This window comes from Ochotona curzoniae, unplaced genomic scaffold, assembly GCF_017591425.1.
Source record: "Ochotona curzoniae isolate NIBS_2020 unplaced genomic scaffold, NIBS_Ocur_1.0 patch380, whole genome shotgun sequence".
Taxonomy (NCBI): domain Eukaryota; kingdom Metazoa; phylum Chordata; class Mammalia; order Lagomorpha; family Ochotonidae; genus Ochotona; species Ochotona curzoniae.
The window spans coordinates 6,597-149,045 of record NW_024466951.1 but is presented as its reverse complement, the minus strand read 5'-3'; the positions used below and the strand labels follow the sequence as shown (position 1 = coordinate 149,045).

Sequence of the window (142,449 nt, the reverse complement as noted above, 5' to 3'; positions counted from 1 at the left end):
TTGCTGGGTAGTAAGGGAAGGAAAAGACTTAGAGGGAGTGAGGCAGGGGTGGCATTTTGGGAGAGAGGGTGAAGGTTCCCCATCAGCTGCCACCCTCTGCCATCCCTATTAGTAATCTTTTCTGGGGAACAGGATGGGTCAGGCACCAGTTATGCATCCAACGTGGGGACAGACAGAGCAGGGAAGCACAGCGGGGAGATGGGGTCAGTGTGAGAGCAGCTGCGAGCGCCCCCTGACCTGTGGGGAGGATGGCATGCTCTCCCTAAGCTGCTTGCAGGACAGCATGGAAGGTGGGGACCAAAGGGCCCAGCCTCCTGGACCCTGGGGCTCGTGTCCATACAGTCCGGTTGTACCAGAAAGACAGAGCATTTCCTAAAAAGGAGAGGCGGTGGGACTGGTGCTGTGGCACAGCGAGCAAAGCCTCTGCTTGCAGAAGGGCAGACAGGCGTCCCTCCATTTCCAAAGCAACTCCCTGCTAATGCACTTGGGAAAACAGTAGGGCATGGCTCAGGTCTCATAGGTTTTTTGTTTGTTTGTTTTTATTACAAAGTCAGATATACAGAGAGGAGGAAAGACAGAGAGGAAGATCTTCCGGTCTGATCATTCACTACCCAAGGGAGTGCAATGGCCGGTGCTGTGCTGATCCAAAGCCAGGTGCCAGGAACTTCCTCCAGGTCTCTCACATGGGTGCAGGGTCCCAAGGCCACAAGCAGGAAGGTGGATGGGAAGTGGAGCTGCTGGGACTAGAACCGTGTCCACATGGGATCCTGGGCATTCAAGGTGAGGACTTTAGCCGGTAGGCCACCGCCCAGAAGGGATTCATCTTGACCTCCCCTCCCCCAGGGCGGTGGCCCTTGCAGGAAGGCTGGGAGCCTCTGGAAAGTGTCCCTACTCTCCAGACTTCCAGAGAGCCAGTGAGCAGCAGCTCTGCAGGTCATCACCCAGGAGGGAGGTTGCCCATCTGCGCAGACACCAGCCTTCTCTGTCTAGGCCTTCTGGGCCTGCCCTTGGAGCACCTCTTCCCAGGCTGCCCGTGCTGGGTTGCCGCAGCTTCGGGCAGCAGTGACCAGAGACACAGATGCTTGGGAGACTTTGGAAAGCGTGGCTGTGAGTCACAGTAACCTCAGACAGCTGTCTCTTTATCTACCCTGACGTGTGTTAGGAATCCCAGCACAAAGAACCACAAGTTCTCAGACTGCTGTTGTGCACCTCCAGCCCTGCCCCCGCAGGGCACAGCTCACTGGACAGCAAGCCCTGGTGGCTGCAGGCTGCATGCCCTAGCCTTAGTGGGCCAGACTACAGCCCTTTGGAAAAGCTCTTTAGGGAACTGGCACCGTGGCACAGTGGATTAGGCAACAGGAGTTGCTGGGATCCTATATGAGTCCAGGTTGCTCCACACCCATCCAGCCATCCAAGCTCCCTGCTCAAGTGCCTGGGAAAGTAGTGGAGGAAGGCCAAGTGATGGGAAACCAGGTTGAAATTCCTGGCTTCAGTCTGACCCAACACTGACAGCTAATTGGGGAATGAGCCAGTAGATGGAAAGTTTCTGTCTCTAACTTTCAAACAAAAAATAGCTTAAAAAAAAAAACCTCTGCAGGGGCAGCCTGGAGCCCCAGTTAACAAACCAGACGGGGGTGCTCAGGCTGGGGGTTGTGCTCCCCAGGCACCTGTCACTGCAGTGAAGGAGCAGCCAGGATGAGGAGACAAAGCTTAGGTTCAAACAGTCCAGAACTATGAGTCTGGCGAGAGAGCTGTGACCTGGGACTGGCGAGGGTTAGCCGTGTGCCCCTGACAAGCTGGGGGAGATGCAAGCCAGTTTCTGGTGGATAGCTTCCCCGCCCTCCAGGGCTCTAGGAGCACGGCCAGGTGTGAAATCTGGAGGGCAACAAGCAGCTTCAGATGCTGCGGAACCAGCTCGAACCTCCATCCAACCACCACTCACACCTGACCCCTCTGCGGGCGGTCCGGTTCCACTGCCCCACCCGCGGGGTCTTTTCGCATCCCTGGCCTCCCAGGGGAGCCATCCGGAATCTCAGCTCCTTATGAGCGGCTGGTTTGCGGGTTCCCGCGGACCGCGCAGAGGTGCGGGTCTGGCGGCGCTGGGCAGGGGCGCCCGCGGGTGGACGGACCGCGGCCGTGGGGCCTGAAGCTGCTGGAGCCGGGGGCGCGAGCCAGTAGAACGCCGCAGGCCTTGGCGACCGCAGGGGGCGGCAGAGTCGCGCGGAGCCCGGAGAGCGCGGGTGGCCGCGGACCCGCGCTTTTCTCGGCCTTTCCTGTTGAATTCACCGTCGGGGGAAGGAGGGCTCAGCACGGGAGGGAGGGTCTCGCCTCTCCCGCTGCTCCGCGACCGAAGGGTAGGAGCAGGGACACACGCTGGAAACCCCAGTGCGCGGTGGCCCCAAGCGGCTCCCCTGCAGCGGCGCCAGCTGGGTGGGTCGGTGTGGTCCCCCGGTCCCGCAGCAAGAGTAAAGGAGCGCACGGCGCAGTCACACTCGGCGGGGAGTCAGACCCCGGGCCGGACGGCACACCCGCCGCCCGGCTCCCCAGGGCGGCCCTTTTTCCTCCTCCCGGGAAGCGTGGACCCCGCCCTGCGCCCCGGCTCCCGACCCCGCCGCGTACCTGAGGCTCCAGCTGCAGCCGCGCTCCCGGGCGCCGCAGCCAAGTGGTGACATCAGAACCCACGGCTCCGGCTCCCGACCCCACCTCCAGACCCGGGCCGCTGCGGCAGGGGAGGCGCCACGTCCGACCCTAGGGGCGGGAGCGTCTGCCCGCCGGCCACCGGCGGGAGGCTGGGGGAGGGAGAGGTGCACCCTTTGTCTGCCCGCTGGGCACAAGCCCGTGGCCCCAGGCCTGAGAAGCAGGAGCGCCGGGGGTGGGAGGGCCGGCGGCCCCGGGGACCGCCCACCGGGGACCGCGCGCCTCCGCAGCGCGGGCCCGGGTCTCCGGAGGCCCTGACACCGCCCCTTCTCCGGAAAGTCCACGCTGGGAACTCGGGAACACCAGGTCTCTCTTTCCCTTTCCAATGCCACTAAGCCAGGATCCTCGCGCCCCTGGACCAACTTTCTTTCCAGACCCTCTCACTTCCCGAGCCTTCCCAGCTCCTGGAATCCCACCTCGGGCGTTTATCCCTGGTTCTTGCCGGCTTTTCTTCCCGTTTCTGCCGTGGTCCAGGGCTAAAGGCCCTGCCTGGGGGAAGGGAGTCTGCGGACTTGCGGGTTCACTCCGCTGGCCTGGGAGCGGCTCCTTTGAGACCTGCGCACAGGCCCCGCGGCTGGAATCTCTCGAGCCTTTCCCTCCCCAGACCTCCGAGCTCCAAAGACTGGCTCGGCTGTCTGTGCTGCTGTGCCCTGTCCCTTGCCCTGACACCAGGCTCGCTGCTTTCCAAAACCACGATCTGTAAGTCAGACCCTGTCGAGACCGGCGCCATTTCTGCAAGGATTTACAGGGGTCCCTCGCCGCGCTCCCCCATCCCCGCCCACTGGGTCCCTCTGTCCTGTGCTGCCCTTAATCACTCCCTGGATCCACTTGCCTGTGTGGCTGCCCTTCTGTCCCTAAAGGAAAATTGAAGGGCCACTCATACTCAGATGTATCTATTTCCTTTGCTTGTTTTGTCTTAGATTATTGCCTCCTTGCTGACCTGTAAGATTTGTCTATACATTAAGGAATTCACACTTTCTCTGACATGTGGCATATGTTTTCCAAAGTTTGAGCCTTTTTATTTACGTACTTTCTGTTTTAAGATCTATTTATTTGAAAGGCAGAGTTAGAATCTTCCAGTCACAGGTTCACTGTCAAGCTAGTTGCAACAGCTAGAGGTCAGCTAGACAAAACCAGGAGCCAGGAGCACACGGGGTTGCATGGCTCTGAGCATTCGGCCTGTCTTCCATTGCTTTTCCATTAGCGGGGAGCTGAATTGGAAGTGGTGCAAGCAGGACTTGAACCAGCACCCATAAGGGAGAACTTTACCTGCTATCCCACAATTCGGCCCCTATTATTTCCTTTTATTTGAAAAGCAGACAGATGTGGGGAGTAGGCCAGACTGTGTGGATGGCACCACTTGCCTTCCAGGTACTCATTAGCCACAAGCTGGAATCAGAGGTGGAGCCACAGGTTGAACCTAGAGACTCATAATGGCATGCAGGTATCTTAGCCACTCTACCAAGGAGCCAGCCTGTCTGGAAGATGTGCTAGCAAACCATTTCCAGAGACAGCAGCCCAAACTCTTCCCCGCATGCACTTGCCAGCCTGGAACCAACTCTTTCCTAAGTCCAGCACAGGCAGTTGCTGTGTGCAACCCTGGGCATAGGCTGATGGGGGGAGGGGGGACTCCTCAGCAAGCAGGGGCCTGAGAGGGTTAGCTCAGAGGGCACTCCTAGGAGAGGGGGTTTCTGGGAGACCGCCTTACCCCTTTTAAGAGTGTGTGCACAGCAGATCCTCTCCAGGCTATGCTGTTGGGGTCAGACTTGGCTTCTGTTCTGGAGGACCAAGGCAGGAGCCTGGGGGACATGTGTCATCCTATGCTGGGACAGCAGCAAAGCAAAGCGTGAGGCTAGAAGCACACATGGCGTATCCTCTCTTACACAGGGTGTGTGGGGACATCTGAGTGGGGGTACACCGATGCTCGTGACCAGAGCCAACAGAGGCTGCGTCACCCAGTGTGTGAAGGGAAGAGATAAGACCAGGGCTCTGCAGAAAGAGATGGAAAATGCAGTGACAAACTCCAGCTTATTTTTGGTGTAAAAAAGGTTGAAATTCATATATATGAAGGATCTTCAACAACTCCATGGAAAATATGTACCAGGAAAAAGCTATGTGAGGGTTTCAGCAATTTTTTTTTTTTTTGGCATTGAAACAAACTCATCTTTCCCTTTTTTTTCAGAATTAAAAGATGAGTTTATTTTGGTGCATAAGTTTTTGAAACCCATGCATATAAAGGGGTCTTAAAAAGCTCATGAAAAACACATGGTATGGAAAAATAATGCATGCATTTCTTTCTTTTTTAAATACATACATTTTTTAATTAATTACATTGCATTATGTGACAAACTCATCTTTCAATTGTGTTTTCCATGACCTGCTGCAAGTGCCTTTGTCCGGTGTACTCAGTAGGGATGGGACAGCCTGGCGTTCTCAGCGAGTGCTGGCTGGAAGGGAAATGCTGCTTCAGTCCCTGGGACAGCTGGCCCTCCCGCAGCCTCCCCAGAGGCCTGGCCCATGAGGACCCTCACAGCTTTTCCCTGTACTTTCTTTTTGTGGCTACCTTCCTATACAGCCCGATCTTTGGCCAATTGCAGTGATTTAGTACATAATGAAAAAGCTAAGAAGTTTGACTCCAAGGAATATTTACAAGTAGGCCTTGTGGGTACAAGCAGTGACTGGTGCTTTGTTGGATTTCCAAAAGATGCCAACTTGATCTTGCTCAGAGATGTACAGTCCGTGATGTGCTGGAACCAAAGACACAGTGTCTGTGACAGCTGTGTGGCTACTGCCTGGATCAAGGCTACGACTGTAGGTCCACTGGACACATATATGAAAGAGTGAAAAACTGGGTTGCGCTCTCAGCTCCTGTTGTTACAGGCGTGTGGGGGAGGGAAACAGCAGATGGAAAATCGCTCTTTTAAAATGTAAGCTCACATACATGAAAACCTTCCTCATTCTAACTGGTGTGCCTGGTTACACGCAGAGGGAGGAGGCTTTGTGCAGCACCTGCAGGGCGCAGGGTGTCTGGCCCTCATCACGGCCAATGCCTGAACACACTCGTGGGGGCAGGTTAGCAGCTCTCTCCACTCTGAGGGAAGTAGAGAAAATCAAGCAAGGACGTGACTTCTGAGTCTCCTAGCAAGATGAAGAGGGAGTACGGGCATGTTTATGAGCTGGAACAAACAGCATTTGCTTGCAAGTGGCACAGTTGGGTTCAGAGGCTGGCTCAGTGCCCAGCCCTGACTGCTGAAAGTGGCACAGGGACACACGGGAAGGTGTTGGCCTGCCTGGAGTATGGACAAACCGGTGCAGCAAGAAAAAGTGCAGGTTCCAAAGTCCAGCAGACTTAAATCTCAATGTCAGCAGCTATGTGACCCCAAAGATAGCCCAACCTTCCTGAAGCTCCACTTCCACCACTTCCACTGGGGAAGAAGGGGTTCTGTCCCACACCTGCCGGTAAAGCCCACAGCCTCACTGGGCACACTGGACGCCAGGCTCGTGCAGCCGTCGGTAAACTGTGCCAGTCACAGGGCACTCCCTCGGTTGGCTTCTCCTGTGAGCCTTGCACTAAGATGTCAGCCCCCCTTGATCTCTAAGGGTGGTTCTGATGTCAGGGGTCTCCCATGGCTTCTGTGATGGCTGTTGGTAGTAGCTCCTCTCAGAAGCTCCACGCTCACCACTCCCTCAGAGCAGCTTTGTTTTGGGGGGAGCCCCACAGAGAGCAGGTCTTGGGCGGGGGCATGGTGAGGGGGAAACACACAGCCACTTTTCCCACTGTGAAAGCCAGAGCAGCCAGTCGTCTTCATAAACAGCCCAGCAACCCAGCAGAGACCAGGCCAGAGACCTGGAAGGAAGTCATCGGACACTCCCTCCTGCTGGAATCCTGCTGCCCTCCCAGGAGTGACACACCCTGGCGTGCCTCCACCTCCTGCAGCCAGGGGTTCTCCAGAATTCCAGCATAGTCTGTCAACCCCAGCTCTGCCTGAGTCGGGCAGATCTCACGACTCCTGCCTGAAATGCAGACGTTTCTGATAAGGAGCCCCAGATGCCAGCATGCCAGCAGCAGGCTGACTGTGTGGAGCTGGGCCTTCCCTGGGAGGAGGGCAGCTCCGTGGAGGGGCTCAGGAAGGGGGTGTGCTCTGTGCCCTCTCTCGTGTTGGTGTGCACAATCTCACCACTGGTCACCAGGAAACAGATCAAGCAGGCCAGCTCCTGGGGCAAAGTTACATACGTGCTGTCCAAGTAAGAACTAGATTTCCCTTGATAAACACAGAATCAAAGGCAAGGACATGGGAAACAGGCTGCTTTTTCCTATTCCTGTACTGAGGAGGCCTGAGTCCTGAGAGGTTCACCCTTTCTGTTCACAGCAGCTGGGCCCAAACACTGAAGCCAGGCCCGGGTGCACCTGCCTGGAGAGCCACAGCCAGCCTCCCTCTCACAGGTGCTCCTCTCATTTGTTTCCCCTCCCTCACTAGCCAATGTTGAGCCTCACAACCTCTGAATCAAGCAGTACCTCCTCCAGGGAACCCTTCCTTGATTTTTCCATATAGAGTTTATTATTCCCTGTGCTCCCAAATGTGCTATAATGGAGATAAATGCGGCCATTTAACTGTCTGCCTGCCGTATTAGAACAGACAATGAGTGCTTGCAAGGAACAGTGCTGGGCTCAGAACAAATACAGGTAGAAGATTTGAACCGCAGAGACGACAGTGCTAAGCCCTTCATTCTGTCTGGTCCCAGGAGAGCCTTGGCCTCCAGGAGCCAGTGATGAGCACAGCCACCTGTGTGTGAGAGAGAGAGAGAGAGAAAGAAAGAGAGAGAGAGGGGGGCTGGGGGAGGGACACAGACAAGGCCATGCACCAAGCAGCCCTTGAATAATGTAGCAAGGCATTACCATGCACCTGTGTGTGAACTGGCCCCAACCAGGGCAGATGACTTGTGTCTGGGAGCCACTGTGGGGCTTAGCAGCTCTCGTCCCTCCACTGAAAGCTGTTGCCAGCAACCCCTCTCCAGCCTGGCATCAGACATTCTCCAAGAGCCTGGCTCTGTGCCCAGGGCAGACTCTGGGCCAGCCCTCCTCTGCCCCCGGAGACACTAAAGGCAGCTCAGGAGGGGCCCAGACTGGCCATTTCCTACGGATCTGCGCAACTCCTCTGCCCTTCCTCCTGTGGTCGTCTTAACAGAAAGGCATCACTTAGCACCCTTCCTTCCAGAACACATGGCCTGGCTCACTGGGGCACTGGCACAGCAGGGCACGGCAGGGCCCGCCTCAGCCTGCATTCCCACATCCTCTCCATGAGTTCTTGGGACTGGATTAACAACCTTCAATAGGAATGGCAGGGGGACCTGGGTCACAACTTTTCTGTGAACAAGGGCTCTTTTCAAAAACTCGGGAAATGCCTAAAAAGGATTAAAAATAAAGTCAAGCTTCAACCCCTCCCAGTGTTCCGGAAGTGCTGGGTACTTTTCCTGAGTTTGATTTATCCTAATAAGCTTAGCTACAGTTCCACATCAAAAAGACAAACCATCCAATTCTTAAAAACAGGCTAAGGTTCTGAACAGCAATCTGAATTTTTCCCCAGGAAGATACGCAAATGGCCAAAAAGCACTTGGAAAAAACATTGAACATCAAGCGCAGATCACAGCAGAGCAGGAGAGGCCCCCCCAGGCGAGCAGGTGAAGCAGCCCCCAGCAGCCCCCTGGGTGCAGCAGCTCCAGTTCCTGGTTCCTTGCTTTGGCCTGGCCCAGCCTGAGCTGTCACCGGCATTTGGGGAGGGAGGCAGTGGATGGAAGATCTCTTTGCCTTTCAAATACATAAAAACAAGGCAAGAATGTAATCATCTTTTTTTTTTTTTTTCGGTCTAAGCGATTTATTTGGCAGGCAGAATGACAGAGAGAAGGGTTCTGGAACTCTGTCAGAGCTGCCCCCATGGTGGCAGGAGCCCACACAGCAGGGCCACCCGCTGCTCCTTTCTCAAGCACATCAGCAGGGAACCAGATAGTAAGTGGAACTTCTGAGACTTCATTCAATACTCCGATATGAGAGGCCAGTGACATGGGTGTTGGTTTAACTAGCTGTGCCACAGCACCTGCACTCCCCACCCCACCCGAAACTTAAAACAATTACCCTTAATGGTGAATTAAAGTCTACTAGTTGCTTGCAGAGGAGACTCTAGCAGTAATACAAAAATAGTCTGTTTCAAAGCATACAGCATGCTGTGACCAGCTAGCCAATTTTGATGTACTAAAATCATGCTGTGAAAACCAAAGCACAAGGCCTGTCAAGTTGAGGCATATCCCAAACCCTGACACCATAGAGTACTTACGCGGTAGTCCTCGGCTTTGCGTCAGGAGGTTAAGAAGGGACAACAGCTAGGCCCGGACCTGTTGCTGGGCATGCCATTGGCTGTGTCCTGCCACTTCCTTTGCCTTGGATGGGGCAGATAAGGCCATGGCCTGAGGGGTGGACTCCAAGGGCAGCAGCAGCACAGGCAGGCTAGTCCCAAGGTTTTAACTGTTGTCACCTCTGCACTTCATGTCACCCATCCTCTGTGACTCGCCATGTATAAGGTGGGTCAGTAACAGAAAAGAAGCACATTTGGGGACTGGTGCCCAGAAACGTGCCATCAAAGGCCAGGAAGGAAGTGGATTCAACACCAAATACACAACCTGCACTTCTCCCAAGCTCCCTAAGCTCGACCTCGGGGTAGTGGCAGGTGCACACTAAAGGTGTATTTACTGATCTGAAAAGAACACTGACAGAGACCTCTCCCATCTTCCAGGTCACTCCCCAGTCTGGGCCAGGCTGAAGCCAGAGCCCAGAACGCAATTCTGGATTTCCATACGAATGGCCTAAGTACTTGGGCACTCACACAGTAACTTCCCACGTGTTGGAAGCTGACTAACAGGGACTCAAGCTGGCACTCTGATACGGTTGCTAGGGTTGTAAAGCAGCAGCTTAACCCACTGTGCCATGATGCCAGACCCCGCCCCGAAGGAGTTCAGAATGAAAGTCTATAAAGGAAACATTGCACCACCCACCAGAAACACAATGTGAGCCACAAATGTAGTTCTGAGTGATCTAACAGCCCCCACTTCAAAAGTGAAGGGAGGCGTGGGTGTTGTGGCATTGCAGGTTAAGCCACCATAAGCAGCACTAGCACATAGATGCCAGTTTGTGTCCTGGCTATTCCACTTGCAATTCAGCTCTCTGCTAATGGCCTTGGAAAGGCAGTAGAACGTGGCCCGAGTACTTGGGCCCCCACAACCACATGGGAGAGCTGGTGAAGCTGCTGGCTTAGGTCAGTCCCAGGCTGGCTGCTGTGGCCATCTAGGGAGTGAGCCAGCAGGTGGAATGTCTTTCTACTTCTCCTGCTCTTTGCACAATTCTTTCAAATAAATAAATCTTTAAAAAATTAAACAGGTAAAAATTTAAAATATATAGACATTGAATATGTCCAAATGGTTCAGATAAATCAAAATATCACCTTAACAAATAATTATGTTAGAGACTTTTCACTTTATTCAAATTTAAAAATCTGTTTAGAGGCGAGTGGCTGATCTTCATGGTTAAGATGCACATATCCCGCAACCTGGCGCGGATAGCCTGGTGGTTAAAGCCCTCATGTTGGGCTGGGATTCCATATGGGCGCCAGTTTGTCTCCCTGTGGCCCTGCTTCCCATCCAGATCCCTGCTTGTGGTCTGGGAAAGCAGTCGAGGATGGCCCAAAGCCTTGGGACCCTGCATCCATGTAGGAGATCTGGAGGAGGGTCCTGGCTCCTGGCTTTGGATCGGCTCAGCTCTGGCCATTGCAGCCACTTGGGAAGTGAAATCAGTGGATAAAAGATCTTTCTGCCTCTCTTCCTCTCTGTATATCTGACTTTCCAATAAAAATTAAAATAAATCTTAAAAAAAAAAGATGCATATATACTGGGGCTGGTGCTGTGGCATAGCAACATAAGCTTCCACCTGCAGTGCCCATATCTCCATAATGGGTGCTGGTTCGAGTCCTACCTGCTGCACTTCCCATCCAGCTCCCTGCTATTGTGTGTAGAGTAGCCAAAGATGGTTCAAGTCCTTGGGCCCCTGCATCCACATGGCAGACCTAGAAGAAACTCATGGCTCCTGATTGGCTCTGCTGTGGCTTGGGCCATCTGCATGGGAGACCTGGAAGAGCCTTCAGGCTCCTGGTTTCGGATTGGTGTAGCTCCAGCCGTTGCAGCTGCATGGGGAGTGAATCAGCAGACAGAAGATCTTCCTCTCTCTCTTCCTCTCTGTATATCTTACTTTCCAATAAAAATGAAAAACCAAATCTTTTTTTAAAATGTATGTATTTCACATCTGAGGATCAGGTTGGATACTGGGCTCCCGGTCCTGACTGCCTGGTACACAGGGGTACTGGCTGCAGTAGCTGAGTGCCTGCACCCAGGGGAGCCCTGGATGGCACTGCTGCCTTTAGGCGTCTGCCCAGCCAGGTGCTGCTGTGTGGGCCGGGATGGACGCCGAGCATCCGAGTTACTACAGATGTTAGCTGCGGCACTTGCCGATGGTCCAGCTGAGAAGTGTTGCTCTAAGCTCCTCCCCTGAGCTCCCTGGATCCTCAGGCCCCCTCTGCCACGATTGTGGGTGTTGTTGCCCCGTTCTGCAGAGCAGGGCCTGGGGCTCCTGAGAGCTTGGCTATCTGCTTGGAGTCATAGCCACAGTGCTTCCAGAACTTGTGTTTTTAACTCTTTTACTGCTCCTGGGGGCTGGTCTGCCTCTTCTCTGTTTTGCTCTCACTCACTCTAGTATGACGGTGGCAAGTGCTGCTCTGTTGGAATACTCTGTACTCCTTTCACATCTGGTTTTACTGGAGAATGAACTGGTGACATGGGTCCTTCAGACCCATGAAATGCTCAACCCAGGGCATCAATAGACAAAGAGCTCTTCATTTCCCATGGCCCTGCTACAGCCCTCTGCAAATATTTCACAAGCTGCCCATGGTCAAGGGCATGGTCACAATGGAAATTTGTGACGTTGGTCACTTTCTCCTGCACTCATGCAATGGCTTGCAAAGTTCACTGCACAGTTTCTCCAGGATGATGATGCAATGAAAGCTGGGCACGTTCACATCTCCTTTTGACTCAGTAGATTATGAACACCGTCCCTTCATTAAAGGGACAGGCAGACTCCGATTTCCTACATTTAGACAACTTCAGATTATTATTGTCAAGTGTTTTGGTCCTGTTAGGTAATAATACCTGATGAGGCACTTTTTCTTTACTTTAAAATTTTATTTAGTTGAGGAGGGAGGACAGAGAGAGCAGGAGAGGCAGGCAGACACATCTGCTGATTCATTCCCCAGATGCCCACAATGGCCAGCGTGGCACCAGGCCAGGCCAAAGCCCAGAGTTCTCCCATGAGGCTGACAGGCAGCCAGTGACCTGAGCCACTGCTGCTGCTTTCCAGGGCCTGCACTGACGGGAAGATCAAGTTAGGAGTTGCAACTGGCAACCCAATCTAGGTCCTCTGATGTGGGACATGGCTACCTTGACAGCTGGGCCAAGTGCCAGCTCCTAATGAAGTCCCTTTTAAGGTGAAATACGGAATCCAGGTACTCACCTTAGAGATGCCCTCTGCTTTCCTTACCCTAAAGACTGGCTGGGAGGAAACGGCGAGGGTTCAGGAAGCCCAGCAGATGAAGGGTACAAGGGATTACAATTTCCTGGAACCTTCCTCACCCACCATCTCTAAGCAGAGGTTTAAGCAAGGACTTGGTGCGGTGCCTGATCCCTATGGACCCAGAGGACTGAGCACATGCAGGTCTCTCCGGTCCCTCTCACCAACAGGAACGCAAATGAGCAGCAGAGACATCCACAGGGGCAACAAGCAGGGCGGGGAGGAAGGCAGTGAGACGTGGACCGCGGTTTAGAACTAGAGACCGGCTGAGAGTGCAGAGCAAGGAAAAACGCAGCCCAGACCTGCTGGGGACGAGCTGCTAGTAACAGACCAGCTGCAATGGGCGAAGACGCCATGGGGGTGCCTGCTGCAGCTGCAGGTGGCCACTGTACCCCCAGGATGTACCTCCTCCAGGGCAGCCTAGGAATCAGTCCCTTCCCAACTAGCAGAGCCTGGGAGCTGGTCCTGGGCCAGGGTTTCTGAGCACTCCGATCCCAGTGGAGGTGGTTGGTGGTGGGGGAGCAGTGGGGAGTCATTCAGGGCAAGTATACATGGTGAGTGATTTGCTCAAAGCCCTCTGCTTTGTTGGGCCCTAAACCCACTAGCAACCAAGTCTGTATCTTCACCCCTCTCTCTTTCCAACAGAAGACTAGATCATCCTTCTGTGGAGAAAGCAAAGGAAGCCTAGAGGTGCTCCAGGCGAAGGGTGTGCTAGGGAACACATCCCACCGAGTTTCTAACAGCTTCGTGGGGCCTCGTGCTTACAAACGGGCAGTACACGGCTTTCTGCGGGAGCCTCTGACATGCCAGGGAAAGGCTGGAGCAAAACAACCAACTCCAGACGACACAATGCCAGACTTGAACAGATATGAGAAAACTCCGCAGAGCAGAGAGGCCCTCCTCCGACGAACACACGCAGTTGGGGAAATGCAGGCATCTCAACCTGACGGAAGAGCTTGCATTTCTTCTCTTGCTGGATGCTATTCAACAAGCTCACAGAGTTGACTCAAATGACCAGTAGGAAAGCCACAAAAATTGCAATAAGGGGAAAATGGTGGTGGGGGAGGAGGGTAAATGAGGAAAGAGGAAGGGGAAACCCTTGAGTCTATGGAACTGTATCATGAAAAATAAAAACTAAAAAAATTTTTTTTTTAAATTAGAAATTAGGAAAAAAATTTAAACTGTTCTTACCTATGGGGACTCCTCTGTACCACTATATCCCAAACTAGCACCACTCTCGTCTGAGCCAGGAAAACAGCCCCTCCCAAGTCTTCCTGCTTCAGAATACGCTGTGTTAACACTGCTGCGTAGGCAACTGAGGATTTAAAAACACCCACCCGATCTATCGGAAAGGTACACTTACAGAGAGAGAGACAAAGATCCCCCTTAGCGGGTCACTCCCTAAATGGCTGCCCTGACTGGGGCTAGGCCAGGCTGAAGCCAAGAGTTTCCTCCACGTTTCTCTAACGTGTGTTGAAGGGGCCCGAGAGCTTAAGTCATCTTTCCCTGCTTCCCTAGGCACGTTAGCAGGGACATGGACGGGAAGTGGAGCAGATGGGATTCAAATTGGTACTCCTTTGTGATGCTGGCACAATAGATGGTGGCCTAACCCACTGCACCACAGTGTTGGCCCCAAGAAAAATCTTCCTTAAAAAAAAAAGTTTCAACTCGGATGGATGTCTGGACTAGCATCTGAAATGTAGACTGAGTGCCCCATCTCCCACCAGAGACTGAGGGTTAGCTCCCAGCTCTGGCTCCTGACTCCTGGCGGATGAAGCAGGCCCTCAGGAGTAGCAGTGATGGCTCTAACAACTGGGTTCCTCCCATCAATCTAGACACCCGGATGGAGCTCCGAGTTTCTGCCCTGAGACTCGCTGCTGTTACAGGCATTTGAGTGTGAATCAACACACAGGAATCTTGCCTCTATAAAGAATAATAAAACAACAAAATCCACTCTTAACAAGGCTCTGATTAAACATTCCCAGTGAGTGCCCGCTGACCTGGCAGAGGCCAATAAGGTTTTGTTTCCCTGGGTCTGTAACGACTGCTCCTTCCACCGCATTCCCATCCCAGCCACCCCTCCCTCCCATGTGTCACGCACATCCAGCTCTTTGTTCCTAGGACACAGGTCTGCTCCCGTAGAAGGCTGTTGGCTTGGTCTGTTATCGTCTGTCTCGGATGCCATAAGCCCCAACTACTGCACTGACCATGTTGGCCACCATTATCAACGATAAGACCACATGACACACAGCTGAAAAAGGGAAAAATGATTCAATCGTTGAGTAATGGCCCTTGAGAGATGTAAAAAGCGATCGGTCTACCTCCCCTGGGCCCAACTAGGTTTAAAAGTCAGAGATCTTATTCCATCAGGGATGGTCAGATGGCCAGTTGTAGTCCCAGCTGCTCTGCTTCTGATGCAGCTCCCCAGACAGCAGCCAGGCAGCGGAGGAGGGCCCAGAGAGCAGGCCTCAGTCTCCACGTGGGAGACCTGCATGGACTTTCCGTCCAGCCTGGCTGCTATGGCCACCGAGGGGATGAATTAGTAGATGGATGACCTCTCTGTGTATTTCAAGTAAATATATATTTTTAAGAATATTTTATTGGAGAGGCAGATTCACAGAGAGGAGAGACAGACAAAGATCTTCAGCCCACTGGTTCACTCCCCAAGTGACCTCAACAGCTGGAGCTGAGCCAATCTGAAGCCAGGAGCTTCTTCTGGGTCTCCCATGTGAGTGCAGAGTCCCAAGGCTTTGGGCCATCCTCGACTGCTTTCCCAGGCCACAGGCAGGGAGCTGGATGGGAAGTGGAGCAGCTGGTACACAAACCGGCACCCATATGGGATCCTGGCCCTTGCAAGGTGAGTACTTCAGCCACTAGGCTACTGCATTGGTGCCAGGATCCCATACGGGTGCCAGTTTGTATCCTGGCAGCAGTAGGAAAAACAGTAGAGGATGACCCAAAGTCTGGGGGCCCTGCACTTGCATGGGAGACCCAGAAGAAGCTCCTTGCTCCTGACTTCAGATTGGTGCAGCTCTGGTTGTTGCAACAACTTAGGGAGTGAATCAACAGACTGAAGATCTTCCTGTCTCTCCTCCTCTCTGTAAAATAAATCTTTTTTTTTTTTTAAAGATTTATTTTTATTATTTTTTCATTGGAAAGGCGGATATACAGAGAGGAGAGACAGAGAGGAAGATCTTCCGTCTGATGATTCACTCCCCAAGTGAGCGCAACGGCCAATGCTATGCCAATCCGAAGCCAGGAGCCTCTTCCGGGTCTCCCACACAGGTGCAGGGTCCCAAAGCTTTGGGCTGTCCTTGACTGCTTTCCCAGGCCACAGACAGGGAGCTGGATGGGAAGTGGGGCTGCCGGGATTAGAACCGGCGCCCATATGGGATCCTGGGCGTGCAAGGCGAGGACCTTTAACCACTTGCGCCACCGCGCCGGGCCCAAAAATAAATCTTTTTAAAAAAATCTTAAAAAAACCAAAATTCTTCTGGGTCTGTCACAATGGTTCAGTTGCTAAATACTCGCCTTGCATGAGCTGGAATTCTATATGGGCAATGGTTCATGTCCCGGATGCTCCATTTTCCTTCAAATTCCTTGCTTGTGGCCTGGGAAAGCAGCAGCGGATAGCCCAAAGCTTTCGGAATAGGCACAGTGGATCGAAGATCTTTCTCTCTGTATCTCCTTCTTTCTGTAGATTTGCCTTCCCAATAAAAACAAATCTTTTTAAAAATTCTACTGTAAAAGATGTCAGTATTCAGCCTGCATATGTAGTAGCACATTGCAATCATCAGCTCCACAGAATGTTTTCCAGGGCCAAACTCCCTGATGGAACTTAAGGTGACCCATGAAATGTCCATTTCTGCTCTGTGATGGACTTCTCTCATTCTGAGAACAGCAAACTCTGTTCTCAGCCAAACAGTACCTGGCTTATAGTCAGTGTTAAATATTTATTCAATGAGCTAACTATTTCTGAGAAGGCGCAAATCACAAGCAAGCACAGGCTGTGAACTCCTAACACTCTCTTGGAGCATTGCAGCCCAGAAAGGCGCCAGCACCGAGGCCACGTCTGAACAACTGACGATTGCTCACAAAGCACCTGTCTCAGGAAGATGCCACGGGTACAGTTCTCCCTCATCCACATGCCTCACCACTCAGTGCCCTGACACAAACTGCATTCCACACTAAGATAGGGTAAACAAATACTCCACCCGCATACCTATATAATCCTATTTTTAAACAGATACTAAACGGGACCTGGTCTTATTTGCCATTTCCAAAAGTGACTGAGGTTTCACAGACAGAAGATGTTCGGTTTTCACATAGATTTTAGCAGGCTCAATTTCCAATCTCTTACGAAGCTGAGACCTTGTACCTTTTCACCCACAGTACTGGCTGGTCCCTAATTCCCTGTGGTGTTGCTCTTATTCTTCAGGGCATTACCAAGTGCAGTGACGGTGACCCCAACACAAGCAGAAACACTCCCTACAGTCCACCTCTTAATGGAGTCCGGAGGCCAAGATATTTTCTGAGAGAAACGCCATTCTTGTTTAACTTTCACTAGTTTGTTATAATAGCTTTATTTTTCTATTTCTGTTCATCTCGTATCTCACATATAACTTTATCATAGGCATTTGTAAACAAAGAAACAGTGTGTACTTAGCGGTAGCGTGAGCCAAAGAGCCAGGCTCCCACCAGTCTTGGGAATGCATCCCATGTGGATAAGGGGGGATGAGGGGATTGTGTGGGCCAGGAAGATTCACTGCTGAGCTCAGGATCTGCCAAGAGACCAAGGGCACGCGCATCCCAACCTGCAGCTCTTTTTCCCTTCTGTTTAGGGAACAGTTGATGCCTGAAGCAGTAAACTATTCTAATCCATTCTTTTGGTCAACCTATAGATCTAAGAAATATTTGGGGGACTGGTATCTCATAAAGAAAACTTTGAACATTTCAGGTTCACTTATCAGTTTTTTTGTTTGTCTTTAGATTTCTTTATTTTTATTGCAAAGTCAGATATAGAGAGAAGGAGAGACAGAGAAGAGGATCTTCCCTCCGATGATTCACTCCCCAAGCAGCCACAACGGTGAGAGCTGCACTGATCCGAAGCTAGGAGCCAGAAGCCTCTTCCGGGCCTCCCACATAGGCACAGGGTCCCAGAGCTTTGGGTCATCCTGGACTGCTTTCCCAGGCTATAAGCAGGGAGCTGGATGGGAAGTGGGGCTTCCAGGGCTAGAACCGGCACCCATATGGGATCCCAGCACATGCAAGGCAAGAACTTTAGCTGCTAGGTTACTGCGCCAGGCCCTTTTATCAGTGTTTTTAAGTAACAATTCACACTAGGTTGAAAATGCAAGTTGGCAGGCCCAGCATGGTAGCCTAGTGGCTAAAGTCCTCATCTTGCATATGCCAGGATCCCTTATGACTACCTGCTTGTGTCTTGGATGCTCCACTTCTCTCCCAGCTCTCTGCTTGTGGCCTGGGAAAGCAGAAGAAGACAGCCCGAAACCATGGGACCCTGCACCCATGTGGGAGACCCAGAAGAGGCTCCTGGCTTCAGATTGGCTCAGCTCCGGCCATTGTGGCCACTTGGGTAATGGACCAGCAGATGGAAGGTCTCTGTTTCTCATTCTTTATGTAAATTTGGCCTTCCAATGAAAAATATTTTTTAGATTTATTTTTATTGGACAGTTAGATATACAGAAAGAAGGAGAGACAGAGGAAGATCTTCCGTGCGTTGATTCATTCCCCAAGCGGTCACAACAGCCAGAAGCCTCTTTTGGGTCTCCCACACCGGTGCAGGATCCCAAGGCTTTGGGCCATCCTCGACTGCTTTCCCAGGCCACAAGCAGGGAGCTGAATGGGAAGTGGAGCTGCTAGGACTAGAACTGACGCCCATATGAGATCCCAGTGCATGCAAGGGAAAGACTTTAGCCATTAGGCTATCACACCAAGCACAGAAAAAAAATAAACCTTAAAAAGAAAAAAAAGGTAAATTGGCCAGCTAAGGTTTTGTAATACTTGTACCTTTCTTGTGGGACCTTGAATACTCTCTCCTTCACCCCATGAAAGAGCAGCTTTATCTGCCCCCGCACTGTCTACACAGAGCCTGAAACCAAGCGCTTGCCTGCCACGGCTCTTGAAACCCGCAGGTCTAGCAGGAGGTATTCAGGGTAACACGGGAGCTGATTTAAACCGATAAAAGAGCAGGAAATTGGGAGCTGAAGGAAAAGCAGCTCCTGACTTACCTCATTGTTTCTCCCGAGGTGAGCTGAGCTGCCCACTATCTCATCTGCTCTAAATACCGAAGCTCAATGTGCCCATTTAAGGCAGACGGCCTCGGCCTTGACTTTCCAGATTCCAATCACTCTTGTCCTTTCTCATCTATCTTCTGAAGTGACAGCTTTTGTAAGACGAACTCAAGGACAATAGGCTTCCTCTGGAGAGGGAGCTGCGGGACGGGCAGAGTCCCCTCTGCAGTGTGGAAGCCCATCTGTCCGGTCAAGCTCAGCAGGTGGGTCAGCCCTGGAACACTGACCCCCTCCTGGGATCTAGCATGCCAAGCCTGCTTCTCAGAGCAGCACGTCAGAACACCACGCCAGGGAGCACAGCTGAGAGCTCGCCTGTAATAACCACCAGTCATTCTGGGGGTCCTAATTTTGGTACTAATGTTTAACACCCACCAAAACTACCCCTTTGATGTTCTTTTTTCCAACCTTCAGATATCAGATGTGGTGCCTTCCATACTTAGTCACTGAATCACAATACAACCAATTCCTTATTCTGGCAGGAAAAAATAATTCATATGAAAACTTGCTTACAAAGATGCGTGCATGCAAATTCACTGAAATGTAATCAAAACACACTTTACATTTTCCACTGACTTTTTTTTTAAAGATTTTTTTTTTTTTTTTTTTTTTTATCGCAAAGTCAGCTATACAGAGAGGAAAATCTTCAGTCCACTGATTTACTCAAGTGGCTGCAACTGCTGGAGCTGAGCCGATCCCAAGCCAGGAGCCAGGAGCTTCTTCCGGGTCTCCCACACGGGTTCAGGGTCCCAAGGCCTTGGGTCGTCCTTGACTGCTTTCCCAGGCCACAAGCAGGAAGCTAGATGAGAAGTGGAGCTGCCGGGATACAAACTAGTGCCCATATGGGATCCCGGGGCATGTTCAAGGCTAGGAATTTAGCCGCTAGGTTACTGCGCTGGGCTCTTCTGTTGACTTTTGAAGACTTCACAGACACATTACTTTTGTGTGTAAATCCATGTATAAAAGAATCCCTTCTATCAATATAGGTTTGATGACATCTATTTGAAAGCCATCACATGAGCTCAACTGCGCATCAGCACCAAGAACTGTGCCTTTACAATTCCAGGTGGCTTTTACCCTTAAGAATGGCACGAGATAGGGCTGGTGTGGCAGAACAGTGGGCTAATCCTCCACCTGTAGCATTGGCACCCCATATGGGCACTCTTTGAGTTCTGGCTGCTCCACTTTCAATCCAGCTCCCAGTAAATGACCTGGGAAAGCAGAAGAGGATGGCACCTGTACCCAAGTGAGAGACCTGAAGAGGCTCTCAGCTCTTGGCTTTTATCAATTCAGCTACAGTCATTGCAGCCCTCTGGGGAGTGAACCAGCAGAAAAAAGGGCCTCTTATCTCTTTCAAATAAGATAAGTCAATCTTAAGAAAAATATTTATTTAAAAGGCAGGGTTTTACAGAGAGAGGAGAAACAGAGAGGTCTTCCATCCTCTGGCTTACTCCCTAAAATGGCCAGAGCTGAGCTGAACTTGACCCAAAGCTGGAATTCAGGACTTCTTCCCAGCCTCTCACGTGGCTTCAGGGGACCAAGGACTTGGGTCATCCTCTGTTGCTTTCCCAGGTTGTTCGTAGGTAACTAATTCGAAGTAGAGCAGTCAGAACTGGAACTGGCACCCATATGGCGTGTTGGTGCTTACGAGCAGATTAGCCCAATATGTCACGTTGCCGGCCCCAATAAATCTTTTAAAAATGACAGGGGCCAATGCAATGGGCTCAACCGGCTAATCCTCTATCTCCAAGCGCCTGCATCCCATGTGAGTGTCAGCCTGTGTCCCAGCTCCACCTCCCAGCCAGCTCCCTGCTTGCAGCCTACAAAAGCAGTCGAGGATGACCCAGAGCCTTGGGACCCTGCACCTGCAGGAGAAGCCTGGAAGAAGCTCCTAGATTTGGATTCAGTCAATTGCAGCTTTTGTGGAAATTTAGGGAGTGAACCAGTGATGGAAGATCTTTGTTCCTTCTTCTCTCTGTAAATCTATGTTTCAAATGAAAATAAGTAAATCTTTAAAAATCTGATAGATGACAAAAATTCTTTGAATTATCAGTTATTGGGCCTGGCACGGTGGCTAAAGTCCTAGCCTTGAATACGCCAGGATCCCATATGGATGCCGCTTATAATCCTGGCAGCTATGCTTCCCATCCAGTTCCCTGACTGTGGCCTGGGAAAGCAGTCGAGGATGGCCCAAAGCCTTGGGATCCTGCACCCATGTGGGAGTCCTGGAAGAGGCTCCCGGCTCCTGGCTGGCTTCAGATTGGCTCAGCTCTGATCATTGTGGACACCTGAGGAGTAAACCATCGGATAGAGGAGCTGTTTCTCCTTTATGTATGTCTGACTTTCCAATAGAAAATATTTAAATAAAAAATTAAAATATACCTCGAAAATCATAAAATATTGGTAGGATAAAAGATTATCTAAATAAGCGCCCAGCATAGTGGCCTAGAGGCTTAAGTCTTCACCTTGCACGCACTGGGATCCCATATGGGCTGCAGTTCTTGTCCTGGCAGCCTCATTTTCCATCCAGTTCCCTGCTTGTGGCCTGGGAAAGCAGTCGAGGACGGCCCAAAGCTTTGGGATTCTACACCTGTGTGGGAGACCTGGAAGAAGCTCCTGGCTTCGGACTGGTTCAGCTCCAGCCGTGGTGGCCACTTGGGGAGTGAACCATCAGAAGAATATCTTCCTCTCTCTCCTCTCTGTATATCTGACTTTCCAATAAAAATATATATATTTTTAAAGATTTATTTTTTATTTTCATTACAAAGTCAGATATATGGAGAGGAGGAGAGACAGAGAGGACTATCTTCCATCCAATGATTCACTCTCTAAGTGACCGCAACGGCTGGTGCTGTGCCAATCTGGAGCCAGGAGCCAGGAACTTCTTCTAGGTTTCCCATGCGGGTGCAGGGCCCCAAGGCCTTGGACCATCCTCGACTGCTTTCCCACACCACAAGCAGGGAGCTGGATGGGAAGTGGAGCTGCTGGGATTAGAACCGGTGCCCATATGGGATCCTGGGGCATGTTCAAGGCGAGGACTTTAGCCGCTAGCCCATGGCGCTGGGCTGCCCCCACCAAAAAAAATATATGTATATATTTATTTAAAAATTACATAAGTGGGCCCGGCGTGGTGACGCAAGTGGTTAAAGTCCTCGCCTTGCACGCCCGGGATCCCATATGGGCTGCAGTTCTTGTCCTGGCAGCCTCATTTTCCATCCAGTTCCCTGCTTGTGGCCTGGGAAAGCAGTCGAGGATGGCCCAAAGCTTTGGGACCCTGCACCCGCGTGGGAGACCCAGGAAGAGGCTCCTGGCTTTGGATCGGCATAGTATTGGCAGTTGCGCTCACTTGGGGAGTGAATCATCAGAAGGAAGATCTTCCTCTCTGTCTCTCTCTGTATATCCGCCTTTCCAATAAAACATAATAAAAAAATAAATCTTTTAAAAAAATTACATAAGTAAGAGGAACAAGCCCATGTTCTTTACTGGAAGACTCAGCAATGTTAACATAGCAAATATGCCCTAACTACTCAGTTTCAACAATTTCTGTCAGTATCCCAGCGAATATCTTTGCAGAAATTGACCAACTACTTCCCAAACTGACATGGCAAACAAAGAGATCATGAACAACATTCATCTGAAACATGAAGGATTCCTAGACCTCAAAACAAAACAAACAAAAAAACCCCCAATAATCCAGCAAGTCAAAGGATCCTGACAGACACCTCCGCATAGAAACACAAGTGGCTAGGGTAGGCGTTGTGGCGTGGCAGGTCAAGTGGGTGACTGGGCACTCCTGCGATCTAAACCCGAGTGTTGACTAGTGCCTCAGCCTCCCCTTGCAATCGCACCCTGCTAGTGTGGCAGGCAAGGCAGAGTGTGGCTCCAGGCATTCTGTCCCTGACCTCAGATGGAGTTCCTGCCTTGTGGCATTGACCTCGTGCAGCCCTAGTTATTGCTGGCATTTAGGCAGTAAACCTCTGCATTAAAAACCTTTCTCGTCCCTTCTCCCTAGTTCTCTGGCCTTCTGCCTTTGAAGTCAATCCACCTCTCCACAGATACAAATGGCTGACTAACTCACTGAAAGAAAGCACACTGTTCCTCCGCCCTGAACAGGCACCAGTATCCGTATGATACCAGTTCAAATTCTGGCTGCTCCAGCCCAGTCCAGCTCCCTGCTTAGGCCAACTTGTGCTGCTTTCCCAGGCCCTAAGTCCACATGGGAGACTGTGGATTAGCTCAGCTTTGGCAGTTGTGTCCACATGGGACGTGAACAAGCAATTGGCAAACCTGAGTTTTGCCTCAAATAAATAAATTTTAAGCAAATCAGAATCCTTATTCACCATTGGTGAGGATTTACAACAGTTGTAAGTATCTGGGAAAATAGAATGGCAGCTCTGATCCTCCAAGGTAGCTATCATATGTCTCAGCAGTTCTAGTCACAATAGACACACACAGAAAAACACAAACTTGTTCAGATTCTTGCACCGGTATTATTCACAACAGTCAGTTTCCAACAGCAGACGGATGGATAAGTAAAGCTTGGTCCAGCCCTACAAAGGAACACTTGTGAGCCACCAGAACATCAAATTTGATATATGCTACTGTGTGAAAGAACCTGGAGCATATGCTGCCTGCAAGCCAGAGCAGGAGGCCACAAAACGGTATGATCTCATTCAAACCAAAGTCCACAGTAAGGAGACCTAGCTGGCTTAGTGATTGCACAGAGGGTGGGGTGGGCCAGGACAGGGCGTATATGGGGAGGCACACAGCTAAAGGCTTTCCTTTTCAGATGACATAAACATTCCAAAATTCATGGTGATAGTGGTGTCCTGCTTGTAACTGTATTACAAGCTGCTGAACCATACAGTCTAAATAGGCCTGGTAATGTTGGTTATATCTAAGAAAGCTAAAAGCTAGCATCAAAAAAAGATCATTTATATGAAATGGCAATTATTCCTGGTATTTAGAGGTTACTTTTGGGCTGCAGATTAGCATTCCAGAAACCAAACTAGAGCCACTGCCACGCCTAACTCGGCTGAAGGTAGGACATACATTATAACTCACATCAAGATGCTTCCCAAACATTCATGCGAAGATAAGATGCAAACCCACATGTACTTTGTCCCAACAGATCCCTGACAACCATGAACAGCTTCTCCATCAGTCTCCTGAAGGCTCCTCCAAGAGTACCACCAGGCACTGCCAGCTCAGTGTGGCAGCAATGAGCCCAAGCCCACCTGGAAGGCAACTTGTGCAGATAAGCCACCGAAATCCCCAAATTCTCTCAGGTCAGAGGTTTCAAACAGATGGAGACAACATGTTTTACTAAGTTTTAAACTCAGCTTTTCTCTCAACAATCTGCAGAACAGTTTCTTTCAAATGAGTAGGATAAATGCTATTTTCTATGGGTGGGTTGATTTGTGCAAGGTGGTTAATGAGTCGAGTTGCTTACTGTGCGTCAAGCACACCAGACAACGGAAGCAGTTACGCTGTGTGTTCTAGCCCTGGCAAGTCTCACTTCATCAGGATGCGGCATAAAAGCTAGCCTGCCTCGTTTTCTGGCAAGAAAAAACAAACAAGACCGAAGATTCAGCTAAGGCTAGCTTGAGCGCCTCTCTTGAATTATCACGGAAGAGCCATCTTCAATAAGACACACATGCATAAAAACACCAAAGTTGTGCCACTCAAGGAATTTATTTTCCCACTAAATAGGACTCCTGTGTTCAGGGCTAATTAGAGCTGCCGTTCCAACCAAGATTTCTGTAAGATTTCCTTTTCTCATCAAAATTAAGATTTCTATGGAAAGAAAACAAAACAAAAATACTCTCTCAAGGGGTGTGAGTGGGGGGGAAAAAAAAAAATCAAACCTCTACAGAACAGTTACAATTCAGTCGCGTCTGGAAAGGGTCACCAGCACCAACTACGGACACCCTCAGCACTGACCAGTGCCAGGGCAGGCCTGCCCCGGGTGGGCTCCTCCTCATGTGACACACAGGTTGAGGGGTCTGACACAGGGAGCTTTCCCCAAGGGGTCTGAACAGGCCCAGAGCGCGTCACTCAACAGGCTGCGCGAGGACACGCCTAGCGACAGGTGCACTTGGTCGCTATCATGTCTTCATACTCCTTGTAGGCAATCGAGCTGTCGGGCTCGATGGTCAGGACGCTCAGGGGGCTGTATCTGGCGGGGACACATGACGGTCTTGGCACCGAGGAGTCCAGCTTCTCATAGATGATGTTCTGCACCATTGTGTGGACCGGGGAGCCGTAGCGATGCCCGACAGCCCGGGGGCAGTCCCCTTTGCAGTAGCGAGGGTTGTACCTGTGTGGAGCCACAATCCAGTTGTGCCACTTCAGCTGACTAAAACTCAGTCGAAAGTCATGGAGCTCACACTCGTTCTGGGGAAAAACAAACTTTTTGAAGTATTCACTCAGATTCAGGGAAGCTGGAGCAGGGGGCTGCTTCAATCGAGGGCCCGTCGGCTGCCGCAGGGACCGGCCCACCCTGGCAGCCTGCCCTCCTGTCAGGCGAGCGGGCATGCCTTGCTGGTGGAGACCTTGCGAAGGTTTGCTTTTGTAGGGGAGGGAATACCATGGGTGATGGGCCTGGGCACTTGTGTCATTCAGATATAAGATCAGTGATGGGGACGCCAGCACAGTCATGTTGAGGGGACCCTCACGTGCAGCAGGGTGCTGCTGCTGGGCTGCCACGCAGGTGCAGTTGCCGGACAGGTGGACATGTCTCTCACTGGAGGCCATCAGAGGCTGAAGCAGGGGAGTCACATCAATTTCAGCCCATTTGTATTTCTTCCGAAATTCAAACTGTGAGTTCAAGGTAAGTGGGCGCAGAGTCTTGCCGGAAGGCCTTGGCTCCCTGACCAGCAGGCTGCACGTGCATCTGACCGTGCTGGAGACCACGCTGGTGAGGGTATACAACAAGACAGACTTGACCGGGAGTTCCACGGCGGTCACACGATCCAGCTTGAACAGCACGTCCACCGAGAGAGCCCACTGAGGCAGCCCTGAGGAGAGAGACACAGGGAGCGCCTGAGTGGCCCTCGAGCACACGGGGCGGCAGGGAGCTGGGGTGTGGAGGGGAGGATGGGCAGAAACAACGGCTGAGTTTGGGGCAAGGAGAATGGAAATCCGTGTAGTTTTGAGCACATTTTCTACAAACTTTCTGAAGATCCCTGCTAATTTGAATTATGCTCTGTCTCTCCTCTACCCCACTCCCTCTAGTCTCAAAAACATGGTGGGGAAGGGTTAACAAGGAAAACGTGGGCGGGCCCACTGGTACCACCGCTAAAGCCCAGCATCCCGACAGTTTATCTCCAGAAACTCGTAACAGCCTTGGTGCTGAACTGACGTTAACAGGGAATCATCAAATCCTGAGATTTCAGTCTGAACAATTTGCTCCAAACACAGAGGAAACTAATCAGGAAAGTTTCTTCCCCCCTCCTTGGAGAGCCTCGAGAGGGAAAAAAATGGAGGAACACCAACAGCCTTTTTCAAAAGATGCCTTCGGCACACGTGAATGAAGTCTACTGGAATTTCAGTTGTGCAAGTTAGAACACTCAGGACGGAAACCAGAGGACCTAAAGCCGCTGCAGAGAGTGAGGGAAGCAGGCTGGCTCTTCAGCCGCCAGAGCCCCACCAACCCCTGAGCTGTTCCTCTTCCCTTGCAGCAGTGCCTTCAACTAGCTGACCAGCACTGTCTCCTCACGGGGCAAACACGGAGAACACACCCTGTTTGATGCACACCAACAGGTGGGCACACAAACTTGTGGGTCAGCAGCTCGGCGGAACAGAAAATGATGGCAACCCTCCCTGCCAGTTCCTGTCTCCTTTTAAGTCAGCAAAGTCTGCTCTGGCTGCGACACTCTACCACGTAAACCCATCCTGACAATGAAGGAGAGCATTATGAACAAGTGGAAGGCCAAGTGCCTGGCTTGCTTGGATTGTGACTCTCATTCAAAGTAAAAGGCAATTCAAGAAGCAGGGCCCAACTCCCTTCCGTTGTCAAACTGCACAAACTTGTTACATGCTCCTGTACCCAATGACCCCCACCCCCCAAGCCGCTTACACACCTGTCACCTGGTGTCCAGGAGCCTTCTGCTGGACCCAGGGGGTAAAAAGCCGAACTGTGTTGTAGAGGTGTCTTCTGTTGGCTTTAGGAATACCCTCCTTGGTAGCGTATGCCTTGTAGAGTTTCTTCATGTAGTGCAACGCGCTCGAGTCTGGCTGCAGCCTGGGGGCCGCCCCTCGCCTGACAGACAGCACTCTGAAGAGAGGCGGAAGCAGGCCAGAGTGCTCTCCCCCACCCACGGGCTGCAGCAAGGACCAGGGCTCAGCCACAGACTCCGAGGCGGCGTTGGCGGCGACCCATGGCGCTCCTCTAGGAGGCTGAGAATCAGAACTAATTGGAAAGCACACGCAGGCAAAACAGCAAAACCAGGGGAGGAATCTGCGGGGCGGCGGCGCCATGGCTTGGGAGAACTGAGGAGGAAAACATTTCCCCCCGCCGGTCGGCTTCCTGAAGCTCGGGGAGGCCCCGGCTTGCTTTCTTAAACCAATTTTAGTTGTGTGCGTGGACTAGCCTTTCTTCTGTAATCAGACCTCAAGGACGCCTAGCTGAAGCTGATTTTTATCAGCTGGACGACACACAGCTGATGCCACCCTTAACCGACCCTCATTAGATCAGATTGATTTCATTATTTTGAATTGTTCTTATTTTTCCCTAACCACCCCCTGACAACACATTTACTGAAAATTTATCATTATAGTAAGGCTAGTTATGCAACTGAGTCTAGAAAAATTAGGGAACGATCTAAAAATTAAATCTCTCAGGGCTTGTGCCATGCCACAGTAAGCGAAGCTTCCACCTCCAGCTCCAGTCTCCACATGGGTGCTGGTTCTATTCCTGGCTGCTCCACTGCTGATCCAGCTCCCTGCTTATGGGCCAGGAAGTCAGTGAAGGATGGCCCAAAGCCTTGGGTCCCTGCACCCACAAGGGACACCCAAAAGAAGCTCCTGGTTTAGGATTAGCCCAGTTCTGGTTGTTGTGGCCACTGGGTGCTACGAACCAGTGGATGGAAGATATCTCTCTCCTTCTCTCTTTAACTCTGCCTTTCAAATAAAAATCTTAACTAGTGAAATAAATAAATATTAAAAAAAAACCCTAAATCTCTTTTTTTCAGGAGAGAAACCTTAGGACTCTTAAGATGCTGCTTACGCACTCGATGAAAGCTGCTGCAGAGCGCATGGAGAAGTTAACTATGCATGACAGTCAGCTGTGCTGGGACACAATTTACAGCGCTGGGCCGTGCCCTGACTCTGCTGCCCCCACCGCCAGGTGCCTGCAGTAAGTCATTCCTTCCTGCTTTGATCTGGAGGCGGAGCAGAAGTCTCAGTGGGCATGACCACTCCAGGGAGTAGAGAGTCGGCAGGCTGCTCAGTCCTGCCAGGCAACCTAGGATAAAATACAAATTGGGGCACTGCAACTACCCTGGCAGTGTACTTCAAAGAGACGGAAGTTCCCTTAAGTCTTGACTGACTTTTAAATCTAGCTCTTAAAGAAACCTTCAAGATCAAGTGGCCTTTCTTTGACCAGTCTTTTTGTACATAAACATTATGTTGCAAAGGTTTTGAGAAATTCGCAGATGCTGAAAAAATTTTAACTAGCCATGCAAATTGTGGCTGAATTCACTCCAGCATTTTTTCTCCTTGCCTTTTCTATTTTATAATCTTGCCTTGGGGCTGAGGCACGGCTGGTTGAAATGTTTTAGGAAAAGAGGTGAGGATGTGTCAAAAAAAGCTGATTCCCAGGACTGGCAGGGGAAATACGACGTACACGGTTGCTGGCAGAAACCCAACTTCCAGTCAGACACAAAACCGGTCTGTGCAGTGTCCAGGTTAATAAAGCTGATGGATGCTTGCAAATTAGGAGTGTACTGTTGGCCAAGCTCCCCTGGCTAGAGGCTGGTAAGCAAGGTTAAAAACTGCAAGGATAATCTCACACTCTCTCACACACACACACACACACTACCTACCTACCTACCTACCTACCTACCTACCAGGATGGGAGCTTAGTTTTAGATTCCCCTTGACCAGCAAACTTGCTAACACAACATGTACACACTTTGCACGCAGAAACAGAAGTCAGGGAGACGCATGCTCAGCCCCTGTCTTCCCCTGGTGCCCCTAGCCACTCCCAGGCCAGACCTCGGCCGCATGGTCGAGGCAGCCTCTTCCTCTACCACTGCCACCGAGGGGACTTACTGAGCACTTGGCCAAGATTCCACACTTTCTGAGGTTGCATTTGAGGAGATACTTTCTTTTTTTAATTAAAAAATATTTTTTCAACAGACATGAACATTGTGGATAGTTTTGGTGTTATATGTCTACATTGTTATAGCCAATTGGGATAAACAACTTTATCCTTCTAAGCATTTAACATTTCTTTACAATGAAAGCATCCAAATGTTATCTTTTAGGTTTTTTGTTATTAAACAGGGAACTACACAGTACATTATTGACACTTACCCAGCATACAAGAATCCCAGAACTTGTTATTCTATCCAGCTATGATCCCATACCATTAATCATCCTTTCCTATGCCTTCCCCCATCTCCTTTTTTGGCCTCTGGTAATGATTATATTTTTAACTTCTACAAGATCACCCACTTTTTAGATTCCATTATTAATGAGATCAAATGGCATTTGCCTTTCTGTGCTTGGCTTATTTACTTAACACGATGTCCTCCAGTTCTGTCCATGTTGTTGCAAATGACAAGATATCATCCTTCTTCATGGCCGAGTAATATTCTATCGTGTATATACCATGTTTTCTCTAGCCATTCATCAATTCATGGACACTTGGGTCTTTTCCAATGTAGTATAATAAAGACCATATGTATAAAACCAACAGCTAACACTGAATGCAGGACAGTTGAAGGCTTTCTCAGATCTGGAACAAGACAAGCAAGTCCTAGTAGGGCAGCTGGGCCAAAGAAACGAAGGACATTCAAATTGAAAAAGGGTGAGTTATGTTGTCACTGTTTATAGATGACATGCTCTTTTATACAGAAAACCCCAAGTGTCTATCAAAAACCTGTTAGAATTAACGGGTTTATTAGTCAAAGTGGCAGGATACAAAGCCACTCCACACAAATCAGTAGCAGGGGGTGGGGTGGCACTGTGATGCACACGGTTAGGTTGCCTTTGGGATGGCAGGTCGGTATCCCAGCTACACAGCATCCAATCCAGCTTCTACTAACACACCCAGAAAGGCACTGGGTGGCAGCCCAAGTCTGTGGAAACCACAGTTTCTGGCTTTTGACTGTTGTGGCCACTGAGGAAGTGAGCCAATAGATCCAAGATCTATGTCACTCTGTTTTTTAAACAAATCAGTTTGCAAAAATCAGTGGTTGAGGGCTAGTGTGATGGCTCAATGGGTTAATCCTCTGCCTGCAAGGCCCACCATCCTATGTGGACGCCAGTTCATGTGCTGGTTGCTCCAGTTCTCATCCAGCTCCCTGCCTGTGGCCTGGGAAAGCAGTCAAGGATGACCCAAAGCCTTGGGACCCTGCACCCACGTGGGAAACCACGGAGAAGCTCCAGGCTCCTGGCTTCATATCGGCTTAGCTCTGGCATTTACAGCCACTTGAGGAGTGAACCAGCAGATGGCAGATCTTTCTCTCTGTCTCTCCTCCACTCTGTATATCTAACTTTCCTATAAGAAAATAAATCTTAAAAAAGTAAATATTTTTAAAGAAAATGAGATTTAAAAAAAAAGAATACTAAAAGCATTGCTCATTCACATGTAGAAGAATGAAACTATCTCACTGTGTACAAAAGTCAACTCAAACGAATGAAAAGACTTAGACAGTGAAATCATCCACTTATTCAGAGGCAAAAAACAGCTCAGGACTCTGGACGGTCAACGATTTTCCAGATACCTGATAGCACAGAAAATAAAAGCATGTAAGCTAACAAAACAAGAAGTGCGATTTCATCCAACAATTGAGGGTTTTGTACAGAAAGCCACAGAAACAACACTTGCAAGCTGTACGCCTGACAAGGAGGTAATATCCAGAACACGTAAGGAACTCAGCAGCCAACCAACAATCCAATGAAAATCTCGGCAGCTCTTCATAGGCAAGCCTAAGGAAGGTGTACAACCGGCCAACAGGGGTGCCCAACAACGGCCAACCCCACCACGGGAACTGCTGCTGGGGATGGCAAAACAAACAGCACTGGAGGTGCCTCAAAAGAGCTACAACCAGAGCTCCCTGGAGATCGAGCAAGTCCAACCCGACTTTGCATTCCCAGGGCACTGGAAATCCGAGCGTGTGAGGCGGGCCGAGACCCGGCGCCTCCGCGCCTGCTGAGACCGCGTCACGGCGTGGGGGAAGGCGGCAGCCCGCGTGCGGAGCCCTGGCAGAGCCTACCGAGGCCCTGGGACCCTGGCGTCGGCGACCCTCACGTTCTCCTTGCCCTCCCTGTCCGGGTTCCCGGCACCCTGGCCGCCTCCTGGCCGGGACCCCACAGACGCGCCGCGCTCCCGGGACACAACCAGGCGCAAACGCCGACGCACCCGGAGGACTCGCCCACCCAGCGGCCCAGCGCCCAGCGCCCGGCCACTTCCCTGAAAGACAGGGGACGAAGGCGTCTTCCCCTGGAAACATCTAGAACATGGTACCCTCCGGAAGTGACTTCAGGGCCTCCGCGAGAGCCGTCGCCTATCCTGCCGGAAGTGACGCAAGGCGGCGACAGCGGCGTCCGGCTCGTAGGATTTGGAGGGCGAGCTGACCCCGGTGCGGCGGTCGGGGGGCACGGGCGGCTGGTGGCGGGGGTCCCGGGAGGGTGAGGGGCTGTGGCGCGTCCCGAGGCTGAGCCAACGCTCCCTGTCCGCCTTGGGTTCCGTAGGGCCGCCGCGACGATGGGCCGCGAGTTCGGGAACCTGGCGCGGGTGCGGCATGTCATCAGCTACAGCCTGTCGCCCTTCGAACAGCGCGCCTTCCCGCACTTCTTAAGCAAGGGCATCCCCAACGTGCTGCGCCGCTCCCGGGCGTCCGTGCTTCGCGTGGTGCCGCGTGAGTGCGCGGGGCGGGGGGCTGGACGCGCGGGAGCTTGTCCCGAGCTGCCCCGGGTTGCCCCCACGGACCTACTTGTAGGGCTGGGCTGGCCTGAGGTCACTTAGGGGCGCCCCTGCAGGTCACGGCCGTTCACCTGCCCTTAGCGCTGATGCAAGGGTGTCTTGCGTGTTGGGATGTGCAGCAGAACGTCCTGAGCGGGGCGAGGTGGCAGCGACCCTGTGGCACATCTTCCTGGGAAGGAGGGTCCCCCCCCAGCCCCCGGCTTTGTTTGGGTCACCCTTACTGTGGATGCGGGCAGCTCCTGTCTGGAGGCCGGTGTCCAGGAGGCCGGCGTGGCGTGTCGGCCCTGTGCTGACTGTGTTCCCCGCTCTGGGTCCTCCCAGCGTTCGTGGTGTTCTATCTGGTCTACACCTGGGGAAACGAGGAGTTTGCCAAGTCCAAGAGGAAGAACCCAGCTGACTTCGAACATGACAAGTGAGCAGCTCTGGGGCCGGCAACGTGGAGGCCTGAAGGTGCATCCGGCGTTTCTGTGAGCAGACTCTGGTGTGACCCTGATTCCTGCAGCTCCGCTCCTCAGCGTGAACCCCGACGGCATCCCGGTGGTGGAGGGGGGTGTAGGTGTCACCTTCTGATCCCATGATAATAAACTCTGACAAGTGTGTTGTAACTCTCATAACGTCCTCAGGCCCCTTCTTGGTGACACAAATGAACTTGTACGTCTCACACCTGCCTGGCACTGAGAAGTAGTTTGCCCATAGTTACACACGGTGGAGTGTGGCCCCCGAGGGTGTGTTCTTAGCGCGAAGCTGTGAGCACTTCTGCTGAGGTGAGCCGGAGCTGGAGGAGGAAGGCAGCTGACAAGGGAGGCGACCACTGACGGGCAGCAGGGTCAGAAAGCCTCCGCATTGACTCTGGCCCTTTGTCAGAAAACTTTGCACCTGCTGTGGGCAGTGTGGTGCAACTGCTGAGGACAGTACATGGTGGCCACCGTCCTGGGCCAGGGCACTGGTTCAAGTCCCAGCTGCTCAGCTTCGGCTCCAGCTTCCTGCTAGTATCCGTGGGAAGGCCTGGGGTGGTGGCCCAAGGTCTGGGCCTCCTGCCAGCGCTGTGGATCCTGGCTTATGCCTGGTGAATGGAAAAGAAGGGGTACTGTCCCAGGAGGTGGGTGAATCCCTGTGGTCCACAGCACTGGTTCCCATAATCTTGAAGAAGAAAGATTTTTTGAAAAAGAACCTTTGGGTGATCTTTTTAGTAGAACAACGCCATGTTATGTTCACCAGGAGATGGTGGTGTCTCACACTGTTCCTTTGTGGGAGAAGCTCCAAGAACACTTCCTGCTGGTTAGCTACAGCTTCCACAGGTTGACTTAGCTTCTGGCTCAGACTCTTCTTTCCTTTTTATCTATTTATTTTTTAAAGATTATTTTAAGCAGTTTGGAGAGGAAGCTGGTTCACTGGCTACAATGTCTGGGATTGGGCCGGGCAGGAGCCAGGAGCTCCAGCCCATTCTCCCTCATGGTGCTAGGAGTCCAAGCACTTGGGCTAGCTCGCACTGCTTTTCTGGCATATTAGCAGGGAGTGGGACTGGAAGTGCAACGGCTGAAACCACCCTTCAGGGTGTGCGTTGTCCATGTTGCAGGGGGCAGCCTAACGTGTTGTGCCACAACAAATAGGTATATGGCCCCATGTTTTCCCTTACCCTAATGATGGATGCTGCTTTCTAAGAAACAAAAGAGTAGGTGCTTCATCTAGAGACTAAGATGTTGGTTTAGACCTACCTGCCCTCAGCTCCCATTCCTGGGTTGACACCTGACCCTGCCTGCCTGCCAATGTTGCCCTTCAGAGATACCAGTGATGGCTCAAGGGATTGGATTCTTGTTGCCCAGGTGCTGGGGACAGGGAACTCTGTGTCAAGTTTTAGGACAGTGTTAGGAAAAGGCCCAATGTTGAAATACTTTGAAAGTAAAATCCATGAAAAACCACTGATGGTGAGAAAGGGAGTTGGGCCCAAGCCTTAAATGGTCCCTTCAGGGCCAGAGTCATGGTAGAGGGGGCTGAGTTGTTGCCTAGAGTGCTAGCATCCCATATTGGCCCTGGTTCAAACCTCTGCTGCTCCCTTTTGGATCCAGCTCCTTGCTAGTGGCCTAGGAGAGCAACAGAAGATGGCCCACGTGCTTGAACCCCGAGCCCATGTGGGCTGAAGCACCTAGAAGCTCCTGGCTTTGGGCCAGATGTGGCTGTGGTGGCCATTTGGGGAATGAACCACAAGGTGGAGCATCTCCATTTCTCTCTCATTCCCTGTAACTCTGCCTCTTTTCAAGGATTTATTTTCATTGCAAAGGCAGATGTACAGAGAGAAACAAGATACATCCACTAAATGGCTGCGATAGCTAGAGCTGAGCCAAACAGGAGCAGGAGCCAGGAGCCTCTTCCTGGTCTCCCACTCAGGTGCAAGGTCCCAAGGCTTTGAGCCTTCACTTCTTTCTCAGGCCACAAGCAGGGAGACTAACTGGTGCCCATATGGGATGCCAGTGCTTGGAAGTGAAGGATTAGCCAGATGAGCCACTGCACTGGCCCCAATTCTGCCTTTCAAGTCAGTCAGTCTTAAACAAACAAAAACGCCCAGCCACTTCCACACAGTGGACCAGCAAGCAGTCTGCAGTCCACAGCTGCGGGAATGTCTCATTGACAGCTGGCTCACATAAAGGCCTTGGGAGGTGGCAATGATCAAATGAATGACAGCGGTCTGACAAGGTGGCACAGGCTTCACAGGAGCAGTTGTCAGGAAACCTTGCCGCCTCCCCCTCCCAGACATGTGCCAATCCTTTCTCGGCTCGTTGTTCAGATTTATTCACAAGTATTGCAACATGTTTGAGAACTGATGAGAGCTGCAGAACTGAACAAGTGGTGCAGTTACCCTCCTCACCCTGCAGATTGGGCAACCTCGCTTGCTGGTGGTCCTGCCCTGGCAGGCAGCCCTGAGCTCCCCCTGCAGCTGGCCAGCCTCGCGTCCTCCTCCTGGCCTCGTTGAGTCTCTGGCCGTTCAGGAAGGATTGACTCTGACATCTTTGGAGACACCAGCTCAGGAGAATCATCCTTACCCTTGCTCTTCAGCTGCGACCAGGCACTGTACTTGCTAGACTGAATCCTCTGTATCCCTAATGCTGCTTAGCTCAAGTGTTCAAGGCTGCCCTAACCTGTCTCGCTCAGGGGCTTCCCTAAGCTGGGGCCTAGCCCGGGGCCTGAGGCCGCTGGGGGTGCAGAAGGTGGGGAGCTGCTGTAGCTTGGTGTTTCTGATGCTAATAGGGGATGTGTCATTTATCAGGGACTCTCGATGACCCCTGGGCCTGGAGCCCCCAGCCCCGAGTGGACTCCCTCTCCTGCTGCTGGGCTGGGGCCACCAGCTCCTGTTCGGCCTTTGGCCACATGGCTCTGCATGTAGGGCTCTGCGATACCTAAGGCTCTGTGTCATGGGCCAGCACAAGTCCCCAAGCCACTGAGCTACCTGAAGCAGGCCCACAAGTCTAGGGGAGGGGGTGTGGGGGAGGAGAGGGGAGCAAATACTTTGCCCCAGCACTGAAATTTTACCTGGAAAAGTTTTCCCATTTCAGTCTTTCATCTTTTATTAAACTCCTCCTGTTCAGGAACAACAGAAGTTTCTGGTTACCACCAGGCCCTAATGATCTGCCCTCTGCCTGGAATGTGTTTCACACTGTGGCTCAGGTGACCTTGGCCTGGTTCTCGCCTTACATCCCAGGCCACCAAGTCTCTATGAGCTGAGTCCAGAGTGGCCAAACTCTTATTCTCTTCCTGTCACGGATCATTCCAGCATGCAAATGTCAGTCCCAGAGAGGCACAGAGTCTGCTCCTGTCTCACTGACTGAGCCACAGACTAAACCCTAAGTGGGCAGGGCTGGCCTCGCTCAGCCCCCATGCAGACTCCAGGGTCCTATAGTCGCGCATGCCTTCCCCGCAACTCATATTGTAGAGGAGTGTTTAAGCCCTGGCACAGGAAGAAGGGGCACGCTGTTAATCCAGTCACTCGGCCAAGAGCCCATGCATTTAAAAGCTCCAGTACTTTAGCTTCAGAAATAGGCTTTCCCTCAATCTGGAGGCGAATGGGAAAGCTGTGGACAGTTGCTGCTGCTTTGCCTCTGCATTTGATATAAACAAAATGAGAGTTCACATACATGGATACGTCCACAATCACCAGGAAGTCGCGTCTTGTGGAAGAGGGTGGCCAGCAAGGCAGAGTTTCCAGCCATAAATGTTTCGTGGCCTTGTTGCTCTCTGGGGAGGGAGTCCAGGGCTGCCCACTCTGGAATGGGGCACAGCCATTACAGATAAACCTACAGGCTTCTTGGGTTGTGCTTGGAGTACAAAGGCAGAAACGGAGGGCTAGCAGAAATCCTATCTCCAGATGCCATTTGGCATGTCACGTAGGTTGCGGGGCTGATTGAGGGAAGGCTGGCACCGAGTCCTCCAACCCAGCTGGCTGCAGGGACAGCACGTTGCCGGTCTTTTGCTTATCTAATCGGCTTTGTGTTCTTTACCCAATGTTCACTAGGTCATCACAGCTTCTTTCCAACCCCATAAGCTCCTTCACGGGCCTTATATCTCAATCTATTTAGTGGCCAAGTTCAGGGTGAAGGGAGCAACCCACTTGTGTTCCACGTGTAGAACGGTCAGCTGGACTTGCTAGGTTCCCCCAAGGTGTAGGCAGTGGCTGCATGGTCCTGAGAACTGGAAGCAAGACAGATCTGTGGAGTCACATTCTGCCCAATCCCAGCTCTGGTCCCACTATCCCCTCCCATCGCAAGAAGCACCTGCTGCTGGCCTGGCTGCCAAGACTGGTGCCCATCCTGCTGTACTTCCACATGTCCTGTGTCTCCTTGGCCAAGTCTTCAGTGGGATGCCACATGAGCTGCCTTGCTACGGGTCTTTTTTGGCCTATCATTCCGGGCCATGGGAAGCTCTTGGCTTGGTTGGCTTGGTTGCAGATAGCTCAGCCTTACTGTGCCTGCTGCCCTGCAGCTGCCAGGAAGGGGAGCTCCACCAAAGCCTAAAGGTGGTCCTAGAAGAAAGCCTGTTCACTCAAAGCTCTCAGTGCTATTTGCCATTGCACAAGTTCAGCCGCTCTCTGAGGCTAGGGGCTCCAGCTCCCCTCCCCAGCCATATGTTTTAACAAAACACCCAGCAGCCTGCAAGAGGGCAGGTTGGCCTAACTTTTCAGTTTCCCACAGCTGGGTCTTCGGTCCACAAGGATATTGAACTGGCACAGGTCGCTGGGTTGGTAGCTCACAGATACAGCAGAGGGGCCAGGGCACCATAAATCCTGTGGGCTGGTGCTACCCAGCTGACCGCTTCACACCATAACCAGTGCTCCCTTCCCGGACAAGGCCCAAAGAGGTCAATGGTATCTTTGAAGACTTCATTGTTAGAGTTCTGTATTGATGGGCGTGATCTCACTGAGCTATTTCGGTACAGAAATCTGGCCAAGTTCCTAGGCTCCCTCGGTGGTTTCAGGTGGCTTTCAGAGGGAGGGAACAGCAGTCAGTGCTGACTTTGGGTAAAACAGATGAAAAAGTCCAGATGTGCAACACAACCACTCAAAGTCCAGATGACAGATCAGTCAATACAACGTGCCTGAAAGGCAACCCCTGAGCACAGTCCTCTGGTAGACATTAACTTATTAAACTGATCCTGATTACAAATAGAAACTTTGCCCCATCTCACCTGGCAACCACGCCAGGGCAGACACCAGTCTATAAAAGGAAGTGGGAACTCTCCGTGGTCCTCAGGCGCCCACACCCTGCCTTCAGCAAGATGTGGCACCTCAAGCTGTTGGCGGTGCTCATGATCTGCCTGCTGCTTGTGGGCCAGGTAAGGCAGGGGCCAGCTGGAGCAGGCAGTGGGGGTGGAACTCAAGCGCAGCTGATCAGTGGCACCCTGCTTCAGTGCCCAGGAGCTCGGCAATGGCCTGCTCCTCCCCTCAGGTGGTGAATTTGCTTCTGCTCTACAGATTGGGGGCTCCCCAGTACCAGAGCTGAGCTTGGCAAAGAGGCGGCTGCGGAGGATGACCCCGTTTTGGAGAGGGGTCTCCCTGAGGCCCATTGGAGCCTCGTGTCGGGACAGTGCCGAATGCATCACCAGGCTGTGCAGGTGAGGCGCACTGGGAAGGAGTGACTGGGAGGACGGAGGCTTCCACCAGGGCTGGGAAGGGAGCGCGGTCAGAGAGTGGGAGGTTCCCATCTCCTGTCCCCTTCAATTGCATCCACTGAGCAGAGAGGAATGAAGCCCAGCAGAAGTGCTCTGGGCACTCCAGACTCCATGTCTTAAAAAAAATGTTTTCTCTTCCCCTAGAAAAAGACGTTGCTCCCTAAGTGTGGCCCAGGAATGATGGATACTCTAGGGAACAGGCCAGCCGTCCCCTCCGACAAGACTCCATCCTATGGGATGTTGGTTAATGATGCTCTGGCGGGAGATCCCCAGGTGAAGCAACCTGGGTGTTTTAATATTCAAAGACAGATGTTTTAAATTGGTCTCCATCTCTTTTTACAATGTTGTTGTGTGGATGAGTGTTAAATAAGCTTTGCACTTTAGAGTTTATTTTTCTACAAATATTATTAAATGTCTCATTGAAACTGGAAGTCTGAAATCCTAGCTCCTGAAGGATTCAATGTGTACATGATAGCAAAAATCCAGCATTGTCCGATAACAAAAGGGGCAGAGTGTGGTGAGATGACTGTCCCAAAAACCTGCCCCGAGAATCACACGGAGAACACAACGGCAGCTTAAGGGCAAAGCCAGGCCGCAGCTGTGTCATCACACTGGGCAAGGCCCCAGCCTGTGGCTCTGGCTCCCGGCCCCTTCACCTTCCTGCAGGAACTGTCAGAGACATGTCAGACAGGTTGGGCCCAACTTTGTCTATGACTGCATGAACCTAAGACAGAACTGGGAGAAAAATCTAGTTTCATGAATTCATAAAGGCCCAGGCAACTAGGAACACCAAAGAATATCTGAGGTTTCTCCTGGGCAGGGTGAATTTTGATCCATACCCCGAGGACGCACAGTTGGCAGGTTCAGAATTGCTGTGGCCACGGTATGTGAGACCCAAGCTGGCAGGGTCTCCTGTGGAACACAGGTACTGGATGCTGAAATACAGCACTGGAACCGCACAGAAACGGAGTGAGAGCTGAGAAAGAGCACAGTGTACACAAACTTTAATACAGAAAATCTATTTGATATTTATTAAACTTAGTCTCTCCAGCTATGGTTTGGCATTATACAAAGCATCTTAATGACACAGTAGAGTTAAAAAGATCTTTACAAATTGAAATGTGATACCCTTGTCTCCAAATATTTTAATTGCCATAAATTTGTTTAAAAATACACATTAAACGCATGTTTGACACTCTAAACTTTCTATAATCTCAATACCACAAAATACATATAATATACTATACAGATGTGGAAAAATCTAGTTAGTATTATAATACTTTGCTCACCATTAACAGCTTTATTATGTGAAATGCACATACTGACTTAGAAATTCTAGCTTTAGAACCCCAAAGTACCTCTGAAATTTTAATGTATTGCAACAAAGAAAAAAAAACCCCACAGTATATAATTGAAATTTTGGTTGAGAATGTCAGATGCCTTAATATTTGGGATAAAAGAATGTAACAAAAACAGCTGGGTCCTGTACAAAACAAGGGCACCCCCCTCACTAACAGTACCTTGCTGCAGAAGCAACGGCTTTAAGATTTCTCAGCGGCGTCATTTCCCCTCCAAAACCCTCCCCAAATATCAAACCGTTATTTACCAAATAATTTTAATTTCAAATAAAAGAACTTTTAATAAATATATAAGCATTTCCACCCTCCATATACAAAATTTCTTAAAACCACTCAAAACGGAGGCTAGATAGAAAGTTTTCATGTTCATACCTGTGCTTACCAAGCCCACGTCCGGCCCTCCCGAGGTGGTGCCTTTCTAGGTACTGCCAGTCGGGCCAGCTCTGTCCGTGAGCCTCCCACACCCCTCCCCCGTACCCCAGTACTGCTGAATGCTCAGGTCGGTGATTTGCCAGGTGCGTGCAAAAAGTTGTATAAAGGGGACACTTCTTGAACAGCAACAACAAACTCAACAATATAGATAACCATGGCACTGATTGGAAAGGCAGTATTTTCAAATAGCTCATCTCCAGAAAGGAACACAGAAAACTCCAATGACTAAAAGCTGCAAGGACACCTCACACGGAAACAGTAAGACCCAAACTCGGGGTGACGGGAGTTTCTGGGCAGAAGCTTTCCCGCTCTCGTTCAGGAAGCTCTGTGCTCAGAGCGGCAGTTCATGCTCAGCGGCACGGTGGTGGCAAGGACAGACCAACGCTCGCGATCCTCAAAGCCAACTCCCTTGCATGGCGATGTCTGAAGCTACAGGTTTAGGCTGCCCCTAAGAGTGATACGACTTCAGACAACGCAGACACCTTATCCTGTGACCACATTGCATTAAGATACAGCTATTCTTAGTATTCCCTTTTCTGGAGACGAGTTTACTATTAATCACAGGGTTCATGTCAATAGGAACTAAGACCAGCTTCCGCTTTACTGATAGCACTCTTCCTGTCGCTTGGTTTTAGGGTTAAGGTCTCAAAGCAGAATTCTCCATTACTGAGCATGCTCACAAACCTGACCCATTTGGCCTCTTGTCCCTGTATATTTCAAGCCACCCAAGCTTTTCTGTTGATTTCCTGAAGAGCAACCTTCCATATGCAGTTTATTGGAAGAAAAGTTGCCTCTTCAACACACTGATATGTGACACTGAAGTCTGGGTTCCATTCATTTGGGAGGATGAGTTACACGAGTCTGTATGGATTTCAAATGCACTGGCTCCCCAGGTCACTTGGATTTTTTGTTTTTTAAACCCAAGGCATCACAATCTTTCTAGAACAGTCACCCCCCCAACCCCAAATGATGTTCCTGGGGACCAGACACAAACCCCTATAAATCAACATACACAATGAAGCCATTTTGCTCAAACAGCAATTGGAAAAGTAAAATTCTTCCCCCCTCCCCACCCCATGAGAGCCCTATTACACTACAGAAGGGCTCAAATATATTTTAAAAGTTAATTTACTACAAATCATAGTAATTAAGCTTTAACAATCTAAAGGAATACACATTGCACCCTTGAACATTAAAATTCAAGGTGTCAACAAGAAAGTGTCTTAGATCAATTTAATAAATAATGTGGAAATAGCTGCACTAAGCTAAAATACTAAACACACACATTTTGACGAACTAATTTCATGTTTCCATACATACATACATACATATATATATAAGTGTGTATGTGTACATAATCTTAAGATCCAACATTGCATACCCTCATGCTGAGAGGAGTGCACCGGGCGCCCTCCCCTGCACAACGAAGCATCACTCTGTGGAGTGCTCACCGGCTGCTCTGAGACTCCACTGAGCCCTGGCCGCTGGGGCCAGCACTTCCGTCCTAACAGGTGCCTTCTGTAGGCTCTTGCTGCGCAACGCAAGCTCATCCACTACGAGTTAATGTACCAAAGTTTCTGTCAATTTTGCACAAAATGCTTTCTGGGCTAGCTGATTCAACCGTGAATGAAAGGAAACAAACAACAATTAAAACAGAAACAGTGAATCTAATAAAGCCACAAGTGTGTCACTCCAAGTGCAGCCCAGGCCCCTGCGGAGTCTCTGATGTGAGAGCTCCCCTAGAAGGACAGGTGTGGGCGTGGGCGTGGGCGTGCATCATCACCCTAAGCTGCGTGGATACCGGAGAAGGCAATCAGTGGTGGCTGGTCTTCTCCACTCTTCAGCAACTACAACTATGAATTTCTCGGAAGTACTCACTGCTCGAAAAGTCACTTTCTTGGCTCCCTGCTCAGGAAAAGGTGGCACTGAGGCAAGGGAAGGGCTGGACTCTTTGCAGACTGGAGCTCGGGCTGGGCTGGGGGAGCCTGAATCGCCTGGAGGGCGCGCTCCCCACTGCGCAGCTAGGCCTGGCAAGGCTGCTGAGACAGCTTTGTCCACCACAAGCGGGTCGCTGGTGGCCTGTAAAGGGTCCAGTGGTGTGGGCTGCTGCCTCCAGGCAAACAAGTGTGGGCTAACAAGAGCAGTCCACAGAGGAATTGTAGAAATAGGTGCTATTTCTATAATTTCTACATATGAAGTGTCAGTCTCGAACAAAAAGTTTTTCTGCCACTTGTCAAAATTGAGTTCTAAATGGTGAGGAGACACGGAGGACACGTACTGTGGGGGAAGGAGTGGTCGCCTTTAAGGAGACCCGAGTATGCGCCAGAGCAGAGGACGACACGGAACGCTGCAGCAGACAGACATGCAAGAGAGGAAGTAGCATTTCCACAGACTAGGAGGGTGAAGATTCAGCTGTTTGGGAGGCAATTTTGATGTATTGCCCATTACCACCTGCTGGGAAAAACCTTCCACAATGAAAAGCTTGAACAATTCATTTTCTAAGAATGAACACTTTTAAGGAGAATATATCTGTGGAGCAGCACCATAAGACATCCGGAAACTGCTTTCACAAAGCATCAGTGGGGCCCGAGAAGTGCTCTGGTTGCCTGTCAGGGCACACAGCAAGCCGGAACACATCAGGGCGCAGAGGGCTCCTGCTGACTGCGGCTGCTGAGAAGGCCAGGAGCCCAGCAGGCATGGATTCCATTCCGAAGACATCACAGCGAGTGGCAGGCTTGGCGTCAGACACGGCAGACGGACAGGGCACGTGCGTGACTGGATTCACAAGGTGTTTCTCACTAATTTACGATTCTGAGCACTGGGAGAAGTTGTCCTCTTAAGGAAAATTGTTCCTAGGACACACTAAGGTTCAATCAGAAAGATTTAAGAGGCAATTTCTCCAAGAGAAAAAGGTTAAATCCAACATAATTTACAGATCTCAACTGTTAATGATACATTAAAAAAAAAACAAACAAACGTGGTACAGAGCAGGTCACAGGACGATGCGAGTTCACTAGTTTCAGAAAGAAGTGTAAAAGAGACTCGGAGACAAAAAAAGATTCACTGCACCATTGAATGTTGAGATTTTCCGCCCATCTTCTCCCTTTCCAATTTCAGGCCTCAGCCACCATCTACGTGCAGTAGGGCCATGTTTTTTTTTTTTTCCTTCTCTCCTGGGTTGGACGGATTCATTTTTGGAATGAGAAGAAGGACAAATTATTTTTTGAAGCAGCATTATCCAACTAGTTAGACTAAGTCATGTACAAAAGCGTTAGATTGACTGGAAAAACAGATGTGGCCCTAAAAGAAGATTTGAAAGGAAAGAGAATTTAATATTACTATAGAAGACCAACTACGTATGGGCGGTATGCTTCTAGTGTAAAACTTCATCTGTAAACAATCCATAGAGTTTTCATTGAAAGGTAAGATTTAAGGCACACGAGACAAGAGAGGGGTGTCACAAATAAAATATGGAAGGTCCATCTGTCACCCTTGATTCCTACATGCATGTGACAGGGAAAGGAACCTGGAGACACAGTTCTTACAGAGCTGGTTCCCAAGCTTGGCCCCTGCTCCCTCTGCTTCCCCAGAGAGCTCAGCATGAACCGAGTGATGTGTTTTTCTAGCGCAAATTTTCTGATACCATCAGAAACATACATCATTGATGAGGGCCTTCGCAATACAAAGGGAGTAAATACAAGATATGTTTAAAAAGGAGAAAAACTCATCATCTCCCCATTGGGCATTAGAACTGTAAGCTGAACAGCAAAAGCACACCCCTCGAAGCTCCAGCCCACGCCACAGCACTCGCCGCAGGCTCTTGTCAGAACAGTACAATCTAGTACGAGACAAGGAAACTGGCAGAGAGATTTGTAACCTTCAAATATCAATTCAAGAGACACCGGCAACAACCCTCAGGAGATGGACCATCTTTTGCTTTTTTTCCCCATAGTAATTTACTCTGCTTCAATTAAGTGTCAAATGATTGACAGCAAAAAAGAACACACGGTTTTATAATAAAACCCCTATAGTTCAAGATTGTCCTTTTATGAAACCATTCAGTATGCTATCACTCTCCCGGGAAGCTGCCTTTTCTCTTCTGTAATGCATTAAATGCAAGTCCTAGACACCTTGTGATTGTTCTAGTGTTATAAACACACATTCACAGTTTCTGAAGTAATGCATACCAAATCAGACACATTTCATTTCACATCCACATAGAATGACATCTCATATTTAAGTGATTTTTCATGTGTATAATATCCTTAATACTAAGCATCAATTCTACAATAATAAAATTGTAGTTAAGATTTGAAATAATATTCAGGTAGTAGGAATAGACACACAGGTCCATGTTCTAGATGAACCAACTCTTAACTCTTAGAAGAGCTACCACAAAAAGACATTATTAGGTAACAAACTTCCCAAAGTATATAAATAAAAATGTTTACATTAAATTTATGCTAAATATTCAATAGAGTAAATTTATAGGCAGAAATAATTAACGTTTCAAACAAGCCCCAATCTGGGAACTTAGAAAAATTAAAATAAATAGAATTTCATTTCCTTAGTTATGAATCACAACTGGTATTTCGATCTTATTATAAAGCATCTTGCAACTGTGCTGCATTTAAATAATTTTTCACATTGGACATGTTGAAAGGGTCAACTGAAACGATGGTTTTGGGTTATTAAAAACAACACACGGACCAAGGAGGAGAAAATCGTTCCTCATTCTTAGTGTCAACTAGGTGGCATGGTTATGGCAGTTTCCTTTGTGATGTGACACAGTGTTGTGGAGAAAAATCAGAGGCATCAAGAATATGTTCAGTTCAAGACATCAACTTGGTATCCTGGCGGAGCCAGTGCAGTCCCTGCCGGGTGTAACGGACCAGATCTGTCATGATGCTCGCGTTAAAGATGAGTGGGCCCATCACCTTATCCAGTTCAGCAAAGAATTCTAGAAACAAACACATTGATTAAGTAATATTCTTTTGAATCACTGCTTTAAAACTCTGAATCTAGACCATGAAATAATATTCATGGGAAGTAAAAAATATCACTCCCCATCCTAAAATATTACTTTTATCTTTTAGAACAAATTACCTTAAATTCTGAAGTTATATTTGCTTCCTAATTATACAACATCTTCCACAGAATGCACTGTGAGGAATTAAAGTGATTTATACACAAACAAAATCTACTGACAGAAATTATAGATTGCTACTATATACAACAAACACCATTAAATAAAGACCTAGAGCAACAACATATTATATTACTTCAAAATATGATCTGTTTTTGTGTAAAAAAAAAAGCCCGAGACAGAAAAAGGAAGATTATTCTGGTGTATTTGCCCTAACAATCTACGTGTCATTTCCCTGCTCTGACCAGGTGCATACACCATTCACATAACAAATGCCACTTTTGTTTTTTAAAGATTTGCTTTAATTGAATGGCAGAGTTTCAGAGAAAAGAAGAGACAGAGAAAAAGAGAGAGCTATTTTCCATCCATTGGTTCACTCCCCAAATGACTGCAGGGCCAGAGCTGAGCCAATCTGAAGCAAGCAGCTTCTAGCTCTCCCACATGTGTGCAGGGGCCCAAGGAACTGAGCCACCCTCTGTTGCTTTCCAAGGCAATAAGAGGGAGCTGGATTGGAAGCGGAGCATCTCAGACTTGAACTGGCATCCATATAGAATGCCAGCACCAAAGGTGGAAGTTTAACCTACTGTGCCACAGCACTAGTACTCACATGCCACGTTTTCAGATGATTTTTTAAAACAGGCGATTGAAATAAGGGAATTCTTCCGACATAAACAACTACAGGTCGTTATATAAAACCAGTGGGGTAGAGAGAGAAAGAGCGAGGACAGTATCCTGAGGTTGGAGCCCAGTGTAATCACTTGTTTAATAATGAAACGTGACACCAAACCCGTCAGTGTGACACCACCAGATTGAATCCACTGGCCAATCTTATTATCACCAAAAAGGGGCCTCGCTACACGCTTCCTAATTAAAAACAAGAGCACCTTCTATGAAGCACGCTTATCTGAAACACTGAACTTGAATTAAGTCTCAAGAGGAAACTACTGTATAAGGGAAGTGAATGGGCAGAGGAAGCTAAGCAGCATCCTGAGGAAAGGATCAATGAAATCCACAATCTGACACATTTTCTGGCCTGGCTTCTCAGCATCCATTGCCCAAACCAAATCAAACGACTTTTTAAAGGTGCATTGACACAATGAGAAAAACTGATATAGACAGGAACAACATGACATAAAGCAGTTATGGCTAACTTCAGTAGCTGTTGTTACAGTGTGGACAGGAGCAGTCACCATGGCATAGCAGACTTAGGAATCCTCAGCCTGTGGCTCCTGCATCCTGTATTGGTACAGGTTTGAGTCCCGGCGACTCCACTTCCGAGTCAGCTCCCTGCTAATGGCTGGGAATGCAGCAGAGGGGGCCAAATGCTTCGGTTCCTGCACCCATGTGGGAAACCCAGAGGAGGCTCCTGGTTCCTGGCTTCAGGCTGGCTCGGCTACTTGGGGAGTGAATCAGCAGAAATCTCTCTCTCAATCTGTAATTCTGACTTTCAAGTAAAAATAAATCAATCTTGAAAAAACATACTGGATTCTGCCAGCTCTGCCTTCAGACCAGAGATGGTCTCCCCAAGAAACCATTGAATTTATCTGGACAATAAGATGCTGGACTCTATGCTTGCAATGAAAGAATCTTGACTGAATTTGAACTGTAATACTGCACCAAGGTGGAGGAATCCACCATGGGGGGAGGGTATGGAGAGGGGTTGGGGGAATCCCAGAGCCTATGAAACAGTGTCACAAAATGCAATGTGATTAATAATAATAAAAATTCACACACACACAAAAAAAATGGAAGATCACTCTGTCTCTCTGTAACTGTGAGTTTCCAATAAAGATAAAGAAAATTTCAATAAATAAATAAACAAATAAATAAATAAATAAACAAACAAACATACTGGGATCAAATATCCTGGCTACTTCACTTCCCATCCAGCTCCCTGCTTGTGGCTTGGGAAAGAAGTGGAAGATGGCCCAAAGCCTTGGGACCCTGCATCTGCGTGGGAGACCAAGAAGAGGCTCCTGGTTCCTGGCTTCGGATCAGCTTAGCTCCAGCCATTGCAGCCACCTGGGGAGTGAATCAATGGAGGGAAGATCTTCCTCTGTATCTCCCCTTCTCTGTATATCTGACTTTCCATTAAAGATGAATAAATCTTAAAACAAAACAAACAAAAACTAGCACCCATATGGGATCCTGGTACAGGCAAGGTGAGGACTTCAGGCACTAGACTACCATACCGGGCCCCAAATCAGGTTTTTTAAAACCCAACTTTAGTTTTCTCTTTTTGTAAAGATTTGTTTATTTTTATTGGAAAGTCAGATATAGAGAGAGGAAGCTCTTCTATCCGGTGATTCACTCCCCAAGTGGTCGGAACAGGTCACTGCCGGGACACAAACCGGCACCCATATGGGATTGCGGCATGTGCCAAGGTGAGGATTTCAGCCACTCGGCAACCTTGCCGGACTCCTAACTTTAGGTTTAATTTGGGGTTTGTCTTCTATCTTGCTCTCACCATTATTCCTCTTTAGGATATGAATCTTGGATTTACTTCTGGCTGTCAGTAGTTGAAGTACGTGAATGTTCTCTGGGACAACAGAGCACAGATTGCTGGGCTAATTCAGTATTCTGCAGAGCTGTGTGGCTTGATACAAGGTTTTAGGTACTTTCTTGGATACTAAATATTACAGGTGCACAGATAACTAGATGTAAGCCTAAGCCTGTAACCAACTTCAGGCCATCATCCTCAAACACAAGACAAATTTTATCACTTTTACAGTAAGACTGCACTTCAATGTGGCAGAAGAGCGGCCTATTTGTCTTTGGCCAAAAAACAACTTAGTGTGAGTTATCTGTGTCATGAGTTGTAATTTTTAAACAGAATTAATTAGATTTAGTGGAGATGAGTAGAAAACTGATTAGACTGTTAGCTCTAAATTAGGCCACAATTTAAACACGGAACAGCCCTCTGAACGACTCCATCCCTCCTTGGCATACCCACGCACCTTTCTGCTCTTTGGAAAGCTGTTCAGCTTGGTCCCAAATTTCGGTGGCATAGAGGAAGTTGGATGTAACCTGCACATAGATGGCTGCCATCTGGTGGATCTTCTGTGAAATGGTCACTGACGAGCCACTTGCTGAAGCACTACTGGCCCCAGAGGAGTAACTTCCTGAATTGCCTGGCGACAGCTTGGGAGAAACAGGGGAGGGCATCCCAACAGCTTTGCTGCACAGAGAGAAAGAGGAGGCAGGTTCACATGGACGCGGTGAGCCTTCTCAATCAACACACTCCCGACGGACGCCACATGAAGTCTTTGACAATTGGATTCTTTTAACTAGAAGGAACTTCAGAAGCACAATTTCTCCCACTAAAGGTCACTATGTTTAATTATAATCCTCTAGATCCTTTGTTATAATGAATAACATCAGAACAGGAGATGGTCAATTGAAGACGCAACACACCCTGCTAGCGGCGGCTCAAGGGCTTCGAAGCCGCGTGCCCTCTCTCTGGCCCAGCACAAGTCCCCACCTAGGCAGGCTTGCGATGGCCTCTTGTTCATATTGCTTTGAATCCTACAAATACTGCACTTTTCCGGGTCAGCTCAATTATTCAGAGGTGACAAAAGGTACAAGTATGCAGAACGTCAGTTCTTTCAAGAATAAATGAACCGAATAAAGAATAAAACTACTAAAGAAAAGAGACTTCGTGTTTATTTCCCTCCCTCTGGGTGAGGGAGTGAAGTGGGGCTGGGGGACAAACCGCAACTATGCCACTAACAGATGCTGGTGATGCCAAGACCCGAGGAAGATGAGCCCACTGTGGCAAATTCACGTCATGGGAATCAACTGAGAGAAGAGCTGAGGTGCAGCGAAAAACTCAAAATTTCCCCAAGTAAAAATATCCCATCTTTAATCTTTCAGGATGATTTCTCTTATCAACTCTTACTTTATTAGAAATGGTTTTCATTTTTAAAGTAGTAATTTTTTCCCAGTTTTGAGAGCTGGACCCTATCCATCCCGCTTTTACATTACAAATAAACTTGTCGCAAATCATGCTTTGTCGGATAAAATTATACCTACCTTCCCAAACCGGGGGATGGTGCTTGAGAATTATTGTAGGAATTCTGTGGAAAAAGAAAATGTACTTGAAAAAACCCTTATTACTTAAAAAGTACTAGATACACCCAACTCTGGCTCTGAGCCAGAGCTGGTGTTAGGCTTTATAAATTTAAGATACCGAAGCCTACGTGTGTGCATTTGTGAATACACAACAGAAAGAAGTTACTAGGTGAGAGCTGGGATCTGGAAGACTTCACAGTCGGCAAGGAAAGAATGAGTCACATCCAGACAGATGACATGGAGCCGGGAGGGCAGAGGGCCGAGACATACTATGTACCAAGAATGTACATGACCCATATAATGTACGTAAAACAGGTTTGAACAAGAAACACAAGACCGTAAGGGACTTACAGACCAGGGTTAAGAGTTTGGATTGAGGCTGTAGGCTCTGGCTAACCTACTGAGGGGTTCCAAGTAATCACAGAAAGATTCTAGGAGGATTTATGTAGTACTGATTTGAAAAAGCACAAAGATGTTTTAGGAAGCTAAGACAACAGTCTAAAGAATGGCTGTGTAAACAAAATGTCATTAATTGGCGGGGGGTGGGAGGGTATGTCAGGCACAATGGTTCAACTGCTAATCCTCTGCCTGCAAATGCCAGCATCCCATATGGGTGCTGGTTCATGTCCTGGCTGTTTCACTTCCCATCCAACTTGCTTCTCGTGGCCTGGGAAAGGATGGCCCAAAGCCTTGGGACCCTGCATCTGTACAGCAGACAGGAAGATACTCCTGGCTCCTGGCTTTAGATTGGCTCAGCTCCGGCTCTTGAGGCCATTTGGGGAACAAACCAATGAAAGGGAGGTCTCTCTCTGTGTGTAAATGTACTTTCCAATAAAAACAAATACATATTTTAAAAAAGGAAGAGATTGCTATTGAAGTACATACAACTGCTGAAATTCTACAAGGAGCTATATGTGCATCTAGATACACCCCAAGAAATCTCAAACCTATCTAAAAGCGCCCACACAGTGGCCCCTGTCCTGCTATCTTACCTAAACACAGGGCAGTTCTGGGCTGGCAATGAGAGCCTGCAAACTCTGCCTCCGGGGAACAGAATGGTCCCCTGGCGCACTGACCTTTAGGTGCTCCGTGAGTGTCTTCGAGTATTTCAGAGCATTTTCCTTCTTCAGCTTAAACAGCCTCAGGTACAGCAGAGACTGGCAGCGCAGGCTGGCAAATGGAAAAGGGCAGTTTGTTTAAGCAGGACAGCTGGTCATATCGGCACAGGCAATCTTTGCATTTAGTAAGAGTACAAGACTAGTGCATGATAACAAACACTGGCTTAAGGTGAATAACATTCACCCTGAAACAAAACCAAAAAATGTGCTGTAATTGTGGTATAAATCCTGGGGTGGGGGATGGGAATGTCTAAAATTCAGCACTAACTCTCATCATTTGCTGCTATTCAAAATCAAAAGCTCATTCATCCAATGTATCCAAGTAATGCTTGCACTGAAACAAATGATTGAGGGGCTGGACAATGGCTCAACTGGCTAACCCTCCACCTCCAAGTGCCAGGATCCCACATTGATGCTGCTTCATGTCCTAGCTGCTCCACTTCCCATCCAGCTCCTTGCTTGTGGACTGGGAAGGCAATGGAGAATGGCCCAAGTTTTTGGGACCGTGCACCTGTGTGGGAGACTCAGAAGAACATCCTGGTTTCTGGCTCAGCTTACCTTCAGCCATTGCAGCTATTTGATAAGTAAGCCAGAGGAGGGAAGATCAATTTCTCTTTCCCTTCCTTTCTGATCATATCTTTTAAACAAATAAGGAAGGAAAGAAAAAACAGAGAAAAAAGAAAGAAAAATGAAATATAAAATGAAACTGTTAAGGTAAAGAACCTCCAAATCAAATTACAAATAATCTGAAGCTAAAAAAAACCAACAACAACAAATGCTAACAACTTTGGACACTCAACTATGAACAACATAACTCCAACACTGCAAAAATCTGACCACACAGCACAGGGGTCCAGCATGATCACCCTGCCCCAGCCAGTCATGCTCTTCGCTCAGTGTCTCCGATGCGCATGCTTCTTGCCATCCCTCTGTGTCCTCTGCCTAGTAGGTCTTCTTGTCTCCAAGTCTTTATCTTTTTAAAATATATACATATTTAGGGATCAGTGTGTGGCACAGTGAAGTAGGCCCCTTCACTTCGCCTACAATGCTGTCATCCCACATGGGCTGTGGTTCCAATCCTGGTTGCTCCATTTCCAATTCACTTCATGACTCTGGGCTTTGGCTTGGCCCAGTTCTGGCTGTTGCAGCCTTTGAGGAATAAACCAATGGCTGGAGGACCTCTTTGTCTCTCCTACTTCTCTGTAACTAATTTTCAAATAAATAAAAATAAATCTTAAAATTGAGAGGCAGGACGAGAGAGAGAGAGAGAGAGAGAGAGAGAGAGAGAGAGAGAGAGAGAGACTGCCTGCCTGTTGGTGCACGCTCTGAATGCCTAGAGCAGCAGCAGGAACAAGGTGGGCAGGGGAATCCAGAAGCGAGACCGCTGGAAGGCTGGTGTCAGGAACTCTCAGGAGGGTCACTGTCACTGTGCCTGGGGGAGCACATTGGCAGGAAGCAGGCTCTGGGAGCTGGGACAGGAACCCAGGCACTCGGATGTGGGCTGTGGGTGTCTTCAGCACCGACCTAATGTCTGCTCCCATTCTTGCTTCTCAGACTCAGGGCTGCGCTGACTTTCCTTTCAATGGATTTCACTCACACAGCTGAATGAGTATTTGACACTTGCTGTTTTTACATTATAACAATAAACTCCATGACAAACAGGACTGTTGTCAGTTTTATTCATAGTTGTGTTCCCCACTTTAAACATGGGACCAGGCCAAGAAAATGTCTACTAATAATTAAACTCATCTATTTGTCTCATTTATTTTGGGACTAAGCAAAAAAAAATAATAATAAATAATAACAAAATAATGCTTTCTGTATTCGGCGCAAGCTAGAGGCTGTTCCCCAAACAAGGTACATTTGTAAAAGGAGAGGAGAGGTACTTAAAACAGTGGGGGGAGAGGGCATGCCTTTGCCTTGGTGACGAAGATGTCATTTGAAACAACCACTTCCAGTAGCCAAGTGCCTGTGTTGGAGTCTTGGCTCCAGTTCCCAGCCCAGCTTCCTGCTAATGTATACCTCGGAAGGCAGCGGCTCAGAATGCAAGTCCTCGGGTCCCTGTCACCTACACTGGAGACTGAGTTCTCACCTTCCAGCTTTGGCCTGGCCTGGTCAGCTCTTTGGGCAATGAGTCAGTAGATGCAAGATCTTTCTGACTCCGTGCTTTTCAAATAAATAAAATGAATAAAAACACAACCCAGAACATTCTGGAAAAACTGCCATTTACAAAGAATGGGGTGCCCTAGCCCATCGGAACCTGCAAAGGCTACCTGACACCACAAGAGAGGATAGAACAAACCAATCAACTACTCTACCCATATGTTGACAGTGAAAAAAACAGACAAATGGAAACTCTAAGGATGGACTATGTCAATCAGTGGATTCTGCAATGACTTTATCGTGCTTGGAATGGCCAGATTGGCAGCAATTCATAACTGCTGAACTATCAAAACCACTTGAGCAAGACCCTTGGAGCATGCCCCACATCAGGGACCTGGTGTTGGTGGGAGGCCAGGTGGGGCGACTTCCTTTATCCTAGGCACAGGAAAAAAAAAAAAAAAAAGAGAGAATGTGGAAATAATAGTCTTACCCACTTTCCTGTAGCCCTTGAACCTTTGTGCCCTAATTAACCATGTAAAGATTGTCAAAAAACCCAAAAAATTAAAAAAAAAAAAGGAAGAATGGAGTGCCCTAGTAAAGCCTCACCCCATAGAGGCGAGGGGTCGGAGTGACGACAACTAAAAGCTTTCACAACCTCTCAGTAGGAACTGTTATTTCCTGCTTGACTCAGAACTGGGTCAGAGTCACAGAACTCGGATTCCAGGCTAACATTCAGCTCAGAGCACACAGGGTTGATCAGAAGCTGCTGGCGGCCTGGCGGAAGCCGCGAGGGCGACACTCACCAGAGGACTGTGAGCCTTTTGTCTGCAGCTGTAGCATCTGGTGCCAGGTAACTCTTCAGCTTCATAGTGTACCTGTGAGTGAGCAACAACAGATACGTGTCTAACACAACATACATTCTCAACTCAATCTCACAGCTTCTGTTGTCCTTCAAGAACCAAAACCAAACACAGAGGCAAAAACACCAACTCGATCACCTAGCGCCCCCTATCCAAGGGAAATAAGGCAGTAAGCACCCCACTGAGTTCACTGTGATGTCAGCTCCTTCCCAGACAGGCTGGGACACCGCACTGCCAAGGACACAATGCAATTCTCCACTTACTTGATGAGTTCCACTGTCTCTGAATACATAGGAAACGGGGATTTGGATTCCTGAGCATTCTTCTCCAACGCGTTCCCACATTCAATAAAAGACACCACAGCATCAAGATAGTACACGGCTTTCTCAAACCTATCCGACTGCAGAAATGAGAATAAAACAGTGAGTAGGGATTTACAACAAGCACAAGCAACAAATGAAGTAAAGTTAGGCTGATTAATACAAACTGTGAGGACAATCTTGACATACCAATGCATCTGCATTGTGCTTTAGCTTCTTTGCTTCTTGTAAATAGTGGTCGGCTGAGTAACTTCTGCAATGGAAATTTTCAGTGTAACTCACAGGGTAACATAATTGTGCTATATTTTCAGTTTTGCTGTCCAAAAGTACAGAAACTAAGCTTTTATTAGGCAATTATCTCACTTATTTTCTCAAAAATGTATTGATTGGATTATGAACATGAATCCTTTTGGCCAAATCATGACAAACCAAGCTCCTAAGTATTTATTACTTATTTTTTTAACTTGCTTGAAAAATTAACAGAAAAGATGTGAGCAGGAGAAAATCTTTTATCAAAGTAGGGGTGAAAAATCCACATTACAAAAACACTGCTCTTCCTTCTACAAGACAATCTCCAGCCTAGGCAGTGGCGCCAGCAGCAGCCAAGCCTTCCAGGAGAGAACATTTACTCTGCATATCAGATCACAGTGCTAGGTTAAAGGAGCAGTCCTTGGCCTAGTCGGAACCTTTAAGTTAAAACCCAAACATTTTAGGGTTCACACATGAATCCTGGCTGTTGATAGAAATTAAAATGAACGTTTGATTTGCTGGAATGATTTCCTTAGGAAATAAAACAATCATATTGCTCTCACCTGTCATCAAAGGCAAGCTTTGTTCTCCGAGGCTTAGACGTGTCAGGAGTCGGTGTAGACGGAGGACAGTTAGAGGCACTATTTGGAGCCTTTTCCTGACCGACAAAATATATAACCACATTGAAAACTGAGAGATTAAAAAGTAAACTTATAGTGTATCTTCAGCCACTGGTTAAAAAAATTCCATTGCCTTTGGTAATCAATTTTCTTGCTTTAAAACTTGTATTAGCTTTTCATGTCAACTATTTTCCACAGAACAGGTTATAACCAAAACATTCTCTTATTGAGGAAGGGACTACTATGTGCCAGGCATAGGTTTATGTACTTGTTAAAACAGAAACAGAAAACCAACTTCGAAATGGCAATCCGACTTATGGCAAAATTGATCGGTCACTACTGACTGATGAAGCAATACAGGCATCCTGTGCTTACTACATCCTTGGCACTGTCAAAGCACTTCATAAACTCATTAACCCTCCAACAATCCTAAGTACTGCTATTATATTAAATTAAAAAAAGGTAATGTCAAGAAAGTTTAGTAATTTACCCTAGGTCAAACAACTTTTAAATGGCATTGTTAGAATTTTTAATATGATATCTAGATCTGCTTAATTTAAAAAATTTAACCACCTTCTTAAAATTTTTTTAAAAGTTTTTTTTTTTTAAGATTTATCTATTTTTATTGGAAAGGTAGATAATACAGAGAAGAGAAGAGACAGAGAGGAAGATCTTTCATCTGATGATTCACTCCCCAGGTGCTGTCAACGGCTGGTGCTATGCTGATCCAAAACCAGGAGCCAAGAACTTCCTCCACATCTCCCATGTGGGTGTAAGGTCCCCAGGTTTGGGCCGTCCTCAACTGCTTTCCCAGGTCACAAGCAGGGAGCTGGATGGGAAGTGGAGCTGCCGGGATTAGAACCGGCGCCCATACAGGATCTTGGCACATTCAAGACAAGGACTTTAGCCACTAGGCCACGGCGCTGGGCCCAGCCTTCTTAAAATTTATCCTCTCAACAGCATGAATATTCTTCTCCCTGTCAACATGGCCTTTTATGTCCATTGTTTAAAATTTATTTTTAATATTTGTACAATTGAGAAGGATGCACATGTATGTGAGCCTCTGATCAGAGTGGGGAGGACCCCTTTTTTTCCCCCAATGTCTTTCCTCTCCTGCATCCAGGATGGGGAGAGGGTTGTTCCTTGGTGTCAAACCACTCCAGCACCTGGGAACAGATGAAGCCCTGGAGACCCAGATGTAGAGCAGAGTGCACCAAGGGTCACACCTGAGTGGCTTGGAGAGCCCAGATACCATGGTTCTCACTGCTCCAAGGCTTAGAAAATCCCTCCAATGTGTACTGGCTGGCAAAGTCCACCCCAGTGTATCCACAGACCCAACTGCCCTCCCTCAACTCTTTCATAAGATGAAAAATATTTACGTACCAAAAAGGAAGGAAGGAAGGAAGGAAGGAAGGAAAGTACTACAGCATGTCTTTTATGGCTGTTGTACCGACATAAACCTGAGAAATAGTGTCTTACAACTTGAGCTTAACATTCATTTATAATACTCCTGCACTCAATTTTTTGGCTTTTCTGACTGGCTTTTCAGTTCATCCATTCCTTATTTCAAGGGAAAAAATTTAGAGATCAGAGGAAATTCCAACTTTTTTTTTAGGGAAAAAATTTTGAGTTTATGAAGTAGCTTTTTGAATTTTATATTTTGGTAGGTACATTTCTAGGATAGTTTTCCTCTGTTTCACAGAATCCAAAGTGCCTGGATGTAAGGGCCAACATTGTGGCATAGTAAGTAAAGCTTCCTGCCTGCAATGTTGGCATCCCATATGGGCACCAGCTCCTGTCCTGGTCGCTCCACTTCCAATCAGTCCCTGCTAACAGCCTGGGAAAGCAGTAAAGACTGCCCCAATGTTTGGGTCCATGTGACCCACATGAGAAATCGGGAAGGAGCTTCTGGCAGGTGCAAGAGCTCTCTCATTTCCTCATTTTCAAATAAATAAATAAATAAACAAATAAATAAATAAGTAAAATATTTTAAATGTCTTTCATCTGTTGGCTCACCCTCAAAGGGCTGCAACAGTTGGAGCTGGGTCAGAATGAAGCCAGGAGTTTCTTCCAGCTCTTCCATGTGAGTGCAGGGACCCAACACTTGGGGCTTCCTGCACTGTTTTTCCCAGCCCCTAAACAGGGAGCTGGATCTGCAGTGAAGTAGCCAGAACTGGAACTGGTAACCATGTGGGAAGCTAGCTCCACAGTGCCACTTCACCAGCACAGTATTCTAATTATTCAACTCTGAGATCTTCGCTTTACTAACTAACAAATAATTGGCACGGCATGGTAGCCTAGCAGCTAAAGTCCTCACCTTGCAGGCGCCAGGATTCCATATGGGTGTTGGTTCTAATCCTGGCATCTCTGCTTCCCATCCAGCTCCCTGCTTGTGGCCTGGGAAAGCAGTCCAGGATAGCCCCAACACCTTGGTATCCTGCACCCATGTGGGAGACTCAGAAGCTCTTAGCTTCGGATCAGTTCAGCACCTGCTATTGCGGTCACTTGGGGAGCGAATCATCGCATGGAAGATCTTCCTCTCTGTCTCTCCTCCTCTCTGTATACCTGACTTTCCAATAAAAATAAATAAATCTTTGAAAAACAAAAATAAGCTATGTTCTTTAAGATTCGGATATTTTCTTAAATTTCATTGCATGCTCTGATTTCATGGAGTTCTAATTACAATAATTTAAAAACAATGCCAACAATGTAGTAGTCTATTAAAGTACAGAACTGAGGATGTTACTCTGATTCAGATCTCCACTGATAAATGTGGAGACTATTTCCCAGCATAATGAGCACGCTATAACAACGAGGAATAATTTCAAAGCTAAACTGAAAAGATTTTTCTCTATTTCATGAGTCTAGGCAAAATAGTTGCTTTGTCATTTCTTATTATAAAACTTGTTCCTACAGTCTAATTGTATAAAACCTAAAGCTCGTTTCAAACTTCAACAATCAGAGTCATTTAAAGATTATTTTAAAAACCCGCATGGTAAGCAATTGGCTCAGTGGTTAAGATGCAGCTCGGGACACAGCCACCTCATCCACAGTGCTTGGTTTCAGTCTTTGCTCTGCTCTGGTCCAGGTCCCTCCTGGGAGTCAGCAAGTGATGGCCCAACTCACCCTGCATAGACCAGACTTAGCTATGACAAGCATTTGCAGAGTCAATCAAAAGACAGATTTCTCTCACTTGGTATGTCACTCTATCTCTCTGCTTTTCAAGTAGAAATAACTAAAACTTAGAATCAAAAACTTGTATAATTAATGTAATCAATATTGGGTTTCTATGTTAATATTTCTTTTAAAAGAGGTTTATTTACTTTTATTGGAAAGTCAGAGAGGCAGAGGTTTTCCACATACTTGTTTACTCCCCAGCGGCTGCACAACTGCAGCCGAACCAGGAGGCGGCCAGGAGCCCGGGGTTCCATCCAGGTCTTTTGTTGAGGGGAGCAGGGACCCCAAGGGATGACCTTCTACAACTATAGAAAACAGCTGGATGGGAAGCAGAGCAGCCAGGACTCGAAGTGGCACTCCTGGGGGATGCTGGTGTGCCCGGGGGTCGGAGGGCAGACGCCAGCACCGTACCTTCACCTCCTTGGAGCTGCTGGAAGTCTTCCCTTCAGTCTTCTTCTGCTTTGACGTGGAGGAGCTGCTCTTGCTGCTGCCACTGTTCTCCTTGTGGCTGTTGCTGCTGGACTTGAGGGACGAAGACTGACTGATAGTCCTCTTCCGAGAGCTGTGCTCTGATTTGGGATCTTTCGAAGGCACAGGCCCAGCAGGGGAAGGCAACAAGTCCTTTTCTTTCACAGCACTTTGCTTAGATGACCTACCAAACCAAACCAAAAAATTCTCATTGCTCCATACACTGGTACAGGTTGATAGAACCTTCTGCTTCTCATTGCCCGCTTTCAGGACAAGGAGGTTACTCCCACAGTTGATTACCAGCGCACATTTATTTCTACAAAACAAGGCTCAACTCTGCAGAATTGGGACTCTTGTCAAGTTCTCTCCATAGCTGCACGGCTGATGCCTGAAATGGCCCACTAGGCACTCAGTACATATTGGCTGAATGGATGGACACACCAGTCATGAATGGAGAAATCAACATTTCTGAGCCAGCAATTACAGACAGGGTGCCACACAAGTTTATCACTCTATAATTACCTTGGAACCATTACGAGGAAGCAGTAATCCAATCTCAAATGCTTTCTATTACTTAAAAATCAGAATCTCCCAGTATGTGAGGAGTACTTGTATATGATACAAACTTACTACAAGGAACACACTCAGAAAACATTAGAAAGAACCCATCACCAAAACAGACATGCTAACAACACTGATATGTGGCGTGTTTGGGGGACATACTCTCTGTTGCTGGATGGCTTGTGGCTTGTTGAATTCTTATCTTCTGTTTTAGGTTTCTTGCTCTCATTGGCTCGGTTATCATCATCACTCTGGATGGGAAACAGAAAATTTTCATTCATCTAACTTCAACATCCGGTACTGTCATTCTCAGACCATTTATCACAGAGAAATGTCAGAAGTAAGACCAATGGGGAGCCAGCATGTGGCACAGTGTGGTAAGCTGCCACTTGGGACATGATTATTCCCTATCAGTTGCCAGTTCAAGCCCTGGCTACTCCAGCTTCTGCTAAGGCACTTAGGAAGTCAATACAGTGCCCAGGTGCTTGACCCACGCCACCAAGGTGGGACAAGTTCCTTGCCTGTGGCTTTGGCCTTGGCTAAAACTTGCACCTGCTGCCATTTGGGAAGTGAGCCAGCAAACGGAAGATCTCTTTTCCTTGCCTCTGTCTTTCCATAACTCTGTTGTTCTGCTTTTCAAATCAATCAAGGCTCCCTCCTTGTTTTTAAAGATAATACTAAAGAGACATCCAAGAGCTCATGTATGCAATTTTCTGTCAATTTAGTATTTTCTTTAAAGATTTATTTACTTTTATTGCAAAGGCAGATATACAGAGAGGAGGAGAGACAGAGAGGAAGATCTTCTGTTAAATGATTCACTCCCCCAAGTAACCTCAACCACTGGAGTTGAGCCAATCCAAAGCCAGAAGCCAGGAGCTTCTTCTGGTTCTCACACGCGGGTGCAGGGTCCCAAGGCTCTGGGCCGTCCTCAACTGCTTTCCTGGGCCACAGGCAGGGAGCTGGATGGAAAGTGGAGCAGGACTGCCGCAATTAGAAATGGTGCCCATGGGCCCGGCATGGTGGCCTAGCGGCTAAAGTCCTCGCCTTGAACACGCCGGGATCCCACATGGGCGTCGGTTCTAATCCCGGCAGCTCCATTTCCCATCCAGCTCCCTGCTTGTAGCCTGGGAAAGCAGCTGAGGATGGCCTGAGGCTTTGGGACCCTGCACCCGTGTGGGAGACCTGGAAGAAGTTCCCGGATCCTGGCTTCAGACTGGCATAGCATCGGCTGTTGTGGTCACTTGGGGAGTGACTCAGTAGATGGAAGATCTTCCTCTCTGTCTCTCCTCCTCTCTGCACATCTGACTTTCCAATAATTAAATCAATCTTTAAAAAAAAAAAAAAAAAAAAGAAATGGTGCCCATATGGGATCCCCGCGCTTTCAAGGCAAGGACTTTAACCATTATGCTATTGCACCGGGCCCTAAACATGACATTAAAAAAAAATGGTTTATTTGAAAGGCAGAATCATAGCGAGCAAAGGATAAACATAAAGAGACAGATTGCTCATCTGCGGGTTCGCTCTGAAAAATGGCGGTAACAGCCAGAACTGGGCAAGGCTGAAGCCAGGAACCTGGAACTGTACTCCCTTTAGGTGGCAGGGATCTTCTGGAGAGCCAGATGTGACTGGCACAGCTGAGACACCAACTAGTGACCACACCGGAAGCTGCCATCACAGGTGCAGAAATGCCAGGCCCTACATCTGGTTTTGAGGTTGAAAAGTAGTCTTCTGTTGTAGATCTACACAACACAAATACTGCAACAAGCTTTCAGTATTTAGATGGTAATACAATGACTTTGGGGATGGGTGATAGTCACAAAAATAAAATGAAAATACAACTCATACACCATAAAATTCACTGTGTACAAAAGCACCATTCCATAGCATTAGTACATGCACACAACTGTACAACTATCACCATAATCAGTTGTAGAACATTCCCATCATCCAAAAAAAGACATCCTATACCCATTAACAGTCATTCTTCATTCTGCTCTCCCCAAGTCCTGCAGTCACCACACAGCCTGTCTCCATGGACAGCTTATTCTAGCCATTTCCTCTAAATGGATCATAAAACATGTGTGGCATTTCTAGGTGGTTCTTTTCATTTTGCATAATAATCTTTTTAAAGATTTATTTAGGTCTCGGTGCTGTGGCTCAGTGGCTAAAGTCCTCGCTTTGAATGCGCTAAGATCCCATATGGGCGCCGGTTCTAATCCCGGCAGCTCCACTTCCCTTCCAGCTCCCTGCTTGTGGCCTGGGAAAGCAGTCGAGGACAGCCCAAAGCTTTGGGACCCTGCACCCGCGTGGGAGACCCGGAAGAGGATCTGGGCTCCTCTCTTGGGAACAGCTCAGCACCGGCCGTTGATGGCACTTGGGGAGTGAATCATCGGATGGAAGATCTTCCTCTCTCTCTCTCCTCCTCTGTATATCCGCCTTTCCAATAAAAATAAATAAATCTTAAAAAAAATTAACTGTTTAGTTGAAAGGCCAACTTACATATTATAGAACAGTTGCTTCACTTTTCTAGAAATTCAAGTAAGATGAACAATTTAACTCCATTAAGTTAAAAAAAAAAAGAAAGAAAAGGAAGCAATGGGGCAAATTATTCTCCTTTGTTGGAATACCTGGTACCTGCACTGCGGTTTTAATAAAAGGGCAGAAAAACGTCTCTGGCTGACTGTATTTAAGGATGTGTTCTCTGTTCTCAGCTCAGCCTGAGTGGGGTTTGTATCCTGGCTTTATTGATAAGGCCATTCTGGTCCTTGTCTTTTACTTGCTGAAGTTCAACTTTCAGCCTTTTACAATCACATTCACAGATGCGGATGAGGGAATCATTCTTCAGCACAGACTATTGTGAAAAGTTTTCTTTTCCTTAAAAATTCTTCCCTGCACAAGAAAAGAGCTCAAAAGCTGCCCCTCCCCAATGCAGTCACTGCTGTGTAATTGACTTGTCTTTTCCTTCCATGACTATTACTGTTTGATGATTTTTACATTTCCTGTGACTACAATAAACTGACTGTAAATATATATCAAGCATTTCCTCCAAACTATTTTGGAAACATGTAGAGATGAGGGTCATCTATGTACCAGTAGATATTTTTATTTCTAATTTCTATTTAATAAAAAATAGGGCACAAACATGTACAAGGTGGTCATTAAATTGTTAAACATATGTCAAAACTAGTGAATCAATTTTAGCTAGAACTAGTTAAAGAAAAAAAAAAATCTGGGCCTGGTGCAGTGGCCTAGCAGTTAAAGTCCTCAATTTACACATGCTGGGATCCCATATGGGCGCTGGTTCCAATCCTGGAAGCCCCGCTTCCCATCCAGCTCCCTGCTAGAGGCCTGGAAGGCAGTCGAGGATGGCCTAAAGCCTTGGGACCCTGCACCCAGGTTGGAGACCAGGAAGAAGCTCCTGTTTCCTGGTTCCGGATCGGCTCAGCTCTGGCTGTTGGTGGGGAGTTGTTTGCAGAGTGAATCAATGGATAGAAGATTTTCCTCTCTATCTCTCCTCCCTTTTGTATATGTGACTTCCCAATTAAATCAGGTGTAAGATAAAAAAGCAAGCCAGGGGCAGGTGTTTGGCTAAGCAGCGGGGGTCAAGGCTGGGACACCTATGTTTCATGACTGAGTGCCTTGCTCCATTTCAGGTTCCAGCGTCCTGCCGCTGACCAACATGGGAGGCATCAGGTCCTGACTCAGTGGTCTCACTCCTGCCACCCAGCTGGAGGACCTGGATTGAGGTCCAGACTCCTGGCTCCGGCTGGATGAGCCATGATCATGGCAGGCACTTGGGGAAGAAATCAGTGGACAGGAGTTATCTTTCCTCCTTTTCAAATGAATAAAACTAAAACAAACAAACAAATCCAGAAAATAGTAGAAAATTGTGACATCCCAGAGGGAAGAAGCATACACCCTAATTTTAAAAAAACCATCTATAAACAAGATTTTAAGACTGTTGCAAGGTCAGTTAGCACTCTTTCTTCTAATGTCACTTCTACATTGGCCAACACATATTTCAAATTCACTTGATGTAAACTATGCTGCTTTGCACAGGGGTCCAACAGACTGCCCCATAGCTGGCCTGCGATTCACGCTTTCCTTCACAGCCTTGAGCCAATTTATCAATCTGTGGCTTACTGAGATCCTCCTAGCATTTCAAATCATGTTGTTCAAAAAAAAAAACAGCAGAAAGACAGGCCTTGGCTTAGCCATCTCCAAGCCTGTGTCCCCTGCCAGTGCAACGGTGTTGGACATCCTAACTCCAGCTTCTTGTGACTGCAGATCCCAGGAAACAGGAGTGATGGCTCAAGCCGCAGGCTTCCTGCCATCCTGGCCAGAGACCTCCAAGGGTTGGCCTAGTCTAGACTCGGCAATTGCAGGTATCTGGTGGAGTGAAGCAACAAGCGGGAGTTCTCTATTGCACACACTCTCTCTCTCTCAAAAAAAAAAAGTATGATGTTAACAACAAAAGCTCTCCACATACCTTGTGTTTCCTCTTGCCCTTGTTGGAGCCCTTCTCTGAGGTTTGCTTCTGGGCCTCCCGTGTGTGCTTCTCTGGCACATTTTTCTTCTCCCCCTTGGGTGGCTCTGTTTCTTTGTAAGGCTTCCCTGGTATTCTAGTCAAGAGATTCAGGTCAATCTTCACAATAAGAGGATACCTGTCATCAGGCTCACTGAGGGGTGACAGAAGTTCCTTCTCTTCCATAGGAGAGAACATTCGGTTCCTAAAAAAGCTATCTTCTTCCTCCACTGAGGAGGGTTTCACTGGAGTCCTGCTGCTGTCAGGGTACTTGGGCGTCTGCGAGGAAGGAGGCAGGCTCTCACTTTCATCTGAATCCGAGGATGAGGTATCTGTCTCTATGATTTCCCGGGATTTCTGGGAAGATTTACTTGCCGTCTTGTATTTCTTTTTCTCTGCTGGAGGCCGAGGGGAAGATTTAGACTCCTTCTTTATATTGGGTTTCCTTGAGCCCTTGGTGGCTGCTTTGTGCCTGCTGGACGGCAGGCTGGCAGCCATGTCCACCGGGGTCTCACTCTCTATCTTCAGGCCTCCTCGGGGTTCTTCAACAGCTGCCTTCTCAGCCTTTTTAGGTTGCTTTTTGCCTACAGTTCTCCTCTGTGTTGTGCTGTCACCCTGTGCAGGAGACTTCTGCCTGCCGCGCCCACTCTCTGACCCCTTCTGGATGGTTTTGGAGTCCCGCCCGGGAGTAGCAGAACTCGTCTCTTTCGGCGCGCTGGTGTCAGTGTAGCCACTCCCAGGGCCCTGATCTCGGCTCTCCTTTTTGTAGCCTTGAGATGATGGGATGTTACTATCCACAGAAGATGCTGGAGACACTTTATGGGGGTTCACTTTATTCAACCAATTATCAAGCTGCCATTTGTTTGTTGGTGGTGGTTCAGGCTGAAAAACCAAAATATATACGCTTTTTCAATGCTGGGACTTTTTGTCTCCTTCAGTCACAGGAAGAGGAAGACACAATGCCTAAAACAATAAAAGTATCTGCTTTTCCTAGTTCTGACTGAGCAAAACCCATACAGCTGAATACTATCAGCTTTAAACATTGAGTCAAAACACAAACTTAGTGTTACATATGGAAAATAATATTAAAAGGTCAGTTATTATGGTGCAAACATTTTTCCTATCTGTGCAGAAAACACATTTCCTGTGAATGACTCGAAGTTCCCCAAGTGTGACCTTCAAATAGCAAATAATACTGCTAGGAATCCAACTTTCAAGGCATTATGACAAATTACCATCAAGTATACTTATTTCTAGAAAGTAAACAAATAGTGTATGTGGCAAGATTTTTATCTGCATTTTATTGAGCCACAGTGAAATTAACATGACTTATTTTATCCACAGTTACTACAACACGAGTTACCCTGCTGCAATACAAAAGTGAATTCAGTAGCTTAATAACTTGCAAGCAGTCCCTAATCTAGACCAAATGACTATTCAAAGAAAACTGAAAGTAAAGTACCTAGGTTTTTTCTAAAATGCCACGACTCAATTTTCTTTCTTTGGAATATGTAACCTCCTTTGCTTCCCCTCCTGTACAGGAGTGGGATCTAAAGCAAGCGTCACTAAGGGCCTCCCTGCAAGGGCTAAGCAAGGTGGCTCCTGAACTGTCTCACCTCGGGCGACGCGCTCTGGGACGGCTCATTCGCCTCACTGTCACTGGAACTGCTTTCACTCTCGGAGTCAGATCCAGAGCTGCTTTCTGATCCACTGTGGCTGCTAGAATCATCTCTGGAGTTATCTGCCCCTTCACTATTATGATGGGAGGGTTCAGAATTACTAAAAGAGATTAAAAATGAGCATGTTATACATAGTGACAACAGGAAAACAAACATGTCTGACAATCAACTTTACTTAAAATATTTGCTATTTAATTTGTTTTTTTAATTTATTTGCGAGATGGAGAAGTAGAAAAACAGACAGAGCTCTAAGGGAGTTTCTACTCTCGGTTCACTCCCCACATGCCTGCAATAGCCACAACTGGGCCAGTGCAAACACTGGGAGCCAGTCTGCCACAGGACAGTAGGAAGTCAGTTGCTGGAGCCACTGCCTCCCGGGATCTGCATCAGCACAAGGCTGAAGGCTGGAGCTCAGAGACGGACATCAAACCCAAGTTCTCATGCTGGGACTCAGGCATTATACCCACTGGACTACAGCGCTGCTTCCTAAAAGGTTTACTCCTATTTAGACTGTAAAACCAGAACTCAGATACAATGAAGCAAGTAAAGCAAGTGTTAAAAATAATTTGAGATACTACTTATATATAAAATTCATCTACTTTAAGAATATAACAATTTTTAATTTACACCATGACAACTGATAATACACATTTTAGAAGGGTACTTATTGTATCGCCTCAATGTTACCAGGCTGACCTTATCCCTTCAATGAAACAAAAAACACAAGAATGTCTACCTTCCGGGTGTACTCCTGGGCATTGTTTTGTCACAATCCTAAAATGAAAGCATAGGAAGTAAATCTGTAAATGAATAACTAGTACTCTGTTTGCTTAATGAGAACAATATCTGAATTTCTGAAGAACAAAATGACTTCTCTAATGTATGCATCAAGGCTTACTTAGCATATACAGTTTTATGCATCTAAAGAGTAACAGAATTGCCAGCATAAGCATCAATGTTTTATTAAGAGTTCTTATCAATAATCTGCTTCGTGAATATACTCTAATTCATAACAAATACGAAAGCAAAGTCAGTACTGTAAAAGTAATAAAAAATGGAGGCTGAAACAGAGCACAAAAACAACATTTGATTGTCAGAAAGCCTATAAGAAGAAATTCATTTTAAATAACTGATCACTAAGTATTAAGTCAATTATACCAAAAAAAACCCACACAAATACTAGATGATACTGGCAAAAATATCATAAACATACCTGTTCGCCATCACTGTCCTCACTGCTGCTGAGTTTTAAGTCATCTTTTAGCATTCTAGAAGGGAAAGACAAAAAGGATTATTAGTTCTGAACCAATTTAACATGGCATGCTAGAACAATCTAGACAAGGAACACTATAGTAGCCAAAGATTTACTTTAAAAATAAAACAAAGAAAAAAGTGTAAGTCTACTCTTCAGTACTCCCATTTAGAATAAAGACAGAAATTTAACCATTTCATAAACTCTACCCTTTCCATGAGTGAAATGGTTACTTTTCTAACAAAATAAGATGTACTTTCTGAAGACTCTCATACTCATTTGTTATCTCTAACTTTCTCTAAGTGCACACCCACACACATTATATCACCATTAAAACAAACTAACACAGCCATACCAAACCATCCACTAGGAAGACATAACTCCTAAAAAGAAGGAAGATAAAATGAATGCATCAAGCAATTCTTTTTTTGTCTTCAGTGTTCCATGAAAAGAGGTTTGTGCAACCAGAAGAACACAATAAAAAAAGAACACAATACCCTAAGCCAAAGCTGCGGCTCACAAACATTCCACTGTGACAGGAAAGAGCCCTAGGTAGAAGCAAATATTTGGGATGACATCCTTGGGTATATGAAAGAAATGACCACGTACGAGCCTTTAAAATTCAGGCTCCAAATTTTCCTCAAAATTCAAATTAATTTAAAAAAAAAATCAGAGAACTAATACTATATGCTAACAGTTTCTAAAAATCATCTTTCAAAGTAAAATTAAAAATTTAAATTTTCCATTTCCCTTAAGGTCACAAAATCAAAAACAAAAACAAAAAACAAACTTGCAATACCACTAACAATCCAAGAGTATTTATTACAGGAGAGGAAAAATTAAAATGCAACCTAAGGAGAACACCAAGTAGCACACGTTTAATTTCTCAGTAGTAGTCCCATTGTCTTTCTTCTTAAAATTTCATGGCCATCTCCCATCAGTGTGAAGAAAATGCTCAAAGTAGTGGTTAAGCCTTCCCATATGGGCGCCGGTTCTAATCCCGGCAGCCCCACTTCTTCCATGTGGCCTCAGTTGAGGACGGCCCAAAGCTTTGGGACACTTGGGAGACCCGGAAGAGGCTCCTGGCTTCGGATCGGCATAGTATCGGCCCGTTGCGGCTCACTTGGGGAGTGAATCATCGGACGGAAGAGTATATCCGCCTTTCCAATGAAGAAAATGCTCAAAGTATTATATAAAAGATTACCTTAAATGAAGTAAGTAATTACAGAATTATGAAGCATTTTAAAACTGATCCAATATGTGATGTGGACAAATTTTCTTTAGTATATGGGCTTAGTTCATCTCTACGCAGGGAAATGTACTTATTTTGAATTCTGTCAATCCTCTCATTTAATCCAACTCAGTGAACCTGCTTACCATGTGAACATGTCCAAAGTTTACCAGACTGGTCATGCTGTGGTTTCTTCAACAACCAAAATGATGTGCACATTTACAGTAATACTGAACGCTTTTGTGCGTGTGTGTGCATCAAAAAAATATAATTTCAATTCTTCAGAAGTGGAAGTAGAGAGCCTATACTTACATATTTTCACTTCCACTTGGTCCTCTCTGTGCTGACTGCAGGGGTCCTGGGAAGGTCACCAGCAGTTTGTGGCTATGGCATAGGGAGCTAGTACTATGGCCACAATTTAATCAGAATTTTATTTTAGAATTCTGAATAATATAGAATATTTTATTGGCTCAGGAATTCAGTTCACTTTTTTTAAAAAAGAATTTTTAATTCTTTTTTTATTGGAAAGTCAGATATACAGAGAGGATGAAAGACAGGAAGATCTTCCGTCCCAAGTGGCTGCAACGGTCGAAGCTGAGCAGAGCTGAAACCAGGAGCCAGGAATCTCCTCCATGTCTCCCACACAGATGCAGGGTCCCAAGGCTTTGGGCTGTCCTTGACTGCTTTCCCAGGCCACAAGCAGGGAGCTGAATGGGAAGTGGAGCTGCCAGGATATGAACCAGCACCAATATGGGATCCCAGTGCATGCAAAGCGAGGATTTTAGCCGCTAGGTTACCACACCAGGGCCCAAGAATTCAGTTCACTCTTTAACGTGAAATGTATGACCCTAAAGTTATTCACCTTACCATATTTTGATACACCTATCTGCTTCTAGCTACAAAAAATTGAAAAATCTTCAGAAGACAGTACTATGTTAATTCTTGCATTTAATCTTATTATTTATTAAATATGAGCTATGAACACACACACAGATGAAGGAAAAAATGTATCTCGAGGCAGAGGCAGGCAAACTATAGCCCGAAAGCCAAATCCAGCCTCCCCCGCTGCCCCCCCCCACACACACACTGTAGGGCAGATAGTTTTATTGGAGCACAGCCCTGGTCTCTGGCTGCTCTCATACCAAAGTGGCTACAATGAAGTAGACAGGACAAAGAGAATGGCCTGGGACATCTAAAACATGCCACTATCAGGGCCTTTATGTGACAGTTTGCCTACTCTTGTCTTAAAATATTAAGCAAATATTTCTAACTACTGTCCAAAATGTTCACATTTCATAGATTAGCTTTCGCAAAAAAGTGATAAACATTAAACTAATAAGCAATAAACTTACGATTTAGGCTGGTGCCCATTTGAAGATTTTGAAGAAGGGTTATATCTTTCTAGAATAAAAAGAATGCATAAGTAAGCAACGATTGACTATTCACATTATAAAATATCTACCCTGAAAGAAATTAAGCCAAAACAACAAAATTTAACTCTTCAATCATTAAAGAGCAACACATTCAAGCTCAGTAATGACAATGGTAAATACTCAGGAAACAGGCAAGTCTACAAGCTTCTGGCAGGACTGCAGACTTGCATCACCCTTCTGCTCCGAAGTCGGGCAACATTACTTTATCGATACTTTGTACAGTTCCAATTACAGAAACTTACCTTATACATAAATCTGGAGAAAAACACACACATATGACTATCCATAGTTCTTAATAGTAGAAACCAGAAACAAATTAAATATCCATCAGTAAGTGACTAAATTATGATACTTTCATGTGACATGGCACAATTTGAATATTAAAAAGCATCAACTGGAGCTTTATACTGAAACAGTTCTAAAATAACAAGCCAAAAAAAAAAAAAAAAGATAGGGTTTAAACAGCACATACAGCTATGATCCCACTTGCCATGTTAGCTATGGGGAAAGAGAATGAGGAAGCAGTAAGGATAAGATGTTCTTTAAAAACGAAAAATTTAAATTTCCTGGCCTTTAGCTAGCTATTTTCTGCATACCAAAAATGTCATGCACTTTTTGCATTATGCACATACTCCAAGAACTTCTTGAAGTACCTCCACAAAGAAAATTTAGAATTAAAAGACATCTTAAGGGCTGGCACGGTGGCACAGCAGACTAATTCTCTATCCTGTGGCACCAGTATCCCATACGGATGCCAGTTTGTGCCCAGCTGCTTCACTTTTGATCTGGCTTCCTGCTGATGGCCTGGGAAAGTGACATAGCATGGTTCAAGCCCTTGAGCCACTGCAGCCACGTGGGAGATGTGGAGGAAGCTCCTGCCTCTGGCTTTGGATCGGATCGGCTCAGCTCCGGGCAGTGCGGCGGCTTGGGGCGAGAACCAGTGAATGGAGGACCTTATCTCTCTCGTCTCTTTTCTCTCTGTAGAAGTCTGTCATTCAAATAAAAATAAATAAATCTTAAAATAAAAAATTACTGTGGTTTCATCTCTTTAAGATCACTAAAAGTAATTAGCAAGTGATTAAAAAGTTCCAACGCTCTTGAATCTTACCACTACTCATCTACACAACCAGTATCCCTTAGGGTGACATTGGAGCTCCCTACAGTTCTCTTCCAGTCAAGATTTTCTGAGAGGCCAGGAGAGAAGAGGAGAATGTAGCACACAGTAGACCAGACTTCTCACCCAGAGTAGGAGACCTGGGAAGCCTAAGTTGGCAACATAGAGACTTGGGAAGAAAACAGCCACAGTCAGCTATACTGACTCTTTCCTGGGTAAGGTTTTACCATCACAAAACCAAGCCTCTTCCTAAAGGAAAGTCAGAATGACTTTTGAGTTATGAGGTACCCATAAAATTGAATCTATGAACTTTTGGGCTATTCCAAGTAATAAAGCTTATTTTGATTTCTAATGATGAACAGTCCAGCATACCAAGATTCAGTTAACCCATTATTCAGTTAAACCCATTACTACTTATCAAAGTAGTATATGGTGAGACCAAGAGAATCAAATACTCAATAAATGTATTACTTGAAAACCAAGAACAGAGTAAAAACATACTTACTTTGATCTCCAGGGCCAAAATTGGACTGCTGTGACTCCTAAGAAAAAGGGACATAAAATTATACAAAATGATATGGAGAGGGAAAAGCTCCTTAGTGGAAAATGTTTCAAATTACATAAAAGAAAAGGGAAAGAAAGAATGTTATGATGCTGCCTCGTCATCTCCAACAATCTGTGGTCATGGGCTTTCCAGGACGCAGCAAGAGCACGAGGTTAGCCAATCATCTCATCATCTCCTTCCTGTCTGCAGCCTTCATGGCTCTCATCTTAATTTAGAGCCCTGAAGAGAAAACAATTCCAACTTGAGAGTTTTGTTATTTAGAAAACGCTACCCCAGACGCACGCAACTGCCTAGCTTACCTGTACAGAGACAGGCGCTAATCTGCTGAGAGAAAAGCAGCCAACAGCTGGCAGGCACTCTGGGTCTAGTTAATGCCAAATCTGTGTTAACTAAACCAGTGAGCCAGCAGAGTTGTCTATTCCATTATTTTTTTTCAAAGATATGTGGGGATGGCAGAGACTGCTGGGATGAGACACACTACCTTGGCCCCCAGATGGAGGAGCTGCAAATTGTCCAGGGAAGGGAGTTTGGGGACATATTGGAGTAGGACACCTGAGGGCATGTCTGAAAGGGGAAGAATGACTTCTGCAGCCTTCCATGGACTGGCCGCTGCACTCACAGGTAAGTGAGGCGGCTGCCAAAGAGGGAACTAGAAGTTACGTCTCCACTAGGCCAAAGCACCCACCCACATGGGTGACCTAGGCTGGGTTAGATAGAATCACCTGCTACCTACTGCTGCAAACAAAATGGGCTGAGGGACATGACAGGCTAGGCTAAGTGCAGTACCCGCTCACAGATGTCAGAGCAGATGATGGGCTGTGTCAGGATGGGCTGCAGCACCCAACAGAATGCAAAAGAATTAGATCTGGGGAAAGATTCTGTAGAGGGCTTGTGGGTTCACCTCTATGGAACTGCAACCCCTGTTGGTTTATACCGAAAACTGGGGTGGGGTGGTGGTGGTGACAGGCTGAACCAGACTGCACTAAGAATTTACCTGAAATCTGTGGGAGCCAGGGCTAGGAGGGGCCAAGCTGGGTCAGACTGCAGCACATGCCAACACATGCAAAGATCACAACTGCGGGCAGAACATGCCAAGTAGAGCCATGACACCTGCATGAGACCTGGAGCTGGGAGTAGGCAAGGCAGGACAACTCGGGAATCCCTTCTAGGATGCAGCTCTCACTGGGGAGCACAAAGCTGCAGCTGGGGGTGGGAAGGCCAAGTTGGCTGGGCTGTAGTACCAGCTGGTATGCAAGAGTGCCAAGACAGGGTGTAGGCTATACCCAGCTGATCTAGGCTGCAACACCCACCAGCCAGAGCTGAAGCCAAAATGGGTGTGGAGGGGCTGGGCTAGGCCACAGCACACACTGGTAAGAGCCGACCTGGCCTTGACAGGTTAGGTCACAGCATGTACTGCCAGTGATGCTTGAACTGGGTTGAGCTGCAGCACCACTGGCACATGAAAGAGTTGGGGCTGGGAGCAGGCCTGGTAGGGGAACTTGGGACACTCGCCTGCTAGGTTGCAGCTCCTTCTGATGAGCCTGAGAGCCAGTGCTGGGGACAGGCCAGGAAAGGGTAGACCGCAGTATGAGTTGGCATATGCGAGCCAGGTCTGGAGGTGTGCTGGGCTGGGCCATTCTGGATTGGATCACACAACACCTGCCAGTTCACATGAAGATTGGAAGTAGGGCCCGGCGCCGTGGCCTAGCGGCTAAAGTCCTCGCCTTGAACGCCCTGGGATCCCATATGGGCTGCAGTTTGTATCCCGGCTGCTTCACTTCCCATTCAGATCCCTGCTTGTGACCTGGGAAAGCAGTCGAGGACGGGCCAAAGCCTTGGGACCCTGCACCCACGTGGGAGACCTGGAGAACGTTCCTGGCTCCTGGCTTTGGATCAGCACAGCACCGGCCATTGCAGTCACTTGGGGAATGAATCATCGATGGAAGATCTTCCTATCTATCTCTCCTCCTCTCTGTATATCTGCCTTTGTAATAAAAACAAATAGATCTTAAAAAAAAGAAAAAAAAAAAGGAAGTAGTCCAGGCTGGGTTAGGTCGCTGTACTCACTGACAAGAGTTGTGACTGTGGGTGGGCCGTGCTGAAACAGAATGTAGCACCAGCTGGCAAATGCTGGGGATGGGCCATCTCAGACTGGGCCACAGCACCCACTGGCAAGCACAAGACCCAGGACTGGGAATGGGCCTGGTATAGAAACTGTGGGCACTTGCAGCTCTCACGGGTGATCATGACAGTCAGTGTAGGGGGTGGGCCAGGCTGGTCAAGATAGCAGCATTCGTTGGGTTATGTGTAAGCTGGGTCTGGAATGGAAAGGCTAAGTAAAGCTGCAGCACCCAAGGGTGGCACTAGAGCCAGGGTGACAAGGCTAGGCTAGGCTACAACATGTGCTAGCACTTGTAAAAACTGGTGCTGGCATTGGGTCTGGTGGGCTAACAGGGGTTGCCCCAACTAAACTGTACCATCTGCTGGTGTGCATGAAGAGCTGGCCTGGAACAGGCTGGGTTGGGCTAGGCTGAGCACCCATCAGAAAAAGATGGAGCTAGGGCCAAAACTGATCAAGCAGCTGCAACCACTGGGTATGTGCATTGGCTGGGCTAGGTGACAGACCAAACCTGCTGCACTGACTGGCATGCACAAGAGTCAAGCCTAATGTCACCCCAGCAAGGTTTCTTGGGGCACTCCACAACTGGATGGTTGGACTCAAAGCCCAGCCACAGGGAAAAGCACAATACGTGTGATACAACTTTAGAGTGCACATATTCAGAATGGGCCTCAGTTGTTGATGCCTGTGCAATGGTCAGCAAGCCCAGATGCCCATAGTGGACATGACAGTCAACTCATCTAGGCTAGCAAGAGATGTCAAGTGCCTTACCAGAAGTTGGAAAGCAGAACAGGTTGGACCACTGTCCTGGCCAAGCTTTACATGTTCCTGAGTCTATGGATGCACTAAGGTGAACCTGGTTAGCCAATAAACCTTGGAAAGATTTTCTCAACCCTGGTGCAAGGAAGCTGACGAGTCAAAACTATCAAAACAACTCAAGTAACACTCTCAGAGCACTCTGCCCCACATCAGAGTCTCTCAGGCGCATCAAAGGACTGTCCTCAGTCCCCAGGTTCTAAAGTAGTTGCACAAATAGAAGTGGCCCTCTCTCCTAACCCCTGCAACTATGGACACAGGAGAAAAAAATTAAAACATGTGTCCTTCCTTCCCACCCTCCTCCACACATGATTCTCCCCAACCTAATCAAAAACCCAAATTGGCAGCCATCTCAGCTATGTAAACAATATTAAATATAAAATAAAAATAAGTTTTAAAAAGAAAATGCTTACTTTAAAAAGAAAAAAAAATAGAGCCAGGTGCAATAACCTAGTGGCTAAAGCCCTTGCCTTCCATGCGCCGGGATCCCATATCGGCACTGGTTCGTACTCAGCTATTCCACTTCCCTTCCAGCTCCCTGCTTTGTGACCTGGGAAAGCAGTGAAGAACAGCCTAATGGCTTGGGACACTGGACCTGTGTAGGAGACCTGGAAGAAGCTCCTGGCTCCTGCCTTCAGATTGGCACAGTTCTGGCCACTGCACCCACTCAGGGAATGAATTAGTGGATGGAAGACCTTTCGCTCTCTCTTTTCTATAAGTTTGACTTTCCAATAAAAATAAATAAATCTTTCAAAAAAAAAGTAAGCACTAAAACAATACTTAGGCAAAAATTAGCTATACAATCTATGCACTTTTAGAATATTCTACCTTTATGAACTAAAAAAGATTCCAGAAGGGAATGTTCATGTCATGTGATTGACTCCCTTTCTCTGCTCCCAACAGGTCATACATAAGTGGCAGCCTGAGGAAAGGACTGTCACACATTTTGGTAAGCACTCAGGGAACACCAATGGAATGGAAGCTAAAATGTCATCATCACTACCAAAACACGGCTTTACGAACTTAACATTCCTGACCAGAACAGCTGTGTCATATATGAAAACATGTACCTTCCTAGATAAAGTCTGTGTTGCAAGATGTTACACAAACATCCCCTAAATGACTACTTAAAAATGATCTTGTTCTGTGACAGAATTATCTGCAAAAGAGCAATCTAAACAGTAAGAGAGGTAAAAAAAACAAAACAAAACTGTAAACATACATTTATTCTCCAGGTGACTTTTTAAGAGTGCCAAGATCACCCAATAGGAAAAGAACAGTCTTTTCAAAATTGTAATAAATAACCAAATGCAAAAGAATAAAGCTGCTCCTTTATGTCACACACCATGGAAAAGTTAACTCAAAATCAATCAAAGAAATTAAGGTAAAAGCTAAAGTTATTAAACTTGAAAAACACAGTGCCATATCTTAATGATCAAGGACTAGGCAAAGACTTTTTATATAGATATGGTATCAAAAGTATGAAATATGAAAAGAAGATTAATTGAACTTTGTGAAAAGTAAGAATTTTTGTGTTTCAAACAATACCATCGGGGGAAAAAAAAGGAACTCATAAAATAGGAAAAAATATTTGCAACCCGACAAAGGATTTGCATCTACAACATATAAAGAATGCTTATAATTCAAGGATAACAAGACAGTCTAACTAGAAAAATCGGGAAAGAATCTGAACAGATATTTCTCCAAGAAATATGTATAAAGGGCCAGTAAGTGTCTGAGAAGATGCCAACAGGGAAACGAAGTCAAGCCCATGAAGATACCCAGCATTTCATTCTAAGATTGCTAGAATCAAAAAGATAGCAACAAATGTGGACAAACATGAGGAGAAACTGTCATCTAGGCGGAGATGTAAAATGGTAGGGCTGCTTTGGAAACATCAGGATTTCCTCAGCTGACTAAATAGAAAGTTACCAAGGGATCCAGAAATTCTACTTTCAGGAATACAACCAAGTGAAATGAACACACACCCACATAAATACCTCCGCATGAACACTGAAAGCACCATTCTTTACAATCTACAAAACGACAAATGACTGAAACACCAATTATTACACAAAATGAGATATACATCCACCCTGTGGAATGAAATTTGGCCACAAAAAGGAATGATATAGTGATTCCTTGGATAAGCCTTGAAAATATGATGCTAAATCAAAGAACCTAGCCATAAAAAGGCTGTTTATAGGATTCGCCTACATGTAACGGCTAGAATAGGAAAGTCGGTAGAGACAGCAGCGGAGGGGTTCCTAGGGGCTGCGAGGAGAGAAGGGGGCTACAGGGAATGCGAAAGGTAAAGTTTCTTTCTGTAGTGATGACTGCACAGATCTACAGACTCCTAAGTGCTCGAATGTGCACTTCTATTACTATTTTCTAAAGATTTACTTTATCTGAAAGTTAGTTAGAGAGAGAAGCAGATTTTCATTTGTTAGTCTACTTCACTCTCTCCCAAAATGACCTCAACGGCTGAGGCTGGGCCAAAATGAAGACTGGAGCGAGGAGTTCCAGTCTGGTCTCTCACGTGGGTGGCAGGGCCCGGGCACTTGCGAAGGGAGCTGGACGGGAAGTGGAGCAGCTAGAATTCACAGGTACTTTGAGAAAGGAACATCAGTGTTGGAAGTGGCAGCTTAATTTGCTACATCATAATCTGACACCCTGTAAGATATGCTTTTTTAAAAATTTAGTTTTATTTAGAAGGCAAATTTACAAAGAGAAAAGGACAGAGAGCTGACTCACTCCCCCAAACAGCCACAGTGACTGGAACTGGGTTGATCTGAGGTCCCAAGGTTCTTTTGCATCTTCCAAGTGGGTGCAGGGTCCCAAGGCTTTGGTCCGTCTTTTGCTGCTCTCTCAGAAATATTAGCAAGGAGCTAGACATGAGTGAGGCAGCTGGTACTTCAACTGGTCCCTATATGAGATGCTGGTGCTACGGCTGGAGGATTAGCTTGCTGCGCCACTGTGCTGCTGGCTCTGAGGTTCCACTTTAAATGGCAAAAGTCACAGCACAGATGTTATGGCTGCTGCTCAAGCTGCCAGCATCCCATATGGGTGCAGGTTTAAATTCCAACTGCTCCATTTCCAATCCAGCTCCGTGGTTAATGTTCTGGAAAAGCAAAAAAAGATGTTCCAAGTACTTGGGCCCTTGCCACCCTGCTAGGAGACCCGGAATATGCTCCTGGCTTTGGATCGACTCAGCTCTAGCTGTTGTGGCCATTTGGAGAGTGAACCAGTGGAAGAAAGATCTTTCTGTCACTCCTTTTCTCTGCCTTTCCTTCTCTCGGCAAATCTGTCTTTCTAATAAAAAGGAATAAATCTTAAAAATATAAATAAATAGGGCATGGTGTGGTGGCCTAGTGGCTAAAGTCTTCACCTTGCAGACACCAGGATTCCATATGGGCACTGGTTTTAATCCCAGAGGCCTCACTCCCCATCTGGCTCCCTGCTTGTGGCTTGGGAAAGCGGTTAAGGATGGTCCAAAGCCTGTGCAGCTTCCAAGGACTCTGCACCTGTGTGGGAGACCTGGCAAAAGCTCCTGGCTTTGGATTGGCTCAGTTCCGGCCACTGCAGCCACCTGAGGAGAAACTAGCAGATGGAGAAGATCTTCCTCTCTGTCTCTCCTCCTCCTCCTCTCTATCTGACTTTCCAATAAAAATTAAAACAAAAAATTTAATTTAAAAATAAATAAATAAATAAATGGGTGAAGTCACATGGCAAGTAAATTGTATCTCAATACCACTGCTTAAAAAATTGTAAAAACGGGCCCAGCGCAGTGGCGCAGTGGTTAAGGTCCTTGCCTTGCACACCCGGGATCCCATATGGGCGCCGGTTCTATCCCGGCAGCCCCGCTTCCCTTCCAGCTCCCTGCCTGTGGCCCGGGAAAGCAGTCGAGGACAGCCCAAAGCTTTGGGACCCTGCACCCGCATGGGAGAGGCTCCTGGCTTTGGATCGGCATAGCATTGGCCGTTGCGCTCACTTGGGGAGTGAATCATCAGACGGAAGATCTTCCTCTCTGCCTCTCCTCTCTGTATATCCGCCTTTCCAATAAAAAAAATAATAAAAATAAATCTTTAAAAAAAAATTGTAAATACAAAAATGGCCAAAAGGTCACTCTTACTGTTTTAGGAATTGTATAGTGAGTTAAACCACCATTTGCACTACCAGTATCAAATACTAGAGTGTTGGCTCAAGTCCCAGATCCTGCCTCTGATCCACCTTCTGTTAATGTATCTGGGAAAGCAGTGGACGATGGCTCAAGTACTGTGGTCCCTGCCGCCCGCCTGGAAGACCTGGAGAAAGCTGCATGCTCCTGCTTTCTGGCTTCCCACATGAGCAGCAGGGCCCAGGTACTGGGACTGATTTCCTCTGCTTTCTCAGGTGCATTAGCCGGGAGTTCAATCACAAGAGGAGTAGCCAGAACTCAAACAGGCGCTAGCACGATGGCAGCCACACAGGCTGCTGGTTAACTTGCTGAGTCACAGTGCCAGCCCCCTTCCAAGCCTTTTAACTGCTTGCTGTCCTATACTCACTGCTTAAATGGCCCAGGAGTTATTGGCCCTGAGACCAACACTGTGATACGGCAAGTCAAACCACTGCTTGTAACACTGGCATCATATCTTGGAGTGCCGGTTCTAGTCCTGGTTTTTCGACTTCTGATCTGGGATTCTGATAATGTACTTGGGTCACCTAGTTAGGAGATTAGAATGTTTGTTGGTTCTGGCTCCTGGCTTCAGCTTAGCACAATCTTGGCTGTTGAAATCATTTGAAGAATAAATGAGTAGCCATTCTCTCTCTTTCCTTGTCCCTCTCCCTCCTTTCCTCCTCCTCTCTTTCTTTACCATTCAAACATGTCTCCTTTTTAAAGAAAAAAAACGCAAGCCCTCAAATAATCGGAGAACTTTCCCTCATCTCTGACAAGAGTCAGATGGCCACCAGGTTACTATAGGATTATACTCTAAATAACCGACTCCAACGTCACTCCGCCAGCTACAGTGCAGATGCTAGTTCCTCACTTCTTCGCATCTACAATGCGTCTTCAGGACTTCGGACTTGCTCCTACTCAGCCAGTCTCTGATTTGCTTTTCAAAAACCCTAGTATCACTCTGCATCACCACAGCTATCCAATTTTTTTCACAGGAACTCAAAAAGGTTCTTTGATTCTCCTATGGATGAAACCCAAACTCTGCAGCATCACATTCACTCCCTGGAACACAGACTGACAGGCAAAGATAGACAAGGGACTTGCCATCACAGCTGGGTACCTGTTTGAGTAAGGCAAAGGATGACTATCTTTGCAAGTACTCAAGCAAATAGAGGTAAAATGGCAACTTTGATCAGCGCAACAAAGGGCAAGAGGCACACACAGAGTCCCAACTGCGTGCATGTGAGAGGGAGAGCCAGAGAAGCGGGCAGGACAATGAGCAGAGGTGCTCATCCAGAGGGAGCACCGTTCACTCCGAGATCTGAACCACGCACAGGTGAGTACTCAGGAGAGAAAGAACAACATATGCAAAGGCCAACAAGCGAAGAGCACAGATTCTCAGAGGAACTTAACAGGCAGCACCAAGGAGGAAAAAGCAGAGGCAGAGGAACAGCGAGACACGGAGATGGACAATCTAACACGTTATATCAGATCAAAGACGTGGGTGGCACAGTTTACTAAGCGGAAGAATTACACAACCATGTAGACAAACTAGAAAGATCATCTTAGCTGTCATACTGACAACAGCCTTGAGAAAATCAGAATGGAAGTCAATGTATCTGCTAAGAGACTGATCAAGTGGTACAGGTGGACGACTGGAGCAGAAGCAAACCAGCCTCCAAGTTCTGACCACACACTCCATCCCCAAGACATGTTTGTTCTACCTCCTATGTAATTAATAGACTTGTTATAGTAAGACTGTAAAGGCATGAGCTCAAAATGAAGTAATATATTGCAGTCATTTTGAAAGTCCTTTTACTACTGGAAACAGAACTGTTTTTACACAAGAAAATACAGTTTGGAAGGCCCGACAGCAGATGGTCTTACTCCGACATCTGGTTTCCTTGGACCCACAGACACTCTCACACAGATGGTGTTTATAACTACTTGCCAAAAAACACTAACATATAACTTTTCTGTTTCTCTCATGTACTGTACTTCCACAACCAAATATTTGACACACTGATATAAAGCACATTTCTACTTTTGTACTTCCTTATAGTACCCAGCAAAATGCTGTGAAACCATTAATAACAGAGGCAGAAGTAGAGAGGAAAGAAAAAAAGGAGCAACCTGGATGAGCAATATACCATGGGATACAGGGAAGAAACAGATTAAAACAACTTTCAAGTTGGTTGTATAGAGGGTTAAGCTGCTGAGACACTCGCATCCATAGAGGTACCAGTTCATAACTCAGCTGCCCTACTACCGATCCAATTCCCTGATAATACAACTGCAAAAGCAGTAAAAGATGGGGGCAAGTGCTTGGGTTCCTGCATCCATGTGAGAGACAACTTAAAAAATGATTAGTAAGTATAAAAATAATACAGAATATAAAAAAAGATAAAATGATATATTTAAACCCAGTACTATTGAGTCTAAAGCCACACTCTGCAGTTGCTAAGCTGTGTTCAGGGCTCAGACCGGCCTTTGCACATAGTGAGCTGTCCTGCCCCGAAGTGTATGCAAAGGGTAAACTAATCTAACAATGCAATCTTTTCAGGGCTAGTGTCACCACCAGGCAGCAGGTTCGAGTCCTGAACACTACTCTTGATCCAGCTCCCTGATAATGCACCTGGGAAAGCAGTGGAAGATGGCCTAAATATTTGGGCCCCTGCTTCCCTGTAGAAAACCCAGGTCAAACCACCTGCTCCTGGCTTAGCCCCAATCTAGCATGCGCCACTGCAGCTATCTAGGGAATGGACAAGCAGATCTCTCTTTCTCCCTGCCTCTCTCTCACCATATCTTAAAAAAATTTTTTTTTTAATTTGGGAGTCCTAAAAGCAAAACAAAAAAACCTTGAAAACAAAAAAACAAGGCTTTTTCTTTATACTAAGTAGCTGAATCCTAGCTAATCACAGGCAAATGCAATCGCCACCAATCAGGCTGCTTCTGCATATCACTTGGTTTTCAATGAGAGTCCTACAGCTTGTGTGAGAGCACAGAGGTGGGGCAGGGTGGAGATGAGTAGGGCACTGTGAGTCACCTTTAGAATGATATTCAGATTTAGAACTTTGTTTTTGCTCAGGCAGAACTCGAATTTAAGACATCACATCTTTTTCTTTTAAAAACAGTAATGATTACACTGAAGAGGGACAGTTGAGAGAACTATTGGCCTTGCAGTTAAGGCCTTCAAGCCCCAGACTGGAGTGCCTGGATTTGATTCTAGACTGGATTTGTCCCCAGCACGGATCCTGGGGGCAGTGACTCAAGGGACTGGCCTTCTGCCCTGCAGGGGAGGTGGAGATTGTGTTCCCAACTTGTGGCCTCATCTGAGCCAGGGACAGCTGTTCTGAATACCTAAGCACTGAAAAACCAGGAATTTTCTTTGTTTATGAAGAAACATCTTTGAGGTAAACCTTTAAAAGATGCTTTCCCCACCATTAATATGGGTTTTTTTCTTCCTTTTCCTCCTGCCACTATGGCAGAGGACTAGGGTCTCTTTTTTCCACTTTTCCTCCTGCCACTATGGCAGGGGGTAAGGGTCCTTTCTATCTCAGAGCCCCCTCCTGTCACTAGGACAGGAGTCTCCTTTCTCAACTTTTCTAATAAATCTTGCTTTAAAACTAAACTGTGTCCGCACGAAAATTCTTCTTTCCTGCGAGACAAGAATTGAGGTTGCTGCTGTACTCGGGGTCAAAAACCCTACAACATCCTCACATCACACACAGAAGTAAAATGACCTAAAGATAGACATCACAAATAAAAAGGTAGTTTATGAACCTTGGTTCACAAGAATAAGGTAAAGGAAGAGGATATATTTTATTTATCAAAATTAAAATATCACAAAACTTTAAAAAAGACATGATGCTAACCAAGAGATATATTTGCAACATTACTAGAATTGAGAATTCTTACTAAATAAATTATACAAAACAAAAAACCCCTGTAAAGTCATTAGATAGAAGTTACAAGTCAAACAGCAGGAGCAACAGTCACACTGATATAAGAAGTAGTCATGAGGGTGACAAAGGTGAACTTCATCAGTGATCTAGGAAATGGAATGTCATTTTCCTTCAGAAAATTGACAATACTATCAACTGGCCGTGTTCATGGAAGAAACAGGGGTAATGCAAATGGAAGTACTAACTGGTGAGTGTATTGTGATGGCACTCGAGAGGGAATTTGAGAGTATGCATGATAAACACTCCTAGCACCTGGCAATTCCACCAGCTTTTTATTCTGCAGAAATTTATATGCACACAAGAAAGGCAGGCGCAAAGATATCCACTAAAGAAATGGTTACAGAAATGGAAACTTAATGTACCACAGAGAAATGGTTAAACAAAGTCAGATGGATTCACCCTATGGGTACAGTTACAGACGTGAAAACACCTCAGTATATAATAGTATGGCAAGATCTTCAACAAACCCACTGCTAGCTAATTAAAGATACACAACAATGTATCTGTGTACAAACAATAAATGGAAAAGTCTTATGGGTAATGATTATACAAATATATAGAAATGCATTAAAAAGGCCTGCAGAGGTATATATGAATGGAGCTTTTATGAAAAAGGGGCAGGGCAGCATGGGAACGGCTTATTTACTATAAGGGATCCAGGCCAAACTTCCTAAAGGAGATATATTTCTGTATTATATTTTAAGAACCAACTAATGCTAGAAAAAAAATGCATTGATTTTAGATGAGCTTGGAAGCATTTCCTGAAGAAGCCCTTCCCACAGGCCGCAGGTCTGGGTGCCATGTCCTGTGAGAAGGGTTTCCTCAATCTATGGTTTGAGAATCATGTATCACCTCTGGCCTCAAATACATCATAAGAGCTTGCAATAAACACCAATGCCTTTAAGTCTCTCCCCATATTGCCTTCCAAGATTTCTTAAGTTCCTCTCAATCCAAGATGCTCACAATTCCATCATCCTGTTTATTTTCTTCAAATAGCAGTATTACTATCTCAACTTACCTAGTTATTCACTTACTTATTGCCTATCTCCCACTAGAATCGAAATGGCAAGACAATTTTTAATTCATATGATTAGTCAAGCCATTTAGAATTTTCTTACAGTATCAAAGATATTTTATTTACTTACCTTGGTTGGAAAAGGAAATTTGGAAGGTTCTGTTTTGCATGGAGTATGAATAGCCGTTAGAGGGGGAGGCCATGAATGCGTCATCTCCTGAAATGTAATTATTACAGTTTGTTTTCAACCAAGTTAAGGATAAAAATATACAGCTAAAAACCAGATTTGTATTTATAAATGCTGGTTTTATGACGGCTCCTCCAAAATTATACATAATTAGTCAAGTATTTATCAAGCACAATTGTGTGCAAGGCACTATGGGGTTGGTAAAAGGAATATAAATAATAACCATTCCCTGGTTTCAAAGAATTCACAGTTAGGATGAGGAAACCTGCTAATAGTTAAGAAATCAGCTTGACATGAGATATATGGCACACACTAAGTGCCATCGGGGGGAGCCTGTGGCGGGGGTGCGAGGAGAGGATAATGATATGGAAAGCAGCTAACATTTATTATGTACCTTTAATGGGCCAGACACTAGGCTAAGTATTTACATGTCTGTTACTCATTTAGTACTCACAATGCCATTATGAGGTAGACATGATTATTATCCTAACTCAGGATGAAACTAAAGTATACAGGTAAAGTCACTTTCTCAAAGTCACACGGTAAGCAGTGGACACAGAATTTCAACCTAGGAAAGTCTGACTACAACAGACTTCTCAGGTGAGAAAATGAAAAAAATTTCAAAAGGAAGTAAGAAGAAAAACAGATAAGGAGGGCCATCAGCCTTCTTTTTATGTAATCCTGTACCAATTGTGGTTGAGCGGGAGCTGAGCAAATTCACAGTGTGTATGTTAGAGGGGAGATGTAGATATTAAACTTAGAATAATTTACAAAAATAAATTAAACTTTATTTTAGGCATTTTGTTCCAAGTAACGCCAGCGGGTGAATCAAAAGTGGTACAGAACTTAGAAATATATTCCAAAGCTACATCCACAGTTAAGATATATATTCATGGGGCTCACACTTAAAAACTAGAAACTTATGTCCCCAAAGCACTGTGTTGATTAAATCAATTGCCAGGCAGCCATGCAATGGAACACCAAGCCGACAACAAAACAAGAAATTTAACTGTTCACATGAAATGATGTCTACAGTATGTTAAGTGACAAATACAAATCAGTCTATGTCCTAGTAAACGTTTATACATGAAAACAAAATCTCTGGAAAGACAGTTATGATTAGCAACCTCTGGGAAAAAGAACAGAAGGGAGACAGACAAGGTCACTTGATTTAGACTCTACTAACTGAAACTCTTAGAGAGTAACCTGCACATAATTGCCCTTTATCTCTTATTTATTTTTAATAGCGTCTGTTTCCCATTGCCTGCTACAGAAGGTGAAACTACTGTCACTATCCAGTGTTAGACACAGAGTAGGTGCTCAATTAAGCATCTTAAAATTGATATTAATTAATTAAGTATAATATTAATATTACACTTAATTTTAGAAAATATTTTAAGTTTATCAATAAATTTCTGCAAACAGTATGACTAGATATGAAGAAAACACAAAAAGGAAATGAAGTACCCCACCCATGGCTTACAGGGAAGGAGAAGGAAGCAGAATCCCATGTCTCAGGGTTTGGGATCAGCATTTTGCATCTCCAATGCTAAAATATTCTCAATGGAAAAAAACTTATCGAACTCCTGAATGTATCATGACATGATTCAAGGACATGTACCAAGCTCTGTATATATAAAATACAGAGTAAATGACCAGTACTATCAAAGAAATAATTTAAGAAAATGTTGCAGCTAAAATTTCACGTGTTGTTGAAGGTTCAGGGAGATAAATATCTGCTCTTGGAATTTTAATACAAGTGGGTAACTACAAAAGGTGAGTTATGTCACTGTAGTCTGCCTGGTACAGGAAACTGAGATTTTAAGAATAAAGGGGCGAGCATGGTAGCTTAGCGGCTAAAGTCTTTGCATTACATGTCAGGATCCCATATGGATGCTGGTTCGTATCACAGCTGCTCCACTTCCCACCCAGCTTCCTGTTTCTGGCCTGGGAAAGCAGTACAGGACAGCCCAAAGCTTTGGGACCCTGCACCTGCGAGCAAGACCCGGAAGAAGTTCCTGGCTCCTGGCTTTGGATCAGCTCAGCCCTGGGCTATTGCAGCCACTAGGGCAATGAATCAGTGGACAGGAAAATCTTTCTCTCTGTCTCTCCTTTTCTTAGTAAATCTGAGTTTCCAATAAAAAGAAATAAATCCTTTATATAAATCTTTAAAATAATAATAATAAAGTGATTCTAACATGTAACTGAAGAGGAAAGAGAAATACATTCCAAGAAAGATTACTTCAAGGAAGTAAAAGAGCAAAATAAAAGTATGGGTTGGGAAACCAGTTGGGTAAAAGCACTGAGGGAGCGTAGAGTCAGGAAAGCCTGTGGAAGGGCTGGAACATAACACTTAGACACTACTCACTCTTTCAATGGCTCCTACAGAGTTGCTGAAATTTTCTTAAGTGAAAGAATTATGAAGTCTGGAGAGTGAATTAAAGAAGCTGGTAATAACACAGAAGACAGGTAAGCAGGTAGAGACAAGCACACTGAGGTCCCTGCTACAATTACAGAAGCTTAAAGGTCACAGAAATGGGAAGAATGGATATTTCAAAGGAAATTTCAAAGTCTATATATCTCATTCTTTATACTAATTAGATTCTGTACCTAAAAGGAAGTCTGATAGCATAGCATTAGACATGTTACATTTGAGCAAGCAAAGAAAAATCCAAATGGAATCCAGCTAAGAAGCAATTAAGAGAAATAAACCAAAACACAAAGGAGGCCAACCACTGAACAGATAAAGCCAAGACTAGCAGGAACAGGAGTCAAAACGCAGAAAGAAAACACAGGGGGCTAGGTAAAAAGCACCACACTTAATAGAGAACAGAATACACAAGGCAAGGCTTCCCAAACGGTAAGGAGCGAGATCAAGGAAAGTGCCAGGAAAATAATAACAATGAAGCCTTAGAATAGTCAAGGAAAGAAATGATCGTTCCAGAAGCACAAACTTTAAATTCCTAAATCAGCAGAGAGGGAAAAAAGTATAAACCCAAAGGAAGCTCCTAGATGAAGGAGGAGAAAGTGTCTGAGAGGAACAGGTTCAGCAAAAGGGAGGTGACAGGGGGCTCCAGGAAGGTATGCGGGAGAACAGGGAAAATCAAATAGAGACACACAATTTAAGAGCTTACAAGGAAAAAAGTACAAGTAACAGGAGACTGCGTTTTCTCCACGGAGTGAAACACAGTCAGGGTCACTCATTTAGTATCTGGACTTTCTCTTTTTCCAACATTTTCCTTTTCTTCTAACAAAAGAATGCACATTTTGGCCACGTGTGGGTTTTAAATGCATTGCTTTAAATACCCAAAAAGTGCAGTACTTAGAGGTCTGTTACTACCAGATTTCTAACCAGAAGGTACAGATGGATTACAAAGCCAGCTATCTGCAAGGTGAAGATCTGAATACTGAGTTTTTTAAAGCATTTCAAAGTATTAACTGTACGATAAGTTGAAAAAGCATGGTTATATTGTATTTCTTCCTTTCAAGGCACATTGCTAGGACTGAAATTTATTTTACTTAAAACAAAAAACAAAATCAGCTTTTTGAAGGTAAACAGTAAAACAAAAAAGCCACGTGATTCAGAACATAGGGAGAAGCGGAACAGTCATTTATGATGAATATAATCAAGTTACACATATAAGCAATCTGTTGCTGTGGCTCCTGTGCGAAATTCTGTAAGCTTGCAGAGGACCATTATCCAATAAATAAATACATAAACAAAACTTACTTTAAGGATTTCATCCACACAGCTCACATCACCAGAAGCTGAAGCCTTAAGAAAAAGAAACACACATTTGAAGTATGATTAGCTTTGTGTACAGTACCTATAAAGATTTTTAGAAACTATTATAAATGAAGTAGAATTTAAGTAAATCTTCATGGGGGGGAGGGTGCTGTTAGAGTGCATCTGGTTCAGCCACAGCAAATGACACCAGCATCCCAAACAGGAATGCTGCTGGGAATCCTGGCTGCTCCATTTCCAATCCAGCTCCCTAATACAACTGGGAAAGCAGTTAATGACTTCAAGTGCTGGTCCCAGTCCTCCACAGAACCATTCCACAGAATGGTTCCTGTTCCTGGCTGTGGCCTAGCCCAGCCTTGGATGTTGCAGGCATTCAGGAACCAGGAAATGGATGATTTCTCTCTCTGTTTCTGTCATAATGCCTTTCAAATGAACAAACCTTAAATGAAAAAAAAAAAAAAAAAGTATTGATGATTCTACCAGTATATTAAATCAGAAAACTAGTTAGAAAGCACAGTTTGGGGAAATCTGTATTTTTCAATGGTTTTTATAATTGTGTATTTTTTTATACTTCAGATGAGAAATAATTTTTAAGACATGATATTTCAAGTAAGCAGCTTGTGCAAAATTGAAGTTTCCTTGTATACAGAATATATCATGATACTAAGGTAAACCACTTCATATAAACCAACAGAGGAAGACAAGTACTACTAAGCATTATTAAAAGTATTACTGTCACATAATACAATGTAATTAAAAAAAACAAAAGTATTACTAAGAGTATTGGCTTGGAACATGATGGGCACAGTCCTTTATTTTTAAATCACAGATGTAAGTTGCTTATTTTAAAGCACAAACATGAATTAGAAAGCTCAAATCCAGACAAACACTAAGGATCAACAATTCAGTTTGCCTTGGAGGCATAATTAGATGATAAATACCACCAAGAGAAGTTCCTTCTTATTTTGACTATCCCTGATCCTTAATCCCATTCATCATGCAGGAACATCAACTGAGAGTTTTGGATAATGATGTCACGTCAGTATTTTTTATTCCGTGAACTGCATTAAAAAAGAAAATCTCACCTAATTCAAAATAAATGTTCACTTCCCTGACTATTCTGAAGTCATGTTTCAGTATCAGGCGATAAAGAGGTAACAAACACAATAAATTTCAAATTACCCCTAGAAATTTAGAGCAACTTGTCCAATCCTTTAAGTATAACCAAAGGGGAAAAACTCACTACATAACCACTATACAACATTCATTTCCATAAACTGCAATGCCCCAGTATGTGGTACCACAAACCATGACTCCCATTTCATTCTCCAGTACCACTACAATGAAGATGTTGCAGTGCTGGCTCTACGTCCCTCTAGCTTCCAGCTCCACTGGCAGCTGCTGCAGATCCTGGGCGGCAGCAGCGATGATCAAGTAACTGGGCTTCTGTCCTCCCCACCCCACCTCATGAGAGACCTGACTGTCTTCTCAGGCCCTGGTTTCAACACTCAGGGTGAGAGAGTGAACCAGTGGACAGAACTCCCTTTCTGCCTTTCACTTAAAAAAAAAAAGGGGGCCCGGCAAGGTGGCACAAGTGGTTAAAGGTCCTCGCCTTGCACGCCCGGGATCCCATATGGGCGCCGGTTCTAATCCCAGCAGCCCCGCTTCCCTTCCAGCTCCCTGCCTGTGGCCTGGGAAAGCAGTCGAGGACGGCCCAAAGCTTTGGGACCCTGCACCCGCGTGGGAGACCCAGAAGAGGCTCCTGGCTTTGGATCGGCATAGTATCGGCCCGTTGCGCTCACTTGGGGAGTGAATCATCAGACGGAAGATCTTCCTCTCTGTCTCTCCTCTCTGTATATCCGCCTTTCCAATGAAAAAATAATAAAAATAAATCTTTAAAAAAAAAAAGCAGCAAAATAAAATTTAAAAATAGAAAAACTGATTTCTAGACAAAAGCAAGCAAGCTATGTATCATGCCATGCCATCAACAGTGAGAGAGATGGCACTGATAGGTCAGGCTTCCCCCAGCTGACTGGTCATTTTCACATCTGAAATCAGTGAAGCACATTTTTCTACTTCCCAGGAGGGAAAGCTAACAGTCCCTAGATCCATTTGGGAGTCACTTGCAAATTTTTCTTTGGACCTCTTTTTTCAGCCTTTAAATTTGCATATTCTTTATCATTAGGGCAAAGCTGCAGCTCAGGTTCAATTATAATTCAAGGTCAACAGGTTAACACATCACAGTGTGAACAGCTCTGAACTGGAGACTTACATCCAGTGGTTGGGAAGGGATTTTCAGCTTGGTGAGATGGGCTTTGCTGCTGGGCTTCAGTTCGGTTGTGCTGTTGCCATGGGATTGGCTGCTGTAGTGCTCAGAGGACAGTTTGGGTTCCATGGACTCCTGTCCATCCATGGGCCGCACATAGGCAGTGGGTTTCTGTAACATGGAACTGGACTTTGACATCAATGAAGGTGGGAAAGCCTGATTTGAATGCTGCCCACTTGAAAACGGTACGCGAGAGGGAGAGTCCCAGTTCGCATCAGGGTCCCGAGGAGATTTGGAACGCTGATGTTCCTTGCTATGGTGATCATTCCCATGAGATCTGGAATGACTAGAGCTTAATGAAGAAACAGCCTGGGGCTTTCCAGGGCTAGACGAACGTGATTTGGAGTGTTCTGATCCATGCTGGCCTTTTTTCCGGCTACTGCTCCCACTGCTGCTGTATGAGTCACGGTCATGCCTCTGGCCACTGCTGTTGGTGCTACTGCTGCTCGCACTGGTCCGCTGGCTACTATGTCCACTTTGCAAGCCAGACGACCGTTTCTGAGACTGAGAAGTGCTGGGTGCAGGTCCTACTGGAGTCCATTTGCTACTCTGATGAGAACCTCCATGTCTCTGTTCAAAGAAATTTGGATTTGATTTTTCATCTGTGGTTGGCGGTACTGTAGGCTTGGGAATTGCTACAAGCTTTGGTATAGCTCTATCTCCTATGAAATCCTGCATTTCATCGTAGTCTCCAAGCATACTCTGAATGCGACTTGATAATTTATCTTCTTTGCTAGTCTAAAAAAAAAATGCAAAATAAAGGTATAAAATTAGCATGCTCAGCAATAAAATATTCTTCAAAACTTATTTATTAACTTTCAAATACAAAGAGAACTTTTAAAGGAAGGCTACATATTTCAGAGTTAACACTTAGAGGCAATGATAAATACATAACTTTCATAGCAACACAAAACAAAACAAAAAACAAAAACTAACACTAATGCTAAAATAGAAATATTGCAGGGGCTGCTATTGTGACATAGCAGATAAAACCACCACCAGTGATGCCAGCACCCCATAAGGGTGCCAGTTTGAGTTCCAGATGCTCCCACTTCCGACCCACCTCTCTGCTATTGCCCTAAGAAAGTAGCAGAAGATGGCCCAAGTTAATGAATTCCTAGAAGTTCCAGGACCTTGGCTTTGGCCCAGCACAGTCCCACCTGCTGCAGCCAGATCAAAGATCTCTGATTCTCCATCCCTAGCCCTGCTTTCAAAAATAAATATGCCCTTATATATATTAACTGTTAGGCCAGCATGGTAGCTAGCACTCATATTTTGTTAATCCATGAACAATTTTATTCCTCTTAATTCAGTGTTATGGTCAGAAGCAAAAACAAAAAATTTAGTGAAACAAGTTATACCCAGATTGTTTTTTGTAACTCCCCCTGTTAATTCACCATAATAAAAGTCTCAAACAAACTAAACAATGAAAATTTCTTGAAAAAGTTTCAAATCCTGAATATTTTCCCTGACCAATGAATTTTTCAACTTTTGAAGTCAACAGTAAGTTGTAAAAATATCATTCAAAAGTGATAAAAGATCTAAGATGTCTGATGTCTATAGGTTTTAGAACTCTCGAATTTTCATAATCAAAGAAAAAACTGACTGCATTGAATAGACATAAAAAACAACACACCAATATTTATCTATGAGATTGGCAAGAATCAAGTGAGTTTAGGTTATTAACATTGATATAATCCAAATCATAATGGTAACCTTATGGCTAAAGTCTTCACTTGCATGCCATAGGACCCCACATGGGTGCCAGTTCTAATCCCAGCAGCCCTGCTTCCCATCCAGCTCCCTGCTTGTGGCCTGGGAAAGCAGGTGAGGATGGCCCAAAGCCTTGGGACTCTGCACCTGCGTGGGAGACCTGGAGGAAGCTCCTGGCTCCTAACTGCAGATCAGCTCAGCTCCAGCCACAGTGGCCACTTGGGGAGTAAATCAGCAGACTTAAGATCTTCCTTTCTGTCTCTCCTCTTCTCTATATATCTGACTTTCCAATAAAAATAAATAAATCTTTCAAAAAATGAATAAATAAATTAGAAAATGTTTGATAGCTCTAGCTAACAGACTTTTTAAAAGGTAGAACATATAAGTAACTTCCATAAGAACCAAATGTAATAGAAGTAAACTAAACTTTGAATATGTTGTTACTTTTAATATTTCATTAGAAAAACGACCACTCTCACCCTCATACTGTAGTCATTACTGCATAACACATGGTGTACTGCAATTCAAAACGCTCACGGAAAAATAAACTTAGCCCTTACTTTCATTTTCCCATGTACCTCTAAGCTCACCTTCATATTTTTACTGTTACATACATAATACAAGTCTTTAAAATGTAAAGAACAATTCAAACACAATCCAAGGCCAAATCAAATGTCACTAAAGGTACATTCACAAACAGAAACTGTATTATTTAGCGACTCGCAAACCATATAGCTAGTAGTAATAGAAACCGATCCATTTATTACTACAGCTTGTTTTAATATTAATTTGATACTGTTAATCAAGTACTGAAAGGAAAGCAACTGGAAGCATTAGAAGGAAAATGAAAGAGGTTAGTATCACACAAAGAGCCAAACACTAAAGATATGCTCATTTAAACTTACTAATAATTATTACAACTCAGTGAATTAAGCATGTGAATATCAACCGTGTGGATAGGAGAAATAAAATCATCTACAAAATGTTAAACTCACTTGATTCATAAAACTGAAGAATAAAACTTTTCAAAAGCGTACTCACTATGCCACATACTGGCCTCCCCAGGCTGCTCCACAGAGGGTCATGAGCTGAAAGCAGTGGACAGTCCAAGGGCCTGGCCACTGCACCCGTGTGCAGACCCACAGGAAGCGCTGGCTTTCACCTTCACCTGGCCTAGCCTTTGGGGATGTCAACTAGCAGAGGGAAGGTTCTCTAACTCTACCTCCATTACTGTAACTCTGCCTTTGAAAGAAAATACACCTAAGTCCTCGCCTTGAACGCCCCGGGATCCCATATGGGCACCGGTTTTAATTCCAGCGGCTCCACTTCCAACCAGCTCCCTGCTTGTGGCCTGGGAAAGCAGTCAAGGACAGCCCAAAGCTTTGGGACCCTGCACCTGTGTGGGAGACCTGGAAGAGGTTCCTGATTCCCGGCTTCAGATTGGCGCAGCACCGACCGTTGCGCTCACTTGGGGAATGAATCATCGGACGGAAGATCTTCCTCTCTGTCTCTCCTCCTCTCTGTATATCTGCCTTTGTAATAAAAATTAATAAATCTTAAAAAATAAATAAATAAAATAAAGTAAAGTAAAAATAAAATAAAATAAAATACACCTCAAACAAAACAAACAACTTACAACTTTGTAAGGCTCAGCAAAGAGAGGAGAGCTGGGTGGGAAGGCGTCTTCGCCCTGCTGAATTTCCTGATTCCGCCTTTCCCGTTCTTTCATACGCAGCACATTCCGGTCTTCACGGTTCATGTTGCTACGAAGAGACACAAGTCAGACATCACACACGCACAGACAAAATTAAATTCTTAGTACTTTTTTGTCAGTGTAATATTCACTTGCATATTTCCTTCTAATTTTCAATTAATAACTGCCATTAGAGCAAAAGCTGGGTCTTGGTAAGGTTAATCAACATCAATAGCATCTCCACAATCACCCAGAGGAAAAACCCCAGTGCAGAATGAGAACCCAGCCAGGAATACACGTCGCCCAGCCGGTTTTCAAAGTGCTCAGTTAGCTACATAGGAGGTACAGCTTGTGCAGTGCTAAAACCCCAAGCTTCAGTTTGTGTAATCACCACTGCCTCCTGAGAAGCCCAACTATTCTCTGTTCTGAAAGACAGAGAACCGGGCCAGCTAATGCCTAATCTTCTCATTGCAAGCATTGGGGATCCCACATGGGTGCCAGTTCGTGCCCCCGGCTGCTCCACTTCTCATCCAGCTCCCTGCTTGTGGCCTGGGAAACAGTAGAATCGGAGACCTGGAAGAAGCTCCTGGCTTTGAGTCAGCCCAGTTCCGGCTGTTGCCACTTGGGAGTGAACCAGTGAACTGAAAACCTTTCTCACTGTCTCTCCTTCCCTCTGTAAATCTGTCATTCCAACATAAATAAATAACTCTTTTAAAAAAACAAACAACAAAAGAGTAGAAAACCCATTTGCTTTTACCCCCCAGGGCCCAGCTCTGTTCTGTACTTTGCATCTCTACCTTAAATCAATTTCTTCTTGTCTCAAATACAGCCTCCTTGGTGTCCATCTGTGTGGCAGTTTGATCTCAGCTTTGCTGTTGCTCTAGATCCCCCCCGCAAAATGACATTTCTCCTCTAAAGACACTAACATTTCGAGTAACACCTCAAAAATATGGCCAAACTGAGGTTTTCAATAACCATCTTTGGTTAATTTCGGTTAGTAAAGAAATTGAACTGAAACAGTCTTGTGGGATAGGTGAGAAAATGGAAGTGCCACTTCTGTAATTGTGACACTATGTTGTTTTTTAAAACTTGTTTATTTTTATTGAGAAGTCAGATTTACAGAGAGCAGAAGAGAGAAAGATCTTTCATCTGCTGGTTCACTCCCCAAGTGACCACAATGGCCAGAGCTGAGCTGATCTGAAACCAGGAGCCAGGAGTTTCTTCTGGATCTCCCACGTGGATGCAGGGTCCCAAGGCTTAGAGCAGTCCTCCACTGTTTTCCCAGCCCATATCAGGGAGCTGGATGGGAAGAGGAACAGCCAGGACACGAACTGGCATCTGTCTATATGGGATCCAGGCAGGTGCAAGGCATGCATTTAGCCAGTGAGTCATCACACCAGTTCCTATGTTGTTCTTTTTACTCAAACAAACCAAGAAGGACAGTTAATTGGTAATAGAAGGAATTTTAGTTAAACAGATTAGGAGAAAAAAGATGTCAAACCCCTTGGACAAGGGATTACCAGGGACCCTGTGACACTCTTTTCTGGAATCAAATTATAAAGTATCTGTTCTGGTTTTATCAGAAAAAAAAAAAAAAGAAAGGTCTGTTGGAGGCACAAAGAAATATCAAGTTATGCCCTTGGAGTATTCTAATTCACAAAGCAAATCAGAAAACTGAAGTAAATCAATATCAGGGGAAATTATTAATTAGGATGTCAAAGCCAATACGTTCTTGAAAGAGGACATTTATCACAGTGAACGTGGGAAGGTGCCATGGTAGAAGAGGCTAATCCTCCGCCCCAAGCACCAGCATCCCATACGGACACAGGTTCTAATCCTATCTGCTGCACTTCCAATCCAGAGCTCTGCTTGTGGTCTGGGAAAGCAGCAGAGGATGATCCAGGTGGTTAGGGGCCTACAACCATGTGAGAGACCAAGAAGAAGCTCCTGGCTCCTGGCACTGCAGAGACTCAGTTATGGCCATTAGGCCATTTAGGGAGTAAACCAGCAGTTGGAAGGTAATGCACACTCTCTCTCTCTCTCCTTCTCTATGTAAATCAGCCTTTCAAATGAAAGTAAAATTTTTAAGTAAAAAAGAACAATGAAAGCTAACATCCCAAAACAAAATTTCTCAAGTACCAACAGTGTTATGCAAACAAAACAACGTGATGTACAAAAAAGGACATTCTTAAGTGTTCACATTCAAATATAAGATGTTTCGTACTTACACAATATTCTAATACATTTAGACTGGAATATAAACCTATTGCAGGGTATAGAAGTAATGTGTGGGGCCCAGCATGGTAGCCTAGAGGCTAAAGTCTTAGCCTTGAAAGCACTGGCATCCCAGATGGGTGCTAGTTCTAATCCTGGCAGCTCCACTTCCCATCTAGCTCCCTGCCTGTGGCCTGGGAAAGCAGTCGAGGACGGCCCAAAGCTTTGGGATCCTGTACCCATGTGGGAGACTTGGAAGAGCTCCTGGTTCCTAGCTTCAGATTGGCTCAGCACCAGCCATTGTGGTCACTTGGAGAATGAATCATCAGACAGAAGATCTTCCTCTCTGTCTCTCCTCCTTTCTGTATATCTGACCTTGCAATAAAAATAAATAAATCTTAAAAAAAAAAGTAATGTGTAATTTCTTTGGTTTCTCTAGTACTAAGCACTCTACCAAACCACAGGAAGTATCTGAATCTTTCCTTAATGACTTTTTTAAAAAAGATTTATTTATTTTTATTGCAAAGGTGGATATACAGAGAGGAGGAGAGACAGAGAGGAAGATCCTCCACCAACTGGCTTACTCCCCAAGTGGCCATAACAGCCATCACTCGGCCATTCCAAAGCCAGCAGCCAGAAGCTTCTTTGAGGTCTCCCATGTGGATGCAGAGTCCCAAGGCCTTGGGCTGTCCTCTACTGTCTTTCCAGGCCACAAGCAGCAAGCTGGAGGAAAAGTGGGGCAGCCAGGGTACACACCAGCACCTATGTGGGATCTCAGCAAGGCAAGGACTTGATAACCACACCAGGCCCTCCTTAACAATTACTATACAACATCTGTACTTAAGTACTCAGAGATCCTATGTTGAAAGAAAATATATTTTTCTCCTGTACATTTAACCAACAAATTACATCATACTCCATACAAGAAACCTGTAGGTAGAGTTTTGAACTATAATGTTGGCATTTCACAAAGCAGTATTTATCTGATAGGGCTAATGAGGCATATTAGTTTATCAGTAACCATAAATATCCTAAATTGAAATTGTCAGTGGCCAGAAAATTTCTTTAAAATGACACACTTTCATGTATGCAACAGCCATAAAATAATCACTCAAGAAATACCGTTAAATGTATTGCAAAAACAGGTATGACTCCTGAGGCCAGTGCTGGGCATTGCAAAAAGCCACTATCTCCAAAGTTCCAGGTCAACTCCCAGCTGCTCTTCTTCCAATCTAGCTCCCTGCCAACGCAGGAAAGTACCAGAAGAGGGGTCAAGTCTTTGGTGAAACCCCCGCTGGAATCCTGGACTCCTGGTTTTAGTGGGGGACCAGCAAAACAGAATATTCTCTCTCTCACTCTCACCTCCTCTTCTTAATTGCCTTTCATTCAAATAAATAAACAATACTTTTAAACACACAATTTCCACAATACAATTCTCTCTCTGATTCACTGCCAAAGAAATCCTGTTTTGGAAAATAAAACAATGAGCAGAAATGACATACAGCAGAGATTTCAATGTGGGAGACCTACACTGCAGCCTGGCACTGGCCTCACGTCCAGCAAGTCCAGCCTGGCCATTTCAGGCATGAGGGGGGAAGTAGTGGAGGGCAGGGGCAGTCTCAGGATTTCTGCCTCTCAAATAATTAAAAATAAAAAAGCCAGAAATATTGAAAACACTACATTTACTTAAGTAAAAACTTCACACCAATAATGGGACACAATGGCGTCACACATTTCATCATGCAAGTCACTGAAGATACATCACTGCATATTTTTCCTCTTAGAAATATTCAACCTGAATCTAATCACCTAAAGCAAACCTGAGGTGAAGATCATTCTACAAAATTAGTCTGAAATATCTAGAAAATGTCCAAAGGTGAGTAGAAGACTAAAAATTACTTCTACGATTGAGGACTTTTAAATGCAACACATGGTCCTTCGCTTTCCTGATCCGAGAATGAAGTAGTGGATATGCTTGTCAGGTTTATTACTGGGAAACTTAAATACAGACAGCATTTCAGATAACAATATAAATGTTAAGTTTCTCAACTCTGTATAATGACTAATGGATGCAAATTTTCTTTTCTTTTTTTTTTTAAGATTTATTTTATTTTTATTGGAAAGGCAGATATACAGAGAGGAGAGAGAGAGGAAGATCTTCCATCCAATGATTCACTCCCCAAGTGAGCGCAACGGCCGGTGCTGCGCCAATCTGAAGCCGGGAACCAGGAACTTCTTCCAGGTCTCCCACACGGGTGCAGGGTCCCAAAGCTTTGGGCCATCCTGCTTTCCCGGGCCACAGGCAGGGAGCTGGATGGGAAGCGGGACTGCTGGGATTAGAACCGGTTCCCATATGGGGTCCCGGGCGTGCAAGGTGAGGACCTTAACCACTGCGCCATCGCGCAGGGGCTGGATGTAAATTTTCAATAAGAGGTGTCCTGGGCCCTGCACAATGGCTTAACAGCTAAATCCTCGCCTTGCAAGCAGAAAACAGCTCTGGGGATTGGACCCCTGCAGCCACGCAGGAAACCCAGATGAAGCTCCTGCCTCCGGACTTTGGCCTGGCCCAGCCTCAACCTAGTCCTAGCTGACATAACCATTTGAGAAGTGAAACACTGGATGAAAGACATTTATCTCTGTCTCTCCTCCTCCTCTCTAATCATGACATTTGAATACATAAATAAACATTTTTTTAAAAAGAAGAAGCGTTAGCACTAATTTTCAAGATGATCCCTTGTCTCCCTATGCTGTTGCTCAAATCACAGGTGGTTTAATGACAGCTAAGCACTATCACTAGCTGCTATGGATCATCTTGACACAGTGCAGTATCCTTGCTAATAAAAGCACTCAAGAATAAAATAAATGCACAACCAACCAAAAAAGCAAATCAACCAGCCAAAAACAAAAACAAAAACCAAAAAAACAAACAAATAATCATTTTCTCTATCTTCTGTAAGGTCCAAACCTCAAACTATAAATAGCTAGTATGGTACATATAATAATTAAACACTTAATCTCCAATTCTGATTACATAACATACTAAATACAAGAAATTCGGGCAAATCTGTTTTATCTTTTATGAAGAATTCATATTACTTAATCTGATGCTAAGGACTGCAGGACTTGAACACGTTATAATTAGTTTTCCAGGATTTGAAATGCTGAACACGAACAACACTACAATAAAGTAAACCTAACAGATGGTTATATTACACTTCATGCAAACAGCAGAATACACAGCCTACTCGGACACACCTGGAGTGTTTCCAAGACAGATTATATTCGATTACATCTAAATAAACTGAAACGGAATCAAATTATATAAAATATCTTCTCTAACAATGGAATGAAAAACAACATCAGACAATATAATGAAAATTGGCAAGTTCACACTTGCCATCCAGCTCCCTGCTTGTGGCCTGGGAAAGCAGTCGAGGACGGCCCAGAGCCTTGGGACGCACGTGGGAGACCCAGCAGAAGCTCCAGCCATTATGGCCACTGAGTGAATCAGCGGATGGAAGATCTTCCTCTCTGTCTTACCTCCTCTCAGTGTATCTGACCTTTCAATAAAATAAATAAATAAATCTTTGAAAAAATTTTAAAAGAATTTAAACATATCAAAAGATACTCTGTGTTCATGGATAAGGTTCTGTACTAGTAAATGGCAATACTTGAGTCCAGAGCTGTAGCACAGGAGACAAAGCTATTAGCCAAAGTATGAGCATTGGATATGAAAACCAGTTTTAGTTCCAGGTACTCCACTTCCAATTCAGCTTCGTATTTACACGTTTCAGAAAGCAGTGGAAGACACCCCAAGAACTAAGCACCGGTGAGTACATAGCAAACCTGGAGGAAGGTCTAGGCTACTGGCTGCTGGATTCAGACCAGTCCAGCTCTGGCCATTACACCCGTCTGAGATCTCTCTAACATCTCTACTACTCTTTCCAACTTTGCCTTTCAAATAAATACATAAATGTTAAAAAAAAAAAAAGCCAAAACTGATGATTAGATTCAACATACTCCCCATCAAAATTGCAGCTGATATTTTGCAGAAATTCACAACCTGATGCTAAAATTCACACCAAGATTCTACGAGTCAAAATAATCTTACAAATAAGAAAGGTGGAAGCTGCACACTTCCCGACATCAAAAAGTAGTACAAACTTACAGGCCAATAAAACACACCTCACAGTCACAACTGACTGTCCACAAGAGTGCCAAGCCGGCAACTACAAATTGCCCAAAGACTAGAATCAACATTTCTCCAGCATGTTTCAATAAGCATATGAAAAGATAACTCACATCTTTAGTCAACAGAGAAACACAAATGAAACCAGGATAAGGCACATCTGCACACCAATTAGGATATTCACTAACAAATTGTAAAAAGTGACAGATAAAATATGATATATACATAGTGAAATATTATTTGGTCATAGAAAGTAATGGAATTCTGATATATAATATGACATGGATGAAACTTAAAAATTTTATGTGAAACAAGCCAGATACGAACAGACACATATTATAAGATTCACTTACTGGATTAGACAAATTAGTGGAAACTGAAGATAAAACAAAGTTGGGACAATGGGCAGATATTCATGGAACATCTGTGATGGTAAAAAGAAAGCTTCATAAAGACAGTGGTGACAGTTGTATAACATTGTGAATACACTTAATATCACCAAACTGTATCTAAAATAACAAAATTTTGTTATGTCATTTCACAATTAAAATATTGACACATACCAACACCATTTAAATGTAAAATCCCAGTGAACTAGAAATTGTATTTATATAAAACATATTTCATAATTTGGCCCAGCGCAACAGCCTAGTGGCTCAATCCTTGTCTTGCATGCACAGGGATCCCATATGGGCACCTGTTCCTGTCCCAGCTTCTCCACTTTCTATCCAGCTCCCTGATGCGGCCTGGCTGGAAAAGCAGTAGAGGACGGCCCAAGGCATTGGGACCCTGCACCTGTGTGGGAGAGCCGGAAGAGGTTCCTGGCTTCAGGTTGGCTCAGCTATGGCCATTGTAGCCACTTGGGGAGTGAATCGGGGGACAGAAGATCTTTTTCTCTAACTCTTGTTCTCTCTATATATTGGCCATTCCAAGAAAAAAAGATAAATCTTAAATTGCAGGTCCGGTGCGTGGCCTAGAGGCTAAAGTCCTCGCCTTGAATGCCAGAATCCCATATTAGCACCAGTTCTAATCCTGGCAGATCCACTTTCCATGCAGTTCCCTGCTTGTAGTCTGGGAAAAGCAGTTGAGGATGGCCCAAAGCCACGTGGGAGACCTGGAGGAAGTTCCTGGCTCCTGGGTTCGGATCAGCACAGCACCAGCCATTGTGGTCACCTGGGGAGTATATCATCGGACATATCTTCCTTTCTGTCTCTCCTCCTCTCTGTATATCTGATTTTGCAATAAAATCTAAATAAATCTGAAAAAAATATATATAGTATCTAAAGGCCCAGCGCAGTAGCCTAATTGTTAACACCCCTGCCTTGCATGCACTGGGATCGCATAAGGGCACCGGTTTATGTCCCAGCCACTCCTTTTCCCATCCAGTTCCTGCTTGGCTGTGGTCTAGGAAAGCAGCAGAGGACAGCCCAAAGCCTTGGGACTCTGCACCCACAGGAGAGAGCTGGAGTATGTTCCTGGCTCCTGGCTTCAAGTTGGCTCACCTCTGGCCATCTGGGGAGTGAACCAGCAGATGGCAGATCTTTCTGTCTCTCCTTCTCTCTGTAAATCTGCCTTTCCAATAAAAATGGTAAAATCCTTTTTTAAAAAAGTAGCTATAACCTAAAGGGTATCTTACTGAAATATTCATAACGTATGCATTGATAGTTATTTTTATAAAATTATAAACCAGAGCTAACTAACACACTGTTCCACTTTAAAATGATCAATAACTCCAAGCTCTACAGAAAACTCTAAGCCCAAAATTTTCTTCCCAGGATTTGAAGCTATCAACAGATCAATTCTTAATTTCATGAAGCCTTAATATTACACAAATCTACAAATTCAGATCCCCAAACTAGTCCCTCTTTCTTCTTTCAATCCACTTTTAAAAACATCCTTTTCAAAGTTTATCATATATCCCACTTTCTTCAAGAAGACTTTCAAGGTTTCTCTGAAAGAAACATCAGAAAATCACTCATTCTCAGAAGCCCTTGCTCCTGCCTTGTGGTGCATACTACCGACTTACAGTAGGGTTATCTGATTGACTGCTACTTTCTTATCTCCACTCCCCACTTATCTGTCACTGCTTCTGGAACAAGAAACTCAGATAGGACTTACAGTCCCCTCTCTCCTCCAATGTTTAACATGATGACTGCCACACAACAGATACTCAAAATGCCCTATAAAATGTTATGAAGTTGTTTATAAGTTTGTAAAGTGCTAGTGTAACTGCCTCAAGAGTCAAGCCATGGGTCAGGCATGGTAGCCTAGTGGCTAATGTTCTCGCCTCAAATGCCCAGGGATCACACATGGGTCCTGGTTCATATCCCGGCTGCTCCACTTCCTTCCCAGGTCCTTGCTTGTAGCCTGGGAAAGCAGTAGAGGATGGTCCAAAGCCTTGGGACCCTGCACCTGCATGCGTCCTGGGTCCTGGAGTCCGGCTTTGGATTGGCTCAGCTCTGGCTTTGGATCAGCTCAGCTCGTTGTGGCTGCTTGGGGAGTGAACCACCAGATGGAAGGTCTTTCTCTCTGACTCTCCTTGTTTCTGTGAATCTGACTGTCCAATAAAAACAAATAAATTTTCAAAAGACAAACAAACAAACAGAGTCAAATTAAGACAATGGAAGTACTCACTGAAGGTTGGGTATCAGACTACAGTGCTGGGGCTGATGTAACGGTATAGAGGATTTAGCTGCCACCTGCTACGCTGGCATCCATGTGGGTGCAGGTTCAAATTCCAGTTGCTCCACTTCCCATCCAGCTCCCTGCTAATGTACCTGAGAAAGAGTAGAAGACATACGAAGTTGCTGGGCCCTGCCAGCCATGCAGGAGACCTGGATACGCTCCAGGCTTTTGGCCAGGTCACTGCAGACACTGGAGGAGTGAATCACCAACAGAGATCTCTCTCCCCTCCTTTCTCTCCTGTCTCTCTCCACTCCAAGGTCTCTCTTTGTAACTCTGCTTTTCAAAAAAAAAAAAAAAGAATATGATGCTGATACTATTCATCTTTTTCTCACCACTGATAGACTCCCACTTGCACTCTAAGGTTTTTGGTATATATTTTATAACATTAGCAAGGTAGGTTTGGGGACAAGGTTGTGGTCTAACATAACCTGCAATGTGTAACTCATATGTGTACTGGTTTTATAGTCCTGAATGTTCAGACCCCTGTTAAACCACCTTGGAAAGTGGTAGAGGATGGCCCAAGGCCATGGCCCTGCACGCACACAGAGGACACAGACAAAGCCCTGGGCACTGGCCTCAGCCTGGACCAGCCCTGGTCACTGCGGCCATTTGCGGAGTAAGCCAGCACAAGAAGGACTTCTCCATGTATGTCAATTCCTTCTCCTTTTTGTTTCTGTATTTTTCCTTTTCTTTCTGGATTTGTGTCTTTAAATAATTAAATAAATATTTTAAAATAAGAAAGTAAGTAAGCCTTTTTCTGTCAATACATATTATATACATGTGAAGTACTACGTTATATAATCCATTATTAATAATTAATTGAAAGCAATGACACCAAGAATTTACCATTTCTAAAGTACTATTCCTAAAGGGCTATAAGAGAGAAACAAAATATATAAGAAAAATGTACAGAAATGCTCCATTTCTTTTTTTTTAATTTTATATATTTTTATTTTGAATTATGTGGTACAATTTCATATAGACTGGGATTTCCCCCCAAACTCCCACCCCCCGACAGATTTTCCCCATTTTACTACAATGGTATAGTCCTTCATAAGGAATCACAATTCCATCAGTCTCATTTAAGTGTACCCTGACATTGCGGGTACAATGTCAGATGAAACTGCTGGAAATGTGTAGACAATGGGATGCTGGACTGTCTGACATTGTCTAGAAATGCTCCATTTCTATACTCACGTAAACCCTGCATTTTTGTCAAAGTTTGTCCACCATAAATATCATAAATATCTTAGGCCCAGCTGCTCCACTGCTGATCCTGCTCCCTATTAACAGCCTGGGAAACAGGAGAGGATGGCACAAGGCTTTAAGACCCTGCACCCACATGGGAGACCTTAAAGAAGCTCCTGGCTCCCAGCTTCAAACCAGCTCAGCTCTGGTAGCTGTGGCCATTTTAGGGAGTGATCTAGTGAATGCAAGATCTCTTTGTCTCTCTCTCTCTCTAACTCAGACTTTCAAGTAAAATAAATAAATCAGCTGGTGTGGTAGCCTAGTGGCAAAAGTCCCTGCCTTCAACGCTCCGGGATCCCATATGGGCACTGGTTTGTATCCTAGTTGCTCCACTTCCCATCCAGCTCCCTGTTTGTGGCATGGGAAAGCACTAGAAGATGGGTCAAAGCCTTGGAACCCTGCAGCTGTACAGGAGACTGGGAAGAAGCTCCTGGTTTCTGACTTCAGATCAACTACAGATGTTGCAGCCACTTGGGGAGTAAACCAGCACAAGGAAGATCTTTTTTTTTTTTTCTCTCTGTCTCTCCTTCTCTCTATAAATCTTACTTTCCAATGAAAATGAATACATTTTAAAGAAACAAACAAAAAACAATTGGGCCTGGCGTGGTAGCCTAGTAGCTGAAGTTCTCGCCTTGCACGCACCAGGATCCCATAAGGGCACCAGTTTATGTCCCCACTTCCCACTCAGCTCTCTGCTTGAGGCCTGGGAACGCAGTCAAGGACAGCCCAAAACCTTGAGCCCCTGCACCCACAGAGGAGATCCAGAAGAGCTCCTGACACCTGGCTTCAGATCAATTCAGCTCTGGGTATGGCGGCCACTTGGGGAGTGAAAACAGACGCAAGATCTATCTCTGTCTCTCTTCCTTTTTGTACATCTGCTTTTTAAATAAAAATAAAATAATTCTTAAAGAAAAACAAATAAATATTTGGAAAAAAGACTTCAAAGACACAAAAGAAAATGTAAGGTAACATCAATGCAACACATGATGTTGCTTCACAAAAGGTAGATGAAGGCTGCATTTCATTGTGGAAATATGTAGTCTCTTGCCTGGGTCTATATTTTTAAGCCATTTGACTTCAATAAATATTAAAGTAGAAAATGTATACCAAGTATGTCATACCAAGTGGATCTGACAACTGCAAACCTTTACATGCTGAATCAGAGAAATGCAACCTTACACTACCATACCAGTTGGCAGTTCTTAAAAGCTGACTTTAAACCTGTTAACTCTGGCAGCCTGTCTTGTACATTTATAGCTAAGCACCTTCCTGAAGTCTGCTTCGTATGTGCATCTCCTATTACCACCACTGAGGCTAGCAACGAAACACACACAGCAAACTCCACTGCTGACTAAGCGCAGCGGTGGGCTCCACAAGACAGAACGCACAGTGAACAGGCAATCTGGAATACTGTGCCAGAGTTCTTCCAGGGTTGGCATGTCTGTACTAACACATATCCATGACATGACTCAACTTTCCCCCACCATCTTTGCCTGTATGGACCACTGTGTCCTCACTAATACACTGTAAGTTATCAAAACTACAAGAAATAACATCTCAGCACAGCAACCTGGGTCCCAAGGCAGAATCTGGCTCCAAAGTCGCCTTCAAATGCTGCGAAAAACTCATTAATGCCCAAGAATCCCCAAGTGCAGAACAAAACCAGGAGAAAAAAAATAATACTTCTAAGAAATTTTTAGCAACAAATTTTCCATTTCAAGGGAAAAATCACTTTGGAACTTTATTATCGGTCACAAATGAAAATACTATTAAAATAAGCCAGGTGAGAAATCAAGGCATGAATTAAGGCAGAAACAGTAGAAATGTCAGTAATGTCAAGAAAGGATTTATACTCAAAAATGTTAAGTTGTTAGAATTATTGAGTGTCAGCTACATCTGAGAAGTAAAAGAGTAATCAAGAACCATCTGCAGATTTCTCTGTGTTGACCTCAGATGACGAACAGGTTAGGTCTTGGTGGAGCAGTTAAGCTGCCACGGGGAACACTTGCACACCGAGGTCTCCTCCCTCAGCCCTCAGCCCCACTGCCTGCTAACGCACCACCTGCGAGGCCGCAGATGAGGGCTTGTGTGCTCAGATCCCTGCTACTCCCTGCGGAGACTGTGACTGAGTTCCTAACTTCAGGGGTCAGCCTGGCCAAGCCCTGGCTACTGCGCATATTTGGAGAATGAACTAGAACCCAGGCAAGCTCTGTGTCTCAAATAAGAGTATTGATGAAGAAGATAAAGGAGGAGGAAGAGAAAGAAAAAGACAATGGATAAAAAAAAAAAATCTCATGGCGGACAGAGTCAAAACTTTCACTTGGCTGACCAAAGAATCCACCACATTGGCAAGGAAGCTAACTAGCAAATGGAAGAGCATGCAAAGGATTGGGTCCATCACTGACCTACTGTGTCTGTCCAGACGGATCTGGTGTAAGTTTTAGGACAATGATTCATTCTGCTTGCCCAACTTGTGTGTATCAGCAGTTAGAGAAGCTCACATCCAGTCCAATCAAGCCTATCTAGGCCACACCAACAGAGGATATTACCTTTAGAATTTTCAATTTAAGGGAACAGCACCATGGCATATCATGCTATGCATCAAATACAGATGCCAGTTCAAGTCCCAGCAGCTCCACTTCCAATCCAGCTGCTTCACTTCCAGTCCAGCTCCTCTAACAACCTGGGAAAGCAGCAGAGAATGGCCCAAGTACTTGGTCCTTGCACCCATATGGGAGACCTGAAGAAGCTCCTGGCTCCTTGCTCAGACCCTGCCCAGCTTCAGCCATTGCAGCCATTCAGGAACTTGACCAGCAGATGGAAGCTCTCCCTATCTCTCCTTCTCTTCTCTGTGTATTCTGTCTTTCAAATAAAAACAAATAAATATGGAATTTGGAATTTAAGAACTGTGACCTCCAGGTGTAGTTGCAGAATATGAAAATGGGTTAGCTTTCAAAGAAGAAAAGAGCATGCTTACTAGCGTTTTTGGATAATGGTAAACAAATATTTACTACCTCTGGAAGAAGGCAGGGCTACGGATGTGCACTAACTAGCCCCGGGGTGACACAGGGGGACAAGGCTACTTTCGAGTGTCCTTTACTCTACATTCCCTGGGATGTCACAGCTAGGGCAGATCACTGTAATGTAGGCTCCTAACCAAAGTTGACAGGGCAATCTTTCTCTGATGAGAAGATTAGCAAGTGTTAAAATCTATTTGCAGCAAAAAAGAACTGAACACTATATCTCAGATGACAGACACACACACACAGTCCTAACCCAATGTCGAGCCCCTGGTTGCAGCTGCTCCCGAGTTCTGGTTATCCTCTGCTGGCTGGGTCACAAATTCATCCTTTTGCTTAAGTTAGATGTGGGTCTCACCTAACTAAAACACAGTGCCTAATGGATAACCTTTAAGGGGTACTCAAGGGTTCCACACTGGAATTAATAAGAGTTAATGACTACCTTCAAAGCCAATACCCATATGGGTGCCAATTCAAGTCCTGGCTGTTCCACTTACTATCTAGTACACTGCTAATGGGCCTGGCAAAGTAGCAAAAGATGGTCCCAAATTCTTGGGGCCCTGCCACCTATGTGAGAACTGATGGAGTTCCAGGCTCCTGTTTCAGCCTGGTTCAGCCCTGGCTGCGACAGCTATTTGGGGAGTGAATCCGTGAATGGAAGATCTAACTCTAGCTTTCAAATAAACAAAGAGAAAAAAGAAGAGGTACTCAGTTAGATAAAGGAGTTTGGCTGCTCACCAAATACTTAGACCTGGTAGCTGAAGCAACAGACCAAGAAGAGAAAAAGAGAAGGCCCAGGCTAAAATCCAGAACTACAATATCAAGGGATCAGGAGGGAACCAAGAATAGCCACTAGAACAAGAGGCAACAAAGCAGCCGTCATCAGGAAGACAATAGCACCACGGAGAAGCAACTAACAAAATAAACCACAGACAAGGAAAGAAAGTGTGGTGACCACATGCTTCGGCCAAATGGAGGTGCTGGGCAGCCTCCATCAGGGCACTGGCATTGGCATGACCGATGGAGGAGCCAGGCTGAAGATTCAGGAGTAAACAAAAGTGCACAACACTACCTAATCAGTGTTTTCCCTTAAAAAAAAAAAACAATTCAAGGGGCTGTCATAGAAGGGTTAAGCCACCGCCTACAATGCTGTCATCTATGGTACTGGTTCTAGTCCCAGCTGCTCCAATTCCAGTCTAGCTCCCTGCTAACGTGCCTGGGAAGGAGTGGCAGTGGGCACAAGTTCTTGGGCCCCTTCACTAACATGGGAGGCCTGGAGAAAACTGCAGGTTCCTGCCTGCCTAGCAAGGGGCTCCACCTGTTCTCCTGACATGGTAACTATCTGAGGAGTGAACCATCCGATGGAGTATCTCTGTCTCTCCCTGCCTCTAACTTAAATAAATAAACCCAAAAAATCAGTGATGAGCACTGGCTAATCCTCCTCCTGTGGCACTAGCACCCCTCTGGATGTTGGTGTCCCACCAGCTTCGCTTCCAATCCTGATCCCTGCCTACAGACTGGGAAAGCAGCCCAGGATGGCTCAAGTCTTGGAGCCTCTGCACCCACATAGGAAACCATGTAAAAGCTTAAGGTTCCAGGTTCAGCCACTCTGGCCATTTGGGGAATGAGTTAGGATATGGAAGATCTCTCAGTGTGTCTCTCTTCTTGCTGAGAACTGCCTTTCAAATAAAAATAAAATAAATATTTAAAACAAACCAAAACAAAAATCATGAAAGAATGTGTCAAATTTCTAGACATGGGCTGGCATGATGGCTAAACTAGCTAATCCTCCAACGGTAAGCCCCAGGGTCCCATATGGTCACCAGTTCATGCCACAATTGCTCCACTTCCCATCCAGCTCCCTGCTTGTGGCCTTGGAAAGCAGTTGGGGATGGTCCAAAGCCTTAGGACTCTGTACATACATGGGAGACCAGCAAGAGGTTCTTGGCTCCTGGCTTCAGACTGGTTCAGTTCTGGCTATCACAGCCATTTGAACAGTGAATCAGCAGATGGAAAATCTCTCTGAATTTCCCTCTCTCTGTAAATCTGCCTAATAGAAATGTCCTTTTTTTTAATTAGAGATTTTTTTAAGGTTTTTTTTTTTGTTTATTTATTTATTGGAAAGTCAGATATACAGAGAGGAGGAGAGACAGAGAGGAAGATCTTCCGTCCGATGATTCACTCCCCAAGTGAGTGCAATGACTGGTGCTATGCTGATCCGAAGCCAGGATCCAGGAACTTCTGGATATCCCATACGGGTGCAGGGTCCCAAAGCTTTGGGTCGTCCTGACTACTTTCCCAGGCCACAAGCAGGGAGCTAGAAGGGAAGTGGAGCTGCTGGGATTAAAACCAGCGCCCATATGGGATCCTGGCAGTTCAAGGCGAGGACTTTAGCCGCTAGGCCACCTTGCCAGGCCCAAGTTTTTCTCTTTATTGCAAAGTCAGATATACAGAGAGGAATATCTTCCATTTGTTGATTCACTCCCCAAGCAGCCACAATGGCCAGAACTGAGCTGATAGAAAGCCAGAAGTCAGGAGTCCTTTCTGGGTCTCCCACGTGGGTGCAGGGTCCCAAGGCTTTGGGCCATCCTTGATTGCTTTCCAAGGCCACAAACAGGGAGTCAGATGGGAAACGGGGCTGCTGGAATTAGAATTGACACCTATGTGGGATCCTGGCACATTCAAGGCGAGGTTTTTAGCCACTAGGCTACCGTGCAGGGCCCAGAAATAAATCTTTTAAAAAATATTTTTTAGTGTATAAAATTGGGATAACTGGGGCTGGCACTGTGTCATAGCAGGCTAAGCCTCTACCTGCAGCACCAACATCCCCTGCAGACACTGTTTCTAGCCCTGGCTGCTCCACTTCCAAAGCAGCTCCTGGAAAAGCAGTGGAGAATGGCTTTTAAGTCCTTGCCATTTGTGGAAGACCCAGAAGAAGTTCCTGGCTTCAGACTGGCCCAGCTCCACTATTGCAGCCATTTGAGGTGTGAACCAGTGGATAGAGCATCTCTTTCTTTCTATCTCTCCTTGTCTCTGTAACTCTGCTTTTCAAGTAAAAATGAAAATATATCTCTCTCAAAAAAAAAAAAAATTGGGGTTGCTGTTAAAATCCTTACGCTTAGAGATCCATAATGAAACACTGCAATACAATCTTTCCTTTATTAATGTGCCTTTCCTGACACACTGGGCTTGATGTACCCGAGCAAGCCCCACTTGCTCGGCAGTTGCATAAGAATTCATTATAATCAACATAAAGTGATAGAGTCCAAGAAAGTAGATCAGAGCTGCTACAGAATGAGCATTCACACACAACTTTAGGAAAACAACATCACCTTAAAAGATGGGGGAACTGGGCCAGCACATTAGATCAACTGGCTAATCTTCCAACTATACCCGTCTCACCCTTTATGGGCGCCGGTTCGTGTCCTGGCTGCTCCACTTCCATTCCAGCTCCCTGCTTGTAGTCTGGGAAAGCAGTAGAGGACGGCCCAAAGCCTTGGGACCCTGCACCCGTGTGAGAGTCTGGGAACAATCTCCCAGCAACTGGCTCCTGGCTTTGGAGCAGCTCGGCTCTTGCCAATGCTGCCATTCAGGGAGTGAACCAGTGGATGGAAGATCTTTCTGTCTCTCCTTTTCTTTGTAAATCTGCCTTTCCAATAAAAAATAAATAAATCTAAAACTAAAGTATAATTGATACACCAGGTACATTTCAAATCTTTTCCCTTCAAAAATAGATTAGTGTATCACTTCTCGGACTTTTGGCTAAGATCCAAGTGTAAAACTAGACTAGTGATCCCAGTATTAAAATGTCTTGGAATACTTTGGAACTAAATTCAGTGGTTTAATATTTTCTGTGTGCTAGTGCCATCAAAATTCTCAAGATATGATGCCAGTGAAAAATGAGCATCAAGACAAAAAGGAATGCAAATGATCAGCCAAAATTTAATAACTTAGAATGTTACTGATCTTTTCCAAGCTCTAGAGTATCACTTCAAATAACCAAACGGGTGGGTGTGAGTGGGCAGTTAAAGCAGCAAGTGGTGCTTTCCTTAAACCCAAAGAAAACCTGGCGAGGGGCAGGTCAGGTGAGCCTTCAGCAGGCTTCAGTCAGTAACTACACCTTATTTCACAATAATTGAGATTGGTCAACATCCTCCCAGAAATCAAATACAATCATTCCAAATAATCAGACAAAATGAAAAACGAAATGAGTAAAACCTAATGAGGACAGCGAGAAGCTGGGGAGCCTGCATGATCCACAGGAAAGTTGTCAAAATGTCCGTACAACAGGGCTGACATAAAACATAAACTGCGGAAACACACTGTTCCTTGCCCAGCTGTGCTCTCTTCCTTAATTTTATGGAAAATACTACAAAGAAAAGGGAGACCTCATACATTTTGGACTCCATTCTAAACCAGCAGACGGCCACAGAAGAAGAAATACCTGTTTCTTTTGCTCCTGTAAGGCACACGTGAAATCACGACACTTGCCTTACCTTCTCAAAAAGGCTGAGACACGGAACTCCCAGCTGCTGAAGCAGACACTCTTTTGCGTTTCCCCCCTCCCCCCCAAGGCCAATCCCTGGCTCCTACTGCTTACTCTACCTGACTTTATCATGAATCTTAGATTAGATAACCTGATACAACAATAACTTCAAATTCAAAATAGCACCACCAATTAGCAATTATGTACAATATTGGGGCGGATAAAGAGAAATTAACACTTTGCTTGCTCTTGAGACCCTTCAGAATACATCAGCTGTTACAGTAAGTGAAGAACGGAGGAGATGCAGGACTGTGAATCGACAGACACAGAGTGAATGGCAACAAAAAGTCTCTGTCTTTCAGGACCCTTCACCACACAGCTTCAGCAGAGCCCTGCAGTCACCCCGACACCCCAGCACTGCGCCCCAGCTCACACAGCTAAGCACTTTTCTTCCAGCCTTTCCCATACGGTGGGAAGCAAAATAGGACTTAAGAGTAAAAACGTGCCTCCAACTCTATAGAGTTGATCAAAATCAAAGTCAGTCTGCAGACCCCTGGGAACTGAATGAAACTGTAAGATAATGCAAAAATCCATTAAATTAACCAAACACTATAATTTAAAACTTTTTCAGATTATTTTTTGGGTCTACCCTGAAAAACACAGTGCTGAATAAGGAAAGGAAGCCTGAGCGATTTAAAGATGCCTGCTTTGTGGAGAACCAAGTGGCCACCTGCCAACTCTGCTTATGCATATGTGACCAAAGATGATTCTAGGCAGACTCGCAGTCACAAAGGCCCCTTATCAAATCACGAATTAACAAAGTTCTCACAAACATTTCCACTGCGTTAAGTCGAGGGACGGTTAAATACCCCAATCACTTCACAAAGCTTTGCAGAATCAACACAGACACAAAGCTGGGAGCTTTTCACTTCTGAGTCTTAAAACACACACACACACACACACATTTCGAACGTCACATTTACAAGCCGCCTGGTCAGACGCACCTAGCGCTTCTGTTCCATCAAGAACAACACTGCCCACTGCAAAAGGGACGTGCCTTGGTCTAAAATCTCCGATGGCCAGCAGGGGGGCTTAGGGAGGGAGGAAGGGAGGGGACCCTCATCATTCTGGATTGCAAGTGAAAAAAAAAAAAAAAAACAACAGCAACAACTACGAGAACACGAAATAGAACCCCCCCCCCCGAACTCCATATCCACCCACGCATTTCGGATTTATTCTCTCCATTCCCGATAAAGGATGTTGTCTGTGAATGAAAAGGCAGTCAGGGACATTCCCCTAAACTCCTACACCCCACGATCCATCCTCCCAGAGTGGAAGGAACAGCAAAGTGGAAGGAACAAAGCCCTGACGTCAATTACGAGATTAACCCCGAGCTCAGGCAGCTGGAAGCTAGGCCTCGACAGCCAGATCCCGACGCAGCCCGGGGGCCAGCGGGGAGCGGGCCGCCCGCGAGGGGTGGGGGCGTCGACCCCGCACCCCCACATGCCCAGGTTTAGTCACCCCCTCCGTCAGTCAAAGGCGGAAATCCGCCCCCTCCCTTTTTTTTTTTCTTGCAGAAGAGCGGGGTGTGGGGGGGGAGGAGAGGGAGGCGCGCAGGATCGCGAGAGCGAGTTGGGCCCATTTTCTCTATTACCTAGAAATAACTTGAAATCGGAGTGGGGGGGGATGACAAACTCACAAATCAGCCGCTGGAACGTCCGAGGGAAGGAATGGCTCAAGCCACGAAGGAAGGCGGCTGGGGGGAGGGGAGTGGGTGGTGAAAAGATGGATTTCGGGGAATGTTGGGTAGAACTGGGTTGCCTTTTCTTTATTATTTCTTTCTTTATTTTTTGCCAATTTGGCCGGCTGAAGGCATGCCAAGCCGAGGGCGCCCCCGGCCCCTCCCCCGCCCCGCCGGCGCTCCCTTCCTCACCTCCCGTCACGGCTCCGCTAGGCCCGAATCATCTCCCGGCTGCGGCAGCGGCGGCGCCGGGCCTGCACCTTCACCGGACGCGCCTTCGGGCCCGCCCAGGAGGCGGCGACAGGCTGCCAAGGGCGAGGGGCGCCGGGTGGAGACGGGGGGTTCCGGAGGCCTGGCCAAGCTGAGGCGGCGGTGGCGGCGGCGGCGGCGCACCTCAGGCGCTGGAGGCCGAGGTCCCGCCCCGCTCCATGACGGTCGGCCCTGCCGGGCACTGCTGACTGAGGCGGCGGGGGCGGCCGGACGAGGACCTGGCACCGCGATCCCCGCCCCGTCCGCTGGCGGCGGCGGCGGCTCGACTCCCGCAGCCAGGGCTGTGACTGACGCAGCGGCCGTGCCACCCATGTGACCGGGGCCGGGCGGGTGCGGGTGTCACGTGACGCCTCCGCGCCCCGCCCCTCCGGCGGAGTCCGGGAGCTCCGGGCCTGCGGCGCCGGGAGGAGGCGACGCCGGGCGGTGCTGACGTGCTCGGCCGGCGGCTCTGGGGGCCCGAGGCGGGGCCGGGAGCGGGGAACCGCCCAGCTGGCTCAGGCCCGACCCCTTGGGCACCGGAGGCCGCGCCGGGCAGAGCCGGCCTGGCAGGACCGGGTCTGCAAGTCCGGGCGCGCACAGCCTGCTGCGCCGCCGCCGGAGCCCGCTAGTGGGGCTCGGAAGGGCGAGGCTGGCCTAGCCAGATCGACCAGTTCGGGGCTGAGGTGAGGGGGCCCCAGAAAGCCACCGAAGTGACAGTCTGGCCCAGCCCCCAGAGACCTGCTTTTGGGGACTGGTTGTGGGACTCAGACATCCCAGCGTCAAGTCTCTAATCCAACAGCACCCCTCCCGCCCCAACAGGTCCCGAAAAAGAGAAGAGATGCAGCGAGCTGGGCTTACAAGTGCACTGGAGCGTGTCCAGGGAATCCAAAATGGCCCACCTTTCCCCTCTTTGTATCATCTAAGAATAGCCCACCACTGATATTTTTCTTCAGAATAGCACTCTCCAGCCTTTGCGGCAACCTCTTAGACCTGGCCAAGTCAGGGCAAGCCATGATTTAACCTCCAGTAAAGTCACAGTTTGTTAAGACTAGCCAAAATTCTCAGAACGGCACTCAGAACCCAGTGAGCTTCACTGGTCGCGGCTCCTGTTGGCTATGTTCCAAAGCACTGTGGTGATGGGTTTGTTTTTGTTTGTTTGTTTTGCTTATTGTTTGTTTTCGCTTTTTGGCTTGGAACCACCCATTTGAAAGATTGTTTGTATTGAAATGGGAAGATTTGAGTTGTAATAGAATAAGAAATGCACGCATTCACCAGGTGTTTTTTAGCTACTAAAGCTATTCACTGGCATCAGTAGAGGTATATTTGTTTCAGTTTGGAGGGGGCAGCACATGGGTGTAACAAGCTAAACTCTGCCTGTGACATCGGCATCCCTTATGGGTGCAGGTTTATGTCCCAGCTGCTCCATGTCTGACCCACCTGCTTATGGATTGGGAAGACAGCAGAGGATGGCTCCTGTCCTTGGGACCCTCACCCATATGGGAGACTTGGAAGAAGCTCCTGGCTCTTGGCTATGCAACAGAACCGGCCCAGCTCCAGCCTTGCAGCCATTTGGAGAACGAATCAACAGATGAAATATCCTCTTTCTCTGTTCCTCCTTATTTCTGTAGGCCTGCCTTTCAAATAAAAATAAATACTACAAAAATTTTTTTTGTTTTAAAATGTCTAATAGGGCCCAGCAGCGTGGCCTAGCGGCTAAAGTCCTCGCCTTGAACCCACCGAGATCCCATATGGACGCTGGTTCTAATCCCGACAGCTCCCCTTCCCATCTGGCTCCCTGCTTGTGGCCTGGGAAAGCAGTTGAGGATGGCCCAAAGAGATCTTCCTCTTTGTCTCTCCTCCTCTCTGTATATCTGACTTTGTAATGAAAATAAATAAATCTTTAAAAAAGTCTAACAAACCACCTGCTGTTTCTTTCCAGTGTTATTCTTTTATCTATATATATGTACATGTTTACCTCTGTATAAATTAAGAAATCAGGGTCCAGCGTAGTAGCCTAGCGGCTAAAGTCCTCGCCTTGAACGCACCGGGATCCCATATGGGCACCGGTTCTAATCCCAGCAGCTTCACCTTCCATCCAGCTCCCTGCTTGTGGCCTGGGAAAGCAGTCAAGGACGGCCCAAAGCCTTGGGATCCTGCAGCCGAATGGGAGACGTGGAGGAAGTTCTTGGCTCCTGGCTTCGGATTGGCATAGCACCAGCCATTGCGCTCACTTGGGGATTGAATCATTGGACGGAAGATCTTTTTCTCTGTCTCTCATCTTCCTCTCTGTGTGTCTGGCTTTTCAATAAAAATAAATAAATCTTAAAAAAAAAAAAGAAATATATTAATACAAAAATCAAAGCTATGAGGAGGAGATAGAAAGAGAGACAATTACTTTTCCATCCCTGCCCTTTAGTTACTCATCTTGGAGGGGACTGTTTCATGTTTATTAAATGTGATCTATTGATCATGCCCATGCATATGTTATAAATCTACATCAAATTCAGAGAAACTTTTTAAGATGTATTTATCTTTATTGGAAAGTCAGATTTACAAAGAAAAGGAGATATAGAGAGGAAAATCTTCCATCCTCTGATTCACTCCCCAGGCGGCTGCAGCAGCTGGAGCTGAGCTGATCTGAAGCCAGGAGCTTCTTACAGGTCTCTCACAGGGTGCATAGTCCCAAGGCTTTGGGCTATCTTTGACTGCTTTCCAAAGCCACAAGTAGGGAGTTGGATGGAAGTAGATCAGCCAGAATACAAACTGGCATCTATGGGATCCCAGGTACATGCAAGGTGATAACTTCAGCCATTAGCACTAGGCCCGGATAGCTGGGGTTTTTTTTTTCTTTCTTTTTCAAATATTTTATTATATTATTATTTTTTAAATTATTATGTAATTTTTATTTGAAAGGTAGAGTTAGAGACAGGGAAAGATCCTCCATCTACTGGTTCATTCTCCACGTGGCCACAATGGACAGAACTGTGCTGATGTGAAGCCAGTTAAGAGCATCTTCCATGTCTGCCATGTAGGTGCAGAGTCCCAAGGCCTTGCGTCATCCTCTGCTGCTTTCTCAGGCTACAAGCGGGGAACTAAATGGGAAATGAAGCTCCGGGGACACAAACCAGCACACATATGGTTTGCCAGGGCTGCAGATGGAGGCTTAGCCTACTGCCCCACGGTGCCGGCCCCAGAGATAACTATTTCTACAAAACTTGTACATCCACTGTTCAGTCCTTCTTTCCATCACTAAAAATATCTTAGGCATTCTCCTACTTTAGTAAGTAAAGAATTACATTAGCAGTTTTTTTAAGCTTTCTTTTAATTTTTTTTATTTTTGGTGATTTTTTTATTAGCAAAATTTTTAAAAGCCTCTTTTTTCCTAGGGTCCTGTAAAATATTCCATTGAGTGCTAAAGGTAGCTACTTTAGCTTTTTGCCAAGCCATTACTCTTGGACGCTAAGCTGGAATGAATAAACCCCATGCATTGGGCAATTGTGCTTACATAATAATTCTTTAGACTAGAATCTTTAGATCTAAAGATATTCTTTCCTTTGGCAGATAATTCCAAGTTACATTTAAGTCGTGCCAGCTTCATTTGCTCTCTTTAAAATTATGCTTAAGGAATGAAGATGGAGAAATAGGGTAAGGACATGTTGATTCACTCCCCAAGTGAGCGCAACGGCTGATGCTATGCTGATCCGAAGCCAGGATCCAGGAACTTCTTCCGGGTATCCCACATGGGTGCAGGGTCCCAAAGCTTTGGGCTGTCTTCGACTGCTTTCCCAGGCCACAAGCAGGGAGCTGGATGGGAAGTGGAGCTGCTGGGATTAGAACCAGCACCCATATGGGATCCTGGTGTTCAAGGCAAGGACTTTATCGGCTAGGCCCCAAATTTATCTTGTAATCTAGTTTCCACAAGCCTTTTCCTATGTATTATGTAAAAATACAAACTTTAAGGACACTTCTAATGACTTGGGGGCCACCTCAGATCATCTAGAATGTAAGGTATATTCATTTTTTATTTTAAGGTAGATTAATTCTGTCACCTTAATTCAATTCTGCTATTCCATATAAAATAACATATTGACATGTTTCAGAGAATAATATGTGAACATAGCTGGGGGAAGCTTTTAAACAAGAATCTTTTTTTTTTTTTAAAGATTTATTTACTTATTTATATTGGAAAGGCAGATTGACAAAGAGAAGGAGAGACAGAAAGACCTTCCAGCTACTGGTTCACTTCCCAAGTGGCCGCAAGGGCCAGAGCTGAGCCGATATGAAGCCAGGAGCTAGGAACTTCTTCCAGGTCTCCCAAGCAAGTGCAGGGACCCAAGGCTTTGGGTCATTCTCTGCTGCTTTCTCAGGACACAAGCAAGGAGCTGGCAAGAAGTGGAGCAGCCAGGATATGAACTGGCACTCATTTTGGATCCCCATGTATGCAAGCCAAGGACTTTAGCCATTAGGCTACCGTGCCGGGCTCACAGGAATCATTTATTTAAGAGCTGGAAATGGACATTCAGAGAGAATTCCTACCTGCTGCCTCACTCCTCAGATGCCCACTCTGAGCCTTGACCCCAGCCTCCTGTTGTTACAGACCCTGAGTGAGGGTGGCGGAGGCAGCCACACACATGGAAGTCCTGTTTTCAGTCTGAATCCCAGCATCCCCCTTAGCCTAATTTTGGGAATTACAAGGATTGTGGCTGAGTAAATCAACAGAAGGGCATTCCCTCCATCTCTCTGCTTCTCAAATAAAAATAAAAATAATAATAAATGAGCAAAGCGACATCAAATAACCTGTTAATGCTAATTTGTAATGAAAGTTTATCTTCTACAAACTTCTCAAATTACTTTTGCATGTTTTATTTTCACGTTAAGCCAGTTAAAAATATGTGCTCATCTTCTCTGTGTTCTCTGAGCATGGGCTGTGGAGAAGAAAGTCGGCCTGTTTCAACGTATCGGGGGATTTTCCCAAGCTGTTTCTGCTATTAGTTATAACACCACCGCTAGTCACAGAACAGACCTGCTATGACTTGAACATTTTTACATTTCTGGAGATCTGCTGTATGGGCTAGAATACTGGCTGCCTCAGGAAATACATTTCACTAAATGCTCTGGGTGCAGCTTGAGGGATGCTGTGGGGAGTGTTCTAGCCGCGGGTAGCATGTCCAGTTGGTTGATTGTTGTGCATATGTATGATAGTCTAGCTGATTTTTTTGTTCATGTGTTCTTTTAGTGACTGTGTATAGCATTGACATCTCTGACTATAACTGTGCATTTGTCCATTTACAAGTTTGTTTTTATCAGTTTGCTTCATATATACAAGTTCTAATTTTAAGAATGTAAATGTTGGGCCCGACACAATGGCTTAGCAGCTAAATCCTCACCTTGCACATGCTAGGATCCCATATGGGTGCCAGTTGGTATGTTGGCTGCTCCGTTTCTCATGAAGCTCTCTGCTTGTGGCCTGGGAAAGCAGTTGAGGACGGCCCAAAGCCATGGGACCCTGCACCTGCGTGGGAGACCTAGAAGAGACTCCTGGCCAGGAAGCTTCAGATAGACTCGGTTCCAGCAGTTGTAGCCACTTGCAGAGTGAACTATTGGATGGAAGATCTTTCTGTCTCCTCTCTGTAAATCTCCCTTCTGAATAAAAATAAATCTTACCTAAAAAAAGTATAAATGTTTTTGATTCCTGATGAGTTGATTGTGTTTTCATACAAAATGATCTTTTCTATTCACTGTTAAATTCTTTTGATTTTAAAAACATTGCTTGCTTGCTAGCTTCCCATATCAGAATTGTACTTAATGCTGCAGCTGCTCTGCTTCGGATCCAGCTCCATGTTAGCATGTCTGGGAAAGCAAGTACTTGGGCCCCTGCCCCCTTTGGGCACCGCCAGAAAGTATCCAGTTCTAGGCATCTGAAAGCCTGTCCATCCCCAGCTGCTGAAGTAGGAACTGTTGTGGGCTGGGGTCGAGGGGCATTGAGGGAGTGAGTCTTATTGCATGCTCATTCCTCCACACAGAAAGACGGTGCAAGAAGGCAAGATTTATTCCGAGGAAAATGATGCAAACTCAAGAATCAAAGAGTGCACAAGTAGCATAGAACACAAAAATGCCCCCCAGAAAAGAAAACTGCTTACCAAATTGGGAGGGAAAAAAAGCAGTGAAAAGACCCCCAAGAAGGGAAAAAGTGCCCTCAGCAAGGTTGCACATTCCCTACCTCCGGAAGAGGTGATGTGCTGGGTGGAACCCTGTTGCAATTTTAGAGGAGGGCAGGGTTTGAGTAGCACTGGAGCGCACCCATGTCTATGCCCTTTAAAAGAAACAATGTGTCATGGCCTCAGGAACATGATAAGACTCTCGGTGCCTCACAGTGACTACCACAATGACGTAAAGGTCAGCAGCAGGACACGTGCAACAGCCATGTTGGGTATTTCCAACTAGCACTGGCTCCAGCTCACAACAGTATGGAGCCTGGGGTTTTCCCTACGGGGGAAGGAAGTAGAGCCTGCTGCTGCGTGGGAGGTGGGCATGCTAAATGCACAGGGACACACTTACGGCGTGGGCGGAGCAAGGCTCCCATCACAGCTGAGAGTCAGGAACTAAACTCATGCCAGGGCAGGAACCTAAATATATATTTCTGCTTTTATTTTATTTTATTTTTGGTGTTCTTAAGAGTTGACAAGAATGTCGGTCCATGAGGACGCTTGGATAGGGTGGGGAGTGTCAAGGTATGGCGGAAGACGTGTGGGGCAAATACTTCCAATTTTTCCTTTTTTCTTGTATGGGGAGGGGAGGAAGGGACAGGGAGGAGGATGCTTCCAGCTGCCAAACTACATCCATACCTGGGGAAGGGGGATGTCCGCTTGATGTCATCTTGGAAACGCTGGTCTGGAGAAGAATGTTCTTGTATTGCCTGAGTGGTTTTGAGAGTTCCAAAATGCTGTTGGTTTTGCTGCTCCTTTTGAGAAAATCCTTCCAATGTCTGTTTGCTGATAGAGTCCACCCTAGAGCATCAACTCACCCAATACTTGTCCAACCTGTTCTATCCTCCAACTTCTTCCATGGCATTCTATGTACTCTGTAGGCCCAAATGAGCTGGCTGTCGTGTCCCCCATGTGCACCCAGGCATGCTGTCCTATTACACAGGCATCAGCAATTGAAGAGACCCAGTCCAAACACATGCATTACAAGGTCTGACCACAACCCCTAGTCCTGTCTGTGCTGATCCCAATCAGACTCATATATACACCTTACCTCAGCTCGCCCCACCCCATGAATCAGTTCACAGTTATGCCGACAGGTGCTGCTGTCTTGTCCAGTCTGGCCCACCCTTAACCCTGGCTCTCATGCCCACTAGCAGGAGCTGCATCCCAGCAGAGGAAAGCCTGCAGTTTCCCAACTAAGCCAGGTCCCAGTCCCAGGTCTTGCACTTTGTAGAGTACTACGATTTAGTTTGACATGACTCACACCCTGTCTCAGGCACATGCTAGCAGACACTGCGGCAAAACCCAGTCAGTCAGCACTTATCTTGGCCTTTGCATGCGCCAACAGATGCAGTGGCCTGCCGTAGCCCAGCTCTCCCCCAAACCCAGCTCACATGCAGGCTGACGCTTGTTGTAGCCTGGCCCAACTCAGTGTGTCCCCAGTCTAATGTCTCCAGTCCCACTCACCAGCAGGAGAGTGGTCCAGCAGGGTAGCTCTTGCAGCACCCCCACCAGATTTGCTCCCAGCCTGTGTGTGCTGATGGGAACTCAACTATTTGAACCATGGCCATGAAGACTCAGGGTCTTCATCAGTAGGACACATTAGGTCTGCATCAGCAGGAGCTGGAATCAGGAGCTGGGACTGGGAATTGAACCCAGGAACTCCAATATGGAATGCAGGTGTCACTCTGAGAGTTTTATTCTTAAGATTTATTGATTTGAAAGACAGAGGTACGGAGTAACATACAGAGTCTGAGAAAAGTCTTCCATCTGCAGGTTAACTCCCCTGATAGCTAGGGCAGAGAGGGACCCAAGCCAGGAACCCCTAGCTTTGTTTGGATCACCTAATGGGTGGCAGATGCCAGCCCATGCTGGCATGATTAAATTTACATCTACCACCCTAACTTTCCTAATTTGTCCCATCCTTTTAAAAGATGTCACTATGGAATACCAAACACATTTTTACATCCCCAATTGTTATCTCCAAATTTTCAAAAAGTTTGGTATTCCATAGTGTTAATAGCTACTTTGACATTTTTCTTCTTATTTGTGATGGTCGTAGTTATTACTGTTGCAACTATACTAAAAGTCATGTTTTTGTTTCAATATTCACTTTGTCACCCAAACAACAGACTTCAAAACTTTCCCAGGTACCATGCTTTCACCATGATGACCAATCACTAAATCGGGCATCTCTGCCTTCTCAATGCTTCTCACGTCATCATGTCATTTCTACTCTCATTGTCTCAAATTTTGTTTCTCTTAAGGAAAATTGCAGTACTGCTGCTTATTTTCTTATCACTTTTTTTAAAAAAAATATTTTTATAAAGATTTATTTCTTTTCATTGGAAAGACAAATTTACAGAGAGAGGGAGAGACAGAGAAAGATGTTCCATTTGTTGGTTCATGACCTAAATGGCAACAGCAACCAAAGCTGAGCTGATCTGAAGCCAGGAGCCAGGAACTACCTTGAGGTCTCCCACATGGGTCTCGCAAGTCTTTGGGCCATCACTTACTGCATTCCTGGTCCTAAGTATGGAGGTGGACCAGCTAGGATGCAAACAGGAGCCTATCAGGGATGCTGGTGCAGCAGGACAGAGGGTTACACTGCTGCACCATGACACTGGCCAAAAAAAGATTTCTGTTGTTTATTTGAAAGAATGGGAGATCTCTTCCACCCGCTAGTTCACTCCTCAAATGTCCCCAACAGCCATGGCTGGGCCATAGCAAAGCCAGGAGCCAGGAGATCCAATCTGGTCTCTCATGGGAGATAGCGGCCAAGCACTAGATCATCACCCACTGCTTTCCCAATAGAACTAGCAGGAAACTCAATTGGAAACAGGTCAGTAAGACTCAAACCAGTGCTCTAAAATGGGATGCTGTTATCATGAGTTGTGGCTTAGCATGCTATACCCAAACAGCCACTACTTACAAAGTTTTTCAATATGTCTGAGTGTAAGGTTCTCCTGATGTCTGTCAGATAAAACACAAAATCCTCAGCCTGAAATCGCACATCCTGAACAATACAGCAGCTGTAGCTGGCAGCCTCAGCTGCTGCCCATCTCGCACCCCAACAGGCTTTGGACACATTCAGCAACTCCTCCTCGGTAGAACAAATACATCTCCCTGGAGGACTTACCCAAACTCTTCCAGGAATTCTCTAGCAACAGTTGGTAGTGCTGAAGACATACCCATTACTGTTTATTAATAGCCTGCAAATCCTCAAGGGAGCAGCAGGTGCTTAGTAACAGCAGTAAACTTGGCCTGAATGAGTAAGTGAATGAGTATTTTCTCCCTGGGCTAGCTAACTGGTGATACTGTGCCAAGTATCTGGTTGTTCCGCCTGGCCTTGAGGGCGGCTTCACTTAGTGCAGAAATCACCTCGTGACCTGACGAGAGGGGACCATCGTATGAAGCACCAAGTATGGAAAACATGGTTTGCATGTTTGTGTCCGAAATATCTGTAAGAATCTGTGCTGGAGAGCTGATGAGATGTGTTATGTGTCTTGCACATGGCACTTCAGATTATGGCAGGCAACCTGTACAGTTTCTTATTCAGTTGAGTAGTAGAGGATACAAGAGCTCTTTCTGTGCCCTGGCTGGTGGGATCAGCGCACGTCATCAGCAACGCGAGCTCCTCTGTATCCGCTTTCAGCCACACTGGCTTGACTCCTGTCGCCTCTGCCCCACGTTGGGCTTTGGCTTTAAATCCCTTTGGCCATTAAATCAGCATCCTTGGAAGCTCCACAGATCGCTACTATTTTCTTTGAAAGATTTTTAAAAATTTTTATTGGAAAGGCAGATTTATAGAGAGACATAGAGAAGGATCTTCCTCTACTGATTTACTCCCCAAGTAGCTGCAAAGGCCAGAGCTGCTGAGCTGATCCGAAGCCAGAACCAGGAGCCCCCTCTAGGTCTCCTACATGGGTGCAGGCTCCCAAGGCTTTGGACTGTCCTCAACTGCTTTCCCAGGCCACAAGCAGGGAACTGCTGAATGGGAAGTGGAGCAGCTCATATGGGATTCTGGCAAAACTTTAACTACTAGGTTACTGCGCTGGGCCCAAAGTGAATGATAACTTTTAAGGAAAGACTTTGGCTTGGGCCCAGCAGCCTCCACCTACACCACTGCCATCTCATATTGGCAGCAGTTCATGTCCTGGCTGCTCCACTTCTGATCCAGCTCCAGGCCTGGGAAAACCAATAGAAGGTGACCCAAATGTCTGGGCTCCTGTCACGCATTTGGTAGACCTGGATGAAGTTCCTGTCTCCTGACTTCTTCCTGGCCCAGCCCTGGCCATAATGGTCATCAGGGAAGTAACCCAGCAAATGGAAGATGTGTCTCTGTCTTGCTCTCTTTCTTTGTAATAATAAATCAATCTTAAACAAACACACACACGCACACACACAAATAGACTTTGGTTTTCACCATTGTGAAAGATAGCACTACTCCTGAGGCGGAATCCCATGTAAGGCAAACAAAGCAATGAAAGGGGACAAATGTTGAAGGTGGCAGCGTTGTATTTCCTTCAGTGTACGACATGGGCTATGTTTTGAATGTCAGTCTCTTGCAAATCTTCTGTTGAAATTAATTACCATTTTCCTAAGATTTGAGAGGTGAGTAGGCCCTGGCCATGTGGGTAGGATGAACGCTGTCGGGACAGGCTGCGTTTGGCCCGATGCCTCCCCTGGTCCTTCCGCCTTCCTCCGGGTAGTGAGTACCCAGACCCTCGCCAGATGCCCGTGCTGTGAGCCACCTGGCCTCCAAAGCAAGAGCCAATTAATTTCTGTCCATTTTCAGTTATCCACTCACAGCAGCACAAAAGCAGCCAAGGCAACAGGGCTACACACTTGCTTTACCCCAGAATATTCTCATTCAGAGTGTGTAAAACAACACCCTAGTAAAGACAGGATCCAGATCTTGGATTCCAAATACCATTCTTCCGTAAAAGGAGCTAGGCTGGGCCCCTTGAGCAAAGGGCTCTGGAGCCCAGGTATCTTGTGATTCCAGAAAGTAAGAAATACCTAAAAAAAAAAAAAAAAAAAAAGAAAGAAAGAAAGAAAAGAAAACATCAGGCCTTGTGGAAAAACACAGCAGCCAGGGTGAAGGTCTGCTAAGACACGAAACAATGTGCGCAGCAACGTGAGTAATGGGATCAGAGCTTTACCTTCAGACAAAGCAAACACGTGAGTCAACACTCCACGCGATTAACTGCAGAAGTGACAGCTTTTGCTAACAGCAGAACTGCAATTAACATACACAGAAGAAAACAGAACACCAGCACCGAGAAAATATCACACTATTAACCATACCCAGGAGGTCCTGATCCATGGAGGAGTTTGAGGAGAAATGACTTTTATACATCCACAAAGCAGATCCTCCAAGACGCCTACTAACGGAAAAGGAAAGGTGGTGATTTACAGTGGTCAAATTTCGACAGAAACTACCCCGACCAAGTGACCAAGGTCAACAACAGCAGTAGTCATTAAGATGTATTGACCTTAAACGTCATGATACAAAGGAGCGAGGACAATTCCATTTCTGTGATAAGCTCTCAGAAGCATAACCTCCGTTCAACAAGGACAAAATGCTAGACAAACTCAAACTGAGGCACACCAAGCAAAAACAACTGATGGATATTTTTCAAAAGGGACAAGGGCATGAAAGTCCTGGTGACACTGAGGGGCTGCCAAGGTTTAAGGAAACGTGGGATGAGGGAACTAAAGGCAGTATTAGCTTGACAACTGAGGAAATACAAGTAGGGCATTTGCTCTAATTATGGTGTTTTTCTTGGTTCTGGCCGCTGTGCTATGTAAAACTTTCATTAGGAGAAGCTAACTGAATCACATTAAGAAGCTATTATATTTCTGCAAATTTTTGGGTATCTACACAGTTCAAAACAAGAAATGGAGCATATTTTCCATGTGCAGTATCAACTTAGGGCTAGTGTCATATTTTGATTCTAGCACAAAATCACTGCACTGCACAATCTACCAATGAAATGCTTATGGAATAAAATTCTATTATCCATTTGTCTTTTGATATGGCTATGACTGAGAAATCATATACGTAATAATATGTCAGGGACTCAACTTCCAGCATCCCCCTTTTATTTTTTCTTAATTTGAGAGAAACAGAGAAGAAAGCTCTCAGCTGCTGGGGTGGATGGGCTACAGCAGCTGGGGCTAGGACCAGGAGCCAGGAACACAGTGTGTCTCCCACGCAGACAGCAGGATCCCAGTTGCCAAGCCATCGCTGCGGCCTCCCTAAGATGCAGTGGCAGGAAGCTGGAGCCAATTGGTACACCCAAGTTTGAGTACTCAAGTAGAGGTTTGAGCTACTATACCATGAGGCTACATATTCACTCGAATTGTGATATACTTTTTAAAAGTAAGATATATGAAAAGAATTGAGTTCTTGAAGCCTTATACTTTTTCATGTATATATATATTTTTAAAGAGTTATTTTTATTTTTTTTTATTGGAAAGGCGGATATACAGAGAGGAGAGACAGAGAGGAAGATCTTCCGTCCGATGATTCACTCCCCAAGTGAGCACAACGGCCTATGCTATGCCGATCTGAAGCCAGGAGCCTCTTCCGGGTCCCCCACACGGGTGCAGGGTCCCAAAGCTTTGGGCCGTCCTCAACTGCTTTCCCAGGCCACAGGCAGGGAGCTGGAAGGGAAGAGGGGCTGCGGGATAGAACCGGCGCCCATATGGGATCCCGGGCGTGCTAGGCGAGGACCTTAACCACTGCGCCACCACTGCGCTGGGCCCTTTCATGTATATTTTTAAAAGATTTAATTATTTTTAATTTTTATTGAAAGTCAGATATATAGAGAAGAGATAGAGAGGAATATCTTCTGTCCGATGGTTCACTCCCCAAGTGGCTGCAACCAATCCGAAGCCAGGAGCCTGGAGCCTCTTCTGGGTCTCTTCTGGGTGGTTGCAGGATCCCAAAGCTTTGGGGCATCCTCTACTGCCTTCCTAGGGCACAAGCAGGGAGCTAGATGGGAAGCAGGTCTCCCAGGTTCAGAACTGGTGCCCATATGGGATCCCAGTGCATGCAGGGTAAGGATTTTAGCTTCTAGGCTACTACAGTAGACCCTCCAAAGTACATTTTTAACAGTTGTCATAGCAAACGTTTGAAATCAGAATTTATAGGCCTGGTGCAATAGCCTAAGGGCTAAATCCTCACCTTGCATCTGCCAGGATCCCATATGGGCACTGGTTCATGTCCCAGCTGCTCTGCTTCCCACCCAGCTCCCTGCTTGTGGCCCAGGAAAGCAGTCAAGGACGGCCCAGATCCTTGGGACCCTGCACCCACGCAGAAGACCTGGAGGAAGTTCCTGGTTCTTGGCTTGGGACTGGCCGGTGAAGCCACTGGGGAGCGAACCAGCAGATGAAAGATCTTCCTGTCCCTCCTTTCTATAGATCTACCCTCCCAATTTAAAAAAAAAAATCTTAAAAACAAAAACAGAATTAACTTGAAGTCCAAGTTCTGAGCCCGGCGCGGTGGCGCAAGTGGTTAAAGTCCTCACCTTGCGCCCATATGGTTACCGGTTCTAATCCCAGCAGCCCTGCTTCCCATCCAGCTCCCTGCTTGTGGCCTGGGAAAGCAGCTGACTACAGCCCAAAGCCTTGGGACCCTGCAGCCAAAGTGGGAGACCAGGAAGAGGATCTGGGCTCCTAGTTTTGGATGGACACAGCACCAGCTGTTGCGGTCACTTAGGGAGTAAATCATTGGACGGAAGATCTTCCACTCTATCTCTCCTCATCTCTGTATATCTGACTTTGTAATTAAAAATAAATCTTTTTTAAAAAGATTGGAAAGTTAGATATACAGAGAGGAAGATCTTCCATCTGATGACCCATTCCCCTAGTGACCACAACAGCCGGAGCTGAGCCAATCCAAAGCCAGAAGCCAGGAGCTTCTTTGGGGTCTCCCACGCGGGTGCAGAGTCCCAAGGCTTTGAACCATCCTCTACTGCTTTCCCAGGTCACAAGCAGGGAGCTGGATGGGAAGCAGGGCTGCCAGGATTATAACCAGTGCCCATATTTATCCCGGACCGTACAAGACAAGGACTTTAACAACTAGGCTATGACACAGGCTCCCTGCCCCCCAACTGCTTTGAGGGGAGCCTTAAACACATGTGCGCTCACATGGGACTTGTCCTGGAGTTAAGCCTTGACCTGGCTGCTTTATTTTCCAAGGCACTCATATTTTTAAAAAGGCATCAATATCATGCCCCTAAATCGTTTCAGATTTTTTATCCCTTTTTAGTTCTTCCATAATGATTTTCCTTGGCCAAGGTAATTTTATGAACTTAAGGAATGAGAACAAATAGTAAAACCCAACTTCAAATTCAACAACATCCAAAGAGCCTAAATAGAGTAACAAGCTTCTTCAACTTATCATTTATGATGAAAAGCCAGAAGAACTTTTTGAACATAAACATAAAAATAGATTAAATTTATTAAGAGTAGGAAAAGTTTTAAACTTGTTGGAACAATGAAATTGAGACTTACATAACACACAGCCTAAAGAATTAGAAATTCATGATATTCTGGTATATTCTCCTGACAACACGTCAATATATACATGAACATATAACAAATAGCATTTATTTCACAGGGAGGAAAAAAATAAATCTCATCATAAAAGCAGACTTACTGAATTTCAGCTTTGATATTCTAAAGGTACAAAAAACAACAAGATTCACCCTTAACATAAAAAAAAGAAGTCTTTATATATATATGATCCGTTAGGAACACTCTTTAGGCTCTTGTAAAACATTTAGGAACTTGTGAACGCTGCATCCTGACTGCTCAGCGGCCTGGCCCCGCCCTGCGGACGCAGCCCTGTCCCCAGCGCCTCAGCCTACTTCTTCTTCCTCTTCTTTGGAGGCTCGTCCTCGGAGCTGCTCTCCGTGCTGCTGCTGCTGCTGCTGGAAGAGCTGGAGGAGGAGGAGGACGACGACGAGGAGGAGCTCGTGGAGGAGCCTGAGGAGGAGGAGCTGGAGGAGCTCTCGTCACTGTCGCTGGCCTCGGAGGAGGACGAGGTAGACGTGTCGCTGTCGGAGGAGGAATCGCTGGCTGAGCTGTCGCTGCTGTCGCTACTGGAGCTGGTTACACTCTTAGCCCTGTCAGACAGCAAACAGAGTCATGCAAAGCTGACGTTCAACAGAACGCTTAAAAGTCGTCTCAGATGATGCTGGACTTCTGGACAGGCACGCCATCGCCAGGCAGGATGCTCTGGGGGTACCCGCTGCTGTAATCCACACACCTCCCCTTAGAGGGTTTCGTACTGCTTCAGGAATTTAACTTTCCAAATGCAGTTTAAAAAGCATATCTACTAGTTCATGTCCAGAGAGGATGGTGTTGAAGTTGTGGTGTAACAACAGGGCCTATTTTACACCTCAAGCTCCAAGTGCTTCCCTTTTGTATTTTTTAATTTTAACTTCTTTGGAACAGCAGTTCCTTAATACTTGATAACACAGACAAGAGATTATTGCTATTTCTAGGTATAAGGATTCTGGAAGGTTAGAGGAAAAGGAGAAATGGAGTCGAGAAATTCCAGAGGTAGAAAGAGAACATACCAGGAAACAGGAGGTTACTTAATTACGAATTGCACACAGTGACTGCAGATCTAAATCTTACAGTTAACTATTTTGTAATTACGGTTTCCATTCCTCTATCTGTTACATATTATATCTGCAAAACACCCCTGGGGCCACACATACCTTTTTTTCTTGGTCTTCCTTTCTACATTGGCTTCTCCGATGCTGATAACATGAGAGGGAAAAAGCTCCTGTTAGTGGAGTGATCCACACGGCTCCGCCGGCCCTTCTGCTGCCGCCCACGTGGTCCCGCAGGGAGCACTCCCGTGCCCTCGTCACACGTACTCACACACAGTCATTCTTGCTGCAAGCAAGTGCAGTTTCCTTTGGAAAGCTGCATTTGCAATCTATTTAACCAGCAATAAAGCCAGACAGCTTCATTACTGGTACCTTAAAGTCAGGTAAGCTAGTGGCTAAGATGACTTCTTAAATTGGAACTTAGGTTGACAGGACAAAATCAGTTATTTGCTGATCAAATAATACAGCACAGCAGCAGAAAATTCCAATTCTTAAAATCATATTAAAAATGGCCATTTTGAAGAATCAAGATGGAGGAATAGGGTAAGGACACGTTTAAACAGTTGGAGAAAGATTAGCTACTATGAAGTAGAGGGCACATTCCAGGAAATAGGAGAGGACAGAACAACAGCAGTGGGGTACCCGGAGAATGACAGACACGGGAAAGCAGCGGAAACAACGTGTGGTGTTGCAGTGACTGACACCCAACGGCATTCAGCAAATGGCGATTTGAACTCCACCGGCAACCAGGTGGGAAGGGATGTTTATTTTTCTTCCTGTTGTTGATTTTATATTGTGGCTTTTCATTTAAGGGGATGTATAGTAACTGTGTAATGGAGATTATCATATCCAGATGTGAGGATACAATGCAGTATGCATCTCTACTTCTAGACAAAGATAAACTCTCACTGAAACAGTTTGCTATATCTTGATAATAGGATACTGGACTGTCTGCCATTGTCCAAGCCCGCCATGATGGGCATATGCCTGTTTCTGAAGAACCATACTTTAGTAATAATATAGGGGAACTCAGTGAGGGGGGAGGGACTTGGGGAGGGTATAAGGGAAATTATATATAATGATATTAATAAAAAGAAGCAAAATTAAAATAAAATGGCCATTTCATGTTTGTGAAAAGCCAACTTTTTAAGTTCAAATCACAATCTCTTTTTCTTTATATTCACTTAATGTTCTGTTTTATTGTTTAAACACCAGAAACTTAATCCTGAAAGGCTGTGTTGCCTCACCTTATTTATAAAGAACAAAATTTGATGAATTTTAATGAAATGTCCAAATGCTTGCGGCTGTATTTCTGCCAAGCAATACGCATACGAGACTAAGTTTTCAAATTATAGATTTTACTGCTATTGATGCACCGCTGTCCCGTGCACTCATCATCTATATAGTCTGGACTTCTTTTTATTTCTTACATAAATCTATTAATTTCCCAAGTCTTCAAACAAAATTTTATTTCACACAATACAAATACTAAGTTGTCATATTTCCAAGCAAAATAACAGCCAGAAGTATATTTATTAAATTACATTAGAAGAACTCATGCTTGCAAGAGATGGGCACATACCCACAGTTGTATCAATGAAAAATCAGCACTCATTATTTATGAAGCAAAACCTAGGGCCTGGTGTGATAGGTTAGTGGTTAAATCTTTGCCTTCTATCTTCCAGGATCTCATATGGACACCAGTTCTAACCCTGGCTGCTTCGCTTCACATCCAGCTCCCTGCCTGCGGCCTGGAAAAGCAGCAAAGGACAGCCCAAAGCCTTGGGACCCTGCACCAGCGGGGGAAGTCTAGGAAGAAGCTCCTGGCTTCAGACTGGCTCAGCTGCAGCTGTTGCGGCTACTTAGGGAGTGAACCAGGAGATGGAGAATTTTTTTTCTCTATCTCTCTTTCTAAAAAAAGAAGCTAAATCTAATATCAATGCAATTCTATATACTTTTAAGAGTAAAATAGTTCTGAGATACAAACAGAAAAACAAAAGTAAATGTTGGAATGAAAGCTTTTATAAATCAAATCTTACTCTTTATCATAGTGGCATTCAAATTTTTTTGCTTATACTTGTAAAAGATAACTTTGGAAAATTCCCATTTTAAAAAATCTTGTAAGTTTTAGTACTTACAGGGAGTATTTTACATGTATATTGATGTTTTAAAAACAAATAGTTGGGGCTGGTGCTGTGGCTACTCCATTTCTGATCCAGCTCCCTGCTAACGGCCTGGGGAAAGCAGCAGAGGATGGCCCCAGCTGCTCGGGGCCCTGCCGGGAGGAAGGCCCTGCTTGCAGGCAGACCCCCACTGCACCATCTGGGCAGAGAACTAGCAAGTGGAAGACCTCTCAGACTCGCCCTCTCCCTCTCTGCAGTTCTGACTTGCAAATGAATCGGTTTTTTAAAAATGTTTATTTATTTTCATTACAAAGTCACATATACAGAGAGGAGAGACAGAGAGGAAGATCTTCTGTCCAATGATTCACTCCTCAAGTGACCGCAACAGCAGGTGCAGCACCAGTCCAAAGCCAGGAGCCAGGAACTTCTCTATATCTCCCACAAGGGTGCAGGGTCTCAAGGCTTTGGGCCGTCCTTGACTGCTTTCCCAGGCCACAAGCAGGGAGCTGGATGGGAAGTGGAGCCGCCGGGGTTAGAACCGGCACCCATATGGGAACCGGTAAGTTCAAGGCGAGGACTTTAGCCACTAGGCCACGCAGCCAGGCCCAAAATAAATAAATCTTGGGAAAAAAAATCACTTGTGAATTTCAAATTTTTTCGCACCAAAAACAAACAAACAATAAACCACAAAATCAAAAATGTATCCTTCAGTTCCATTTAAAAGAGACTGACTGGTTGTAGAGGCCAAGAGAAAAAGAAGTAGGCGCTACTACTGGTTCACTCTCCAATAGCCCGCCATGCCAGCGACAGTTCAGGCCAGAAATACCGTGCAAGTGTCTTATGGACTTGGCAGGAAACTGACAAACTTGAGCCATTCTCATTGCCTCTTAGGATCTGTATTAGCAGAAAGCTGGAGTCAGGAGCCAGAACTAGGACTCACACCCTGGCACTTCTAAAGCAGGACATAAGAATATTAACTGCTGGCTGGCACAATGGCTCAATTGGCTAATGCTTCACCCTCAAGCACTGGGATCCCTATGGACACTGGTTCATGTCCTGGCTGCCCTACTTCCTGTTCCAGCTTGTGGCCTGGAAAAGCAGCAGAGAATGGCCCAAAGCCTTGGGATCCTGCACCCACATGGCAGACCTGGAAGAAGTTCCTGGCTCCTGGTTTCATATCAATTCAGCTCTGACCATTGCCAGAACAAGCACATAGAAGACCTTTTCCGCTCTGTCTCTCTTCCTCTTGGTAAATTTGATTTTCCAACAAAAAGAAAATCTTAAAATAAAAAAAAATTCTAACTGCTAGGCTAAACCCTGGCTCCCTCCCCCACCCCCCATCTTTTGGACTTCTCCAAGTAGACATTCTTTGTGTCTTATTTGTATACTTAGTGTATCTGCTCCTAAAACTCAGTTTGTCATAGCCGGCTGTGATTTCACTGCAGCTGAAGCAGTTAGGCGAAGGTTGAGGTCATGGAATCTGGAGACAGCCTCTTCGGGTGAGTGCGACTTTTCCATTCCTTTACTAGCTGTCTGGCAGGGAGCAAGTTAGTACATCTCCCCAGTGCTTCAGTGTGTGAATATGTAAAACAAAGATAATAATAGTACCTACCTTAGCAGGAGGGACGGGAGGCTTAAAATAAGCTAGTATTTCCAACCTACCTTTGTTGTAGCAATAATCTGTTTTCCTTTTCTTTTAAAGCTTTCTTCAGTTCTGCTGTTCTTGAAGGCCTGTGTAGGTATTTTCTTTTTCCTGTGCATTCGTATGTCCAATGTCCGAATTCCAAGCATTTTTGACATCTGACATGTTGCTTATTTGCTTCACTACAGAGCAAAACACAGAATACACACCTTAGAATTCTGCCTTGCAACATTTCCTGCCCTGAAAAGCAGAGACATCACCAAGTGTAAACTGATGCTTGTTTTATTCCAAGTTACCTTTATATTGTTTCTGTGACATTTAAGACCAAGCAGTATAGTTAGTAGTTAAATGTGTGGATCTTGGAGTTCAGACAGAACTGAATCCCAGCTTTGGCTCCTGAGTCCATCACAGGAATGACGGCCTTGGGAATGTGGGCTGACTTCCTCGTTGAGAAGTAGAAAAGAATGACAAAGCATTAGCAGTCGGCTTGATGAATCAAGGACTTACCAAGGAAGTAGAGACCAACCAAGCCGAGACAGGGAAGACATAAACCTGGCGCTAACGCAAAGCTGGTGCCAGGGGCAAGCACCATATGCCAACAGCTAGGGGGACTGATTTATTTCCAGAGTTAAATCTTTGAAGGGATAAACTTAACAATAACCTGAACCTTCTATGGCCCACAGCCCAGCTTCCAGTCATCTAAAAGACTGAGGAAAAAAATCTCCATTCCCGAACTAGATTAAGATATAACAATGGGAGAAATACAGGTCACAAAGAATTGTTCTGACAGAAATAAAGCTGTCATTCCCCACTGATGAAGCATTGGGCACATGGTAAGTCCAAAAGAATCAACAGATAAAACATTCTGAAATAAATAGAATTAATGATAAGCAACCTTGATAAACTAGCCTAGCAAGATTTTAGGTGAGCAGCCAGACAACTTTTTCTTGTAGTAAAGAACCAGGTACTAAGTTACAGGCTAGCTTACACAATGAACGAGACAGATTTCCATAAATGTTTTCACAAAAACTAAAGTATAACTTAACATAACAGAGGTCTACTAATAAGAAGAATGAAATTTGTTTTTTGATAACGCTCATCCAACTGTGCTTCTAATTAGTATTTTGTTATGGGTTGAGTGGGACTCGTCCCCCCTCCTCCCACCGACAGGACACAAGATGCTTAGACTCTGCTGTGGGAATGTAAATGGTGGATGGATATAAGGTAGGGACCTGATGTAGCTGTGCCACCTGAGAGGTGGGTGGGTGGGTGGGTGGCTATTCTCTGGACCCCTTGGGTGTGTCCACAGAGGGTGGCTTTCACACAGGGGTTGCTCCTTTGAGTTCAGGTTCGGCCTAGCTCTTTGCTTCCTGGCTCGCCACGTCATGGTTCACCCACACCTGCCATGAAGATTCCATGGGGCTGCCTGTCCCAGACCACAACCTCCAAATGGTAAGCTGAAAGGAATCTTCCTTCCCAACAAGTTCCTCTAAGATGTTTTAGTGGAAGCGAGAAAAATTAGACTAACACATCCGTGATCAGACCGTTCCTATGTGTGTATATAAGTAAGGTTAGTTGGCAAGGGAAAAAAGCAGGTAACAAGCAAGATTCAGACATGGTTTCCAGAACCTTGTATTGGGTCTCTACATAAAATCAGCTAAGTCTGCACAGAACAAAAACAGTTAAAAATGAAATACTTAACATGTGATACTTACAACATCCTGATATTTACGGTTAACTATGAGATACAATATCTAGAAATGAAGATATGCAAGATTTACATGCAAAAAGCCAACTACAACACTAGAAGCCCCAATACTGTAGAAGTACCAGCTCTCCCCAAATTGGTGCAGATTCAAAGTAGTGTCGCTCAAAACCTCAACATTTTTTTCAGCCTGAGAATCTTAATAAGCTTATTCTAAAAAGTGTATTGTTCTAAAATGCAAAAGGTCAAGAAGTCAAGATATTCCAAAGAACAGCAAGGAATCTTTGCGTTAAGACACTGATGTCATAAAAAATGTAAATAAGTGAGAGTGAGCATACATGAAGGAGCTAACAGAAATTCCAGAAACATATAGACAATATAGGAACATTCAATGATTTAATTTATGACAAATGGGGCACTAAAGAACAATGGGTGATGCAAAGATGACAAATAGGGCAGACAGCTGGCCATGCATACAGAAAATATAAAACTTTACTCTTCACTTTATTATTTTTTTTAAAATTCATTTATTTTTATTGCAAAGTCAGATATACAGAGAGGAGAAGAGACAGAGAAGATCTTCCATCCGATAATTCACTCCCCAAGTGAGCGCAATGGCCAGAGCTGTGCCGATCTGAAGCCAGGAGCCTCTTCTGGGTCTCCCACACGAGTGTAAGATCCCAAGGCTTTGGGCTGTCCTCCACTGCTTTCCCGGGCCACAAGCAGGGAGCTGGATGGGAAGTGGAGCTGCCAGGATTAGAACCGGTGCCCATATGCAGACCTGGCCAGACAAGAAAGTTTTACAAGACAATCTAAGAAAAAACACACGGAGCAGGAATTGCTGTAGCAGCGATGTGGCATGGCACACTCACTTTCAATATCCAATAAGCTGGATTGGGTCTCAGCTTCTCTGCCTCTGACTTAGCCTCATACTGAAGAGTACCTTAGCAACCAGGAGATGATGGCTCAGGTACTTAGGTCCTTGCCAACTCTTGCTGGTGGAGCAGACTGTGTCTCAGGCTCGCAGCTTTGGCCTGGTCCAGCCTTGGTTGCTGCAGGCATTTGGCAAATGGACCAACTGGTAGAAGATGTCTCTTGGCCTTTCAAGTAAAAATGGAAATAAATCTTAAAATTTTTCTTTTAAAACATCACAAATTTGAGTTAGGGTTTCGTGGCATAGCCCACTAATCCTCCGCCTGGAGAGCCAGTACCCCTCTCTGTGCTAAGCTGCTCCGTTTGTGAGCCAGCTCTCTGCTTCGGCCTGGAAAGGCAGCAGAGAATGGCCTGGGTCATTGTGATCCTGCAAACACCAGGGAGATACAGAAACAGCTCCTGCCACCGAGTTCTGACCAATTCAGCTCCTGCCACTGCAGTCATTAGAAGAGTAAACCAGCAAATGAAAGACCTCTCTATCTCTCCTTCTCTTTCTGTAAAAGTATGCCTTTCAGGGCCCAGTGCCGTGGCCTAGCCGCTAAAGTCCTCACCTTGAATGTGCCGGGATCTCATTTGGGCACCGATTCTAATCCTGGCTGCTCCACTTCCCTTCCAGCTCCCTGCTTGTGGCCTGGGAAAGCAGTCGAGGACGGCCCAAAGCTTTGGGACCCTGCACCTGCATGGGAGACCTGGAAGAGCTCCTGGCTCCTGGCTTCTGATTGGCGCAGCATCGGCCGTTGTGGTCACTGGGGGAGTGAATCAGTGGATGGAAGATCTTCCTCTCTGTCTTAAATCTTAAAAAAAATATGCCTTTCAAATAAAAATAAGTCAAAAAATTTTAAATCTATGCATGGTTATATGTAAAATATATGTATGTACTGCTTTCCTTTTATGTAGCTAGTTAAAATTCTAAGTCCCACCCATGCAGAAAAGTTTCGAGTACACCTCAAAGAACTATTTTTCCTGTTATTTACACATTGTCTCACCGACCAGGACCTTTTGGTGAATATTTTCTGCAAACCAGGAAACATGGTATTAAAACTACATTGGGGCCCTGCACAGTAGCCTGGTGGCTAATGTCCCCGCTTTGCACGCTCCAGGAACCCATAGGGGCTCCAGTTCTAATCCCGGCAGCCCCATTTCCCATCCAGCTCCCTGCTTGTGGCCCGGGAAAGCCGTCAAGGACGGCCCAAACCCTTGGGACCCTGCAGCCACGTTGGTGATCAGGAAAAAGCTCCTGGCTCCTGGCTTCGGATTGGCGCAGTTCTGGCCATTGCGGTCACTTAGGGGATCAGTGGACGGATCAGCGGATCTTCTTCTCTCTCTCTCCTCTCTGTATATCTGACTTTCCAATAAAAATAAATAAATGTTTAATAACAAAATTACATCGGGCCCAGTGCGGTGGCCTAGTGGCTAAAGCAGTCGTTTTGTATGTATCAGGATCCCATATGGACGCCGGCTTGTATCCTGGTTGCTGCACTTCCCATCTAGCTCCCTGCTTGATACCTGAGAAAGCTGTCAAGGATGACCCAAAGCCTTGGGATTCTGTACCGGCTTGGGAGACCTGGAGGAAGTTCCTGGCTTCTGGCTACGGATTGGCTCAGCTCTGTCCATTGCAGCCACTTGGGGAGTGAACCAGCAGATGCAAGACCTTTCTGTCTCTTCTCTGTCTAAATCTGACTTTCCAATAAAAAAAAATTTTTTTAATTAATATTGACACATTCCTCCTACTCTGACTTCATTTAAATGTCATCAAATGTCCCAATAATGTTTTATACAGCAAAATTCAATTTAGCACCAATAAATAAACACGTCTTTATTTAAAATGTCTCTGGCCAGCATTTTGCCATGTGGAGCTAAGCCAACGCCTGCGGTGCCGGCCTCCGACACAGGCAGGAGCTGGAGCTCCAGGTACTGATGTCTGGGAAAGCAGCGGAAGGCAGCCCGAGCGGGAGGAACTTCCTGGCTCCTGCAGCAGCCTCAGCCACTGCAGCCATCTGGGGAGTGAACCACTAGCGGGACGCTCCCTCTCCCTCCAATTTGACTTTCATAAATAGGACACATATTCATAGATAACCATTTTTTCCCACAAGCTTCCTGAAAGTCCCTATTGAAGAGATCGAGTCCGAATCCGCCGTGTCTGAGCCCAGGTTGGGCTGCAGTGTGACCTGGGGGCCGCGCCAGCAACCTGCAGAGAGGCCCGGAGACCAGAGCTGAGGCCTGCTGCCCACGGCCTGGTGAGGGCGCCAAGCCTTCGGACCACTCAGCCCTGCTCACACCCCGATGGCCACTCCGAGGGACAGCCCTAAGTCAGAGCGAGCTGGCGCTTACTGGTACAAGCCACCATATGCTGAGGTTGTTATTACACAACAAGTGATAGCTAATTCAATACTTTAAAGCACGTCGCTATCTAGCTCACTGCTTGGCTCAGGAGGAGGTCCATAAGAGGAATCTGTGTTCTGCGGATAAGACCCATTCCCGGAGCACTCCCTGGCGCAATGACCAAGCCCAGGCTTGTGTCCTGTGTTCTCTGTCCTCGCCCCAGTCAGGTGCATCTCTCCACGGAAACCTGGTGCTCTTCAGAGCCAAGGTCAGCATGCGCGTGTGCTGTCATCACAGCACGGCTGCTCCCGCGTGCACTGGGAGTGCAGAGCCAGGAACACACACCACTCCGCCAAGTGCAAACACTTTACACCCACGGTAAATGTAAACCCTCAAGCCACACGGATGCCTTCAACTCCAACCCAACCAGTTCTCCATACTTCCTCTTCACCAAGCAGCCTGGCTTGGTGAACGCATCGACTTCTTTGGGGAATCCCTCTTATGCAACCACGTGTTCCTGCTTGCCAAGGCGGCCTCTTCCCCATTCCGATGCCCTCCTGCCTTCCCTTAACCCAGTCCTCTGCCCTGCACGGCTGTCTATCCCACTTCCAAACCCCGGCCTTCCCATTGCCCGGTAGCTCCTGGACCTGCTGCACGACCTGCCTGGGTGGATCGTAAGGCTCTGGGCCATTCCCCACTGCTTTCTCAGGCCACAAGCAGGGAGCTGGATGGGAAGTGGAACAGCCAGGATTAGAACTGGCACCCAAATGGGATCCTGGTGAATATAAGGTTAGGACTAGTCTACCACACCGGGCCCCTCTCCAAATGTCTACGAATGAGTACAAAAGCTGAAGTATGTAAAAGAGCACAATTTACAGGCCCAGCACAATGGTCCAGTGGCTAGACCTTCGCCTTGCATACACTGGGATCCCAAATGGGTGTCAGTTGGTGTCCCAGCTTGTGGCCTGGGAAAGCAGTAGAGGATCTCCCATGGTCTTCAAACTGCACCTATGTGAGAGACCTGGAAGAATCTCCCGGCTCCGGACTTCAGATCGGCTCAGCTCCAGTCGTGGCGGCCACGTGGGAATTACAGGATGGGAAAGATCATTCTCTATTTCTTTCCTTCTCTCTGTAAATCTGTCTTTGCAAAAAATAATAATAAATCTTTTTTAAAAAAATAAGTCTAAAATAAATGGAGGAATATATAAATAACTAGTCTCATTTGTCAGGAAACTAAACAATGTAAAGATGTCGTGGGCCCGGCAAGGTGGCCTAGTGGCTCAAGTCCTCGCCTTGAGCACACCAGGATCCCATATGGGCACTGGTTCTAATCCTGGCAGCTTCACTTCCCATCCAGCTCCCTGCTTGTGGCCTGGGAAGCAGTCATGATGGCCCAAAGCCTTGGGACCCTGCACCCGTGTGGGATATCCGGAAGAAGTTCCTGGATCCTGGCTTCGGATCAGCATAGCATCGGCCGTTGCGCTCACTTGGGGAGTGAATCATCGGACGAAGATCTTCCTCTCTGTCTCTCCTCCTCTCTGTATATCTGACTTTCCAATAAATAAATAAATCTTAAAAAAAAAAATAAGCCAACAAACCTATGCTAACAAACTTTGAGCTACACCTTACAGGCAACACTGTGAAGTGCCAAGAACGAGAAAGTGGCAAATGGGATCCCTTATTTGCCTGTGCATGTTGGTAGGGGAGGGGGGAAGTTTTACAAGCAAGGAGCTTTAGACGACCCCTGCATGGTCTGCACACAGAAAACCTCTTGTGCCCACTGTCTTTCTTGTTAAGCATAATGGCTATCTATTAGTTCTTGAAAACTATTTTTTTCCCCCAGCCTCCAAGTGGCTGCTTTCTCACCTGGGCAATCCCTGTTCCAATGCCACCATCACTTCTTCAGAGATGCCTTCCTTTCCTCCATCACCGGCTACGCTCTTAACACCAGCTCCAAGTCCTTCACTCGATGAGGTCTCCCACTACTAGAACATTTAAGGTGCCAAAAGCAGGGCGCTCTCTCTTCAACAACCTATTTTCTTGCTACCCCAACTCTGGCACTCAGCCGAAGGACTAAGTGTTACTCATCGGGAGAATGGCAGCAATTGAGGGGACTGCTGCTGGTTAGGCATGGGCGCCGCGGGCTGGCCGCTCCTGAGGAAGGAGATGGCAAGGGGGCAGCAGCTGAAGAGGGCTGGCTGGAGCTGAAGTGGACGCGGGCGGGGGCCCAGAGCTCGGACCTGGACTGCCCTGACCAACTTGCTCCGGGAGCAGGACGGTGGAAGCCACGGAGTCCAACCCCCGCGCGTTCCCTGCTAGGTAGCCAGACGCCACGGCTGTCAGCCTGGCCCCTTCTGTCCCTCCGGGAGCACCTCGCACGATCGTCTCGCGCGGCATTACCAGGTCGCTTGGTCACCAAACTTAAAACACTCGGGCCGAGCCCCCGTGGCAGCAGGCAGTGTCTGTGAGCAACGGCCATCCGCCGTGGGTCCCTAAAAAGGGGTCCGACCCCCAGCCGCGCACCCCTGCGCCCGCTCACCCGCCGGCTGACGTGCATCTCCCCGCCCCCAGCCTCCACGGGAGCCCGAATGGACCCTCACTTACGCTTGTCTCCGGGCTATGAGGCGATGCATGGGAGTCGCCATCTTTGCGCGACCGAGGCCTGCCGCGCTGGCTTTTGGGAAACTCCTTGGGGGGGCGGGGACATGGAGCTGGGGCAGTCGTGGCGGTGGGCGGGGCCTGGCGGCCGTGTCAGGCGGCATCTTGGAGAGAAAGAGGTTGGTGTGTTAGGGTGGGGACGCCAGGGTGCTTCGGCTGGTAGGGCCTCAAGGGGTTTCCAAGGACGAAGAACGAGGGAGAACATTCTCCAACAAGGGAAACTGACTAGGCCTTTTCCTGTGGCGCCACCATTCCATATGCGCTTTGGAATCCCGGTTGCTCCACTTCCCATCCAGTTCCGTGCTTAATACCTGGGAAGGCAGTAGAGAATGGCCCAAACCCTTGGAACCCTGCACCAGTGTGGGAGACCTGGAAGAAACTCCTGGCTTCTCACTTCAACCTGGCCCCGCCTGAGTCGTTGTGACCATCTGAGGAGTGAACCACCGGATGGAACATCTCTGTCTCACTTCTCTGCAAATTTTGACTGTAAAACTTAAAATAACTCCTACATACACCCTATATATGTAAATCAATATAATAATATTTAATTTAAATTTTATTTTACTTTTTTAACATTTTATTATTATCATTATCATTTTATGATACAATTCCATAGGCTCCTGGCATTTCCCTTATCCCCTCCCCAATTCCCTCCCCCTAATTTAAATTTTATTTTATAAATTAAGGGTAGATGAAGAAATAAATAGAGAGAGCTGGATGGGGAGCGGGACCGCCGGAATTAGAACTGGTGCTCATAGGAGATCCTGGGGCATGCAAGGTGAGAACTTCAGCCGCTAGGCTATCAAGCCAGGCCCTTGATAATCCTTTAAATATCCTATACACTGGAATGGATGCCTGGTGAACTGTAGGTGCCTTTTTGGATACCTGCAGCCCACATAGAAGTTACTGGATTCAAGTCCTACCTAGTTCCACTTTAGATTTCAGCTCGCTGCCTGCTCCTGCCCCGGGAGGCAGCAGATGGTGATGGCTCTTATGTGGATGCCTCCCGGCTGCATGGCAGATGGAATTCTAGGCTCCTGACTATGGCCTCACCGGAACTCTGGCTACGTGAGCATTAGGGGAGTGGATCACTGAGTGCTTGCACTACCCTCTCTCTTTTTCTGGACTTCCAAATAAAAAATCAGTAGGAATTTGACAGTACTGATGTGATGGCTCTACTGGCTAACTCTGCCTGCAAGTGAATCCCATACTGCCACTGGTTCATGTCTCAGATGCTCCGCTTCCCTTCCAGCTCCCTGCCTGTGGCCTGCAGCTGCGTGGGAAACCCAGAAGCTCCTGGCTCCTGGCTTCTGATTGGCTTAGTTCTGGCTGTTGCAGCCATTTGGGGAGCGAGCCACCAGATGAACGATCTTTCTGTCTCTCCTTCTTTGTATAGATTTGCTTTTCCAATACAAATCTTGAAAAATTAATAGGAACTTGAAATATTGTGACCCAACTTACTTTTTCACAGGATTTCAGTTACTTACACTTGTATATTGAAAATGTGATTTTTGGGCCCAGCGCAGTGGCGCAAGTGGTTAAGGTCCTCACCTTGCACGCCCGGGATCCCATACGGGCGCCGGTTCTAATCCCAGCAGCCCCGCTTCCCTTCCAGCTCCCTGCCTGTAGCCCAGGAAAGCAGTCGAGGACGGCCCAAAGCTTTGGGACCCTGCACCCGCGTGAGAGACCTGGAAGAGACTCCTGGCTTCGGATTGGCATAGCATTGGCCGTTGCACTCACTTGGGGAGTGAATCATTGGACAGAAGACCTTCCTTTCTGTCTCTCCTCTCTGTATATCCGCCTTTCCAATAAAAAAATAATAAAAATAAATCTAAAAAAAATTTTAAAAAAAAGAAAATGTGATTTTACTAATGAGGTTAAGAGATTTTCATGTAAATTGGTAAATGAAACCAATTTCAGTCTGAGTGTAGCAGTGTACCTTAAACATGAATAGAAGGAACTAGAACCTGCTGTGGCAGGGGAACCGACTGAAGGCCGTAATTAGGAATATGCTGTTGTAACGGACCTTTGAGTCACATCCAGTCATAAACTCCCAGCTGACCAGACCGTGCCTGAACAAGGCTCAGGCTGAGCTGTCACGAATCAACCTGATGTTTTTATACCTCACTTCCCTTTTTCTGATTATGAGCATTACCTGGGTCTCTTGAACAGTGTTCATTTTCATTTTTAAGATTTGTTTACTTTTATCGGAAAGGCAGATCCACAGAAAGGAGGAGATACAGAAAGATCTTGCATCTGCTGGTTCACTCCCAAAGTGGCCGCAACATCCGGAGCTGTGCCGATCTAAAGCCAGGAACCAGGAGCTTTTTCCGGATCTCCCACACGGGTCACAGGGTCCCAAGGCTTTGGGCCACTCTCAGCTGCTTTCCCAGACCACACACAGGGAGCTAGATGGGAAATGGAGCTGCCGGGATTAGAATTGGTGCCCCTGTGGGATCCTGGCATGTTCAAGACGATGACTTTAGCCACTAGGTCACTGTGCTGGGCCCAAAGTCTTTGTCTATCTTTACATATTATCTTATATACTGTGATTATTTTTCTTCTTGTTTTGTCTGTTGTCCTTGACTTTGTGATTGTTTATACAAACTGGGGGCTTAGAATGTTTATAACATTTGAGGTGCCAGCATGGTGGCACAACAGGGTGATTCCATATGGGTGCTGGTTTGTGTCCTGGCTAATCCTCTTCTGATCCAGCTCCCTGTGGCTGGGGAAGCAGAGGAGGATGGCCTGACTCTGTTGGACCTTAAACCCATGTGGGAGACATGGAGGAAGCTCCTGACTCCCAGCTTCAGATTGGATCAGCTGTGGCCATTTGAGGGCTAAGCCAAATAAAAATAAATAAATATTTTAAAACTAAAATAATATTTACGAAATGTAAGGAGCAGAGAGACAAGTGCTCTTGTCTACCTGTTCAGTTCCCACAATGCTTTGCAGTCACCAGTGCTGCGACCAGGGTCGGAGCCAGGAGCTGGGAGTCCAACCCGGCTGTTCCACGTAGGTGGGAGGGACCCAAGCAGCTGAGTCATGGCCTGCTGGACGTTGACTGTTCTACAGTCATCTTAAGCAAACATTGTGGTTTCCTGGATTTGGTTCACACTAAGCTTATTCCTTTCTATAACAATATCACTCAAATACAGTTTATTTAATATATTTAATTATCATTATAATGTAGTCTTATATTTTATTTTAATATATGTTATATAAATGATCACAAACACAATAGACAAAACATGCAACGTTAATCACGGTAGATAAGACAATATGTAAAATATTGAGGAAAAAATAAAACAGTTGTTTCTGTGCTCATAATCTGACTTCTAATTTTATTTCACTGAGATACCATTTATTAATGATCTATTACTTTGGATATTTTTAAT

The 142,449-nt window shown here is 46.1% G+C and overlaps 5 protein-coding genes across 7 annotated transcripts; 2 read left to right on the top strand and 3 right to left on the bottom strand.

Annotated features, from left to right (window-relative positions):
• Window positions 1–23,558: 23,558 nt before the first annotated feature.
• LOC121167520 (growth/differentiation factor 9-like) lies at window positions 23,559–27,625 on the bottom strand. Its single transcript, XM_040996976.1, has 2 exons — window positions 26,749–27,625; window positions 23,559–25,674 (listed from the first exon to the last, which is right to left on the bottom strand). The coding sequence occupies exons 1-2, from the start codon at window positions 27,145–27,147 to the stop codon at window positions 24,748–24,750; spliced, it is 1,326 nt and encodes a 441-aa protein (XP_040852910.1). The 5' UTR covers window positions 27,148–27,625; the 3' UTR covers window positions 23,559–24,747.
• A 3,747-nt stretch (window positions 27,626–31,372) lies between these two features.
• LOC121167506 (cytochrome b-c1 complex subunit 8) lies at window positions 31,373–32,433 on the top strand. Its single transcript, XM_040996949.1, has 3 exons — window positions 31,373–31,478; window positions 31,591–31,757; window positions 32,144–32,433. Exons 2-3 carry the CDS (start codon window positions 31,604–31,606, stop codon window positions 32,236–32,238), a joined length of 249 nt encoding a protein of 82 aa, XP_040852883.1. The 5' UTR covers window positions 31,373–31,478; window positions 31,591–31,603; the 3' UTR covers window positions 32,239–32,433.
• Window positions 32,434–37,564: 5,131 nt separating this feature from the next.
• Window positions 37,565–38,409, top strand: LOC121167512 (liver-expressed antimicrobial peptide 2). The gene is made up of 3 exons (XM_040996963.1): window positions 37,565–37,642; window positions 37,782–37,921; window positions 38,123–38,409. The coding sequence occupies exons 1-3, from the start codon at window positions 37,586–37,588 to the stop codon at window positions 38,157–38,159; spliced, it is 234 nt and encodes a 77-aa protein (XP_040852897.1). The 5' UTR covers window positions 37,565–37,585; the 3' UTR covers window positions 38,160–38,409.
• A 572-nt stretch (window positions 38,410–38,981) lies between these two features.
• LOC121167523 (AF4/FMR2 family member 4-like) lies at window positions 38,982–98,822 on the bottom strand. Its single transcript, XM_040996980.1, has 21 exons — window positions 98,752–98,822; window positions 91,939–92,065; window positions 88,536–89,327; window positions 86,249–86,293; window positions 82,462–82,548; window positions 70,201–70,237; window positions 68,501–68,549; window positions 65,879–65,933; window positions 65,402–65,439; window positions 64,603–64,765; window positions 62,951–63,868; window positions 58,624–58,712; window positions 57,844–58,084; window positions 54,199–54,293; window positions 53,576–53,639; window positions 53,330–53,466; window positions 53,010–53,081; window positions 50,062–50,155; window positions 48,947–48,990; window positions 47,872–48,092; window positions 38,982–44,728 (listed from the first exon to the last, which is right to left on the bottom strand). Exons 1-21 carry the CDS (start codon window positions 98,820–98,822, stop codon window positions 44,601–44,603), a joined length of 3,567 nt encoding a protein of 1,188 aa, XP_040852914.1. The 3' UTR covers window positions 38,982–44,600.
• Window positions 98,823–126,590: 27,768 nt separating this feature from the next.
• On the bottom strand, window positions 126,591–139,068 carry ZCCHC10 (zinc finger CCHC-type containing 10). 3 transcript variants are annotated; one of them, XM_040996965.1, is made up of 4 exons: window positions 138,998–139,068; window positions 131,454–131,615; window positions 127,774–127,815; window positions 126,591–127,173 (listed from the first exon to the last, which is right to left on the bottom strand). In XM_040996965.1, exons 1-4 carry the CDS (start codon window positions 139,036–139,038, stop codon window positions 126,912–126,914), a joined length of 507 nt encoding a protein of 168 aa, XP_040852899.1. In that variant the 5' UTR covers window positions 139,039–139,068; the 3' UTR covers window positions 126,591–126,911. The 3 variants fall into 3 exon arrangements, with proteins under 3 accessions (XP_040852899.1, XP_040852900.1, XP_040852898.1); XM_040996966.1 differs by lacking the exon at window positions 127,774–127,815; XM_040996964.1 differs by lacking the exon at window positions 138,998–139,068 and having other exon boundaries at window positions 131,454–131,665.
• Between the last annotated feature and the right edge of the window lie 3,381 nt (window positions 139,069–142,449).

Coding starts and splice junctions, on each gene's coding strand:
- LOC121167520 (XM_040996976.1), bottom strand. CDS start 27,147: ATGGCGCCGCCGCCCCGCAGATTCCTCCCCTGGTTTTGCTGTTTTGCC. Junction 25,675..26,748: donor CTGGACACCAGGTGACAGGT/GTGTAAGCGGCT, acceptor GGGCTGCCTCAG/TGGGCTCTCTCGGTGGACGT.
- LOC121167506 (XM_040996949.1), top strand. CDS start 31,604: ATGGGCCGCGAGTTCGGGAACCTGGCGCGGGTGCGGCATGTCATCAGC. Junction 31,758..32,143: donor CGTGCTTCGCGTGGTGCCGC/GTGAGTGCGCGG, acceptor GGGTCCTCCCAG/CGTTCGTGGTGTTCTATCTG.
- LOC121167512 (XM_040996963.1), top strand. CDS start 37,586: ATGTGGCACCTCAAGCTGTTGGCGGTGCTCATGATCTGCCTGCTGCTT. Junction 37,643..37,781: donor GCCTGCTGCTTGTGGGCCAG/GTAAGGCAGGGG, acceptor TCTGCTCTACAG/ATTGGGGGCTCCCCAGTACC. Junction 37,922..38,122: donor TGCATCACCAGGCTGTGCAG/GTGAGGCGCACT, acceptor CTCTTCCCCTAG/AAAAAGACGTTGCTCCCTAA.
- LOC121167523 (XM_040996980.1), bottom strand. CDS start 98,822: ATGTTCCATGAATATCTGCCCATTGTCCCAACTTTGTTTTATCTTCAG. Junction 65,934..68,500: donor AATGGGCACCAGCCTAAATC/GTAAGTTTATTG, acceptor TTTCCCTTCTAG/AATGCTAAAAGATGACTTAA. Junction 63,869..64,602: donor CCCAGAGCGCGTCGCCCGAG/GTGAGACAGTTC, acceptor TTGGTTTTTCAG/CCTGAACCACCACCAACAAA.
- ZCCHC10 (XM_040996964.1), bottom strand. CDS start 131,665: ATGTTGCAAGGCAGAATTCTAAGGTGTGTATTCTGTGTTTTGCTCTGT. Junction 127,816..131,453: donor AGATTATTGCTACAACAAAG/GTAGGTTGGAAA, acceptor TCATGTTATCAG/CATCGGAGAAGCCAATGTAG. Junction 127,174..127,773: donor AGGAAGACCAAGAAAAAAAG/GTATGTGTGGCC, acceptor GCTGTCTGACAG/GGCTAAGAGTGTAACCAGCT.